A 138,900-nucleotide genomic window follows, 5' to 3' on the forward strand; every position below is an offset into this window, starting at 1 on the left:
CTGGATATGATATTTCAAACTGAATTTTCATAGTTCTATATCAAAATTTATATTTATGGGTGGAAAGACCTTCGATTGTTCTCTGAACAATTGGTTTTTAATTCTTTTTTAATTACTTGTTCGATATTAAAACAATTACAAATAGACACGATTCCCAATGTTTATCTCTCCGCAGGTGTGTCTAGATTGTCACTAGTACCCTGAGATAATGCATTTTGTAAACATTGTATGGGAACATTGTTAAGCAGTGAAAATCGTGCATTGTGCAGACCAACAAAGAAAATAGTTGTCTGCTCTATGTTCGGGTTGTTCTCGCTTTGACACATTCCCCATTTTCATTTTCAATTTTTCATATTAATAATTGATATTTCAATATTGAATTCATCTGTGAAATATATGCAAAAAAACACGAACATAAATTAATAACAATTGATCGGAAATGACATACACATAATTTATTTTCCGGCATTTGACGTCTTATACTGAAACAAGAAAAGTTTGTAATTTTTTATCTCATTCAAGCCAATCGCTGTTGTTGTATCTCAGATGCATCATAAGGCAACCAATCAGAAGCAAACATATGCCTAGGTCACACATTTAGGCAATCTGTATTAGTCCGTAAATATCCGTATTGTTGGGAAAACGGTACTATTTATTCTGCCATAGGCGACAATACTAACAATTCCTAAATTTACCACTTTTTATAATAAAACCTGAATAAAACAGTTATGTGTGGTGTTAGTACTTTATTATTCTATTTTAAAAATTAAAGCCAAATAGTATCATGACCAATTTCCAACGGAGCTTGTTTATGTTATCCATGCCCACCGTCATTTTACAACAATTTTTTTTAAATTTTGGAAGCCTTTTCGAATAATTCTCTAGAAAATATTTCAATAGGTTTTGAAATTTATATTGTAAATTTACACACTGCAGTTATTCATAGATAATTTAAAAAATATATTGTACCCTTACATCCAATCACCGCGCTCATAATTTGACTTCCTTCACCTGCCTTGGGTACACAAAAGGCCAACATAATGGTGGGAAAATGTAATACTACCGTTTTCCCTGTTGCCGTATTCATACGTAGTATTATTTGTATATCCTTGACAATTTTTAAACAGGCGCAAAATTTGACCACGACCGTAGTTACTCCTTACTAAATTGTATAAGACCGCACTGGTCCGTTTTAGTTCCTATCGAAACCGTTTTATTACGTACTTATTCTAAGGCCAGGGGCTAGTATCTTGAACCATCTTAGTGCTTAAGATCTCCTTAAGATTATCTTATCTGCTAAGAGTGTATCTCAAAGTACTCTAAGAATGATTAACAGCCCTAAAAATTCATATTGAAGAAAAATGAAATATTAGTATAACGTATGTTACGACGACAAATTAACATAAGGATTCTGTATAAATACTCCATACTTATAGGGCCAAACTTATTCTGTGTCTAGGCGTTGAGGTATACATAATGATTGTCCAACATGAATAAACTGCAACTTGCAACTAACTGGTTGAATAGAATATTGATATTGCACAAATTGACAGGGCAGGGTAGAAATACTTGATGACAGACATAGAGTTGACAGGATACAAAGTTGTTGATGGACTAGGGACTGAGCCAGTTTGAGTTATGGTAAGAGTAGTTATTGTGGTCTGAGTAGTTGTTGTGGTCGGACTAGCTGTTGTGGTCAGAGTAGTTGTTGTGATCGGAGTAGTAGTTTTGGTCAGAGAACTTGTTATTGTCGGTGTAGTTGTTGTGGTCGGAGTAGTTGTTTTTGTGTCTGAGTAGTTGTTGTGGTCGGAGTAGTTGTTTTGGTCTGAGTAGTTGTTGTGGATGGAGAAATAAATGTCGTCGGAGTAGTTGTTGTGATAGAAGTAGTTGTTGTGGTAGGAGTAATTGTTGTGGTCGGAGTGGTTGTTGTGGTCAGAGTTGTTGTTGTGGTCGGTGTAATTATTATGCTTGTAATATTTGTTGTGGTCAGAGTAGTTGTTGTGGTATGAGTATTTGCTGTGGTCGGTATAGTTGTTGTGCTCGGAGTAGTTGCTGTGGTCGGAGTGGTTATTACGGTCTGAGTTGTTGTTGAGATCGGAGTAGTGGTCACGGTCTGAGTAGTTGTTACGTTCGGTGTGGTTGTTGTGGTTGTAGTCGTTGTTTTGGTCAGTGTAGTTGTTGTGGTCGGAATAGTTGTTGTAGTGGGAGAAGTCGTTGTGGTCGGAGTTGTCGGAGTAGTCGTTGTAGTTGGAGTGGTCGTTGTGGTCGGAGTAGTTGTGGATGGAGAAGTGATTGTCGTCGGAGTAGTTGTTGTGGTAGGAGTATTTGTTGTGGTAGGAGTAATTGTTGTGGTAGGAGTAATTGTTGTGGTCGGAGTGATTGTTGTGGTCGGAGTTGTTGTTGTGGTCGGTGCAGTTGTTATGCTTGGAAGAGTAGTTGTTGAGGTATGAGTAGTTGCTGTGGTCGGTATAGTTGTTGCAGTCGGAGTAGTTGTTGTGGTAGGAGAATTTTTTTGTGGTCGGAGTAGATATTATGATAGGAGTTGTTGTTGTGGTCGGAGTAGTTGTTGTGGTCGGAGTAATTGTTGTGGACGGAGAAGCTGATGTGTTCAGAGTATTTGTTGTGATCGGAGTAGTTGTTTTGATCAGAGAGCTTGTTATTGTCGGTGTAGTTGTTGTGGTCAGAGTAGTAGTTGTTGTGACGAAGTAGTTGTTATGGTCGGAGTAGTTGTTGTCGATGGAGAAGTAAATGTCGTCGGAGTAATTGTTGAGGTCGGAGTGGTTGTTATGGTCGGAGTTGTTGTTGTGGTCGGTGTAATTGTTATGCCTGTAATAGTTGTTGTGGTCGGAGTAGTTTTTGTGGTATGAGTAGTTGCTGTGGTCGGTGTAGTTGTTGTGCTCGGAGTAGTTGATGTGGTCGGAGTGGTTATTGCGGTCTGAGTAGTTGTTGAGATCGGAGTAGTGGTTGCGGTCAGCGTGGTTGTTGAGATCGGTGTGGTTGTTGTGGTTGGAGTCGTTGTTTTGGTCATTGTAGTTGTTGTGGTCGGAATAGTTGTTGTAGTGGGAGTATTCGTTGTGGTCGGAGTAGTCGGAGTGGTCGGAGTTGTTGTTGTGGATGGAGAAGTAATTGTCGTCGGAGTAGTTGTTGTGGTAGGAGTAGTTGTTGTGGTAGGAGTAATTGTTGTGGTAGGAGTAATTGTTGTGGTCGGAGTGGTTGTTGTGGTAGGAGTAGTTGTTGTGGTCTGTGTAGTTGTTATGCTTGGAGGAGTTGTTGTGGTCGGAGTAGTTGTTGTGGTATGAGTTTTTGCTGTGGTCGGTATAGTTGTTGTGGTCGGAGTAATTGTTGTCGTTGCTGTCGGAGTTGTTGTAATCGGAGTGGGTGTTATGGTCAGAGTAGTTGTTGTGATCGGAGTAGTTGTTGTGCTCGGAGTAGGTGTTGTGGTCGGAGTGGTTGTTAAGGTCAGAGTAGTTGTTGTGGTCGGAGTAGTTTTTGTGGTTGGAGTAGTTGTTGTGGTTGTTGTAGTTGGAGCGGGTGTTGACAGAAGACTTTCTGTAAAATTCACATACATTAAAGTTAGATTGAAAATGTTTGAATTTTTTTCATTATAAAATCGGGTAAATTAATTTAAAAAAAAAGCCCAAATATACAAAAGGACAGAAATCTTCGATCTAAAAGTTTCTTAGTATCTATTTTACTTTTCAAGGTAATGTGGAAAATAAAGAAAAGCCATTACAGACCATAACTTCAGTAAGCAGTCGACTAACACTTTCAGTCATACTTTTTATTGTTAGATATTGTCTTGCCGGTCTTTTCTTCTATTTAAAGTGTCTATCTATCTAGTATAGATTACAAAATAATAAGCTAATATGCAAACAATTGAGAAAAATCGTCAATATAGAGCAATTACTTCAATGAAATGGGCGAAAGATACCAGATGGACAGTTAAACCCATAGATTGAAAATAAACTGACAACGCCATGGCAAAATAATGAAAATCCAATAAGGTGTTGACTGACGAGTTCGATCATGTTGAATTATTTGTGGATATTGTCTTGTTGTCCTGTTTTGATGATAAAAGTATCTTCCTTTCTGTTATAGTTTTCGAATAAGAAGTCACAAATAAATCAAACCAAATTGGAAACATTCTAACTACCAATTATTTCTACACGTAGTCTGACAGTTATATAGATCTCATCATTGTGAACAATTTTGAATCGTCAGATTTTCTCTTTCTGTAGCAGTTTTCATGTTTTTAAAGACTAAAGTTACATTTTACCCCTATATTTAGCCATTTTTACTATACTTGTTTGCAAGCGTATTAATCGGACACATTTTTTTAAATCTAAATATCCCACTGATGGATGTATGTGAAGTTAGCAGCCGGTTCGTTATTCGATATTCAATATCCAACCGGCGGCTAGGAGTCGGTTGGATATTCAAAATTAAGTTGAAAATCATACAATAAAAATACTTAATAACATTAAAAGCATGATTTTCATTGTTAAGAGGACTGATAAGATATGGGCTGTTGCTAAACGGCGGAAACGGAAAACGGAACGGAATACCGAACGGAAACGGAATACGGAAAAAAAAGAATTTTACATCTGTCCTTTTTGGTAATATTTGTTCATAGTCATTTCGTATTTTTTATATCACATGTTTACAAGAGATGAAATGAATAAGAGGAGATGATGAGCCTATTTTTTTTTAACAATGGCAAGCTTATATATTGTTACATAATTTAATTGCAATGGGTATCCACTAACAAGTGTTCCATTAAATGATGCATTTTTTATTCCACTTAAATGTTCTTAAGATCATAAACGTTAGTCGTTCATGCGATTCATTAGTCCGTTTGACTTTTCTAATTTTCCAAAAGAAAAAAAAATAACGAAAACGATATGTGGAATAAACATCAATAAGATAGTAACATACCAACAAAAAGTTAATCTATATAAGCCTACATGATTGACATTCGCATCGGTTCTAGATAGGTTGTGGAGAAACTAACTTTTTGGGGGGAATGCTTTTCATCATTTTTTTCTCTGTTTCTTTTTTAATTGCTTTGAATTATGATAAGTGATGTAGAGTATCTTGTGTTGTTCTGCAATGGTAATTTTCCTGTTATCTTCCCTAGTGTTATGAAGAAGGCGTTAGAGAAACCCGAGGGGACAATCAAGTATGAATAACAACAGATATGGGAACCTGGAAACTAGACATAGAAAGCTGCATACATTTATCTTTACCTTACGCTTGACAAAATCATTCGTTTAACAAAGCCTTTCTCACCGACACCGAAGTACATAGTTGGTATTAACGTCGGGAAAGCATTACCAGATGCTCTTCAAGACTTAAATATAAAAATGATTTAAAAAAAAAACTGTCTGGAAAACAATACATGGATATACGATTAAAACAATGCCCTTTTCAAGCTAGCTGTAGTCTTGTCCTATGGTTTCTAAAAATCAATCTGTCCATAGTGTTTTGATTATCATGCTGCTTAATTCTTCTTTGATAACGATTTAAAATCATTAACATCTTTACGAATTCATATTCAATCATGCTGAAGTAATGTATAAATTTGTTCTTTTTTTTTATGACGATAATGATACTTTATTTTACGATTTTGCCAAACATCCGATTATCCCATATATCATTGCTTTATAGACTGAAACAGAGGACACATTATAGTAGTGCCTTCAGGTACTTTAGTATCAACGGTGAGCCAGTTGATTTTGTCGAGCTTATCATGATTCTGTGCGTGTGGTAGCATAGGAATGAGCCAATCCAACATAGTGTTTTACTTTATAGCCACTAACTGGTATAATTCAGATTTAAATACTAGACTATAATTTAGTAGTTCATGCTGGGTTGTGTCGAGGCTTTTTCAAATTCTTATATCAACATGTCTGTTTGGTGTCCTTCGTCGATGTTTTGTCCAATCATTGATAACTGTACATAGGTGTATTTACGAAATGCAGCTAGTACTAGTAGATACCCTAATAATGATTGTGGCAAAGTTTGGTTTAATTTGATCCAGTAGTTATATTTAAAGCAGCTCATAATTTTAGACTTGCAATAGTTACTGAAGACCCCTTAACATTTGTATGCCCCACCTACGATAGTAGAGGGGCATTATGTTTTCTGGTCTGTGCGTCCGTTCGTCCGTCTGTCCCGCTTCAGGTTAAAGTTTTTGGTCGAGGTAGTTTTTGATGAAGTTGAAGTCCAATCGACTTCAAACTTGGTACACATGTTACCTATGATATGATCTTTCTAATTTTAATGCCAAATTAGAGATTTTACCCCAATTTCACGGTTCACTGAACATAGAAAATGATATTGCGAGTGGGGCATTCGTGTACTGAAGACACATTCTTGTTTTAATAAGTTTCAAGTTGTGATCATGTGAAATTGTGTTTTTTTTCCAATTTTCCCTTAGTCTTTTATAGGAAACCCCTATATTCTATTTTTATTTCTAATTATGATAGTAACCTTGTTGGTTGAACTACGTGGTCATCGGATACATTTTACAATCAAAATACCCTATTAAAAATGGTGGCTAATTTTAATTCTATTTGCCCCGATAGATTTTAAATGTGGAGAAGATTTTGTAAAATATTACAAAACTTTACGAAAAAATGACTATAAAGTGCAATAACTCCTTAAGGATATTGGCAACTTTGGTCATGTTGACTTATTTCTAGATCGTACTTTGGATGCGAATAGAAATACATGTTATGAAAAAAAGACTAGTGAGTAGACTGTTCTTAAGGGTTATTGCCCATTATTTACACCATTTACGCTCATTTGTGTTTTGGGTAAAAACTAAAGAAGATAGAGAGAAATTGCATACAGAAAATGTTCAGCAATGCAAGATCAACACAAAGAGATATTTGTCATATCTATAAACCTAAATGTAGGTTGTCTTTTTTAAGCTGTTATGTATTTCCAAATCCGTTTCCCTTTTTCCTTGATATCGCCTACCCTATTTTTAGCCTACATGTTGTGTGATTTTGTTATTTCAGTCATAGGGACTTGACTACAGGTCAGATATATAGCTCTTAAATCATCTTTGCGCATATCAAGACCAAAACATATGTTTTTTTTTTAAACGTAGACGATTAAACGTGCAATATATCTGACCTGTAGTCAAGTCCCTATGATTTCAGTCTTTATTGATTATCGTTGTTGTTGTCTTTCAATGTCCATACAATTTGACTAAATCATAGACTCTGTATATATGAAGGTTGTATTAGAAGGATTTCCCAGAATAATGTCATATTCGATATCTATTGAGGGCTTATATTGTCACTTTTCAGCTAAAAAATATCAAAATTTTAGGACAAAGGGCACAGGGAAATGGTGAGAGCCCCCTGATCTCTCAATCTTTCTAATAGTATGCAGACATTCAGTCAATAGGTAGATACAAACGTGACTAAAAGGAATTCGTGTACACTTCCTGTCTTTCATGTTTACATAGCGCCAGTTTGGCATTCAAAATATATAGTGAAAAACTACTTGAGACCGCTTAATTGAGGGTGAGACCCCCTGGTCTTTCAATGTCCATACAGTTTAACTAAATCATAGGATCTGTATGTATGAAGGTTGTTTTAGAAGGATTTCCCAAAATAATTTCATATTCGATATCAATTGAGGGCTTAGGTTGTCAATTTTCAGCCACATATTGTCAAAACTTAAGGACAAAAATTGTACAGGGCAATGGTGAGAGTCCCTTTCGTGGTGTACGCGGACTTTGTGTGCTTTACCGTGCTTTAAGATTGAAACCGACAAAGATAAGGTAGCAATACACAGTTAGAAGTTTAGTTTTGCATTATAGCTATGGGGAATTTTTTAAATATGAAAGTGTTTGTACAATAAAATTGATTTTTAGATAATTTAAAAATAATATAGCCTTCTTAGTGGGTTTATATAAACATTTTGATTGTTTTTAGCATGTTTTATAGGGAATTTGTCTTTTTGACATTTGTTTTTTTTCTATCCGTACCGCCCATAGGTCCATAAATTATTGTAGTGTTTATAAACAAAGATTTGACGCTCGATCTTTTCAATTTAATTTTATGGAAAAACGAGCAGAAATGCAAATGATTTTTTTTGGACCTATTGATAGATAGATATATGCCTATGGTTTCAGGAAAGGTATCACTGTAATTGCATAAAATGCAGATTAACACAAATATTAAGCCTTATTTGTTAGAAAAGAAGATAAAGAGGGTGTATAAAAATTGTGAGTGTCAATTTTAAGTTTTTTTCCATACTGTATTGCTACCTAAACCACATACCAAAGCCTACCAGAAGCACACGCAGACGGGATTTTGTTATTACATCAAGTGCGTTGACGACAGTGTGTATTCCAAGGTACCAGTAATGTGTACCATGCAGAAGCCGGGAGAAGATGTGGCGCAGGTCTTTGTTGAAAGCCTTGAGAAAGAAATCAAGGCCATTTAATCCGAAAACAATCTTAAGAAGCCGATGGTCTTGACGGAAGAGGACAAGAAAAATCACCGGGAGGTCACACAGTGCTGTCTGTGTAATGCTGTGCTCGGTGAGGAGTCACAAAAGCATGGAGTTCTGGTCGCCAGTATGATGAGGTGGAGCGCTTTCCTCAACCCCAATGCCCAGCCAACACGATTCTAGGCCACCAGTGCACACACCGATGCCGACCGCGTAAAGACCTATGCCTCAGACACTTAAATATTTCGAGGAAAAAGGATCCGTATCAGCTGTGTAATTCCTTCATGTGCAATTCATCGCTTAAGAGCGTTCGAACCAACGCTGAGGGGCGTTCAAACCAACGCTTAAGGGAGTCAAAACCATCACTTAGGGGAGTTCACGCCAACGCTATAAATAAATGACGTTTATCAAGACCATAAGAGTGTGAGGCACTCGTTAGGGAGTTGCAAGACACCAAGCGAATGATTCAAGTCAGTAACATGCAGCATCGCCTCGACAATATAAAAAGGAAGATGTGGTATGATTGCCAATGAGACAACTATCCCCAAAAGACCAAAATGACACAGACATTAACAACTATAGGTCACCGTACGGCCTTCAACAATGAGCAAAGCCCATACCGCATAGTCAGCTATAATAGACCCCGATAAGACAATGTAAAACAAATCAAACGAGAAAACTAACGGCCTTATTTATGTAAAAAAAATGAACGAAAAACAAATATGTAACACATAAACAAACGACAACCACTGAATTACAGGCTCCTGACTTGGGACAGGCACATACATAAATAATGTTGCGGGGTTAAACATGTTAGCGGGATCCCAACCCTCCCCCTAACCTGGGACAGTGGTATAACAGTACAAGACTGGACTCAACCTGTGTTTGAGGCTCACCGAGAGGTTAACGACCCCGTCATTGCCATAACTATGCTGGGAATGTTAACATACCCCGACGACTTTTCCAAATTGCAGGGTCTCAACCAACTGTGGTATAAGGATTCCTCCGCCGAGGCTGAGAACACTGGATTTGCAGACCGCCATAGATACATTATCACCTAGCCCACCATCAAAGGATCGTTTTCGTTTGCCATCTGCCTGACACATATTTTTGGATTCGCAGATGATTACAACAAAATAGTGTACGGGTTCAGGCACGACCTCTCACTCGTTCGCAATTCAGATGCAAATGTCATTTTGAGGGCAGCCGCCGTCAATTACGTGGCAAAACTAATCCTGTTTGAGATCTCTTGGTTCGTCCCTCACGTCACTGTACAAAACCATCCAGAATAAATCCAAGATCCACTGTGGATTTCGCATGAGACAGTAGGATTCCATAGCCGTTCCCCAAGCCTCACAGTTTAACTGGCGCCTAGCTGCCAATAGTGGTTGCGAAAAGCCTAGATATATCACTGTCGATTGCGAAATATCCATTTCACCTACAAGGCTGGACGCTACCCAGCCGTCGACTTTAATGCCGGTTTTACCCAAAACAGGGTTGCCAGAGTGTTACGTTCAATGAGACTGCAGACTTCAGAAAGAAATTTTACAACCTTGACACCCTCCTCAGTAGCGATGTCGTCAACCCCTCTGATTTCATTGACCTATACCGAGCCGAATTCGAACGCAATGTTCACGCCACCACCGAAGCATTTGCACTTGTAATCTCTGACCGAGTCCTCCAGTTCGAATCTGACGGTCAGAAGATGAATGTCGGGTTTTAATAAATAAATGGACAACACATTGTTGCAGCAAATCGTCAACAACACAGACCCAAACAAGGGTTTTCCTTTATTATTTCTGGAAACGATAGCCGCATTCATACCCGGTTCAACCCCTACTACAACTTAAGAAATCGAAGACCTACGAAATGGCATTGGTAAACTTGGAGATTTACTACTTCATTCCAAACATTCATGTGGGTAACAATTCATTCTGGTACTCCGAAGGCACCCACTGGTTTTTCATTGTACTAAGAACCGGCTCATACGGCATCGATGAAATCAACGATGAGGTTCAAAGACAGCTTCGTCTCAACAAGCACAAAGCTGAGATCATCATCGACGCAAACCGCTCAATTCTGAGAGCTACCTCAACCCTGTCCAAAAACTATCAAGTGGATTTTAACGTCGTCAACAGCACCAACACCGTATTGGGATTTAAGCGACAGCTCTACACATTTGACCGGGCAACAAACGGTTACACAGAGGGTGAATACATTGTCAGCATCACCAGTATCAACAGCATTTGGTGAACTGTGGCAACATCAATGGAAGCTACATAAACAGCACCCAACAGTCCACCGTCTACAGCTTTTCCCCCGCAGTCGATCCCGGCGTCAAGATAATGCAAACCCCAAAAAACTTGGTGTATTTACCCGTGACCTTGAGAACCATCAATCGCATGCAGACATACCTCACCGATCAAGACGGCGATCCTATCAATCTCCGCGGTGAACATCTCACCATCCGCTTCCATCTTCGTGAGGCATAAATAAATAGTCTTCTAAATTTACGGTTTGAACTTGACAAAAGGTCAAGCTAATACATTACAGGGAGCAGCCAAAAAGATTGCCTTTTGATACAATCTTTATATATACAGTATAAAATTGAGAATGGAAATGGGGAATGTGTCAAAGAGACAACAACCCGACCAAATGAAAAACAACAGCAGAAGGTCAACAACAGGTCTTCAATGTAGCGAGAAATTCCCGCACCCGGAGGCGTCCTTCAGCTGGCCCCTAAACAAATATATATACTAGTTCAGTGATAATGAACGCCATACTAATTTCCAAATTGTACACAAGAAACTAAAATTAAAATAATACAAGACTAACAAAGGCCAGAGGCTCCTGACTTGGGACAGGCGCAAAAATGCGGCGGGGTTAAACATGTTTGTGAGATCTCAACCCTCCCCCTATACCTCTAACCAATGTAGAAAAGTAAACGCATAACAATACGCACATTAAAATTCAGTTCAAGAGAAGTCCGAGTCTGATGTCAGAAGATGTAACCAAAGAAAATAAACAAAATGACAATAATACATAAATAACAACAGACTACTAGCAGTTAACTGACATGCCAGCTCCAGACTTCAATTAAACTGACTGAAAGATTATGATTTCATCATATGTACATCAGGCACAATCCTTCCCGTTAGGGGTTTAGTATCATACCATGATAACATATATGAGAACAACATAACCCGTGTCATGCCAACAACTGTTTTTAGAATATTAACGCCAAAATATGCAATCTTTAATGACTTGACAACAGTATCGTAATTATATCCCTTCTTAATAAGTCTATTCAAAGGTTTTTTAAGTTTCTGAGGTGAATACTGACACCTTTGTGCTTTATAAAGAATATTTCCATAAAAAATTGGATGTGAAATACCTGAACGTATAAGAAGTCTGCATGTTGAGCTATATTTACGAATGATGTCTTTATACCGATGATAAAATTTAGTAAATGTTTTGACTAGTTTGTGATATCGAAAACCCTGGTGTAATAATTTTTCAGTAATACATAAATTTCTCTCGTTAAAATCTAAAACATTGTTACATACACGAACGAATCGTACAAGTTGAGAAATATAAACACCGTAAGATGGTGACAAGGGAACGTCACCATCTAAAAACGGATAATTAACGATAGGAAATGAAAAATCATCCCTTTTATCATAAATTTTAGTATTCAGCTTTCCGTTAGTGATATAGATATCAAGATCGAGGAAAGGGCAGTGGTCATTGTTAGTATTAGCTTTATTTAAAGTAAGTTCAGCAGGATAAATTTCATTAATATACATACTGAAGTCGTCATTATTGAGAGCCAAAATATCATCCAAATATCTAAAAGTATTATTAAATTTGTTTATCAGATGTTGTTTTGATGGGTCTTTGCTTATTTTTGTCATAAATTGTAACTCATAACAATACAAAAAGAGGTCCGCAATAAGTGGTGCACAGTTAGTCCCCATTGGAATTCCGATAATCTGACGATATACGGAATCCCCAAAGCGAACAAAAATGTTATCTAGTAAAAATTCAAGGGCATATATAGTATCAAAGCATGTCCAATTAACATAGGTTTTTTGTTTATTGCTACTAAAAAATGACCTAAAAGAGTTTGAACATATATATTCACATTCTGATTTTTTGAATGCCCATTTAATTAGGTGTGTGAATTTTTTCTTAATGAGAATGTGAGGCAATGTGGTATACAGGGTAGAAAAATCAAAACTTTGAATAGATTCAAAATCACCAATATAAGCATGCAATTTATCAAGTACTTCCAACGAGTTCTTGACACTCCAAAAGTAATTTATTCCACTATTTTCGAAGGCCTTATTTGAACAATTTATTATAAGGTTTTTAATTGTACCAAGTGTGCTGGTAAGAAGAATAGACAATTTAGTAGTTGAACAATGGCTTGAAGACGAAATAAATCTATATTTGTAAGGGGTTTTGTGTAGCTTCGGAAGCCAATACATTGTTGGGACTTTCATTGTATTTGGCTCTGCTTGTAAAGCGGTGGCTAAAAGTTTATGTTTGTTACAGATTTCGTTTTCTGAAAATGGAGTCAGTTGGAATGTTGGTGAATTGGTGATTTCCTTTTTCAGAACCTCAATGTAAAATTTACGTCAAACAATAATAATATTATTAGCAGCTTTATCGGCCGGGACTATCAACTCGTTCAATTTTATGTACATTAACAGAACAAGGAGGTCTGACCGTCATTTAAGCGTTCTCAAGTAGGTTTTCGCTATATATATTGAATATCCAACTGGCACTTTGGGCCATTCGTAAACATATCAGACAGGAAGTGTACCCAAATTCCTTTTAGTCACGTGTGTTTCTACCTATTAAATAACTGTCTCTATAATATTAGGCAGTTTGAGAGATCAGGGGGTCCTCTCATCATTATCCTGTGCCCTTTGTCCTGAAATTTGAAAAAGAATTAGCTAAAAAGTGACAATATTAGCCCATCGTAGATATCGAAGATGACATTATTCTCTGAAATCCTTTTGATACAATCTTTATATACTGTGGATTCATTTATTTTCGTGGGTATCAATTTTCGTGGATAGAGAAAAAAAGACGTTTCGTGGTATACGTAAATTCGTGGATCGCTGATTACAACAAAAAAAATTAGATACGTAATTCGTGGATTTCCTTTTGATTTAGGAGATCATTTAACATCCTTGGTTCGATCAATAATAAAACAAAACAAAAAAGAAGGAATTCATTGAAAAAGTTTTGAATTGTCAAAATTCTCGCTTAATTGGTCATTCTAGGTTAAAGTGTTCATTGATAACTTCGATTACAATAATGGGCAGAGACAACTAATTATTTGTTTGTTTTACAATTTATAAGTTCTTGTCTGAATTCTATAAGGCATTCAAAACTTTATGATTGAAAGCTAATTTCCCTAATCACGATTTAGCACATACTTACAACTTCTCGTCCAATAAAATTGCTTCAATTTACCTTCTAATTTTCATAGTACATACTTTTTCCGTGTACTAAGTAACTACGCATGAATGACCACAAGGGTAAGATTTCATTGTATCGTAATCAAGATATTAGAACAATTGCTACTGGCTATTTTGGAATAAATTCTGTGTTCCAAATTTAACTAAATAGTTTGTAATTAGTTTTCAAACAGATTCTTAACATCCCACTAATCAATCTTTTGATCCAAATCTTTTTTTTACAATTTAAAGTTTCTTTCATTAAAATAAAGAGTAGCAATTATGGTTGTTTATACCTTGATTAAAGTACAACTCCATCTAAAGTGTGTAATCCTTTATCTTCCGTGCAATTACTTTGTACACAAAAATAGTCAAACATGAATCTTTTGAAGGGAAATTATTAATTAAGAAATTTGATATATTTCGTCATAAATTGGTCGATTATTGATTGCCTAATATCCAGTGACAAATATTTCATGAATGTAAAGTATCCACTGGACTACCTATGGGCACATACCAGTGGCAAATCCAGTCATTTTTAAAAGGTGTTTCAACCAAAGATATGGGAGGGGAATCTAACTGTTTTTACTCATTCAAAAGCATTTTCAATAAAGTTTTAGTTTTTACGTGAGTTTAAAAAATATTTTCAAGAAGTTAAAGCTTTCACTGCAGTTTAAGAATTGTCTGCTCTTGTTCAATTTATTTTGTTATCTTACCATGTAAATAAGTACATGTATAGTAAAACACCGCTTTATATCAATAAGCATACTTACACCAGCAGCTACCTTCTTTTCATTCTAAAGTCAAGGGCCTTTTGAAATTCCATTTTTACAATGATATTAGTGAGTAGATTTACAAAACTAGTTAATGAGCTACATCTAGTCAGCCAAAACATATCAATAGACTAATTACAGGATTACTCAAGTTGTAAATATGTGTTAAATTGGATATTGTATAGAAAGGCAAGCCCCTCGCTCTAAGTTTCATATTATATACCTTTCGATATAATAACCGACACATAATAAACAGTGATATAAGTATAAGGTGTGAAAATAAATGTTCCTGTCATAAACAATATTACCTACGGGCAATATCCCCGTACTTAATCCTATTGATTTTTAATCACAGGTAAACCAAACTATGACACGGTAATTAACAACTTGCAGTTATTTTCCATGAACAGTTTTTATCCATTTTAAAAAGTAAATTATCACTGATATTCTATATATTTATTATAGATTTAATCAAAATACTTGTATCTGCTTTCAATAAAAATCACGTGTTATGTTACAATGTTTATCGCTAGTCAACACTATACCAGAACTGCATAACATAACCGGAAATAAACATCCAACTCCATACACATTTCTCGGGATTATTCTTCGTTGAATTCTTAAATTCGTGGTTCGCGGTGACCCACGAAACCTACGAAAATTGGTATACCACGAATAAAAATGAATCCACAGTATACAGTGTCTATAAATTCGGCCGATTGTATGTACATTGAAAGAACAGGGAGGTTTGACCGTCATTTAAGCGTTCTCAGGTAGGTTTTCGCTATATATTTTGAATATCCAACTGGCACTTTGGGTCCTTCATAAACATATAAGACAGGAAGTGTACACAAATTCCTTTTAGTCACCTGTGTATCTACCTATTAACTAACTGTCTGTATAATATTAGGGAGAGTAAAAGATCAGGGGACTTTCACCATTGCCCTGTGCACCTTGTCCTGAAATTTTGAAAAGTGACAATCTTAACCCTCCGTAGATATTAAAGATGACATTATTCTCTGAAATCCTTTTGATACAATCTTTATATATACAGTGTCTACCAATTCGTGCAATTTTATGTACATTGAAAGAACAAGGAGGTCTGACCGTCATTTAAGCGTTCTCAAGTAGGTTTTCGCTATATATATTGAATATCCAACTGGCAATTTGGGCCATTCGTAAACATATCAGACAGGAAGTGTACCCAATTCCTTTTAGTCACGTGTGTATCTACCTATAAACTAATTGTCTCTATAATATTAGGCAGATTTAGAGATCAGGGGGCCTCTCATCATTATCCTGTGCCCTTTGTCCTGAAATTTGGAAAAATTTTTGCTGAAAAGAGACAATCTTAGCCCTCGATCCGTAGATATCGAAGATGACATTCTTGTCTGAAATCCTTTTGATACAATCTTTATATATACAGTGTCTATCAATTCGTTTAATTGTATGTATATTGAAAGAACAGGGAGGTTTGACCGTCATTTAAGCGTTCTCAGGAAGTTTTTCGCTATATATTTTGAATATCCAACTGGCACTTTGGGTCCTTCGTAAACATATATGACAGGACGTGTACACAAATTCCTTTTAGTCACGTGTGTATCTACCTATTAACTAACTGTCTGTATGATATTAGGCAGATTGAGAGATCAGGGGACTCTAACCATTGCCCTGTGCCCTTTGTTCTGATATTTTGAAAAATTTTAGCTGAAAAGTGACAGTCTAAGCCCTCCGTAGATATCGAATATGACATTATTATCTCAAATCCTTTTGAAGCAATCTTTATATGTACAGTGTCTATTAATTCGTGTAATTTTATGTACATTGAAAAAACATGGAAGTCTGACCGTCAATTAAGCGGTCTCAGGTAGGTTTACACTATATATTTCTGTATTTTGGGCTTTCCATATCAATTTCTATTTATATTTCTAAATGTTTCTAGAGTGATCGCTTTTTGTTTATGTTTTAGGAAATATTAGATATAAAATAATATTGTCGGTGCTGTTTTTTTTTATAAAAAGCTTTATATCATAAAGAGTAATATGCAACTTACATTAGCATTGTCAATGGTACATATTCGAGGACAACGAGAATTTCCTACATATCTTTTCGCTCCTTTCAACTATGAAAATCATGCTTTAAATGTTATTAGATATATTTTTTTTTTATGATTTTCAAATAAATTTGAATATCCAACCGACTGCTAGCAGCTGGTTGGATATTGAATATCGAATATCGAATAACGAACCGGCTGCTAACTTCACACAGAATGGTTAAAATCCGACCAGTAGTTTCAGAGAAGGTAATCTTTGTAAAAGTTAATGGACGACGTTTAAGGCAAAAGGATGACAAAAGCTCACCTTAGCCCTTCGATCTAGGTGAGCTAAAAATATGAAGAAATGAAGGTAAAAATTGATTTTCCTAAAAAATAAATAAAATAAACATGACCTTGCATTCTTTAGGTTTATCACATGCAATAAAAAGTCACTTTGTCGATAGACCCCGATGATTGGATGAGTTGACCCATTACGTTGAGACAATGCATTCAATTGTGCGAAAGTGATCGACTGTTTTTTTCCATTTCAAATGGAGAAAATATTGTTGCTAATGCAGTTGAGATTTTAGATAAAAATTTGAGTAACAGATGTTTTTAAACAATTTACAATTGTGGGGTCTACCAATTCATAGATTGAAACATTGAAGCAAAGTGCTGAACATTTTCAAACCAATTATATAATGTCAAAGGACCACATAGTATGTAGAAATAGACCAACCAGAACAAAACTTACTAACTAAATGTCCATTTAACAAATATCCGATTAATATATTTTTTATACCTATAGCGAGTTATTTTCTTTCAGAATGATAGGACATTCTGTTGAAGAATCAACCCGGACGATAGCATGTTTCAATGATATATACTCTAAGGCATAACAGAATGAACTGTGTGATATAAAAAAGAAGATGTGGTATGATTGCCAATCTGACAACTGTTCACAAGAGACCAAAATGACACAGACACAACAACTATAGGTCACCGTACGGCCTTCAACAATGATCAAAGGTCAATATTTTCCTTTAAAGTTCAATCTATGATAGGTGTAAAACAATCGCCGTTGTCCTCATTTTAATTTTAGAAACAAATAATGTGACGTTTTGTTAATTTATCACTATAATACAGAGACATTATCATATATGAAGGATGAATTAAAGTCAGATGTAACATATTCGTGTGTAAGATTTTGAAAATATTATATTTAACATTGCCATTAAAGCGGGAGGTTTGGAATGCCACAAAACTAGGTTCAACCCATTATTTTTGTCTTTAAAAAATGTCCTGTACCAAGTCAGGAAAAGTACAATTGTTATATTTTAGTTCGTTTCTATGTGTGTTACAGTCTAATGTTGTGTTACTCTTGTGTCGTGTCTTTCCTCTTATATTTGAGTGTGAATTCGCATTGCTATAAGACGTGTCGCGGTACTTTTCTATCCCAAATTCATGTATTTTAGTTTTGATGTTATTTTTGTTATTCTAATCAGATTTTTTCTAATGCTTAGTTCGTTTTTGTGTGTGTTACATTTTAATGTTGTGTCGTTGTTCTCCTCTTATATTTGATGAGTTTCCCTCAGTTTTGGTTTGTAACTCGGATTTGTTTTTTTTTTCTATCGATTTATGAGTTTCGAACAGCAGTATACTACTTGTCCAGTGAATAAAAACTCATGCATTTTTAGGATGATACACACTGAAAATGAAATCATACTGTGACGTACATGTTTTGATATTCGTTTTCATGTTTTTATGTTGTCATTTCTATGTTATATTTAACATTGCGATTAAAGTGCGAGGTTTGGAATGCCACAAAACCAGGTTCAACCCACCATTTTTTCCTTTAAAAATGTCCTGTACCAAGTCAGGAATATGGCCATTGTTATATTATAGTTCGTTTCTGTGTGTGTTACAATTTAACGTTGCGTCGTTTGTTTTCTCTTATTTTTTAGTGTAAATTGACATTGCGATAAGACGTGTCACGGTACTTCATGTATTTGGTTTTGATGTTATATTTGTTATTCTCGTGGGATTTTGTCTGATGCTTGGTCCGTTTCTGTGTGTGTTAGTTACATTGTAGTGTTGTGTCGTTGTTCTCCTCTTATATTTATGCGTTTCCCTCAGTTTTAGTTTGTTACCCCGATTTTGTTTTTGTCCATGGATTTATGAGTTTGAACAGCGGTATACTACTGTTGCCTTTATTCATGTTACATGTACATGTATCAGGATTTCGTGCTCACTTTGTGTCAATTCTTAATTTTCTTAAATTTTTGTATACCTTTTACTCTATCAAATGATCAACTTACAAAATATTCTTATAACATGGATATATAAAGCCCGAAAGATTGAACTCCCCATAATTCTGCTCTCTTTTCTAAGACTTTGCCACTCATTACTCCTCTGTTTATTTGTGTTTGTTTCTATTTCATCTAATATATCTTCAGCGTTTTCAATATCTTTTAAACATATGTAGTTTAATACAAATAAATATGAATAATGATAAGTTTATATATCTCAACTTGTACAATTCGCTCCTGTATGTAACAACGTATTAGATTTAAGCGAGAAAAATGCATGCATTACAGAAAAATTATTACACCAGGGTTTTCGATATCATAAACTAGTCAAAACATTTACTAAATGTTATCATTTTAATCTATGACTGGGATTTTCTTATCCCAGGCATAGATTACCTTAGCCGTATTTGGCACAACTTTTTGGAATTTTGAATCCTCAATGCTCTTCAACTTTGTACTTGTTTGGCTGTATGAATATTTTGATATGAGCGTCACTGATGAGTCTTATGTAGACGAAACGCGCGTCTGGCGTACTAAATCATAATCCTGGTACCTTTGATAACTATTTACACCACTGGGTCGATGCCACTGCTGGTGGACGTTTCGTCCCCGAGGGTATCACCAGCCCAGTAGTCAACACTTCGGTGTTGACATGAATATCAATAATGTGGTCATTTTTATAAATTTCCAGTTTACAAAACATTGAATTTTTCGAAAAACTAAAGATTTTCTTATCCCAGGCATAGATTACCTTAGCCGTATTAGGCACAACTTTTTGGAATTTTGGTTCCTCAATGCTCTTCAACTTTGTACTTGTTTGGCTTTATAAATATTTTGATATGAGCGTCACTGATGAGTCTTGTGTAGACGAAACGCGCGTCTGGCGTTCTAAATTTTAATCCTGGTACCTTTGATAACTATTATCATCGTTATAAGATCTTATAATGACATCATTCCTAAATATAACTCAACATGCAGACATCTTATACGTTCGGCTATTTCATATCAAATCACTTATGGTAGTATTCTTTACAAAGCACAAAAATGTCTGTACCATATTCACCTCAATATCTAACAAAACCTTTAAACAGAGTTATTAAGAAGAGGTACGAAAGATACCAGAGGGAGAGTAAAACTCATAGATAAAAAAAAACTGACAACGTCGTGGCTCAAAATAAAAAAAACAAACAGACAGGTAATAGTACATTAGACACAACATAGGAAACTAAAGACTAAGCAACACGAATCCCACAAAAAACTGGGGGTAATCTCAGGTACTCCGGAAGGGTAAGCAGATCCTGCTCCATATGTGGCATATGTCGTGTTGCTTGTGTTATTCAAATTCCGGTAAAAAGCCTAATTCGGTAGGTCAAATTCGGAAAAAGGGAAGGATATTGTAGTTACGACATAAGGAACATATCTTATATCATCTGTGAAACGGTTATTCTATAACGATCAACCAACTCGTGGTGGCTTCCGTAAATTTGACGAAGAGATGACTTTAGCTTCACCATTTGAAATTTGGTTTAATAGCTTCCTTGTGAGTAGAAATCCTCTATCGAGGAAATAATTATGGGAAATACAAGCCCGGGCATATCGTATCAAATGGCAGATATGTACTCCGTATGCAAGCGTTGCTGAAATTTTGCTACTAGTATATAGAAATGGAAAGTTCCACTTGGGAAGCTGAAATCATCTCTTTTGTCGTAAAGTTTTGTTTTTAACCGACCCTCATTGTCAATTTCTAAATGTAAGTCAAAATGCGAGGCAGACTTAACTGTATTCTTAACATCTAGTTCGGTGGGATAGATTCGTTCAACATAGTCACCAAATTTGTATTATTTAGTGAGAGAACATCATCTATATAGCTGAAAGTAAAGTTAAAGGATATTGCTAACTTCTTATTTTTATAAGAAGTTTCTGTATGAAATAAGCCTCATAATAATAAAGAAACAAGTTGGCAAGAAGAGCGGCACAATTGGTTCCCATTGAAATTCCGACAGTCGGTCGAAAAACACGTCCTCCAAACTTAACAAATATGTTGTCAATCAAGAAATCAAACATCTTGATAATGTCAGTTTCAGTGAATTTTATATTTGAATCAGAGTGATTCTTTACAAAGTAGGATGTATCCATCCCCAAGACAAGATACTTGTATCTACGTTCGCCATTTTTTTTTAATGAAACAAAGCAATACCAACTCTTTCAATTTGTCTTTTAGTTGGGAATGCGGAAACTTGTGTAAAGTGTAGAAAAGTCAAATGTATTAATAAAATTGCAAGATGAGAGAATCTTAGATTGTATGTACTCTAAAAGTTCTTTGGAGTTTTTTAGTATCCACATCTGATGCATGCATGCCACCTCTAAAAAAGGCAGTTTCACAACAACTTTGGAGCCCGGCCTTGATTGCTGATAATTTTATTTTAGACGTTAATAATTTAAAAAGAGGTTTCGTGGAGTACTTGGAAGACTCAGCAATATACCGTTGTTTGTAAGGACACTTATGTAGTTTAGGTATCCAATACAGTGAATGAAGATCAAGTTCCCAACTGAATTGTCAATACCTAATTCATTTATCAAGCACTTAATGAAATGATATTTACACACAACACGATATTGTTTGGGGTTTTATCTGCGGGGACACAAACATATTAGTCATGGAGGTAGGACAAGTGTTTTGCAACATTTGGGTCTTAACAAAATTGACGTTACGTGGGTATTGATAAGAAGGGATATAGGTAAGATACTGTTGTCATGTCATTAAGAATTGCATATTTTGGCTTTAATATTGATTTACTTATACGGTCTTTGGATCGAAATTAAACACATTTATTCTAATACCAGTTGTTTTGCATGGCAATGGTGATGTTCTTCTCATATATTTTAGGATGGTATAATACTAAACCCATAGCAGGAGTGATAGTGCCTGAAATTCATATGATGAAGACATAATCTTTCAATTAGTCTGGAGCTGGCATGTCAGTAACTGCTAGTAGTCTGTTATTATTTATGTATTATTGTCATTTTGTTTATTTCCTTTTTTTTTATTTCTGACATCGGACTGGGACTTCTCTTAAACTGAGTTTTATTGTTCGTACTGTTGTGCGTTTGTTTTTGCTACATTGGCTAGAGGTATAGGGGTAGGGTTAATATCTCAAAAAACATGTTTAACTCCGCCGAATTTTTGCGCATGTCCCAAATCAGGAGCCTCTGGCTGTTGTTTGTCTTGTATCATTTTTAAATTTAGCTTTTTGTGTATAATTCGAATTTTAGTATGATGTCCATCATCACTGAACTGGTATACACATTTGTATAGGAGTCAGCTGAAGAACACCTTTAGTACGGTAGTTTCTCCCTGTATTGAAGACCCATTGGTGGCCTCGGCTATTGTCTGCTCTATAGTCGGGTTGTTGTCTCTTTACATATTCCCAATTGCCATTTCCAATTTTATTTTATTTATTTTTTTACTGTTGACTGGTTACCGGGTACATAATTATCTGACATGTTCGATTTAAACAAGCTATCGCGAATTCTTTGATAGCATTTTAATCGGTACCGTTGCTTAGAAAACAGAAACTTATATTAAAGAAATTCCAATTAGTCAACTTTCGTGGACTTGAACAAGAACTATGTAAGGTCATTCAAACAGTTAACAAAGTATATGGCAGAACCCTCAAATAATTAAAATGAAGTATTTGCTTAAAAGGTTTTCCCGTTCAGCATTAAGAAATCATTAACCAGATTCAATTAATTTGTCAAAATATGCTGCATTTCACTAGTATATGTTATCCATTACGAATAGCGGTATACTACTGTTGCCTTTATTTGATAGGTGCTACAGGAAACGTCTCCGCTCTAGAAGGGTCCATTAGTATCAACTATTTACGTTTCCTGCTAAAATCTTAAAGAACTGATTTTTCTTTAACATGGATATGTATATTGTTGTGTCATATACAGGATGTTGGTCAATGTAACTTTTGAAACGGCCACTTGATTTATTGCAAATAATAAGGGCTTAAATGAAAGATATTAATTTCAAACTAAATACATATTGACCATGTTAGCAATCCATTACAGCGATTTAAAAAAATGTTTGAAATATTCTCTTTCTATGGTCATTCCTAAATGGTGTAGTTTCAAATGACAATACAATTCCATTTACAGATCAGCTGCTATGTGAAAAATGTGGAAACAAAAACAGAGCATCGCATGAACTACGAGACCACACAGCAAGAGACCACGGGGAACAGAGGTACGAATGTGGACAATGCAAGCAGGGGTTCATGTTCAGGGTTCATCTTAAGAACACTGTTTCGTTCACACATTCTTAAGCACGCAGAGGTAAAAGCAATTATTACAATATATTCTTCTGTTTATGAGGAACGTAACTTGTTTTCCATGTATTTGAACATATATTATTATCTCTGTTTGAAATCACATATACATATAAAAAAGTCTTAGTGTTTAAACAAAAATAGTGTCATTATTAAGTTACACAGACATATAAAAGTAATTGTCAAATTATGTCTGAAGGAAGTTCTCTACTCAGTTTCAAAATATGAAGATTGCCATAACACAAGTATATATTGATAGGGGTTTAATAAAGGAGCTAAAAAAGCAAAACATAAATATAGGTCAATGTGCTTGTTTTCGAGATATTAACCTTTGAAAATTTGGCGGGAAAATTATCGCTTTTGATTTTTCATTGCTTTATCAACGACATGTTAAAGCCTTGAAAAACTAATACAAATAACAACGATTTTAAAAGACTTTTACAGATGGTTTATGGTCATACATATAAAAGATTTATAAAACGAAAAATGGGGGGTCAATGGGCAAATTTATTTTAGGCATTTAAATGGATAAAACCAGAGGATTCCGAAAATCTGACAAACATCCTTAAAATACAAAAATAGCACACACATACATGTCCAAAGTGATATATTTCTGTGGAGTCACGTGCTGATTCTACATCTATTTTTACAGGAAAAACAGTACCAATATGGAAAATGACGTAAAAGTTATGTTCACAAAAAGACTTAAAGGCGCATATCAACCCGAAACATAACCAAAATAATGTGATCAGGACAAGTACGAACAAGGACTAATGCAGCACAAAAGAAGTGAACACACCGTGAAAGCCTTAGTCTGTGAACAATACAGAACAACTTACACATAAAAAACAAACTACCAAAGGCACGTAAAACAAAAACTTTAAATAATTTCAAATAGATAAAACAAAAATAATTTCTGAACTTGTTTTTACTTTGTTGGCCGAAATATAAAACAAAACAAACCAATGGAGATAATTGAATTTTGTCATATTATTTAGTAACTTTTTTCTTCGTTAAATTTATGAACTGCTCTTGTTCCTTTTGTCCCCCTTGCAGGTTTCCCAAAGTCTGATATTGTCCCAGATTTCCTTTTGGGATTCTTTGTTCTCCTCGATTCAAAGTCGAAAAGATGTGACCTAAAATTAAATTAAATGAAGACTTTGACACATAAAAAAGTATATTTAAAAAACTTTACCAATATATAATTCAAGTGAAGATAAGATGTGTATGCTCTTGTAGAGAATATTTAGTGATTGCAATGACGATATCTAAATATTAGTACATTTGCAGATCCTACTTGTTACATAGTAATAATAATGTGTTTCGTTGTAGAAGAAAATTATTGCTGCAATGTGGAACTAATATATATAACTTTAGCTGACAGTTCCTTAATATTTAATTAAAAGTAACAAGCAGAGAATTGATTAAGACTCGTTTGTCGGTGTACCCAATATTCTTAAGTGACGCCCGGATCAAAATATACCATCCAATTAGTTGATAGTGATTATAGAATACAAACTTGATAATACAAAATCAATTTTGATCCATAGGATGTGCATATTTCGTCGATTTACGAGTCATTACTTGTTGTTTTCAATGTCATTTGAACATGTTGCAAACCAATACAAAAATATAAAACTTTCGAGAACAAATTTTGAAATGATTCAAGGACAAATATTAGTCACAGGGTGGTGCTACTTAATTTTCTTCACATTTGGTAACAGTAAATATATACTAGTATATATATATTGCAACTGAGGAAAGAACAGATAATCGAGTAAGTTACAAGAAATAAGTTATAGATGTAGGTTTACCTCACTTCTATTATTCTTCGTGTATTTGGTTCAACATCCTGTTTGTTTTCATCGTCTGATTCCGATTCAACAATTGATAATACACTCTCAAGCTGATTTTCTGGATATACTCGAAATCTTTGTGATGTTCTCATGTATAATGTCCTGTAAAATTTGAATATAAGAATATTTATAGGTTCCTTAGAAAGTTTTTTTATGTCTATAATTTACCATATTGTCATAATAGTCCATTTTTAACGTTTGTATGCATTTTATTCATATATCAAGATATAGACATGTCAAACCCTTATCTAAACTAGTTGCAAACATTTAGCATTCAATTATGGATAATGCCGCTTGGCATATTGGTGTATTATGATTTTACTGTCAATAACATCGCTATTAAAAGTCACATTCGTGTAGATCTATAAATAGATAATTTCTCGGGAATTTCTCGTTGCATTGAAGACCTGTTGGTGACCTTCTGCTTCTGTCTGCTCTATGGTCGGGTTGTTGTCTCTTTGGCACATTCCCCAATTCCATGCTCAATTTTACTATAAATAAAAGTATCTTTATATAGAAATTGTAATATCCTATGGGCCAGTAGTTCAAAGTTTAATATTTGTATATATCTTGAAACCTGAGAATGGTTGTACATTAAAGATTTTGTCAAATGTTGAATTAAACAATATGTATAAATATATTGAGCATACATTAATAGTATAAATTGAGTTTATATCTAAAAGTACCTGAAAACTATATAGCTAGAGAAGAAGGTTTCTGAGTCTAAACTACTTATGGCCCTCTGGTTGTATGTTTTCCTTTTCGTCATTGTGTAAAGTTATAATCTCTGGCCTACATTTGTAAGAATTCCCTCAAATTGGGCAAGAGGTAGCCCATAAACGTAGGTGCCATGTGGAGTAAAATGCCCAACGTTCTGAAATCTAAGAAGAAAAGATCTTATGTTCATCATATACAACAATCTCTCATCTAGTGAAATATCAAAACAAACTATGGCTTTGTACCAATTTCGAATTAAAGAACATAATTCTGCCTCATTGGAGTCTCTATTAGCTTTCATTACAACTTCAACTTTAATTTGTCACTGAAAATGGTTTGCTTAAAACGGATACTTTGATTATCTCGCAGTTCCTTAGCTATTTCAAACGACAACTCTGTTCCGTTTTTTTATTCTGTTGCAACATCCCACCATGTATCTGGTTAACTGCCAATCCCAAGTATCCCCTTTGAGAAGCATCTACTTCTATTATTAACAAATATATGATGAGGATCGATGATTGCTTGAATCATTTTCCCTTCAATAATAGCAGAATGTGCGTACCACTGTGATCTGGAAAACATGTTGCCTGTGACCGACTTGATTTCCGACGATCCATTGAATGAATTGCTCACACACCATTTATCATTAGCTTCAAAGAAATTCAGTTGTGCTGATGCAACATTGATAGCCTCTTTTGACCATAATTTTGTACTTGTTTGGCTGTATGAATATTTTGATATGAGCGTCACTGATGAGTCTTTATGTAGACGAAACACGCGTCTGGCGTACTAAATCATAATTCTTGTACCTTTGATAACTATTTACACCACAGGGTCGATGCCACTGCTGGTGGTCGTTTCGTCCCCGAGGGTATCACCAGCCCAGTAGTCAACACTTTGTTGTTGACAGTAATATCAATAATGTGTCTGGTCATTTTTATAAATTTCCTGTTTACAAAACTTTGAATTTTTCGAAAAACTATGGATTTTCTTATCCCAGGCATAGATTACCTTAGCTGTATTTGGCATAACTTTTTGGAATTTTAGATCCTCAATGCTCTTCAACTTTGTACTTGTTTGGCGTTTTGAATATTTTGATATGAGCGTCACTGATGAGTCTTTTGTAGACGAAATGCGCGTCTGGCGTACTAAATTATAATCCTGGTACTATTGATATGTTTTTTGCAAGCACCTTCATCTTTTTATGCAAGTTAACAGATTCCAAAATGTTTGCAAGCATTTTTAACTGTGAAACTCTAAAAGTGGCATTTATGTTCTTCGCTGTTCCAAAAAGAGCTTTGTATTCTTCTAGGGAATTGTCATTCGCAATTAAAGATACGAGAGCTGTTCATAAATTTGATCAATCAACTGAATATTTGGTTGCTCCGTTGTCTCACTCTGATCGTCTTCATAAAAAAACTCACTTGCACCAACTGTCTTGAGAATCTCAATCGATTCATCATCAAGACTAGACAAAATTCCGATAGTCAGATATTGAAGGATATCATAGTCTAGGTCTGTCAATTTGGTTTTGTTTTCTTTGTTTGCTTCTTCTTTCTGGTTAATGGTTTTGGTTTCTAAAACTTTTGCTATATTTATCGGCGATCTTAATGTTCGAATACTGTACGACTCCTTAACTGCGATAATAAGACCAGTTATTGAAAAGAACTCTGGCATAGCTTCATAATTGATTTTTTTTAATCTTGCTATCCATTGATTTGACTCCTTCCCAAAATGTCTTCGTAAGCGATCTACCCGAATCATCTTCAACGGCTAGTTCCATGAATTGGCCATCAAATGCAATGGTTTTGTAGTCACCTGCCTGTCATGTACAGCTTTTACTATCTGCTTTAGCATATTCCTAACCGGCTTCATGGGGAAGCTAAACCAACTTAATCCATAGTGAATCGGTACTGCATGCACAGACGTATCGTCACTCGTAGCTGTTGTGTCTAGATCCGATATTACTGTAACAAGGACCTCCTTTGCAGCTTTCGAAGAATTTCATATGCCATATTTGTTGAACATAATGCTTTTTAGCGGGCCATATAAAATTGATCAGTTAACACAAACAAGGGAGACTCCGTAATAACGGAATTTCAGCTACAAACTCACATCTTTTAGTATAATCTTTCAGATCAGCAAGTAACTTTGTTGTGCATGGATCTCTATTTGTAGGACGACTGATGTTGCTTTGCCCATAACTTTTTTCAACTAATTACCAAATCCGTAACCATAGATCCTCATCAAACTTACCACGAATGAATGTAATGCTTTCTGGGGTAAAGCATATAAAGGCAAAGTGTCTTAAGCTTTTGGCCGCCATTTGACTCAATAACTGAGTTTAAATTTAAATTCAAAATCTGTGACGCTCGTTTCCTCTCTTTAAGTAACACCTGTCCCATCCCCACTGACTAGCGTTTTTGTGTCGCCGAATAGAATAACAGCACATCCGTCTTCTTTTAAACACAAATTTGGAAAGTTGAACGGAAGGATTTTCCCAACAAGCGGTCCAAGAGCCTGTATTTTGTTTGTTGTTCTATACTCAAATATGCAAGATAATTATTCAGAGACTGGATTTTCGATTCGTCTGCAAACTCTGTCATTGTGTTCTTGTTGGTCTTTTACAGTATTCAGTCCCAAAGCCAGAAAGATTGAACTCCCCGTAATTCTGCTCTCTTCTCTAAGACTTTGACACTCATTACTTCTTTGTTTGATTATGTTTGTGTCTATATCATCTGGTACATCTGTTGCGTTTTCAATATCTTTCAAACATACATAGTTTGATTGTTTGTCAAGAAAGACTATTGACTGGTTACCTGGTAAATAATTACCAGATGTTCTATTTAAACAAGCTATTGCGAATCCCAAGTTATCAATAAGTTTTCTCTGTCTCAAATCTCCTTCACCACTTTTTATTAACCTTTCTATATGGAGTTTCCGTTCAACAGTGCGCCCTCTAAGCTCCTAAACCCTTTTACTCGTGTTAGTTATAGTAATGATAAGAACTTTTGGTAGAATGTCACTGTTAACCTCTGTAGACAAACTTGTCATTTCAGTGTCAATAGATATTTCAACAACATCCATAATGTCTTTAATGTTTTCAACCTCGTTCCACCTTAAGTTCATCTTAAATTTCGTCTCCCATCGTTCCTAAGCCCAAAGCGTTTTTTCTTTTATCATCTTTGACATTGAAAGTAATTAACAAATGCATTTAATGACACATTCAGTAACCCTAGTTTATTAGCTTCTGCTGAAAAGGAGTAGGTCCGGTAAGGGCCGATTTTGGCCTCAAATTTCAAATTCATCTAACGAAAGTTTTTGGACAATTTTTAAACACTTAAGTGTCTATTTCAATTGATTCGATTAGTTTATGTGAAAGATTTTAACTGATTTAGTCATTAAAAACGCTCTGATTCAAGCTAAAATATGAAAAATCTATCAAATATGCAAAAAACGTCACTTTTCAGATGGTTTTTGTCAAAAATGAAAGTGGCCGCATCCGTGTTCATCCTCAACCTTTATATATATTATGTATTATCATCAAATACAACTTACATTTCAATATTATGAATGAACACAAATGCGGCCACTTTCATTTTAGACGGAAACCGTCTAAAAATTAACCAAAATGCTAATATTTTGAAGATTATAGTAGTTTAGCATGACTTAATGACGCAAGAACGCGATATTTGTGCAATGTATTGTCAAAAAACAGCTCATATTTATGTAGCAGAAGCATTTTACTTTCCAAAATATAGCTTAAAGATTACATTTTCACAATTTTCTAAAACTGCTATATTTTGGGGCCAAAAGGGGGTCTTACTGAACCTACTCCTTTTGCCGATTCTTTCATAAGGATTGGATTTGATGGCACTGCAAAGTTAATTCGACAGTCTGAAGGGGTAACATACTCCTGAGAAAGACCTCCCGCCTTGAAACCTCTGAAACAATTAAATCTCTTTCCTTTAAATAGCTTCTGGAGAGTCACCCAGAAGGAAATTGTTTCGTTATCATATCGTACACTTTGAATTCTATTGGTTAAAGTATTTGACCAAATACCATTGATTTTCTTTAGAGCATCACATGCATCTATGAATTTATTAGGCAATGCACTGTCGATGTTTGTTGTTTGTGTTGATGCTTCTGATGCTGTATTTGAAAAATGTTTCACATCATTCGAACTCTGATTTCTTCCTTTCAAGGTTATATTTTTTGTCTTCTGTATCTATATCCAGCGTAACACCTCGATCCACACATTCTTTCAGAGTCTGTACTTTCCATGCAAAATGCAGTCACTGAAATGCTAAATGTCCTAATTGCTCCTCAAACACTTTTTTGTAAACTGAATGTTGTATCAGTTCCTTTTGGTGTGGGAAGATAATGTGTGCGCCAATACTGCTTCTGCACTAGACATAAACGAACACATATAGCACATATAATCTACAAAAAAGTAAGTTACTAAGAGTGTTAAATACGTATACAGACATAATGGAAACTATGAGTAGGTATATTTTTAACATAAGTAAGCTATATTTTCTTAATAACATTGACATGTAGTTGTCCTGAATAGTATACCAATATTTGCATAAATGATCATGAAACATTGCACACTTTATGTTGAAAAAATATTTCGATCGCGAATCTTTTTTACGCGTTTGTTGTTATCTTTTACACAACTTTTCAAAATTAAATATTACTTAAGCAGAAGTTTCTGACAAAATCAGTTACTATGATGATAGACATATTTTATACAGTTATCCTTCATGTTTTTGTCCACAAGTTACCACTATCTTCTTTTGGAGTTACAATGATCTTCCGTAAATTTTCAATGGCTATTATTTCGGTGACAAGTTCATATATGATATTAAAAACACACACATACAACAATACCATACATATCAACCTAGCTATAAAACAACGCGATTACACGGAGAAATTACAAAAAGTCAAATTTACCTTTTTTAGGCTCAGCTATGTTGGGATCACTGAAACTGCAATTACGGTGATCAGTTTAAAACCAGTGATGTGTTGTCTTGTATTTGAAAATGGGAAATGATAAAGAAGCATATAAAATGACAATTGGACTGTTTTATCACAAGATAAGTCTGGGTTGTTTGAGAAAATCATTTGTATCGTTCTTAGTGTATGAATTACTTGCAGTTTTATTTATGAATGTTTCAGGACTCAAACTATGTATATTTTATTTATAAAGATATTGTGCTAATATGATTTCATTTTACATACTGTTATTGTGTTAATTGCTTATATGTGGTGACATCGAATCGAACCCGGATCCTGAGCGCACACAAAGAATATTTGAGAAAACGTTGTCAATTTTCCATGGTAATATAAGATGCCTTAGAAATAACCTGAATTATATTGTCGATATTATTGAAGATAGAAATTCTCATGGGGGTGGCATTATTATTTATCTTAAAAAATATGTTCGCATAAGTCGTCGGCATGATTTGGAGAATTGCAAACTTGAGAGTATGTGGTTTGAGATAAAAACTTAATTACGATCGATATTGATAAACATCAATTATAGGTCGTAACAGCAATCTTCAGTTTATTTCTGGCAGTATTTTGAACAGATGTTCAAAAATGCCCTGGATGAAAATCATTGCTTAATTTGCTTAGGTGATCTTAATAAAAACTTTATGATGTCTATCGTCAAATATAAGAGATATTTTTTTCATCTATGGCCTTGTTAACACAATTGACAAAGCTTCAAATTTTGACACACGAGCAGGTACATGTAGCATGTCTTTACTTGATCCTATTTTAGTCACTGATTTGATTCCAGTTTTAGATAACGAAAACATTATACCTTTTGATAGAGGTATTAGTGATCATGATGGGACAAACGTGACAATTGATTTTATTATACTTTATGTAAAAATGCCTTATTTTGATTGGCTAATACGACGGTATTAATTTACTCTATCACATGGCTCAGAGGGTGACAACTTTTTGAGTTTTTTTACTGTAAAAGATAATAATGATATCACATTCAGTATGATAAATAAAATAACACATAGCTGAGAAGGTGATAGAGCAGATTGGTATCCCTCGAAAAAGCATTGTAAACCTTGGCTTCGCCGCGGTTGACAATGTTTTCTCGGGGTAACAATCTGCTCAATCACCCTCTCAGCTATGCGTTATTTATATTGTGGTTTTAGTAAAAGACGGTCTTATCATAGATTGATATGGGATTATAAAAAAGGTGATTATGACCTAATGAAACAAAAAGTAGTTGAAACAAATTGGGATCTTTTTTTAATTCTGATGCAAGGAACGTTCATGTTGATGCTACTAATTTTAGGAACTCATTTCTTAATATAGCATCTGAGTGTATACCTACAAGGGAAGTATCTGTAAGGTGTGACGATAAAGTTTGGTATGATTCAAATTTGCGGCTTGAAACGTGAAAATGTGACAGGCTTCGTAAACTGTGTATTCGCTCGAATAGTACATCCGCAGAAAAGAAATTTAAACAACAAAGGAATTAAACATTTTTTAACCAGTTTTAATGAAAATTTAGATGAACCTAAAGTGACAAACTGTCAACAGTACTGGAAAATTGTTTACATGTCAATTAAAAGTAATACATCGTCTCATGATTTATCTCCTATGACAGACCCTGATTATAACTATTGTTATTCTGTCTTTTTCATTTTTAGCCATGGCGTTGTCAGTTTATTTTCGATTTATGAATTTAACTGTCCCTCTGGTATCTTTTGTCCCTCTTTTAAACTTGTAGTTAGTAAACAAGATGTACTTGAGTTGCTTTAAACGCTAGATGTTCACAAAGCTGTTGAACCGGATATCGTTAGCAAAACAATGTTACTTGCTGTCAGAAATGAAATTTTCAAACCATTATGTCTACTTTTTAACAAATCATTTAGTGATAGACTATTTTTCAGACAAAGGAAAGATTGCACATGTTATTCCCTTATTCAAAAGTGGTGACAAATCATTACCTTTTAACTATATACCCGTCTCCTAATTGTCATGTGTGAGTATGGTGTTAGAAAAAATTGTTTTCAAAAAATATATTAAACCATTTACATGAAAATAAACTACTATACAAGTATCAATCTAGATATATTGTAGGATACTCAACGTCGCATCAGTTGATAGAATTGTATAACAAAATGTTTCAGTACACTTGTAAGGCATAATAGTCTCCTGTAAAAAAAAAAGTGTCCACCTGGACAGTTTTTCATAGAATTTGAGTATTTAATAATGTCCATCGCCATGGTGTATTGAGCCTCAAGTGGACAGATCTTTACTGCAAATGTAATGAAATATGGTCAACCCACAGGACAATGTTTCTTAGTAATTGTTATCAATATGTGTCCTCCGAGGAAAATAATACTGAACAACATCTGTTACTTGTTTGCATGTATATATGTTAAAAGTTATAATAAGAAGATAAGGCTGGTATGGGTGCCAATGTGACAACTCTCTGTCAAAGAAACAGTTTATAAAGGTTCACAATTATATATTAAAATAATGTCCTGTGGAACTTATCTCATGGAGGACATTATTAAATCCTACACACTAAATGAAAAGCTTTTAACAAGCATAACATTTGCTGATGTAAACAAGGCATTTGATACTGTTTGGATTAAGGCTTTATTACATAAACTATGTATTTATAAAGGTAACTCGGGAACACGTGTATTTGTTTACTTTAAGCACGTGTGTTCAAATCAAAACATGTTTATGTTTAATTTGATTGGACAATCAGTAAGTTGTTACCGGTTTAAATAATATCTATCATGATAACTTCGTGCTAGAATTTTAGTGCTTAAATTATAGTATTATAGTCTAAAATTGCCATTCGAGGTTCGCATTTCCGACAGTGCAGTTCTGTTTACCACCCACCCACCCCTTTTAAAACTTCATAGGAATGAAAATAGTATGTTATGTAGTAAATAGTTTTATATGATACATGTACATCTTCAATTTCTATTGCAGATTGTGTTTATATGTGATGGCAGCGGTCGATGACAGCAAATTGGACATTTGTTTATTATATTTAATAGAATAAGCTTTCTGTGCTGTCGGGGCGAACTGATAACCAAATAACGGTGTTGATTTCTACTTTATAAATGCTTTATGTTCGTTTGAAGTATTGAATAAGAACATAATGAAAATTAGTCGAAAACAAACCGTTAAATAATTCATTGCGTCCAAATCGCTTTTCTGGATTTACCTTCAACAGGAACGCTCAAATCCAAACATTTCAAATCCGAAGATGTATAAGTACCAAAAATCGTTGAAGAACTATTTTTCAAACATACCTAAAATAAATAGCCAAATTCATCTTAAGCAAACTTTGCCTGAGGGAGTTGAAACTTTAGTTACATAATAATTTCAAAATTTATAAACAGACAATTTTAGTAAAGTTTGTTAAATCATGTCAGTACCGAAGCACTGGCTACTGAGTTAACGATACCTTCGGGGACTGATAGTCCACCAGCAGAGGTATCGACCCAGTGATGTAATCAATGGAAAACAACACGTTAAATAATTTATTGCGTCCGAAGTGCTTTTCTGGATTTACCTTCATCAGGAACGCTCAAAGCCAAACATTTGAAATCCGAAGATGTATAAGTACCGAAAATCGTTGAAGAGCTATATGTCAAACATACCGAAAATAAATAGTCAAGTTCATCTAAAGCCAACTTTGCCTGAGGGAGTTGAAACCTTAGTTACATAATAATTTAAAATTTATAAACAGACAATTTTAGTAGAGTTTGTTAAATCATGTCAGTACCGAAGCACTGACTACTGAGCTGAGTGTTTTAAAGTTCACCTCACTTTATTACCGTATCATCTGTTACAGTAATTATAATTGACAGATCAGCAACTCTCACATGTCTGCACATTCTTAAATAAACATGTAATTAAATAGATCAATTGAAGTTCTTAAACACATGTTGTCATTCTGTAGTCTGACCATCAAACGATGTACTTGTTAATAAATTAGTTATAGAAACTGGATTGTATTATTACATATCAAATATATTACACATTTTTGCGACGTGGAAAAAACTGGATATTAAAATAAATGTGAATTTCTTTAAGTAACAATGCCGACTTACGGGAAATTAGACTCTTTTGATGAATCCGAAGATTAGACACAATATGTAGAACGTATGGAACATTATTTTAATGCTAATGAGATAGACGAAGAAGACCAGAAAAGGGATATTTTCTTAAGTGTATGTGGGAAGAATATCTACAAATTAATAAGGGATTTATTAGCACCAGCCAAACGAGGAACGAAATCATTGGCCGATTTAACAAAACTAGTGAATAACCACCGAGATCCAGTACCATCAAAAATCATTCAGAGATTTAAATTTAACAGTAGGACAAGACACAGCGATGAGTCAGTGAGGACATTTATTGCAGCACTAAGAAGTCTGACAGAACACTGTAATTATGGTGACACGTTTAACGCAATGTTACGTGACAGGTTAGTCGTCGGGATAAAGAGTGACCGCAAACAGAGGAGGCTGTTAGCAGAGCCGAATTTAACATTTGAAAAGGCATTGGAAATTGCTACCGCTATGTAGACTGCAGAGAAGAATGCACAGGACATCCAAGCGAGTGGGACAAATGGGACATTTCAGAAACAAATCAACAAAGGTTCAAAATCATATACAAGAAACAACTCTGGAAATTCGAAACAAGGAGATTGTTACCGGTGTGGAGGAAATCACTTAGCCGCTGAATGCAGGTTTAAGGATGCAGGATGCCACAGTTGTAAAAAGAAAGGACATATCGCAAAGAAATGCCGTAACAAATCTGCCAATTGGAATTTAAGTGAAAATCACAGAGAGTTTAAATCACGTTTTAAACCACGTGCTCATTTCATGGAGCAGAATGAAAGTAGTGAAAGTGAAAATGAAGTTTACTCAGTTTTTCATTTTGGAAATAAATCTAATGAGGCATACAAAGTGCAAATCAATGTAAATGAATGTGAAATAGCCATGGAAATAGATACCGGAGCGTCAGTTTCTATCATGAGCGAGGATACTTACAAGGAATACAAGTCCAAATTCAGAGTCGAACCGACAAGTGCTAAACTCCGAACATATATGTGAGAGCAGATTCCTGTAATAGGACGTGCAATCGTCAATGTCAATTACAAAAAGGAAAGCGCAAAATTACCATTACTGATAGTGAAGCGTAAAGGTCCGAAATTACTTGGCCGAGACTGGTTGAACAAACTCCTACTGGATTGGAAGGATATTTTCTCCGTCGTTGGAATTGATAATCAATCGAGTGATTTGAATGTGATATTGGAAGCAAATAAGGAGGTTTTCAAAGATGAACTTGGAACTGTAAAAGGCATGAAAGCCAAGATTTATGTTGATGAGATTGTCGTACAGAAATATTTCAAGGCTCGCCCTTTGCCGTATGCGTTGAAGGATAAAGTGGAGATGGAACTTGAACGTCTTGAGAAGGAGGGTCAGATTTAGCAAATGGAATTTTCCGACTGGGTCACTCCGATAGTACCTGTAGTTAAGGAGAACGGATATATTAGAATTTGTGGTGACTACAAGGTAATCGTTAATGCCGTTTCAAAGTTGGATAATTATCCGATTCCTAAAACAGAGAATTTATACGCAACGCTTGGAGGAGGACAAGAATATACAAAATTGGATTTTAATCAAGCATATCAACAAATTTAACTAGATGAGGATAGTAAAAGGTATGTGACTATTAACACGCACAAGGGTTTATTCAGATACAATAGACTTCCATATGGTGTAGCGTCCAGCCCAGGTATTTTCCAAAGAACACTTGAAAATTTTGTTCAAGGTATAGTCAATGTTTTGGTTCGAGTAGATGATATACTGATAACGGGTAAAACAAGGGAGGAACATCTTAATATTCTTTCTGATGTATTGTCTAGATTTAAGAGAATCGGAATTCGGTTAAAGAAACAGAAGTGTGTGTTCATGGCTGAAGAAGTTGTTTATTTGGGATTTAGAATAAACAAACACGGAATATATCCAGTGGAAAGTAAAGTTGAGGCGATCGATAAAGCCCCAAGTCCGACACACGTGACAGAACTGAAAGCTTATCTTGGAATGCTGAACTATTACAATAGATTCTTAGCGAATTTGTCTCACTTGTTAAAGCCGCTACATGTACTTCTACAAAAAGACACAAAATGGAGTTGGGAAAAAGAACAGGTAAAGGCGTTCATAGAGTTAAAATAGCTGTTGAAATTCGCATCAGTACTTGTGCATTTCGATCCGAAAAAGATATTAATATTAGCATGTGATGCATCACCATATGGATTAAGCGCCGTACTTTCGCATAAAATGGACGACGGCAGCGACAAACCAATAGCTTATACATTTCGAACACTTACATCAACAGAGAAAAATTATTCCGTTCTTGAGAAGGAGAGTCTGGCCATAATATTTGGTATCAAGAAATTTCATCAATATGTGTATGGACACCCCGTTACAATCATAACCGATCACAAGCCGCTCATTGGTTTATTTCGAGAAGATAAACCTATACCTACAATGGCTGCATCTCGAATTCAAAGGTGGGCACTGACTTTAGCTGCATATGAGTACACGATTGTATACAAAGAAGGGAGTTTGAATGGTAATGCGGATGGACTAAGTAGACTACCGCTGAAAACAAACATTGAAAAGAAACCAACGCCAGGTGATACTATATTATAAATGGAACATTTAGCCACTACGCCAGTTGATGCGGAACAAATTCAAAAGTGGACACGCAAGGACACAATACTGTCTATGGTGCTTAGATACATTTTAAATGGATGGCCGTCAAAATGTCCCAGTGAAGACATAAGACCGTATTATAGTAGAAAAAATGAACTGTGTAGTCAGGACGGATGCATATTGTAGGGAGGAAGAGTAATTATGCCACAACTAGGGCGTGAAGCCATGTTAAATGAATTACACTAAGCATATCCAGGGATTACTAGAATGAAAAGTCTAGCAAGAAGCTATATATGGTGGCCGGGAATGGACAATGACTTGGAATTAACTGTTGTTAATTGTTATAGTTCTCAGGAAAACCGCAAATTACTAGCAGAAGCACCGTTACATCCGTGGGAATATCCGAGCCATCCGTGGTCAAGAATACAAATAGACTTTGCAGGACCACTTATGAACAAATCATTTCTAATCGTGGTTGATGCGTATTTAAAATAGATAGACATACACGTTATGAATTCTAAAACATCCGAAGCTACGATTGCAAAACTTCAACAAACGTTTGCAACACATGGATTATGTGATCTTATTATAAGTGATAATGGAGCCGCATTTACTGGTAAGGAAGTCGTCGATTATGTGAAATCAAATGGAATTGAACATCGTACTTCCGCGTCATGGCATCTAGCTAGTAATGGTTGTGCTAAAAGAACGGTTCAAAGTTTCAAAGAAGGAATGAGGAAAATCAAAGAAGGAACTATCCAGGAAAAGTTGAACCGTTTTCTTTTCAACTACCGTATTACGCCACAAACAACGACAGGACTGGCACCGTCAGAATTGCTAATGAAAAGAAAACTCAAGTCACGTCTAGATTTAGTGTTTCCAAATATCGAGAAGCGAGTTCAGGAGAGACAACAAAAACAAAAACATTATCACGATAAGAAATCTGTGAACAGACAAATTAATGTAGGACAGGGAGTATTTGCCCGAAATTTCGCAATTGATTCAATGATTAAAAGGAGAAGTTATTAAACAATCAGGACCACTTTCATTTCATATTAAATTGCAAGATGTACGTGTCATTCGTCGACATATTGACCACATCAGAGTACGAAACTTCGATTGCACAAACAACGAAAATGAAGAAAATATGACAATGACAGTGGTTTGTTTGAGCCAGAAATAACTATACCGATAAGTACTCCTGAGACCGAACAACCGCAAATCGAGAAACCGTCAAACATGACTGAACAATGGAACCACGCTATCCGAAGAGAATAAGAAAAGAACCATCGCATTTAAAGGATTTTGTGTTGAAATAAATGGTTGATTTATAAAGAGGCATAATAATCCTCACAACAGTTTGAAGTGCATTAAGTAATTCGCAGTGCATGTGTGTACATATCAATTAGTGTAAGAAATAACAACAAGACCAGTGCCAACATTTTCATTTTTATTTTCATAGTAGGACCTAATAGTTTCAGTGCAGACAAACTTTAACGAATAAATCTTTGGGATCTGACATTTTTAGCTCTCCTGGCCCGAAGGTTCAAGTGAGCTTTTCTCATCCCTTGGCGTCCAGCGTCCGGCGTCCAGCGTCCGGCGTCCGGCGTCGTCCGTCGTCGTCCTCCGTCCGGCGTTAACTTTTACAAAAATCTTCTCCTCTGAAACTACTGGGCCAAATTTAACCAAACTTGGCCACAATCATCATTTGGGTATCTAGTTCAAAAATTGTGTCCGATGACCCGAACAATCAACCAAGATGGCCGCCATGGCTAAAAATAGAACATAGGGGTAAAATGCAGTTTTTAGCTTATAACTGAAAAACCAAAGCATTAAGAGCAAATCTGACGGGATAAAATTGTTTTTTAGGTCAAGATCTATCTGCCCTGAAATTTTCAGACGAATCGGACAATCCGTTGTTAGGTTGCTGCCCCTGAATTGGTAATTTTAAGGAAATTTTGCTGTTTTTGGTTATTATCATGAATATTATTATAGATAGAGATAAACTGTAAATAGCAAAAATGTTCAGCAAAGTAAGATTTACAAATAAGTCAAATGACCGAAATGGTCAGTTGACCCCTTTAGGAGTTATTGCCCTTTATAGTCAATTTGTAACCATTTTTCGTAAATCTTAGTTATCTTTTACAAAAATCTTCTCCTCTGAAACTACTGGGACAAATTGAACCAAACTTGGCCACAATCGTCATTGGGGTATCTAGTTTAAAAAGTGTGTCAGGTGACCCGGCTAACCAACCAAGATGGCCATCAAAGCTAAAAATAGAACATAGGGGTAAAATCAGTTTTTGGCTTATAACTCAAAAACCAAAGCATTTAGAGCAAATCTGACATGAGGTTAAATGGATTATCATGTCAAGATCTATCTGTCCTAATTTAGTTAATTTGTTTTAATTCGTTTTTATCTAAGGCCGGAGAAGTGTTATAAAGTTCACCTCACTTTAAAATAAATAGCCATATTCATCTAAAGCCAACTTTGCCTGAGGGAGTTGAAACCTTAGTTTCATAATATTTTCAAAATATATAGACAGACAATTTTAGTAAAGTTTGTTAAATCATGTCAGTACCGAAGCACTGACTACTGAGGTGATAATACTATCGGGGTCTGATAGTCCACCAGCAGAAAATAACATGACATAAAAGGAGACTTGTTATGTTGATTGAAAATTTACTTGTTTAAACGATCTCAAAGAGTTGTCTATCAAACACTGAAAAACTTCAATAGGTCTTTTCTATCACCTAATGAATTCACTTTAAAAAAAACAATCAGTAGAGATCTTGATTATTTAAGTAAGTGGTCAGACAAATGGCTAGTGAAGTTTAATCTTAATAAAACTGATATTATGATATTCAGTTTGATAAATATATACAGTGATATTACTCTTGATTTTGGTGGAGCTACATTTAAACCAGTTAGTGCGCACAAACATCTAGGTGACATATTTAGGAATGATAGTAAATGGAATGAGCATGTTGATAAACTGATTTAAAAAAACTACGAAGCAGCTAAATGCTTTACGTATATTAAAATTACGATTCAAAAGGGAATATTTGGAAACAAATTATATGATTTTGATTCGTCCGGTACCTAAGAATTCATGAGAAGTTTTGGATGATTGTGGGAAGATAAATTCTGATCGTATATAAAATATTCAAATCGAGGCTGCTCGCATATATAGTTACTGGATTACCAAGTTATGCTAGCTGCAACGCTATTTACATGGAGACGGGATGGAACATTAAGCGTAAGGTGGGAGGTGAAAAGTTGGCAATGTTTTATAAAATTATTAACTATCAGGCTTCAGATTGTCTTAATGACTTCCAGAATTTGTATCTGATATTAGTAACTACAATTAACGAAACCGACACAATATCACTATTTGACATGTTCATTTAAACGATACTGAAACCGAAACCGAAACCGATACCGATACCGAAACCAAAAATAGTAGTGAGGTAAATTGTAAATGTTTATAATGTTTTCAACTCAATCCTTTATTCCATCATATTGTATGAAAATTTAATACACTAGGTGGAGTATTACTTCAATTCATCAATTCACAGGAATCTATCAAAAGGTTAGGTTAAATTCAACTATTATCAAATACACTAATTCAAATATATATAAAAGGGGAGGGAAAGCTACAGAGGGAGAGTTAAACTCAAAGATTGAAAATAAACTGACAATTTAAGATGTTGATACAATTTATTTATGATGGATATTAATCACGAAGTAGGTTTCGTCGAAGGGAAAGAGCTGCACATAGTTCTACAATAGGTGCAATATCGTTCGGACTAATTCTAGCTAGAGATAGAACCTATATTTATAAACTTTCATTTGTCTTATGCAATTTTTTACATTAAATCTTCTTAAACGAATCTTTTCATAGACGCATTTGCGTTGGTCACGAATTATGGCATTTTGATTGCGTAGTTGCCTTATAGTATATGGTTTTGTATTAGGATGTTCAGATGGATAAATGGTATCGCCAAGTAAGTAACAATCCCGTGGAAACAGTTATAACTCGTGTGGACCGATCGCATCCATCAATCTGCAAGTCATCGGTGTCATCGTTTCGATCTAGAAAACCAGTTTTGATGTATCTTATTTTCTTTCTGTGGCTATTGTAACTTGTGTATGAGTACAGTGTATGTGACGATGTCAAAAATGTATGAAAAAATGCCAAGTTTTTGGTTGGACGATTTATTCTATGGGAGATGCCATCAATAGACCCAACTGCGTCTTCCAATTCTGGCTGATCACCGTTAATCTGACAAAGAATGACCAAATTTCATGCATGGTTAGGTTTATGAACTAATGATGCTTTTATCAAATATAAAAGCCATTTGTGCAAATGTAGGATAACATCTTAAGCAATATCAAATCCATTTCAAAGTTTGAAAAGTGCTAGCTTATAAGAATCGCTTCTTATTCTTCTGTCTTATTCTGTTTAGCGCTCTCATGCGTATCAAATAAAATTAATTTAAACTATATACTGTTTCACCGGTAATTCTGAAGAAGTTGAGTTCATGTCTTATACATTGCTGGTTACTATTATTTCAATGATATAGGTTTAAACTTTCATCAGGTAGTAATCCGGCTCGCAAGAAAGTCAATTTTATATCCAATTATTTGGGAAACTAATGAAAATATAACAACATCATTTATATATGTTGTTCGTTGGTGGGGCTATCGGATCAATTAAACATTTTTTTTTTTCTCTGAAACCAAAATACGACCAATATATATATTGTTATCTTTGTCTCGATACTATTTTGAAAATCGAATATATACTGTGGATTCATTTTTATTCGTGGTATACCAATTTTCGTGGGTTTTGGGGGTGACAGCGAACCACGAATTTAAGAATTCAACGAAGAATAATCCTGAGAAATGTGTATAGAGTCGGCTGTTTATTTCCGGTTATGTTATGCAGTTCTAGCATAGTGTTGACCAGCGATAAACATTGTAACATAACACGTGTTTTTATTGAAAGAAGATACAAGCATTTTGATTAAATCTATAATAAATATATCGAATATCAGTGGTAATTTACTTTTTAAAATTTATTAAAAATGTTCATGGAAATATAAGTTGTTAATTACCGTGTTATAGTTTGGCTTACCAGGGATTAAAAATCAATAGGATTAAGAACGAGGATATTGCCCGTAGGTAATATTGTTTATGACAGGAACATTTATTTTCACACCTTATACTTATATCACTGTTCATTATATCGTGATTAAGGAAATGAGCTTTCAATCATAACGTTTTGAATGCCTTATAGAATTCAGACAAGAATTTATAAATTGTAAAACAAACAAATAATTAGTTGTCTCGGTCCATTATTGTAATCGAAGTTATCAATGAACACCTTAACCTAGAATGACCAAGCAAGGCTTTTGACTATTCAAAACTTTTTCTCCTTAATCAAAAATTATCCACGAATTACGTATCTAAATTTGTTTTGTTGTAATCAGCGATCCATGAATAACGTATCTGAATTTGTTCTGTTGTAATCAGCGATCCACGAATTTACGTATACCACGAAACGTCTTTTTTTCTCTATCCACAAAAATAAATGAATCCACAGTAGTATAAAATAAATATAAGCATTACTGCACATCACATTTTATATATTTTTAATATAGCTTTAATAACATTTAATAGAATATATCCGACACTTGTTACCGTTTCAAATAATCCTTGTTTGGATGCGAACAGTCAAGCAGACCTTTCAACAAAGTTAGATATCGAATTCACCAGGTTGAATTTATCTGTCAACACAAACTTGATAACGGGATCAAAGCGTTTAAAATGACATTGAAGGGTAAAGAATTAGCTCTGTGAGATAGATTCAAGTAAATTGCTGAATTGAAGTAATACTCCATCTAGTGTATTCAAATTTTAAACAATTAATGAAGTAAGACGGATAAGTTGATTTAATATTATAAACATTTATTAATTACCTCACTACTATTTTTGGTTTCGGTATCGGTTTCGGTATCGATTTCGGTTTCGATTTTGGTATCGGCTTATGGTGAACATGTGTATTCCAGTGTATCGTTTGTTGGTTTATCAACAGTCTTATGTATAAGCATCCATAACAATGTGGACAACTGTAGATATTATAATTAGACAGATTGCTACATTTTCATTATTTAAAAGCAAATTGTTTGTGTTACGCTATCTATAATACTAAAATTACGAGGTCCAATTTGTCAGCCGTCATCGGGTAAAAACGACAAATCAAAGAATTCAACTCTATATATAACTAATATAGGACAATGGTGTAGATTAAAAATTACACCACTCCAGACCCTTTTTTTTCCACATAATTAATATTGCCAATAATTAACAAGTTCCGGGTCTTATCCGATACCGATACCAATAGTATATTCACCTGTTAGCTATTACCTTATCTGTACGTTCCGCATTTGACAGGCTCACCACCAAACGGTGTATTTAGGATTTTGCTATAATACACGGGTCATAATCAAAGGGCTGACACTACTAAATTCAATCATTGTCAAATTGTTCCCTATTGTAGCTTTATTCAGCAATCAGCAAGACTTTCTAAGATAACTAATATAGGACAATGCTGTTGATTAAAAAATACCCCATTCCTGGATAGCCTGGACCTTTTGTTTTCCAAATAATTAATATTTCCAATAATTGATAAGTTCCAGGTCGACGGGTTCAAACAGAAAGATTTGAAAGCAGAGAAAACTGTGTATCTTATAATCGACATGACTTTATCAGATGACAATACCAATTACTAAAATAAGGCTTAGGCATAGTTATATACTTTAATTCAGTCACGGACTCGCGATATCACGGGTGTGTACTTGTAAGAATAAAAATTCTCCAGGACATTTTTACTCTGGAGACCGCCTTTTATCTGTATAACATGCAAGGTTTCGAAACCATTGAAGCATTCCTCAATCTGATTTGTTTAATGCAAACTTAGTATAAGATGCCAATTGTTTATGTTGATGAAGCAATGAAGATGCTAAACATAATTTATTATATTATAACATTTTTTCATTAAAAGCTTATAATGATAAACGAAATCAATGTTTTGCTGTCAATATTATAATTGAGTTATTGTTGTCTGGTGATGAGTCTTTAAGTTCTGACGAAAATAATAAAGTTTTTCTATCTGTACAACAGTGTTCAAAAAGTATCAAGCAGTTATCGCAACTACGAAAACCTTATTCTGTAACAGATCTTACTAAAAAATGAACAATTTATGCCTTTGAATAATCTTTGTGATTGACTATTGTATTTAGAAATGTTTCAATTGGTTTAATAAGAAAAATAAATCATACTAAGTCTTACAATTACGTGTAGATTTATTTCATTTTCCTATTAATTCATAACTAGAAAAGCGATGATAACCAATTGGTGTGTAATTTACATTTAAACTATTGTTGCCAATGGTTAACCAGTTAACCGTCGGAAGGACCGAATAGTGAATACTTTTTGTCAATTTTAGTAGATTTTATATAAAAGTGTATTGAAATCAGTAATAATTTTGTTCTATCTAAAGATTATCATCGTGGTAGTACATTTGAAATATCAATTATCAATTGTATTGGTTGCTTTTGTTAATTCAATAAACATAAAGTTAATTACAACTTAGAAAACTTGTCTATCAGCTTGGGGCAAGGTCTTTGGTAAAAATAATTAATATACATTATATACCTGTATGGAGTTTTTTTCTTTCAGAACGACAGGTCATTCTTTTTCAGAATCAACCTGGACGATACCATGTTTCATTGAAATATGCTCAAAGGCATAAAATAATGACCTGTGTGAGGTCATTATTTTCCTTGATAAACATGCAATCTATGATTTACTTCAAAACTTAATTCGTCTTACAGTTTTTTGTTGCCGATTTGGAAATTTATTTTTTAAAGTTCAATCGATGATAGGTGTAAAAGAAACCGTCATTGTAGTCCCGCATTTTAATTTTAGAAACAAATAACGTGAAGTACGTGAAGTTTTGTTAATTTATCGCTACAATAAAGAAACGTTATCATATATGTCAGATCAATTTTAATGTAGACTTTCATAAAATAAATCCAGATTTAACATATTCGTATGTAAGATTTTGAAAATCTTATTAAGTCAAACTGTATAGGTTGATTGATTTTTGGTTGCTTGCTTAACGTCCAGTGGCAAATATTTCATGCATGTTCAGAACGATACACACTGAATAGGAAATCATACTGTGACCTACATGTATTTATATTCGTCTTCGTGTCAGTTCGTAACTTTTTAAAATTTATGTATACCTTTTACTCTATCAAATGATCAACGAATAAGATAATCTTATATTCTATTGAATAGCATTAACGTTCCTCACGAAAGGGTCGGGTGCAGACTGGAGGGTATATAATTATATGTTGATTATCTTTTAATAAAATTGTATTGCTATTCAAAATACAATCTTTCTGAATTTTTCATTCGATTCAAATAAAATTGTTAAAAAAGAATAACCACTTTTCCGAGATAGAAAAAACAACAAATAGAAAAAAACATACCCATCACCTTTTTCTATCTGCTAAGTGGTACAATAAATTACTTACAATGTGTCTTGTATTTGTCTTACACCGTTATAGGATGGTAACAATACATTTGTGTCTTACTTCATGCAGTAAAAGTAATATTTTTATTGTGTATGGATAATAATTTTTAAAAGGTTTATATCTAAATTATTTAGTGAGTTTTATTTCACATTCTAAATGAGCCGCAGGGCGTATTAAAACCTGAACGCATTAGAAAGGCATATCCCACTTAAGTGTTGTCGGTAAAATAGGATACTAAATTTTACAAATCTTAATAAAATTAATATTTTTTTGACGGTATATAAGTCAGATAATGCATATTTTAAGGTTTTTCCTGTCGTAGAACACACCTCGGGGTGTCAGGATTGTTCAAAGAAAGACCTCCCTCCGGTCGGTCTTTTATTTGATCAATCCGGACACCCCTCGGTGTGTTCTACGACAAGAAAAACCTTAAAATATGCATTATCTATAACTGATTTTGAAATAGTAATTTTTAATCAGTAATCAGATTGAATTTTACGATTTACCTAATTATTTTATTTTTGATTGAATATTGCGAAGACCTACATCTGAATGTGCAATCTCAATCGTGGAAGGCTTTGTCATACTGTCTACGAAATGCCAACTCAAAAATTGTGTCATGCAAATCATCGTGAAATTCAAACACTTCACATTATTTACGAGACATCAAAAAATATGAAAGTATCATCAGTTTCAGATATTTTCAATTTGACGAGATCAAGAAGGTCTTTTATTTTTCAATATGAAAAAATATTCAATTCACGGATCAATGTTGATCAATGTTGTCATTCAGCACAAGGAAAGTTATTTGTCAGGAATATCACAGTTGTTGTCAATTCGTATGATGAGTTTTATAATTAAATTAGGGACTTTCGGTTTTGAATTTTCCTCGGAGTTCTGTATTTTTTGTGATTTTACTTTTTACCTTACTATTATTCCTTTAATTGTTCATTTCTTCGACTAGATTGAAATTAATAAAAAAAAAAAAAAGATATTTTTCCCCATCACGAATTTGTTGACCATTATGGAATATTTGTTTCACAGATGCATATGTTTCAATTTTAGTAATTACAATCCCGTCCCTTTTCTCGAATGTGACCTACCGAATCAGACATATCAAAAGAGGTGTACTTACCAGAGAAACACGGCATGTGCCACATGTAAAGCAGGACCTATTTATCATTCAGATGCTCCTGAGATCAGCCAAAGTTTTTACTGGGTTTCATGTTTATTAGTTTCTATTGGTTTTTTTATGTTGTGTCGTTTGTATGTAGCAGTCTTTTATACAGGGAATCATGTTAGTAAATGCAAGCCTTGGATTATCTTATCAATAAGAATATTTATTTTTCATATGCAGGCATTGTGGGAATGTTGCTACATTGAAAGACAAAGTTCACAATTGAAAAAGTTGAAATCAACTGTTCCGTCGTCAACTTCTGTTTTCAATTTCTAGATGTAAGTCAAGATAAGAAGCAGACTTTACTGTATCTCATGTAATCTTTAAAAACGAGATGATGTGATATTCCAGATTTGGTACAGGCAATATCGTATTCAAGAAATGATGGATTAAACCTGATGTTAAAGCTAACTTAACCTCTTATTTGTATGACAGCAGCATAACATTTTATTATATTTACGTCAATATGTGAACAAACAAAATAGATAAATAAATGAAAAATAGGGGTACAGCAGTCAATCACTAAAAAAACAAACAAATATGTCATTAAAAGAAAAACACATAGGCATACGGACAAAGCACAAAAGCTAAAACGAAAGACAAGAATACAAAAAATGACCCCAGCAAACCAATATATTAGCGGAATGCATACGTTAATACATCACATTTATCAAAAAGTTCTTGGTATCTTCCTATGAACATTGAAATAATAAAACCAGACGTTCTTTAACATCCCTTGTTTGTCAATTTTCTGCTAACACTATGACGTGTACATGTCACAGTTAATACGTTACGCTTCTTCGTGGTAGAGTGTTTAACATTGATATATATTTTCTTTCATGACATTTAATTTTAATTCTTAGTTTTATTATATGTTTATTAAGAGTTCATCAATTATTCTATTCTCTTATATCTTCTTAGTACTGTAGTTCTACTCTATTATATGGTTCATTAGTCAGTCAGTCATGTGTCATATTAGCGTGTCTTCTTTTTGTCATAGTCCTTGAGTTTATAGTTTTGCCACACTTCTTGGATACCTTTTAAAAGAAAGCTTTACATGTAGCAGCCATATTTAAATAGTTCTATATAGTTTAATATTCTGGACACCAATTCCATATTAATCAAGTCAGTTTAAATACTATTATGTCTAAGTCTTAAATATTTGCACAGTTTTTCTTTCGTTTGAATCTGAGAGAAAATGTATTTTGTGAATAAGTCAGAATGATTGTACATGAATGAAAGATATTTTATTTTAAAGGAGTATTTTCATGAGCTCAGAGAAATAATATATCATAGCTATAGTAACGATACATGTATTGGTACATTTCATTAGACTTATGTAGATGATATTTGTATTCTAAACAGGACCAGAATATTGTCAACAGATTTTTGCGGTCCTAAGTTTTTTAAAACCATTTATGTCTTCTGGTCTGTATTTTAACCGATCATTGAAAATAGTATTCCAGCGAAAATTCACATGATGTTAGATACATCCATGAAATGAGACCATTTTCCTGTCTACGTACCCAGTCTCGTTCCCTCTAGAGTTCGTGCTATTCCATATTTTGTCTATTTACTTATAATTAATTTGTCGTCTCTCAATCTGTTTACACGATTTAAATATCGGTTGACTACTGTAACTATTTAAATCATTTTAGAAATTACTTAAACAAACATGGACAATTTATATCTCAAACGGCCGTATAGTCTATGGGAGTGTAATCAGACGGTCTCAATTCGTATATCATCCAACAATCGTCCAGATTACATTTTCTATAATATATAAGATATCTCCCTAAACATATAAGATATCTTATATATTAAACAAGATATATTTAATGTTATATAAGAAATCTTTAATGTTATATAAGATAGCTTTAATGTTATATAAGATATCTTTAATGTTATATAAGATATCTCATAATGTTTATAGATATCTTAATTACATTATAGGATATCTTCTAAAGTTCATAAGATATCTTTTAAAGTTCATAAAATATCTTCTAAAAGTCATAAGATATCTTCTAAAGTTCATAAGATATCTTCTAAAGTTCATAAGATATCATATAAAGTATACGAGATATCTTATTAATGATTTTTATATAAGATATAGATATAAATCTCGCCCTTCCCCAGTTTTTCAGCCTCATTTAAAAAAGTTTATATTTTCTTACATTGATTTAATATTGTATATTTGTCCTGCAATCAGCCATCTATTGTTCAAATAACAGGTATACAAATACGTTTTTGCTTTTTTTGTACTTGTACAGATAAAGTCTCATGCTATCCAACTTCCATGTTGAGAAAGTGGTAATATGAATGTTTCTGTTTACTAACCAGTTCATTTTGTCTATTCTTTAGTCTACTATGTTGTGCCATGTGTACTATTGTTTGTCTGTTTGTCTTTTTTCCTTTTTAGGCATGGCGTTGTCAGTTTATTTTCGATTGATGGGTTTAACTATCCCTCTGGTATCATTTGTCCTTCTTTGAGGTCCTCTTCGCGGTCCGCGTTTCAACTATGTCGATTTCTTTGCGAAATTAGCGACAATGATTTAGATTTTGATAACTAAATAATCAAGTGTTGAAAATCACTTCAGGGTAAATAGATGTACATCGTCGGAAAATATGAAATTTATTTGTACTAACGTCGATAGAAGATAACTGTTCTCTTTGACTTAATCACATGTTAAATAACTCAGAGTATTTCTTTATGAAAGTTTGATCTTGTGCGAGTACAAATAAATTTCATATTTTCCGAAAAGTACAAAAAAGTAAAAACGTATTTGTATACCTGTTATTTGAACAAAAGATCAAACTTTCATTAAGAAATACTCTGAGTTATTTAACATGTGATTAAGTCAAAGAGAACAGTTATCTTCTATCGACGTTAGTACAAATAAATTTCATATTTTCCGACGATTTATTTGTACTCGCACAAGATCAAACTTTCATTAAGAAATACTCTGAGTTATTTAACATGTGATTAAGTCAAAGAGAACAGTTATCTTCTGTCGACGCGAGTACAAATAAATTTCATATTTTCCGACGATGTACATCTATTTACCCTGAAGTGATTTTCAACACTTGATTATTTAGTTATCAAAATCTAAATCATTGTCGCTAATTTCGCAAAGAAATCGACATAGTTGAAACGCGGACCGCAAAGAGGACCTCAAAGAAGGACGAAAGATACCAGAGGGATAGTCAAACTCATCAATCGAAAATAAACTGACAACGCCATGCCTAAAAAGGAAAAAAGACAAACAGACAAACAATAGTACACATGACACAACATAGAAGACTAAAGAATAGGCAAAATGAACTGGTTAGTAAACAGAAACATTCATATTACCACTTGCTCAACATGGAAGTTGGATAGCATGAGACTTTATCTGTACAAGTACAAAAAAAGCAAAACCGTATTTGTATACCTATTATTTGAACAATAGATGGCTGATTGCAGGACAAATATACAATATTAAATCAATGTAAGAAAATATAAACTTTTTTAAATGAGGCTGAAAAACTGGGGAAGGGCGAGATTTATATCTATATCTTATATAAAAATCATTTATAAGATATCTCGTATACTTTATATGATATCTTATAAACTTCAGAAGATATCTTATGAACTTTAGAAGATATCTTATGAACTTTAGAAGACATCTTATGACTTTTAGAAGATATTTTATGAATTTTAAAAGATATCTTATGAACTTTAGAAGATATCCTATAATGTAATTAAGATATCTATAAACTTTGTGAGATATCTTATATAACATTAAAGATATCTTATATAACATTAAAGCTATCTTATATAACATTAAAGCTATCTTATATAACATTAAAGATTTCTTATATAACATTAAATATATCTTGTTTAATATATAAGATATCTTTAAAAAAATGAAATTATATAAGATATCTTATATGTTTATGGAGATATCTTATATATTATAGGAAATATCTTGAAATTCGATTAGATAATAAAACGGCTTTCCATACTTGTTCCTTTGATATTTATTTTTAGCAAATATCTATATATTGCAAACCATACAGCATGTTGTATTAATTGGATGCAAATGCAAATATTTCAGTAACAAAAAATCTGAAATCAAAATCTTTGAAACTGTTTTACGTAAAGGCTCATTATCTATGCGAGTTCCATACCTTGGTTCGCAAGACGCAGATAGAAATATGTTAGGTATTATTTTGGATACGCTGAGCACTAATAATATTTACATTATACATAAACATTATCTTAACATAAACTTATACATATATATAAATGACAGCTGGTTACCTTTCAAATGATAAACTTAAGACTTAACAGTAATTTTCACGAAAGACGTCATTACACTAATTTTATTCGGAAAATTAAAGAGATTTCGTGTCAAAATTAAAAGTAAAAGTATAAGAAAGTATAAGAAAAAACAAGCGCGCTGAGAACTTTACCTTTGCATGTCTGTTTGTATGCATTATAGTCTTAGCAGACAGGTTGCGTTCATCGTTCCCTTCACTCGAAAATGTCATAGTTTACAAATATTTTATCTAATTATTTGCGTGTATACAAGACCATAAACGAAAATTAAATATGATTTATAGCAACAAACGACAACCACTGAATTACAGGCTCCAAATATAATTTGGGATAGGCACATACAGAATAAGACGAAGTTAAATATGTTTGCTGGCGCCAAGCCCCATCCCAACCCCAACATTTGACAGTGATATAACAGTACATCATTAGAACAAACTATCAGCATCAGTTGAATAGGATTTTACATACAAGACACTACACAAAAAAACCCAAGAGACACTATTGACAAATCAAAGAGTACTCGCACTTACTAAAAGCTAGTTCACTGTCAAAAAAACTAATAATAAAGTCATATGTGACCCTGATATAATACTACTAACAACGTGATAACTACAACATTACTTCGATGCAAATACAATAGTTGATATTTACTTTTAGATATAATTTATTTTATTCCTTTAAAATTGTCGCCTCTGAACCAACATAAAAGTAATAGTAAGAGATTAATACAGGACAGGATAAAAATAATGCCACTAAAAGAAGAAAAATATATGAGTTTAACAAAACCAAAGAGATGTTTTCAATTCTACAGAATTTTACTTGTCTATTAAATTGAAATCTTTATCACTCTCTTGATGGGACCGTATCATATTATCTGATATGTTATTTAAACATAAAATTTACCCGTTTATATACAATTTTGTATATATAAGAAGAACCACACCGAATCTGTGGTATTCACAATAGAAAGATTGAAGATGCCATTAAATGAAATTGGAAAGCCTGCATTTATTATACATTACAATGATATGTGATCAAATTGCTGATATCCCTCTCCTCCATTTTAATGTATGTGGGTTTTTTTTTAATTACTAAGATTGTTCAACCCCAGGAATTTCCTTAGCTGTATTTGTCAAAACAATCAGACATTTTGTGTTCTCAATGCTCTTCACTTTCGTACTGTTTTTAGTCTTTTTAACTTCTTCGTTTGAAGCGTCATTTATAAGGCTTTGTAGACGGAACGAGTAACAAATTTCAATCCTGTTATATATGATGAGTTTATTAACAACCATTGAATTGATGCAACTGTTGTCACCCCGATAGTATCACCAGCCTAGTAGTCAACACTTCTGTGTTAAATAAAATTGAGTATGGAAATGGGGAATGTGTCAAAGAGACAACAACCCGCCCAAATAAAAAACAACAGCAGAGGGTCACCAACAGGTCTTCAATGTAGCGCGAAATTCCCGCACCCGGAGGCGTCCTTCAGCTGGCCCCTAAACAAATATATACTAGTCCAGTGATAATGAACGCCATACTAATTTCCAAATTGTACACAAGAAACTAAAATTAAAATAATACAAGACTAACAAAGGCCAGAGGCTCCTGACTTGGGACAGGCGCAAAAATACGGCGGGGTTAAACATGTTTGTGAGATCTCAACCCTCCCCTATACCTCTAACCAATGTAGTAAAGTAAACGCATAACAATACGCACATTAAAATTCAGTTCAAGAGAAATCCGAGTCTGATGTCAGAAGATGTAACCAAAGAAAATAAACAAAATGACAATAATACATAAATAACAACAGACTACTAGCAGTTAACTGACATGCCAGCTCCAGACTTCAACTAAACTGACTGAAAGATTATGATTTCATCATATGAACATCAGGCACAATCCTTCCCGTTAGGGGTTTAGTATCATACTATCATAACATATATGAGAAGAACGTAACCCGTGTCATGCCAACAACTGTTTTTAACATGAATTATCATTAAAAATAGTCAAAGTTGTATAAATTGTTCGAAATACTGAAGATTCATACCCAAGAAATAGATTACCATATGTAAGCTAACTTTGGTTGCTTAACGCTGTTCGTACTTTATTTAGCCTCTAAAAATAAAATATTCAAGCGTCACTACTGAATCTTTTGTAGACGAAATTCGCTTCTGGTGTACCAAATTTAAATCCTGGTATCTTTAATAAATTTATTTACTACCACTGGGTTACATGCAACTGGTGGAGTATGTCATCCAGAAAGTATCACAATCATAGTAGTCAGCACTTCTGTGTTGACATGAATTATCATTTATATGGTCGTTATAGTAAATTGGTTATTTTCAAAATTATTAATGTTCGAAATACTGAGGATTTCTACCAAACGAATAAATTATCTTAGCTATAAGTTGCAAAACCTTCGGGAATTTTTGTTTTAAATGCTGTTCAACTTCGTACTTTAATTTATCTTTAATCATTTTGATTTTTAAGACGTACAACAATTCTGGTATCTATGAAGAGTTTTTTTTTTACACATATTCGGGAATATGCCTAAATTTGTTTTGACGTCATACAATGTATATACAATACAACAGACATGGTACCGAGTGATAAGAATGGCATGTGATACACTAAACGTTAAAACAGACAGAAAACGATCCAGGGACAGAATCACTTGTTTTGATAATGTTCAATATCAGGAGCCTGTAATTTAGAAGTTGTCGGTGATAACTGTATGTTGTACTGGGTTTTTGTTCATTGTTTTATCATAAATCTCGCCGTTGGTTGTTTTTTCAAATTAATTCCCATATTATCATGTCGGGGCCTTTTATACCTTACAATTATGGTATGAGTTATGGTACATGTTAAAGTCATAATGTGACATATAATTGCTTAGGTCGTTTGTAAGATTGTTGTCTTATTCGAAAATGTACCACTTTATAATTTATATACACATTTGTGTTACTGGAAACTTATCACGATTCTTCACTCATAGTGAAGTTGATGAAACATATTATAATTGGATCATTAGAGAACTATTATAACGTGATTTAAACTAGTGTCTACTCTATTCCAAATTTCCCTAAATTTGAGAGCTTTGCGTATGGCATAGTCTATATATAAGAAGAGAAAATCTTTAATTATTTATTGAATATCTTCAATAAACAGTTTTGAGAAAAAAATGAAAACGGTATTGTTAGCATTGAAATTCAAAACATAGTACTTTTACCATGGTTTTGATATAATAATATTTTCATTGGTTATGAAAGATGGACAAAAGATACCAGAGGGACATTCAAACTCATACATCATAAAAAAAAAACATAATAGTACACAAAACCCAACATAGAAAAAATAACGACTAAGCAACACGAACCCCATAAAAAATCGGGGTAATATCAGACGCTCTGGAAGTGTAAGCAGATCCTGATCCACATGTGGCAAGCGTCGTGTTGCTCATGCTATAACAAACCCGATTCTAAGTCGTTTTTTGTAGGTCACGTTCGTGAAAAGTGAAAAGGATTGTAGTTTATACGACATAGGAACATATTTGCTATCATCTTTTTAATAGCTCTTCCATAACGATCAAATAACCGTGATGGCGTCCGTACAATTTACGCAGGGGTGATTTCAGTTGCACCATTTGGAATACGTAGTTTATCAGCATCCTTGTGAGCAGCAATCCTCCATCAAGCTTAAGGAAATCATGATACGAAATACAAACCCGTGAATAACGTTTCAATTGGGAGATATATACTCCGTTTGTAGGCTGGAATGTTGCTACATAGAAATTAAAAATTCACGAGGCAAGACATTAGGCAGACGTAACTGTATCTGTTGTATCCCTTATCTCTCGTTCAATGGGATAGATGTGTTCAAAATTATCACCAAATTCTGAATTACTTATTGAGAGATCATCTATAAAGCTAAAAGTAAAGTTGAGGAAAACTGCTAAATTCTTTTTTCTTTCTTCTCACAAAGTTCCTGTATGATGTCAGCTTCGTAAGAAAAACAGAACAAGTCGGAAAGAAGAAAAGAATAGGGGCTTAGTCGGTTCCCTGGGAATGCAGATAGTTCGTTGAAAAACACGTTGTCTAAACGTAACAAAGGTGTTGCCAATCAAGTAATCAAGCTTCTTGATGATGTCAGTTTTAACTTCAACTACGTGTGTTTGAATCAGAGTGAAGTTTTACAAAGTAGGAGTTGTCCCTCCTTAAGACAAGATATTTATGTTTACGTTGACCATTCTTTTGATTAAACAAAGCAATACCATATCTTTCAATTTGTCTTTTAGTTTGTATTCCGATATAACTGTGTACAGTGTAAACAATCAAATGTTTTAATACTATTGATACTAAGATGAAAGAGGCTTAGATTGTATATAAGTAAGATAAAAGAATAAGTAAATAAATGACAAGTGTTGGTAAATATGACCAGTATATAACACGCCTACTTATTGGGATCACACGTTTATCAAAACGTAAAGAGCAAAGATATTAACAAATGTTATTTCACCCTGTTCATCCTCTCCATCCCCCCCCCCCCCCAAAAAAAAGAAATTGGTAAATTTTAAACAGATTTGTTTTATAACATTATTATAATAGATACATAACGCTATTCTTAAAGGACGAAACTTTAATGTGTGATGATAGCATTACACAATTCATCGACTATGAGAAAGCCAGCTAATTAGAAAACCTATCACTTGTGTTATCAATGCCATCAAAATGTAGTGATTTTGAGTTCTAGTCTGGTCCCACGAATTAATGTTTTCCTCTTATATTCCCATGTGAAAGTTATATCTATAAAAGCTGTTCGAAAGCACGAAATTTACAAAGCGTTTATTTTATTTACATATTTATACGTATTAGGATTTATTCATGGAATATTAATTCCGAAAGTCGCGATAGTCACACAGTTTTAGCAATATAAATATAAAAGGTTTTAGCATATGTATACAATTGATATGATTGACGTTTTGGTTTATTATGAACTAATGATATTATCATATGTATATGCACTTATCATAATCTTTACTTTAATATCTCCTAATCCAGCAGAAATGTGTTTGAAATTTTTGGCAGAGTAGTCATATTTAATTGAAAATGATAACTTTGACTTTCGTAATAATTAAGCACAAGAGATATACATAACAATATTAACGAAGTATTATGTGAAAGTTAATATCACACCTTAGCTTAGAATACAATGAGACTTGAAAGAATTCCCTAAATTCCCCCAAAAAAACAACTGCATATTCACTTGTTTGCAATAGATAAATCAATATATTGGATTTTATTGCACGTATGTCCTATGTCTGTTATTATAAAGTTGATCAGTACATGAATTACAGAAACATAACGTTCAGCCATTTTAAGTATTTGATAGTTTTTTCCAAATACATACCAGGATATTCGTTGGGGTGTGGATAAAAATGCCGAATTGTTTAAAAGTGACAAAAAAAAACTTCGCAAATAACAAGAATCGCACCTGTTTGTTTCTAAAAAAAATCAACATGTAGTTTAAAACTTATCATTATATGGAATGTCCCCCCCCCCCCCCCCCTTACCCCGACTTACAATTTTATGCTTAAAGTAAAACGAAATTAATTTTTGAGGCGTATAAAAAAGTGCTATTGATACACTGTCCACAGTAAGGATCCAATTTGTAGACAACAAAAATAAAAAGACGAAATTTTGCCCCCCGACCATTTATGTCTTTTGTAGGCAGTGGCATCAATACAGTATATATGAAAAATCATCAAAGAAACTAGGCATATCAGTTTGGTATATTTACGTCAGTCGTGCGTTTACCGAAGTTTCTTTTTAATTCTCCCATTTTTGTCATGTTCCATGTTACATGCAACTTGATAAAAAGTTACAATCGCATTATATAAACATACCACAAAGAATATTGAAATATCTGAACCAACTCTGTACAATTCTTTGGATACCCCTCGTTTCAACATTATAAAAATCGCGAAGAGTATACATGACTATTATCACTTAAATGTCAAATCGAACAATATAAAGTCATTCATCAGAGATCCTCCTTATTCTATTTTTTTGTAAATAGTTCGTAACCAATAATACTCAATCGTTCAAAATTTAATCATAAGGACCAATTGAAAAATGTTGCATGTTGAGCAACATTCATTGGGACTCAAGTATTTAAAGGTTTAAAGTCCAGTTTAAAGTTATAGCTATTTTGTTTGTCGATGACACAACTAAATTGACTAAAAATGTATTTCAGTCACGCTATTCTTCTGGTTCATTTTGTAGTTTTGGCTGGAGCTGCTCATTTAAAGAAAGGTAAGCGATCACCAAGCTATGTATATTAAATAGATTACTATTTCATTTTCATTTTCTTACCTACTGCAAAACATTTTAGACAGAATCTTCAATATAAGGAGCCTGTAGTTTGAGGCGGTTTTCACTTATTGCTGCCTGCTACAGTTTTTAGCTGTTTTTTGTTTTATCGTAAATCTGGCCGTTGTTTTTTTTTTTTTTTTTTGTAATTGTTTTACATATTACCTATGATTATTTTCTTTCTGACTTAAATCATTTACACTTAAAAGGTATGTTGCATGCCCACTTCTGTCATTTATTGACCCTTCTTTATCTCATCCTAAAATACAAATCCCGGATTTTACTAAGAATTCCATTTAGATTCTGAAATAGTAGAAAAACAAAAATGGGTCCATAGTATACTGATGCCATTCTGGCAATATTATTTTCCATGTGGCATTTAAATTAGAAAGACTTTAACCTGAAGCGGAAAGGTTTTGTTTAGGTGTGTTTGTTATATGTTTTCTTTTTAATCATTATTGTTTTACTTTTTCGCTTGATAGTTATTTGTGTTTACAAAAAAACTTAAACGAAGTATGTATGAATTGAATAACCTTCATTTAGGAAATGCATTCAATTTCTTTCTTTTTTTTTCATATAGAAGAAGTAGCAGAAACCATTAATGAACTGGATAACATTGACGGAAGACAATTACGCGAGGTAAGTTTGTAAAACATTTTCAAACTTGATAATAATATATGGTCTAACAATAGCAACGATTAACATCCAAACTATCTTGATCATGTTTAAAATTAACTGATGCATTTGCCAAATTAGATTATAAATTGAATAAGAGTGTAGATTTCACAATATATGTGTTTAAAGATTAGCTGCAATAGACAATAGCTTCACGCAATATCTCCATAGACAATCTAGCTCAGTTGGGGATTCAAGGGGGGAGAAGAGGGTATATTGATCGAAAAAGATATCATTTTGAGCAATTAGTTTTCAAAAATGTGTAAAGCATAGCTACACTCTGTGGTATTTCGTCACTTTATGGCCCTTTTAATATTCCTGGATCCGACCAGGAACTAGCTTCATCATTTGTATTTCATAGGTAAAATTGGTGACTGATACGAGAATGTTTCAGTTTATGGTATATTTCATTATATTTATCAAATATTACTCTCCTTAAGAAGCTAGTTTGTCTCGTGAAATAGTGGGGTTATTTATAAAATATATTAGCGAGTTAAAGTCAGACATGCAGGAAATGATACTTTCCATTATAGATTTATCCCATTTTCGTTATCTCTTTAATTTGATGCATTCTTTTAAAACTATTAAATGCTCAAAGGCTACTGTGACTGAACTAAACGTATGCTATGATATTATATAAAAGACCTGAATTAATCGAACATCGTTGTTCATAGGTTATTCATGGGAAGTTGTCTCAGAAAAAATAATAAGAAATCTCATTATTTTAATATTACGAAAAAGACCTTAGGCTAGCATTATGATTTAATGTTCCACCATCGAAATCCGTGGAATCTTGTTTTACGTCAATTAATAATTAGTGTATGTTTTTGCTCTGTAACACAACTATTTTTACACATACGCGTCTTAATTTCAATTATTGCATATATATATTTCAGGTTTACTTAAAATTGTCTTACAGATTTTTTGAAAAATAGACGAAAACCCCGTTCATCGTATAGTACTTTGCTATTTGTTCTGTGTATAAAGCTCTTTTTTTCAAATTTTACATGTACTTATACTTTGATAAGTGTGGCCTTGATAACAAATATAACATTGCATTGTATAATATGATTATTTCAGATAAATCAACACAGGCAATTACAGGATAAGGACGAAAGCTATATCAGCAATGATAATGCCTTTCGAAGCAACAGACACCTTACGGAAAACTTACGGACACTTGATAAAAAAAAAGGTCTCGAAGAGGGGTACAAATTTGATAATCTAACGGTATGTTTTTTAATCTATTAATCTGAGAAATAAAATAACTATTGATTATCCTTAAAACCTTTAATCTAAATGAGAAGGTTGAGCTGAATTCTATCAATGGTTTTGAAATTGAAAGATTATTAGTTCTTCATACATTCATCATATTTTCGATATTCAATATATACATGTTATTTAGAAAAAGTTGTCATATTTCCAGTAGAGTTAATAGAATGGATCGTCTGTTGATGAGAAGCCAATATTAACGTTGTTTTTTTCATCTGTAAAAACAGAACCTCATTCAATAAAATCTAATAACAAAACGATGATTTAGGTAATGAAATTAATATTGGAATATAAGATGTCCATGATATTCTTATGGAATTAACCTATTTAGTTTTAAGCCTGTACGAAGCGAAATGAAGAACTTTGAATAGAATCAAAGTAAAAAGCGAATATGATTGAATAAAAATGTCTATCCTTATAATCACATCAAACAGCGATGTTTGATAACCTGATGAAAAAAAAAGAGTTCAAACGTATACATTCGATAAGTTGTTAAAATTAAATTCGGAAAATTCACAGTAGCTGAACAAATTGCAAAATTAAAAGTTCAAACACATCAAACGAAAATTAAGAATATTCCTGAATTAGTACAGATATATCCTTATGTAGAAATGTGTGGTTTAAACCTCAACCTTTCACTCGTATGACAGTCGCATACAAGTCCATTAAGTTAACCATAATCTGTGAACAATTCATCAATGAATTTTAACACGAGTAACTAAACATTAATCGATTTAAGAGAGACAAATTAAAGTAACAAAAAAATAGAAACTGAAGGAATGTATCATCAAACAAGAGGGCTTGTTGTCCAATGTTCAGTTTTCTGTGCAATGATTGAAGACTCAAACAAATTTATACAAATGCATTTTTAAGAGAGAATAAAACAGTAATTGAGTACTATCTTGGGACAGTAATCTGATAAACTAAACTGATCTAAATACACGTTAAATCTAAAAGTGTAGAATTGTCATACATGTAAAGCAAAATGCGAGCATATGACTGTTGGCTGAAACTTTAAATATAAAACTGTAATCGACAAAAAATGCCAAAAAATTCAGGGCGTCATTATAAAAAGCTATTTTTAACAATCAAACAAAGAAATAATTGAAAAAGGGCTTTCGCCTGACTGGGATCTCACATAATTTTTGAGATATAAACTTTCCGGCAAAAGTCGATACTTGACGATCAATTCACACTTGAAAACATTGATGGTGTTACATTTTAATGTTGTTTGGTTGTTCTCATCTTATATCTAATGCATGTCCCTCAGTTATAATTTGTTACCACGATTTTGTTTTTTGTTCATCGATTTACGAGTTTTGAACATCGGTATACTACTGTTTTTTTATTTATACTTATTTTTTTCACAGGATCTTGACCCTGATTCGCATTTGGCGTTTTTATTGAATGAAATGAGTATTGATGACCACGGAAAAATACACCAGGTACAATTTACTTCATAGATAATATATGAATTCAGTTTTAAAATATTCTTCATTTTGTCATTTGAAAAACTATGCGTTGACCGTGATTACCGTAGACTGTATTTGATTGTATTCCACAATCCCCCTTTTCCTTATTTTCTTATCTGAAAATTTTGATTCATGTTCTTTTAAGAAATGCAATCAGTAACAGTGTGTGATTACCAAATGATACAAACACTCACCCTTTTTTCATCATTTGTTCATCTCATTGTTAAAACAATTGAGCATAATAAAAGATGTACTATTACACATTGTTAAATACACTAAACAAAATTCATATGAAAATAAGGAGCTGTAATATGATAAAGTTATGCAACTGTTCAATAGAGACGATTGAGCCAGCTAGACACACTGCCTTTATCAACAACTATAGCATGTGAAAAGACACGACATCATCAAGTGTAAATTAATTCAAATGAGAAAACTATCAATACTATGTAAGTTTAAACTTTCTGGGGTTCGTGTTGTTTATTCTTTAGTTTTCTATGTTGTGTCGTGTGTACTATTGTTTTTCTGTTTGTCTTTTTTATTTTTGGCCATGGCGTTGTCAGTTTGTTTTAGATTTATGAGTTTGACTGTCCCTTTGGTATCTTTCGTCCCTCTTTTATAGAGATTCTTTATGATTATTAATTTAAAATGTTGAAAACCCTCCTTCCACGAATGACAATATATCCCCACAAATAGCAAAAAAGTCCTTGCAACCTTTAACTGTAACATAAAAGTATGTTCATTTTAGTTTAAAAACAATATTTGAGAAAATAGTTTCCATTTTTAATTTCACATTCGTTCACGGTTCAGGATAGGATGATGCTGGTGATGTTAGAAATAGACAGGAGGTATTCACTTATCTCTTACTGCATCATGCATAATCAGCTAATTTTAGTTATCATATTTTACAATTTGATTGAATAACCTGGTAGCTGGAAATGTTGAACTATTGTTACCACCTGAATGCTTTACACGGGGGTTTCGTGTTATACAATTTTGTATGTAGGATTGTATGACTCTTGTTATTTGTCTTTCTTCTTTTTCATCATGGTTCTGTCTGGGTTTTATTCGACTAGGGTATTTGAACGCCCTCTTAGTTTTTGATGTATCTCTTTTAAAATAAAGTTGCGATAATGGGTTATCATCAGTAAGTTCTAAGATTTGTTTACATATTTAAAATATGTTAGTGTTTTAAAATGTTTGATGATGATGACTTGATATATATGTATTGTAGAGGGTCTGAGTTATGATGCTCATATACATAGTTTGAAATTATCATTTTGAAAATTTTGAAAAACCTCCACGGAGTAATGATCATCTATCGCTAAAAATAGCAAAAAAAAGTCCTCGCAACCTTTTACTGTATCATGAAAGTCTCTATATATTGTAAAAGTATGTTTATTTTAGTTTTAAAACAATATTTGAGAAAATAGTTTCAATTTTTAGTTATCACATTCGTTCACGTTTCAGGGTACGATGATATAAAAAGTAAAATCACAAAAATACTGAACTCAGAGAAAAATCAAATCGGAAAGTCTATAATGACATGGGAAAATCAAATGACAAAACACATAAAAAACGAATGGACAAGAACTGTAATATTCCTGACTTGGTACTGGCATTTTCAATTGTAGAAAATGGTGATGTCTCTATATATTGTGAAAGTATGTTCATTTTAAATTTAAAACAACATTTAGAAAATAGTTTCCATTTTTAATATTCACATTCGTTCATGGTTCAGGGTACGATGATATAATTTGGTGATGTCTCTATATATTGTGAAAGTCTGTTCATTTTAAATTTAAAACAACATTTAGAAAATAGTTTCCATTTTTAATATTCACATTCGTTCATGGTTCAGGGTACGATGATATAATTTGGTGATGTATCTATATATTGTGAAGGTATGTTCATTTTAAATTTAAAATAATATTTAGAAAATAGTTTCAATTCTTAATTTTTACATTCGTTCACGGTTCAGGGTACGATGATTTAATTTGGTGATGGAATTCATTGATGTCTTAGCCACTATTAGACAAGAAGTATTCATCAATCCGTTATTGCATCAAGCATAATCAACTGATTTTGATCATATTTTATATTTTGATTAGATAACCTGGAAGCTGGAAATTTTGATCAATAGTTAGCACCTTAAAATGATTTACGCAGAGGGTTTGTGTTGTACAATGTTTAATTGTGTGTGTAGGATTCTGTTGATTGTTGTTTTTCTTTTGTCTTTTTATCATGGTTTTAACCTCTTTTTTATTATTGTTTTTGAACACCTTCTTGGTTTTTGGTGTACCTTTTTTGAAATAAGGTTGTTGGATTTATTTGTGATTTTGGGGTGTTATAAGTAAGTTCTTAAACTTGTTTATATACAAAATGTATTTCAAAGGAGTAGGTCCGGTAAGGACCGATTTTGGCCTCAAATTTCATGTTCATCTGACGAAAGATTTTGACCACTTTTTAAACACTTAAGTGTCTATTTTATTTGAATCAATTAGTTAATGTGAAAGATTTTAACTGATTTAGTCATTAAAAACGATCCGATTCAAGCTCAAATATGAAAAATCTACCAAATATGCCGAAAAATGACACTTTTCAGATGGGTTTTGTCAAAAATAAAAGTGGCCGCATCCGTGTTCATCCTCAACCTTTATATATGTTATGTATTATTATAAAATACAACTTACATTTCAATATTAAGGATGAACACGAATGCGGCCACGTTCGTTTTACACGAAAACCGTCTAAAATTTAACTAAAATGCTATAATTGTGAAGATTTCAGTAATTTAACATGACTTAATGGTGCTAATACCCGATATATGTGCATTGTATTGTCAAAAACAGCCCATATTTATGTAGCAGAAGCATTCTACTGTCCAATAAATAACTAAAAGAGGGACGAAAGATACCAAAGGGACAGTCAAACTCATAAATCTAAAACAAACTGACAACGACATGGCTAAAAATGAAAAAGACAAACAGAAAAACAATAGTACACATGACACAACATAGAAAACTAAAGAATAAACAACACGAACCCCACCAAAAACTAGGGGTGATCTCAGGTGCTCCGGAATGGTAAGCAGATCCTGCTCCACATGTGGCACCCGTCGTGTTGCTTATGTGAATACAAATCCGGTAAATAGTCTAATTCAGTAGGTCACATTCATGAAAGGGAAGAAGTAGTTACGACGTAAGGAACATATCCGATATTATTTGTGAAACGGTTATTCCATAACGGTCAACCAACTCGTGATGGCGTCCGTAAAATTTACGAAGGGATGATTTCAACTTCACCATTTGGAACTCTTGGTTTAATAGCTTCCTTGTGAGCAGTAACCCTCTATCAAGAAAATCATAATAGGAAATGCAAGCACGGGAATATCGTATCAATTGGGAGATATATACCCCGTATGCAGGTGCTGCTGGAATGTTGCTACTTAGAAATGGAAAGTTCACAATTGGAAAGCTGAAATCATCTCTTTTGTCGTAAAGTTTTGTTTTCAACCGACCCTCATTGTGAATTTCTAGATGTAAGTCAAGATATGAAGCCGATTTAACTGTATCTGTAGTATCCTTTATCTCCAATTCGATGGGATAGATGCGTTCCACATAGTCACCAAATTTTGAATTGTTTAGTGAAAGAACGTCATCTATATAGCGGAAAGTAGAGTTAAAGGATATTGCTAACTTCTTATCTTTCTTTCTAAGAAGTTCCTGCATGGAGTCAGCCTCATAATAATAAAAAAAACAAGTCGGCAAGTAGAGGGGCACAGTTTGTTCACATTGGGATGCCAACAGTCTGTTGAAAAACACGTCCTCGGAACGTTACAAATATGTTGTCAATCAAGAAATCAAGCATCTTGAAAATATCGGTTTCAGATATTTTTTTTGTTTGAATCAGAGTGATTCTTTACAAAGTATGATTTATCCCTCCCTAAGACAAGATACTTGTATCTACGTTGGCCATTCTTTTTTATGAAGCAAAGTAACTCTTTCAATTTGTCTTTTAGTTTGGAATGTGGGATACTTGTGTAAAGAGTAGAAAAGTCAAATGTTTTAATACTGTTACAAGATGAAAGAGAGTTAGATTGTATGTACTCTAAAAGATCTTTGGAATTTTTAAGTATCCACATCTGATTCACGCCACCTCTAGAATAGGCAGTTTCACAATAACTTTGAAGCCCGTCTTTGATTGCTGATAAAATAGAATAAAAACTAAAAGTTTACGTTTTAACAATTTTGTAAAACTGCTATATTTTGGGGCCAAAAAGGGTCTTACTGGACCTACTCCTTTTTAAAATATATAATGATGACTTAATATATATGTTTTGTACAGGCTATGAGTTATGATGCTCATAAACGTTTTTTTTTAACATTTAAACATTTGGTCGTGCACGAACCCGAGAAAAGTTAACACCTTATATAGATGATGTTCTTTCACTAAACAATTCAAAATTTGGTGACTATGTGGAACGCATCTATCCAATCGAACTAGAGATAAAGGATACTACAGATACAGTTAAGTCGGCTTCATATCTTGACTTACATCTAGAAATTGACAATGAGGGTCGGTTGAAAACAAAACTTTACGACAAAAGAGATGATTTCAGCTTTCCAATTGTGAACTTTCCATTTCTAAGTAGCAACATTCCAGCAGCACCTGCATACGGGGTATATATCTCCCAATTGATACGATATTCCCGTGCTTGCATTTCCTATCATGATTTTCCTGATAGAGGTTTGCTGCTCACAAGGAAGCTATTAAACCAAGAGTTCCAAATGGTGAAGTTGAAATCATCCCTTCGTAAATTTTACGGACGCCATCATGAGTTGGTTGACAGTTATGGAATAACCGTTTCACAAATGATATCGAATATGTTCCTTACGTCGTAACTACAATCCCCTTCCCTTTCATGAATATGACCTACCGAATTAGACTATTTACCGGATTTGTAATCACAAAAGCAACACGACGGGTGCCACATGTGGAGCAGGATCTACTTACCCTTCCGGAGCACCTGAGATCACCCCTACTTTTTGGTGGGGTTCGTGTTGTTTATTCTTTAGTTTTCTATGTTGTGTCGTGTGTACTATTGTTTTTCTGTTTGTCTTTTTTTCATTTTTAGCCATGGCGTTGTCAGTTTGTTTTGGATTTATGAGTTTGACTGTCCCTTTGGTATCTTTCGTCCCTCTTTTAAGAGTTGAATTGGTGGTCAAATTAGTAAATTGTCCCAATTCTAGGTCGTTTTCAATTTCATTTTCTTATATTTACTTAAACGTCTTAGGATTTCCATTTGTTAGGTTTTAGCATTCTCCACTTCGGACGCAATGTATTAGAATATTTACATTGAACATTGCATAGACAAAATATTCTTGTTTGTTACATAAAAAAAGCGGTTTCTGAGGATATACATTCTCTTTGGCAGAATCACATGTTATATTAAACTTGATATGAAAGATTTGTAGTTGGTTTACACGTTATCACAGAAGTCACCTTCAAAATAGTTGTGCTATAAAAGAATAACAATAACGAAAGTGATACCATAGCATAGTACTCACATAATAATATTTTTGTATGTCTACGTTTTTCCTTTATTACCATTGCCATATTTATGATAATTTTTTTATTTCTGTTTTAGCCCATTGGACGTAATATCAAGAATACAACGAGAGCCATTGCAGACAACTTAGATAACCATCCAGTCCCTCCTTCTGTGAGTAGTTTCATATAGAGAGTTTATGTTTATGACAACATTTTAATATCAATTAAACACAGCAATCTTGATAACAAATATAAAAGTAATGTCTCGTGATAAGATTATAAAAGAACAATATTTAGTTTATGATGACGGACAAAACATTTGGGCTGTCACTAGAAAATACAATATGAAAGATAAGGACAGAATTTCGGCTTCGTATCAGGCTACCTCAAAAAGATGTTCAAGAGTTTTAGAATGAGTCAAAAAGAATCATTTTCTTTCCAATTTAATTTTGTAAATGTATATATATTGATCAACAAACGAAACGAACCACAAGTTGGAACTACGATTTATTATAAAATATCATAGATTCGAAAAACTGTTATTTTTTTTTACAAATCAAATGCATTAGATTAGACAAAATCCCCTTGGCAGAGGAAGAGGTTTCTTTAAAATAAATAATAGTATTTTAATAGATGATAATTATAAAAACCATATAAACAATCGTATTCTAAAATAAAAAAAGAAAAGGCACTTACCAGAGATTCTAGAGATATTTGGGATATCTTCAAATCTGAAGTAAGGGACATAACTGTAATGTATTGTAAATACAAGTCATCTGAAAAGAAAAAGAAAATAAAAGATTTAGAAATGAAATTACAAAGATTAAATAATAACATTAATCCTTCAAAAGAAACTAAAGATGAAATAGGAAAAAAATTGAAAAAAATCTAGAAAATCTTTATAAAAATGAAGTTAAAGGTGCACAAGTAAGATCCCGAGTCAAATGGTTAGAAGAAGGGGAAAAAAACACAAAATTCTTTTTAGGTTTAGAAAAATCAAGACAAACAAAAAACAATATTTCGGCATTGAAAGATAAGCAAGACAAAATTATAACAGAGCCATCAGAAATTTTAAATTTAGAAAAATGTTACTATGAAAATTTATATAAATGTACAAATCCAGATGTTAATAATATTAAGCAATATGTTGAAGAAACAAAAAATAGATCATAAATTAAGTGATGACGAGAAAAGCTCTCTGGGTGGCAGCATCTCAATAGAAGAATGCACTGAAGCCATTTTTAATATGAAGCTAAACAAATCACCAGGTATAGATGGTCTAAGTTTTGAATTCTATCGCACATTCTGGGATAATATAAAAGAACTAGCTGTAGAAGTTTTCAATAGGTGTTACGAGAAAGAAGAATTAACATATTACAAAAATTAGGAATAGTATCTTTATTGTACAAAAAAGACCCACTATCCCTAGACAATTATAGACCTATAACTTTACTAAATGTAGACACCAAATTAATAGCCTATACTTTAGCACAACTGTTACAACCTGTTTTATCGAAAATAATAAACAGTGATCAGAATGGATATTTAAAAAATAGGTACATTGGTTTTAATATCCGACAGATTCAAGATATCATTGACTACTCTGAAACTTTTAATATAGATGGTGCTTTATTATTTATAGATTTTTCAAAAGCTTTTGATTCGTTATAATGGTCATTTATGTATGAAGGTCTTTTAAAATTTGGTCTCCCGCAGTCGTTTATTAAATTGGTTAAAGCTTTATATAATGGTGTCATGCTAAATAATTGGTGGATTTCTGAAACCTATAGCATTTTTCGTGGTATCAGATAAGGGTGTCCCTTGAGTTCGATAAATTTTGTTATAGCTGTAGAGATTCTGGCATGTAGAATAAGACAAGATACAGGTATTAAAGGATTTCAAATCAATTTTGATTCTAAAACACATAGTCTTAAAATCTCACAACTTGCAGATGATACTACTCTCTTTCTTAAATCAAAACAAGAAATAAGCCTGGCATTAAATTTAATTGAAGAATTTGGAACTCTTTCTGGTCTAAAACTTAATAAATCAAAAACTGAAGGAATATGGCTAGGTAAATTAAAACATTCTAAAGATAAATATGAAAACATAAGTTGGAATAAAAGCCCCATTAAAAGTTTAGGTGTATATTTTGGAACTAATAAAGTTGAATGCCATAAATTAAACACACAAAATATTTTGAGGAAGTCAGAAAAAGCAATTTCAAATTGGAAGAAAAGAAAGCTTACAATGATTGGACGAATAACAGTAATAAAAACATTAATCATACCAAACATAACCTTTTTAGCATCAGTAACCAATTTATCGAGAGACTTTCTAACACAATTTAAAAAACTAATATTTAACTATTTATGGCAAAACAAAAATGAGAAAAGCAAGAGATCTACTCTATGTAATGATTATCAGGAAGGAGGTTTAAAAATGATTGATATAGATAGTTATGTAACATCAATCCATATATCTTGGGTTAAAAGGTTAACAACAGAAGAATTTTCAAATTGGAAGGTTATACCTTTATATTACTTTAACAAATTTAGAGCTAACTTCGCTCTTTTAAAATGAACCCGGAAAATATATATGACATACCAAATTTTAAAAAAATTATGCCAGAATTTTATCTAGAAATATTAAAAAGTTGGTATAAAGTACATAATAGTTCAATGATAAGCAAGGGGTTAAATTTCAAAAGTATAAAACAGCAATTTATTTGGGGTAATCAATTAATTAAATTAAATGGTAAAAGTCTTGTTTTTCCAAACTGGATAGAAAGCGACATTTGTTTTATTAATGATATAATAGATAGACAAGGTAATATCTCCCAAAAAGTAATCTTAAATAAATTGAAAGAAAAATCAAACTGGATAGCAGAACTTTCTAAACTAAAATCTGCAATCAAAAAGGAATGGAAAATCATGTTAAAATCAAATCAATCAATTTCAACTAAAGTTCAAGTAGACAGAAATCTTTACTTAGAAGCAAAAAACAAAGCCAAATCAATTTGCAGTAAAAACATTAAAAGCTAAATATATATATAATTATATCAGAGGTATAGAAAGTGACACACCTATTGATTTCATAAAATGGAAAACAAAATATTCAATCTAAATTCCTCAAATCAAATACAAGATATATTAAACTTTACATTTCACCAGTTAATCGATAACAAACTAAAAATGTTTGGGTGGAAATTGATTAATTTTATATTGCCATGAAAGCAACTGCTTTATCAATGGAAAATAATGAAGGATAATCAATGTCATATACGTCATAAAGTAGTCAATTATAATCATTTGTTTTAAAGAGTGTGAATTTTTACAAGAATTTTGGATTTAAGTTGGGTTACTACTAGATAAAATAAAAATAGGTACACATATTTTATCAATGCAAAATTTAATACTTGGATACAAAATTCATGACAGTTCATAATTTGATATTAATGTGTTGTTAACAATTGTTTTATTTGCTGTTTACAAAAGTAATTATGCATCAGAGTTAAAAAAAAAAAAAGTACATAGATGTATACAGGGTTTTTAAATTAGAATTCTTAGAATGGTATGAAAATATTAAACTCTTAGAAAGAAAATGTAGTAAATTTTTGAAAAAAAAACATTTAAATATCTATAAGTTACCGCAATGTAATTCAATAGGTGAGGTGTGCAAGTACTCATGATTGAGTAGTTGTGTGACAGGGAGTGTGTGTGTGCAAGTTTTGTTACCAAGTTTGTGTGTAGGTACATGTGTGTGTCTCAGTTTTTTTGAAAGTTAAGACATTATACTCGTAGAGCAATATCATGTTTTTCATTTATGTTTTATGTATACTGTTTCTCTGTTTACACGAAACGATTGGCAATACTTTATACAAAGTATCAACAAAATCTCATTCTTTATCCATGTTTTGACTATGTTAACTTACTATCAGAATGTCATCAATGTTTGATACGCATATATAGGCTAATGCATCAAGTTTTGCAACATTCTGTAGCGCATTCAAGTTATCGTTAAAGAAAACAAACAGTTATTTCATTAAATTTAAAACTTACCAAATGAGTTAAGAATATTCCAACATACAAGAATGAATAAAATACACGTGTTCGAGATACATAATAAACATCTATACCACGTGATAAACACTTAAAATAAGTAGAAAAACGTAAACAGAGAGAACGTATGTTTTCCGGATTGGTTACTATGCAGATTTTGTAAACTATATAGATTGTAATATTTTATTACGCACATTTGAAACTTATAATAAGTTTATCTTGTGAATCCCTTGGTTCATTTGATAATTCACACACAGGGATAAACCTATTTGGGATAGTTGTACCTTTTAGGGTATTTGTTAACAACCAATAGTGCAATAAACAAAATAATTATCAATAAAAAAAAAAGATTTATCATAAAATATAAAAAAAATCGAAAAACTGTTAAATTTTTACAAAGCAAATACATATGATTAAAAGAATTTGACCAAATTGGAAAGTTAGAAAATACCGAGTTATTGAAGAAAATGATGACAAGAATCAGCACTTGATTTCGAAGATGAGAATCAAGTATTCAAATATCTCCAAAGGCATTCAAAATTTTAAGCAGACATTTTTAAGTTTAAAAGTTTCAGGTTATGATATCGATTTTTGAATTTTGGGTAAAAATAAGATTTTTGAAATAACAAAAATTCACCAAATTTGTTTTAGGGTTTTTGCCTTTTAATTAATGGGTTTGATGAGAAAATAACACTCTGTAAAAGTTAGACCGATTCGGCAATTATTTACCTCGGTGTTTTGTATCCAGTTTCGTTATATATGGAAAATGCATTGCCTTCTATCGTTTCTTTTGTTGACTAGTGCAGATGTATACATCAAACACAGTTAAATGAATCTTAGGTCAACTTTGACTGTTGAAACAGACCTAAAATAGACAATTGCGACGAAACGATTTTCATAACTGCCTTTTGGTCCGCACACCTTGTCGTACTATTCATAGTTTGCTCATGTGATTAAGCCAAACATATTGCAATTGTTGTCAGCATCCTCTAACCACCAATGACAAAAATGAAATAAAAAATAAATCATTGTCATTAAGTTCAAAAAAAAAAAGCGGAATGAGCATCCCAAGAGTATAAAGAAATAATTGCTTTTTGACCTTGTTTAGATAATGCATAATTTTGCGTAAGAATAATGTTGTAATCAGAATTGACAATGCAACATTGTAACCTAACTTTAAAGTATTGTGTACCAATTTAACATTGTAAAAGAACAGCAGACGAAAGGGGTGCCGAAAATCTGAAACTTAGAGGATAGTGAAGCGAATTAAACATTAATTTTCTGTATTATTGATCGACATTTTAGCGAATGTCCTAAGTTTGACTTTACTTCTGTGCGATATTTTTAAATTTTGGTTCTGCATATCATTCGAGATTTCGTGTGACGTCCATTTCGCGGAACTGGTATATATTATTGTTAAGGGTCAGCTAAGTCCGCCATGGATGCAGGATTTTTCGGTGACCGAAACAATGATCTGTTGAACTATTCGTTAGGTAAAAGAAAAAATATAAAAATACCGAACTCTGAAGACAATGCTAAGCGACAAGCCCTAATAAAATGGAAAAATTAGAAGCACAAACACATCAAACGAATTGATAACAAACGACATATGCATGACTTCGTACAGACATTGTTGTTTGAAAAACAAAAAGGTCGATTAAACCTGGTTTTATAGCGAGCTAAACCTCTCACGTATGTGTCAGACGATCACATTCAGATACAATTACAACAATGTGTGAAAAAAACGAACCGACGTAATAGATAAAAATGTAAACAATATAGGTATAACAGTCAACATTTTGTTATGATCTTAGTTACTATATAAAAAAAACAAATATGTTAACAAAGAAAAACAAAATGACATATAAACAACACACTTTAGCGAAAACAAATAAAATAACACACAAATATACCATAACACAACCACATAATGACGGGATATATAAGTACAAATGTACTGTGCCACGTCAAATAGATAATCACAAAAATGGACTAAAAAGTAAAAGATAAAAATAACAAATACATAAATAACCCTATGTTATTTAATTAAGATACGCATAAACTCATCAAAGATACCAGGATTAAGTTTTTTCTCGCCATAACTTCTACATCTCGTAATGAATGTAAATGAAATTATCACATGACTTAAAGGGAACCGGTAAAAAATTAGCTTTCTGTCCTCATAATTCTCACAGTTTTCATGCTGGTATATATTTGTTTCTTTTTTAGGATCCATCTAAGAGAAATTTTGCCCCACATGTGAAGTTGTGGCCGGGTGGAATTGTTCCTTATGAGATTAATTCAACGTTTAGTAAGTCGATTTACATTTACGACAATTGCAAATAAACAATATTCAAGTCTTAAACGGTACATTTTATTATATTTTAACATATGCATTGTACATAAATACATGTATTATAGTTACCAAATGAAAGAATTAGATCATAAAAAAGATTACATTTGTATAGCTTTTGGTCTCCTACCAAACTCAGTCAACAAGTCTCGTTTTCAAACATTCAAATAACGTGTCCACCGTTAAATCTGGAAATCAATGGTTGCATAATTTAAATACATGGTGTATACATGATTATTAGTTGGATAATTTATTATCTATACATTGTTTGCATTAGAATCGAATTTAACCCTTTAACATTCAAGGATTTTTTACCTTTTCTTCCCGAATAAAGGATATCTGTTTTCAATCAATTGCACATTTCGATAAAAAGCTCACTCAAAGGACAAGTTAGACTCATCTGATAGATAATTGACCAAGGTTTCAGGAAAACTTGATTTAAGGAAAATAATTTCTTACGTTGGTCACGTGATATCCCTCAAAAGTCACGTGACATGCTGAATTAAAGTGACAAAAATGTACAATTCAAGCGGAAAAGCGGTTTTACAGACATTTAGTGACAAAAATAGAATATAGTTTTAGTGTTAAATTAATGCATGAAGACTTTCGGAAACGTTATCGGTGAAAACTGTATACAGAAAGATGCAAAACTTGTCTGATTGGTAGAAATATCAAGACTCGAAACACCGAAAAATAGTGGATTTTTTGAGAATTTTTGTCATAGTCAAATAAATGGCCCAAGTTTATGTTAAAGATGTACTATTCATAACTGCTTACAGAATAAGCCTTTAGGAAAGAATTTTGAGTAAATTTTGAATGAAAATCTGGTATTTTTGAGTGCCCAGGCTAAGAATGTAACAAAAACAGAGAGAGGGGAGAAAAAGGGGGGGGATTTTTTCTTTTTGATGTAAATCATGTATTTCAGTTGTCTTAATTGAAATTGAAAGTAAAGTTAAGTTAAGTTACATTTAATATAGGAATTTATTTTTTCATCTTCCGGCAGTGAGGTTTGAACACGCGATCATCCGGGTGTAAGTCTGTGCATCTTTCCACTGAGCCACAGAAACCATTGGGAAACTTATGAAATTTAAGCATATAAGTCACCTTCTCTGTAAGACTAGAAATTAATTTTGGGAGAACATAATCAAACTTCGTTTTCTTAAGAAGCTATTTTTTGAAAATTATTATTTTTTGAAGCAAATTTGTAAGAAAGTTATTCAGAAATGTTCGTTTTTTCGTCTATATGTCACTATTTCTATACCTTAGCGATACGATATCCACCACCCTCATAACCAGACACTAAAGAAACAAAGATTTGTTATTGCTATTCCGACTTGGCTAACAATTTTTAACACATTTTAGATGTTCTCATCTCTTTTGCTATAAAAACTGACAAAAGAAAACATGAAAATTCCTTGTAATTTGAGTTTGTTTCAGTGTTGATACTCTATGAATCAGATTATTTGTATGTGTATGAGTTTTACTTACAGTTTTGATAGTATTCTTGTAAATGATCACTGCACAGTTATCAAAATTGTCATTTTAAAACAAAGAACAGCAACAATTTGTCTTGTGACATTTTGTGAAAATATTCAATTTAAAAATAGAAATAAAACAGTTTTCCTCCAAAAACATCTTGTCAATATAGGGCAAATTGGCATAATGCATTGTATTTTGTTGGTTTCAGACACCAAAAATCAAGTTGGTGGTATACTGATCTTCAATTTGAGCCCACAACCACATATGTACGTCAAAAATTGTCAACGATACAAAACTTCATGCAAACTACTCCGCCACAAATTTTGCTTAACGGTCAAATTGACCGGTAGGAACGTAAAAGGGTTAAGGGATAAGTTTAAACATATCTATTTATACTGGATTTGGAAACAAGTTTTGCAACTAATATAAATTTCTTTCCACTTTGCGGGTGCGAGTGCTGCTTTGTGGCGGCATCAGCCTGTTCCTTTTTGAATTCTACAAAGGTGTCTTTTACGTGCAAAAGATATGGCTGTCTCTTAACATGGGTCAGCCATTATTCGTCCCAAATGGTGTCAAGGGAGAGCAGAAATTCAGTCCCTGAAATGTTCATCTCGGAACAATAACAAGTCTTCAACCCGCCAAAGATTAACATTTGAAATTCTCGGGACACCTTACAAATAGTTTTTATTATGACAATGCAAGGAGAAGATATTTAGGGACAATAAAAACTATAAGTCGACGAAAAACACGCAATATCAAGGCCTTGTTAACCCAGATTTAGACCTTATGGTTCGAGATTCGTGTTGAAGCTGTTTATGTAAATTTATGATTGTTTCTTAGATGTTACAATTTTATATTCATATGATATGATTTGTAAATTATCGAGTGTGTCATACCCCTTGTATGACATTTTCGACGAGAGCATGGCTTGTAATGCATTCATAAGAGATAATAACATTTAGATGAAATCAGTACCGTTTAAGTTTGAGTTAATTCGAATCCTTCCGGTACGCTTTGTTTGTATTTCCCAAATAAGTTTTTAAACGTCGGTAAACTCTTCTGTCACTATGAAGCATGTATGTGTAAATTTAAGGTTTCAAATCAAATTGAATTTGTGCCGATGTTTTTGATAATTGATTTTGACTGCGCATGTTTGCAACATAGACTACCCTCCTATCATCACTTATAGTCTTAAAAACAACTAATGATTTTATCATTCGACAATCGAACAGACCCTTACAGTTCTATCTCTAGGACATCTTTATCAATTTATATAGTTCAGTTTTTAGTTGATCTAATTTATAATTATTTTTTATATTTAATTAGTTTTGTTTGTTTGGCTATTTATTTCTTCCTTACTCTTTAAATTTCTTTTATTCAAATTGTTTTCTTTAAATTTTATATTAATTTAAAGACATTATTCTGAGATATATCAATGTAACTTTCATCATGTATGATGATTCAAACATTCGACACAAGAACAAAGCCTCGCAGTTGTTCTCCATGACACCTTTATTAAAGAATATAGTTATGTATTTAGGTTATCCAATTCACTATTCTTTAATACCTTATTAGTTTCATTTATTTGCCGATCTATATCGTTTTATGGCTTTTTTCACAAGTGAAATACTGCTTACTAAATCAGTTCAGAAAACATCTTTGACATATTAGCCTGATATATATAGATAAAGCCCAGTTGTATCATTATTCTTTCTCCTTCTGGCAAAGCCACCAAAAACATTAAATCATGAAGATTTTTTTTTTATTTTCAGCTGCTGAAGAAAGAACAAAAATTGTTAATGCAATAGCAGATTTTAATGAAAAAACATGTGTACAGTTCATTCCATATGACAGCAATACTCATGATCATTACGTTTTTTTTAATGATGATGAAAAGTGAGTATATATAGGAACATCATTCAATGTGTCAAAAGTATTAATATCATATCACTAATGTTAACAAGAATCATCTAGAATACCGCACAGTATAACATACAATATCAACCACAAAAGCCCGACTCCTCTTATCTCACTCAGAGCAATGCAGAAGACAGAAAGTCTGATCTGGTACGGGAACAATCTGTGGTTTGGTTGAACTAGTTGTGCATGCGTTCAAATATTTCATTTAAGCACACAATCAAATATTTTTACAGTAAAGCTGTGATATGACGACGGCTAGCTTTAATATGGAATAAAAAAAGCCACAGAATTTTGTAAAGAGGACCAGAAAGTGTTCGTCTCTTCAGGAAGCTAAAGCGTTAAATCTGAACTTTTTTCAGACTTATCATTATTTATTTCTAATTTATATAAGATCTAAGAATTCATGAAACTCGGAAAAGCCTCGTATTCTAGATTATATTATCAACGCTGTTAAACGTGGTCAAATTATTATAATTGTCTGAAATTGAACCTATGAACCAAATTCTAAAAAGGAAAATTCTACCAAAAAGAAATATCACCAAAAAAAGTGAGCTCCGAGGAAAAGTCAAAACGGAAATTCCATAATCAAATGACAAAATCAAAAGCTCAAACACATCAAACGAATGAACAACAACTGTTATGTAGAAAAAATGGTGGATAAAACCTCGTTTTATAGTTAGCTAAACCTCTCACTTGTAAAATTGCATGATATCTAATTAATTTGGGATACAATACAAAAACTTTTTTGCTACAGGTAAACATTTGATTTACAGTTAGATCATAAGTATCTACGAATAGGTTTTTTTTTTCGTACATCATCTTTGAAAATAGCCCTACATGAGGCATCATATTAAAAGTTCCCATTTCAAACCTGATTGCAAGAACACTGTTCTTTTTCACCACGGTTAACCATTATTCATTTGTAATAACTCAAGAATATATAATTAATAGTGTACACTAGAAAAGCTCGTCATGAAATGCCCGTTAACGCTTTGTATTTACAGCCATACTTTTAATCATTTGTTTTCTTACTGCTTGTAGCTATTGTAATTCGTATGTTGGACAAATTTCGTACCTCATTCCCCAAAATATAGGTTTGAAAAGAAGCATCTGTTTAAAGGTATGTATTGGGTATTTTTGTTTTTTGTTTTTTTTATAACAATACGATTATTAGGTCTTTCCACCTTTCGTGTGGAAAGACCTATTGATTTTGTTCTGATTATTTTTTTTTTCTTCCGCCTAATTTTTTTCTTGCGGTGTAAAAATGTTTCAAAAGATGTCGCTTAGTTTTTTTGTATATGAGATCATACAGTCTATACGCTTTTGAAACTCACCCTGTTTAACCGAACACTTTTCTTTGTAAGAGTTATCTCCCCAAACACTGTTTTTCTTGTTATCAGATCTCCTCCGTAACCGTAAAAGAAAGCGACAAATTTATTTTTCCAAATTGCTCGTTCTATCCTCAGGATGTTACGTTTTATTTCGACCGAAGCTTTACGAAGACCCCATATGAGAGTAATTTCCCCTTTTGTATTGAAATAAGTGAAATAAATTTGTAACTGGAAAACCATAAGTGATAGAGGCCTAGGGTCTTTTGATTTGAGGCCCTTGCTCAAAAAGTATGAAAATGAGGTCAAGGTCAAAGGTCAAGGTCATGTTCAAATTTTTGATTTTGGCTTGTTATCTCTTATTTTCAGAAATCATACAAGATATCGACAAAATATTTTCACACAATTGTAAGTTGCGACATGTCGTAACATGTAAACTTTACTTAAAAGGGTACGTAACATTTAATGCGAGTTTTGCCCCATTTTATATCTAATATTAGTTGTATGGTAATATAACTCATTAACAATATAAAGTAGAGGCCTAGAGTCTTTTGATTTGAGGTCCTTGGTTGATGACCTTGAAATTGAGCTCAAGGTCATAGGTAAATTTAACGTTCTAGATTTTGACCTTTGCTTTTTCCTCTTATATATACATGGTAAAGCCATGGGACTTTTGGCAAAAGGTTTCAAGCTATGTGACCTTGAAAAAGACAACCGGAAATGACCTTTTGTAAACCGGAAGTAGCCATTTTTTGTACTAATTTCATGTAAAAGTATATAGAACCATCCATTTTTGGAATCAGTGTCAAGTAAACTATCAAAACATACCGGAAATAACATCTTTTAAACCGGAAGTAAAACATGATCTCCCTTATGTATATCTTTTTGTATAGAAACCATATATTTTTGGAATCAGCGTCCAATAAGCTGTCATTTGACGCTAAAATTGACATTTAAAACCGAATTTTAATATTTTCATATAAAAAAGATCCTTACTGGTGGAAAGACCATCAATGGTTCTCTGAACAATTGGTTTTTAATTTTCATTGTTATTCTCATTCCAAATAATATCATTTACATCAACGAATATAATTGTTCTTATATTAGAAAAAGGCATAAGATGCCAAAGGGACATTCAAATATTATAATTTGTCCTCTTCAAAGCACTACATATAGTTTACAATTTCAACTCAAATGAAAATCTTTTTAATGATTGAAATGATACTCAAAAATAGAAATAAAAGACGAAGTATGAATAGGTTTTAGAAAAAAAGGGTAATATGGTCTTTAAAGAATTAAGATCTTATTGCATTCCACGCAGAAATAAGCATAACTTCAATTTTGATTTTATTTTGTTTTCAATTTTTAGAGGGATTCCCTGCAATTATAGATTTTGATCAAAATATAACTATAACTGAAAAAAGAATTTTAAAAAAAACTACACTGGCAAATGTATATTCTCAGCTTATTGAATTTATTTACAGAAAAAAAGTTGGCAGCTAGATCAAACGTCAGTCAAAAGATAACACTTAAAGCAACAGGTGCTTTCGTATATTTAATATGCAAATTACTTGAGTTTAAGCAGACCTGTAAGGACTAGCCAGGAAAGGTATAGTCTGTTTTACCTGGCCTGTCCACAGTAAAACGGTAACTTTTGTTATTAAGATAACAACTGATAACATTCAAATATACAAATACAAATCAACAAGAGAAGCTCTGACACTATGATTAATATAATGTTCTTATTTCCTATGACATTTCATGTTATATTGTTACTTTTACAGAATGGAGTAATTATTCATGAAATGCTACATGCCGTTGGTTCTTACCATGAAATGTCTCGACAGGACCGAGACAAATATATGACTGTTGATTTTGATAATATAGAAGAAGGAACGAAAAATGTAAACTACATATTACAACAAACAAGTGATATTTCTCCATTTGACCCAGCATCCGATTTAATGTATGGTATATATGTAAGTCTTATTAAGAATCATCATTTCTTTTATTTTCGGGTGTCTGTTTAATTGTTTCAGTAACAAACATCTCCATTTATAAATTTTACCTAGTAAAAATTATATCCCCATTACACCATTTCAGTTTTACAATCGTAAAAATGGAAGCCATCGTATGTATGACGTGCTGCCAATTGAGCTCTTGAAAAAACAAAAAAATATCCACACCGCACCATTACGATCCTTATATGCCAGTTGTGTTTTAATCGGCAGAATAGTAGCTAATGAGCATGTCTGATCGGTTGTCAGGTGGAATTTTCAAAAATTCATGAACATTTAAAACATTTTAATTAAATACTTTGTGGAAGGGCAGACTAAAAATGTTCAGTGGTTGAAGACTATAAAACCTTATTCAAGCACACAAAAATATGAAGTTTTTTCGAAGATATACATTTTCAAGATCCACTTGAAAGTCTGTCGTCAAGTACTATTGGTAAAAATTTGCTATTCGAACACACCTTCTCTGTGTTTTTGATTCATTAGAAAGGTATTTCACTCGACCCATATATATTTCATTTTTTAGTACTGTGACTGGTTGATGTTAGAAAGTCAACCTGTAGCATTGATATATAAAAATGATAGAATCTGAAGTGAGATGATGTATCAAATACGTTTTCAAGACAAAATATTCAATACAAACACGCCCTAACATATAGAGCTGCACTCAATTTTCTCTTTTCGATGCAATAGTTACCCATTTTTTGGGAAATTTTTCGTGAGGCACATAATTGATGGACAGAAACGAAAATTAAGGAACAAATCAATTGATATATTTTGCGTACGTTGTATTTTTATTTCCAACTGAATAGACACTTATGTCGTCGACTTGATATATAATTGTTCTGCTTAACTATGCAATAGATATATTGAAAACTTTTGCAAATGCTGTTTGTATGAAAAAATAAGTCGTAATTTATCCGACAATTGTCCTTTTTTTATTCACTTATCAGAATTGATGTAAAGTGGACATTTATCCTTGTCCGCCCTAAAACATTGTGTCAAACTAAATGTATTTGAAACTGAACTTTGAAATAATCTTCATTAACATTGTAATATTAAAACATAATAAGAGTTTAATAATGTTAGTTACATAGTGCACTAGTGACCTAATACGATAGATATGGGGTCAGTAAATTCCATATGGGGTGAGAGCGTAGAACACTATGTAACGAATTTATCTTACCGACTATCTTAACATGTGATATTTAGACTAATGGCCTATAAAAGTTGTCAAGTCTTCAACACTGTTAGTATTATGATCCAACTTCCATAGGTCTATTAAAAAAATCAAAAAAAATCCAACAATACCAACTTGGTAGCTTTAAATGTGTTGTATGGAATTAATTTCAATCGTTCATTATCCATTTAATCGTCTGTTGTTCCCACCGCCGTGTTGTATGGAATACACATAGTATACATGCGGTTGCTCTTAACCAATCATGTTCTTATAAATATATAGGAGGTAAGATAAATCCTTATATACAAAGATATATAACCGAGTCATCAAGATGTCTCACTTAATATTGTTCTAACGTTCCGATGTAAAAGATGTCATGAAAAAATCGTGATTATATGTATATGCAATTAGCTGTTTCTTTAAAAAATATTATGATTAAATGTAATCCTCCGATGGGGCTAGTAGTATTTGATTTTTTTTTTTATAAAACACAACACATCTTTGAAAATTTTCAATCACAATTTCGATATTTTGGCAGTAATATTAAAACTGTAATTTATACCTTGCGGTCTAGTCAGTGTTGGCATTTCATATATCATTTAACATTTGAGATTTAAAATACTTACGAAAATAGAGATTTGCTACATTTTTTGAGCGTTTCTTGAAACTGACACATATGGACAACTTCAAACTAAAACCTTTTAAAAACGTGATGACATCAATTTTCCAATGAACCGTCCACATCTCAGCAGTAAACTGCTCCAAAGCTTTATCGATCGCATATTGTGTATGATTGTTTATTGATACATATAACTTAAGTCTTGTGGCAGATTGCAGATACTGAATACATAGTAGGGGACGAATACAGTGTCGACGTTACAAGTCTCGCCCCTTTAAGAGTTTATGAGATTCCTTCATGTTTAGTTTAAGCGTCAATTTGTCTACTTCACGTGTTTCCAAGATGTAAACATAGGTAGACTACTGTTCCCTAAAAATATTGCATACACGTTGCTTTTTTAAAATGATCCAATATATTTTTTTTCCTTTATTCCTAAAACAAAAGTGCTAAGTTGATAATTTTATAATTAATTTCTATTGCCTTTATATTTTTATTTCGTATTAGATCCTTCAATATGTTGTATATGTTTTTATTTCTTTAAATGTAGCATATTTTGTAGTTTTGTTTCATCATCTTTTTAGTCATACTCAATAAATGGAGATAAAACATTATTATTCCATGACTGGAGACAAGAGTTTCTTGCAGGAACTGGTACAACTCTAAGTTTCTACGATATTGCTGATGTTACTGCGGCTTATGGATGTACTGGTAAGAATATCGTCATTTATACTGTTTAAATGTTGAATGATAAAACCTATATCATTGTTAATTAAGTGTTCTGTATGAGTCGTTTTACAATAAAATATCTCTCAAACTAACACCGAAAAAACACATCAATTATGAGAAGAAAACAACGAAACAACAGAACAACACAAAAAACAATAAAACAACACATACGATATATATATATATAAATATATATCTCCAATGGAAAAAAAATATTTCCAAACATATTCCTTATTTGTTGTGTTTATAGTGATACAATGGTATTTAAATATTAAAGATTTATTGTGGGCATAATTTCTTAAAAGATAGTATTCTTTTATGTTAATATTTCAAACGATATTTTTGTGATTAATCTTAATTTCGGATTTTTGAAAACAGTTATTTTATATCTTAGTAAAAAAAGGACCATGAAGTTCTCCTGGTCTATTTTTCAAGTTATTCCAATAATATGTGTATCTGTACAACTATTTTAGATGCTTGTGTCTCACCACCTACCTGTCAACACGGAGGATTTGTTGATAAAAATTGTTTATGTGCTTGTCCTCCAGATTTAACTGGCACTGTTTGTCAACAACTTAAACCAAGTAGTTGTATGTAAATTCTGAGTATATAGTGTCTTGAACCGTAGTGTGATGCATTGCACAGTTTTTCTTTTGCATTTTAACATGTATACTAGTAGACTTTAAATAATTCCTGTTTCAGAAGTTGTTTTCTCCGTTTATCATCATCTCGAACACTCAAAAACAAATACACATGTAATTGAATTCAAGGAATTAACAGATGAGTAGAAACGTTAGAAGCTATCTGAATAAATGGGAATCAAAAGAAAAGCACAGAAAATTTAAGTCAGTATTGCTTGATGGATTTGGAATTATTATTTTCTTAGTAAATCGTAATTTATCAAAGTGGGGGTTTAGTAAACATATTTATCGCTATTTTGTGCATTTTTCCTTTGATCTTTTTTTGTGATAATTTTCATATCATGCTTCTCGCTTGAGATGGAAAAAATATCGCTAGAAACTAAGGAGGCCACGTGACGTTGCTAACGAAACTGACATGAAATTAACAACGTCGTCATAGGTAAAATAGCGATAAACAGATTATCATTGGTCATCTCAACTCGATTGCTTTTCTCACTTTCGCTGTACCAGCTCAAGCGAGAAAATCAATCTCGTTGAGATGATCAACGATAATTTATAAATATATATTATTTATATCATATCAGTAACCAGACACTGACTAGTGAGCTGATGATACACCCGATAACTAACAGTCTAGCAGCAGAGGTATCAACCTAGTTAAATATTGTATTCAAAGGTTTTGATGACATTGAGATATCAGATTCCAATATGAATCTTGAGAAAGTAAAGATTCATTGAATTGACGTATAAATTAAAGATGAATCATTAAATGATTTGGAAAATGTTGTTGTATATGATAGAAACGGCGGTAATTTTGAATTATTGAAATGAAATAATGAATGAACTGATATTAATTTCAGCCAACTGTGGAGGTACTATTAAGATAGCAGGCGGTGAAACATATTTCTTGACTTCACCAAATTACCCATCGAATTATGACACCGGTTTGAATTGTAAATGGTTCATACAGGTAGGTATAGTTAAAGCACTTCAATCTTGTAATGATATATTTTATAGGCAGTGGTAAGTATTGTGTTTATATTTGGATATTGTATTGAATATCTGTTAAGAGAGGTAGTTGTAAAGATTTCACAGCGATATTTGTTTCCCTTGATTATAACCTTTGATCAATAAATTGTATCTACTGTTAAATTTGGTTTCAGAGGTTCTTTAAAAAAAAAGATATTGCAACTATTATATAATGTAAATTATAAATGCCAGGTTTTCGACTGTTTGGTGTTTGGCCAAGGCTTCATGTTGAAGGTCGAACTTTGACCAATATTTTTTTTAATTTTTTTGTATACATTGTGACTTGGACGGATAGTTTTCTTATTGACAATCATATTACTGCTACCTAATTATACCTAATTATACCTATGTAAACGTTAAGTTAGACACAGTATAATCCAAATAATTTCGTTAATGATTTATTTAAAGTCTTAATAATTTTACAGGGTGATCCTGGCAACCATATAAGAGCAACTGTTACCGATATGGATATAAGCAATAACAACAATGCTTGTTATCATTGGATAGAAATGGTTTATGACCTTCTTGCCAACAAAGGTCCAGAGTACGTTGTGTAATATATATGCAGGAAACATAATCATATAAGAAAATTGTTCATATAGTTGAATTAAAAGTGAAATTAAAAAGATATTCAAACCTACACATTTTCAGAGAGAATCTTACAAAGAGGCATAACACAGTCGGAGTCAAGTACCTATCGTTTAGAATGTTATACACGTGCAAAATTATGTATAAACCTTCGTTTTGACCTTTCAAACATGATCATTGCAGGTATATAAACTACTTCTGAAATAATTGCCTGACAGTTTTAAAACAAATTGTTTAACGTATGATACTACAATTTCTAAACTTATTATGCTGATAAACAGTGTTTTATTTTTTAGGCGATGCGGTACTACGGACCATGAAGTCTGGGATACAACTTCCGAGGGAGAAATGAATTCAATGATCATCAAATTTAACAGCTTTGTAGGAAGTGATAAGGCTGCCTCCCGTGGTTTCAATATAACATTAGAATTAATTGGAACAGGTCGGTTAAAAGTATATACATATATATAAGTATCGTGTAATGTTGTTTTGTTTAGCTGCCATCAAGTTGTTTACTATTTTAAAGAATGCAATTCGTGTCTTTATATGATATTGTTTAAAATATTATATTTTGTATATGAGTATTATAGTATAATAAGATTATCCAAAAGCCACAGCCAGTATTCATAAGGTATTATTGTTTCTAGTATTGTGTTAAGGTATGACCTGAACAGGTAGCGCTATAAAAAAACATTTTTTTAGAAGATAGGTTTGTTTATTTCAAATTGCACTGTGACTCTCCCTCTTTTATATAAAATTGAATTACTTCTACCAAAAAACTATATTTTTATCATGTTTTTTTTTTTAAAGTAAGCATCTTTGAAAACAGTCAATTTTTAATTTTGCAGTTTGTATAGCCTTGCAACTTCTTAGTAAATCAAGATATATATAAAACAAATGTGGTATGATTGCCAATGAGACAACTGTCCACAAGAGACCCAAATGACACAGATATTAACAACTCTAGGTCACCGTACGGATATGTCTATTCGTCTTTTGGTAAGTTTGATGCATTTCACATGAAGGTATGGCATTTTCGGAAAAAAATGCTGAATGATAAATCAGGTGAATGGTTGTCACTCTTTTGGGAATAATTCTCATTTGGCAGTATGTACCCAACATGCAGAACATACTTCAAATAAATTAAGATTTTTGGTGATACCTTACACTACAGGGAGATAACTCTGTAAAATCAGCTACGTGTTAATCACGTCGTATTGTAAAGGAAATATCAAGCTTCTCAATGATCAAAATTTGTGTTTGTCAAACTGCTATGTATACAACCATTGTTTAACTGAAAAAGTTACTGGTTAAAGGGTCAAAGTAAATATTTTGATCAAATTTCATGACAATTAAACCAGCTAAATTAATTTAAGTCAAGGTGCTGGTACCATCTTAAATTTATGTTGTTCTATCCCGTATGTCGAACCGTATAGTATTAGTCAAGAGGTTTGTAGAAATAAATACTTGTTTAGAAAAAGCTCATTTTAATTACATCGACATTCGTAGTTGTTGGAAAGTGTAATGCAAATCAGCGCTAAATTGTTATCGATTTATTTCTAAACGATGTTCTCATAAAGCAAGAATCTTAAAATCTGATAAGTTAAAGTCATGTTTAATATAAGACTCAAATCTAGCGAAGTTATAGTAATATATATCTTGCTGAAACAAATTTGCTGAATAAATTTACAACCGGGGTAAAAATAAATCTATAAGGCGAAGGAATATAAAATGATACATTTACATTAATGTCTATGAATTAATATTTGAAATGTACTCATTAAATAAAAGAAATAAACAATGTTACAATGCAAATTGTTGGTGTAATCATTAAATGCATGATCCAACGGTTCACTAAGCTTTTAATGCATTTGTGATTTGATAAACTTTAACACTTAAAATTTTGCATCGGTAATGATTTCTATCATCTTAAGTTTATGGTAGGTGTATCTCTTTCTTAAAACCTACAATCCAATTAATATGTAAAACTATGAAGCCGGTTTAACTCACCATTTTCTCGAAAAAGATCAGATGAATTCGAATCTGATAATCGCAATACACTTAATATATCCGCATCCGTAAACTCTTGCAAAAACTAAAATAACAAAAATACTGAACTCCGAGAAAATTCAAAACGGAAAATCTCTAATCAAATGGTAAACCCAAACGACAAAACACATCAAAAGGAATGGACAACATCTGTCATATTCCTGACCTGGTACAGCCATTCTTAAATGTAAAAAATGGTGGACTGAATTTGGTCTTATAGCAGTAAACCTCTCACTTATACGACAGTCCCATCGATTTCTATTATATATATATATAACGATGCGTGTGTCAGCTACCCTTTGGAAAGTCTCAGATTAACTTTTATAATAGCTTATCGCATGTAAAATATAAGTATGCTGATTGTATATATTTTTTTTCAATTTGGTTGACACATGTTTAATTGGATTATAAATGAAATGGTAAACTCTACCTACTGCATTCCGTGCGAATAGTCCAGTGTATGTTAAAAGTGACTTGTATGTGTGGTTATTTATTTTTACAGTCGGCGTCAACAATAACATATGCAACGATAAATATTTGTGGTATAATTACTAATGGCATGATAATCTAACAAAGTTTCAATTTTTGAATGTGAATATCTAGCAGTCAGGTTTTTTAACACTCATTACAATAATCAAAGATATTTATAAATGTTATTATTATTTATAGGATGTGAGAATAATCCGTGTGTTCATGGCTCGTGTTACAGTCCAATGAATTCAAACAGCTATACCTGTACATGCATCCAGGGATTTATTGGAACCAAATGCGACGTACCCTCAGGTTTGGAATAAAGATACCATTGCATTTTATACAAAGTCATTATAAACATGATAATCGTATTTCTGCAATTATATATATATATATAACTCGTCTAAACATCAACCCAACAATGTTAGATCTGTAAATTTGCTATCGCAAATTTTTTGTTCTTCCCTCGCCGGGATTCGAACCCATGCTACTGCGATATCACGACACCAAATTGCCTGCAGTGTAGCCGTCCCGCTAGACCACACGACCACCTGGGCTTCATAAAAATGAAGCTTCGGTGGCCGGGTGTTACCTTTCTACGTCAGTTTTAATCTAACGTCGTACTACAGTACATGATATATAAGGCATGGAGATGTTATTTTTACAGATCAGCTATATAGATCTATAGTAAAGGATCCTTCAAATTAATGTAAGATACAGTAACAGAAAATAATATATATGTATATAAATATACATTGATTTCTGGACAATTACTAGCGATATTTCCCATATTATATATTATGACATTTTTGTTATCTTGAAAGCGTTTATGTCTTATACGAACCCCCTTTTCTACAAAGTAAAACACAACCCGTTATATTATTCAATGAAATGTCACTTTTTTCTTAAATGTTGTAGTTACATTGTAATTAGATTATATATTTTCGATTTATTTTTTATATGTTATTTTATGTTTAATATATGGACGATAAAATCAAATGGCAAAATTAATTGATAAAACATCAAATGAATGGATAAAACTGTCATATGCTTGATTGACTTGGTTCAGGCATTTTCAAATGAAGAAAACTGTGGATTAAACCCGGTTTGAAAGCGCTAAACAACTATTTGTGTTAAACTGTTCATATAACACTGATTACTTGTACAAAATTTCTGTACAAATTATAATTAGTACAACATTACAACTTGAACACAACATATATAATGCTTTTGGCTGCATGGTTTTAAAACAATTTACAATTATGTCATCTTCTAAATCATATTTCATCTTTCGGTCTAGATATATATGTTTATTTTGTTTTACAGTGTATTCAATATTCGAGTGTACTGCAGAGATTGGTCATTACTGTATGTTTGTTCAATCAACTGATGATGATTTTAACTGGGAGAAAAAATCAGTGAGTAAACATATCAATTTTGTTTATAAATGTTGTTCATTTATACTAATTTAAGCCTTTGACGTTTAATAAACAATAAAACATTACATCAAAAATTCCCCAATTAAGATAGACAATACGTTTATCGTATGATAGCTTAACTTTGTAACACTAGCAGCTGTTACAACAGATCATAGCAACAGCTAATTACCGATACCCTCGATAGAATAGAAGTACAAAGATACAAAGAACAACAAACAGCACGTGGTTTAAAAAACATGACTTTATGCAGTCAAAAATTGTTGAACGGTTATAAACCAGACTCATATTTCTAATTGAGACCAGAAATACAAAATATATTGAAAAACATTAAATAAGACTTGCACAGATCAGTTAAAAAAAATGACCCCTAACTTGATCAGGTTATGTACGATTTTCTTGCATCTATCTAATTTAAACATAAGACTTATGTGATTGGATTATTTGATTAATTTTTTGAATTAAAGTGCATTGAACCAGTTTTAAAGTGGTATTAACTGCCGAATTCACGTTCAACAAATTTGATTCACAATTTATAACATTCTGAAAAGTTAAACATAAAGTTTTAGGAAACACGACCAACAAGGAAGATATCAACAATTCTTGCGAATTATGGGATGGTTTGCTACCTAATTAACAATTGACATGAACTCCGAAAGGTGATGAACTTGTTTCTTCGATATGAAATATAGATCCCGACAAAAATACACGTGCATGTAGTCAATGTTTTGCCTATGCTATTGTTCCTATATTTTGTGAAGTTTTATATCATTGAAAAGTATGTTTACCATCGTATAACCTTTATAAGAACGAGGATTTGCTCGCCTTAACCTTACTGCTGCATATGTTCGCTTTTTCCTGTGACATTTCACACTTAGTATTATAAGTTCATGAGCAATTGATTTCCAACTGCGGTCATATCAAAGGTCGGAGCTATTACTAGTCAGGTGACGCCTATTAAACCTTGCAATTTTTCATACATAATGAGCAAGTTTTTATGGTGAGTTACACAGTCAATATTGAAGCTATTGTTCATTTTGTGGTCGGCTGCATGGTTCTGTGACAAATTTCTATTCGCTCACTCTTTAAATGTTATTTTGGTTTTGGAAAATAATGATTATTGCGTTTTATGCACCATTCAAGAACTTGCGTTTTACTTATAGGTACCTGCCTTTATGAAACAGACATTTCGAATAATTTAGTGAAACGGCAGTTGGGGTTCACTATGTTAAAAGTAGTTGTATTCCTTTCACGAGGACGGTTGTTCCCTAGTCTATAAATATTCCACTTTTTTCAGGGTCCATCGACGAATTATATAGTTAGTGGAATTGAGGGTGTTACTGGTCCAGGTGGTGCAAAAGAAGGATTTGTATATTTATATACAAAGTATGTCAAAACAAAAAGGGAAAAGGGTGATAATGCAGTTATGTCTACAGAAATAAATTTTCCAAGTGAGAGCTCTTAATACTTTGACTTTTTTTCTTTTGCTTGATTGTTAGTTGACAGGTAGAATACTTGTAAAAACATAAGTAAAAGAAAACGAAGAAAATTCAAAAAGAGGGTATTGACTAAAATGAAAACGAAACATGATAAATTCCATGATTTTTATAAAAGCCAATGTATAAAAAAACTTAGTTCCTATATATTTAAAAATTTATTAACGGACAATATTTAAATGTTTCTTATCAAATCCTTTATAAACTAAAATCAGAATAGAGATTTTTCTGAAGATCTTTTAAAGACGGTGTCATCTCTGTATTTAAATAAGATTAAGGTAGATCATAAGTATATAATTTTTTAGACCGAATTTTCCTATCATTTGCCAAAATGAAGATTTTACTGTGTTTTTGTTTCAAAAATGTAATAAGGGAATGTGTTACCGTGCTTTTTTTCAGGCTATGAGTCGTTGAAAATTGTCCAAATCTGGTTAGATTGTTCATGAAAAAAGACATTTATGTGTATGAAATAAATTGTGAGATAGAATTTTAATATAAATTGTGAAAAGATCGGTTTTATTATATGTTTTAAGAAAATAAAAAGACAAAATGATGCCACCGAAGACTTTTCTTGCTACAAGTAAAATTTAAAAAAAAACTATTAGATCAGTTTATTTTGTTTTTACTAAAAGATGTATCTCCCCTTAAATGGCTCATTTGAAAACATGATTTTAAAAAAACAAAAGAGAACAATGATATTTGCTTAAATATTTTGCATAATACAATAAATAACCAAGTTTTCTTTACATAGATAAACAGGCTTACCATTAAATTGCAAATCTGTCTCCAGATTTGCAGATTTTCGCAAAAAACTAGGCTGATTCTGTACTGCGATTGTACAATCCAAGATGGCTGTATACAATGAATCTACCTTAAGTGTTGTTTGTCTTCCATAGAGCACCTTTAAATAGTGATGAACTTATTCTCATTAGAAATAGCAAAACATGCGAAAAGAGTAAGTTTGGACAGATTCGGGGATTCAGGTAGTTCTCGTTGCGATACAAAAACTAACAAGGAATTTAAATATTGTATTTTGTGATGGTGGTTATGTAATCAAAAGAGAATACAAATTGTTACTTGTATCCTAAATGCTCTTAAACTTTGTACTGATTTGGCCTTCATAACTTTTATTGGATGGAATTTCAATGATCAGTCGTTGAAAGACGAAACGCACGTTTGTCGTATAACATTTCAATCCGGTAATCTATGACGAGTCTATTTATTAAGATAAGTGTTGATGACTTTTTATATAACTTGTCTAATAAAATGAAATTAAAACAATACCTGTGTGTTTATGTGTTATATTTCTAAGAATCTTAGGAATAAATTAGATAGGATAGTATTTACTTTTTATTTATTTCCATCAATATTACTCTCAATGAACCTTTTTATTTTTTTTTTTGCTTGATAGAGGTCAAGCGATGTTTGTCATTCTGGTATCACATGCGCAGTTATCATACATCAAAAATGGGGACTTTACGGATTACAATGACAGATAATACTAATGGAGAAACGTTATTGTTTACCCGATCGGGTGATCAGGGCACAAAATGGCTACAAGCAAAAATAGACATACCAGCTGTTGATAATTTGAAGGTACGTAAAATGTTACTTCCCTTTCAATTACAAAGATCTGTTACTGATATGGCTTTTAAAACAGGATAATACAGATAAATGGTATATAACTGCCTATGTTTTTATATACCATGGGCAACTATGAGACAAACATCGGCGGATGAGGAAGGTCGAAAATAACCAAATGTCGCCGTACGGCCTTATTTAATGAACAAATTAAAGTTACACTGTATGATATGATAGTTCAGGGATAATAATGTAAAACAATTAAAAGAAGAAAGATGAGGCCGAATTTTAACAAAGGCCATGGACCTAGGATTTTCGCATAAAGACGTACGTATGCAATGGTAAAACAAAACTTTAATAGACTTTCTGAATATGTTTGCCTGGATGTTTGCAAACAATTGATACGTGGAGTTATAGTCTGTTAAATATATACTGTGATTTGATTGAACAATAAAAGTTGAAATACAATGTGAAACTTAACCTTGTAATGAAGTTAACGTTGATTGTCAAATCAAATTCCAGTATAAAGTAAAAAGACTGAAACAGACAATATACCTGTTGTTTACAAACATCAAAACAAACATAGCAAGCAAGTTGGTCAAAGGTTTGAGTTGCATGGTTTTATAGAAAAACTGTTAACATCCTCAAATGCAGTCGAACAGTGCTTAGTTCGTCACTTATTTCGTGGATTAAGATACCTTAAATACATGAAATATTGTTGATAGATAATGTGTAAACTCTATATATGTTTTCTAAAACCAACACATATCTGAACCTGATCCCACCATTATTGCCCACGGTCATCAGAGATTCGTGAAGGAATGCACTAACCTTATAAACAAGACTGGATAATAATAAAAAAAAAACACGTTATCGATTTTTGGCATACATGTATTTATCGAAATATTTAGTTTTGTTTGTTTGTTTTGGTATACTTGTATGCCCCATTTATGGACATTATATTTCTGATCTGTGCGTCCGTTCGTTCGTCCGTTCGTCCGTTCGTGCGGATGGGGCATTCATGTACAATGGGCACATCCCTTTTTTTTTAATTTCAATTATGAAAGAGTTTGTGCTATAGTTCGTTAAGTTTAACAATTTGTATGCTAACACACAGCATAAGCATCAATCTAGTTGACGTATAATTCTGACTGTTCGCATACTTGACAGTAATGATACATTTGTGGCATCATCTAAATACCTATGTTATAAGGAAGGAAGATAAGATTTACACTAATAAAAGAAAGGAACACCGTCACCAATTGACCCCTTCAACCTTAGCTTTCATCTATTAAAAGACTAGTGTATCCACTTTCGAAAGAGTTAATTATTTCAAAAGAAACAGTTGGACTTTAGACAGCAACATATGATCCGTTCGAACATATCTGCAAATAATCAATATGTCCTCATAGTGTCTATTAAATGTCCAAAGCTGTGTGTTCACAAATTTTATAAACACGTTCTGAGAGGATCAGACCTTGTAACAATCTCTTAGCGATAACAATATGCAAATGCTGTTCACGATTTTAATGTTGCATATTGCTTGCTGAAAGTGGCAATTCAAGTTCCTTGAATTTTCTAATTTCTGGATGCCATTAGAGGTTTTGCCTTTCTTTCTTGTGCTTAAAGACTTAATAGTAAAAACATTTGACAGAATTATTATTCCTTACAGATTACAATTAACGGAACCATAGGGACTGAGTATATGGTAGAGATGGGTCTAGATGGTATATTCTTGGTTCCTGGTACCTGTGGTTAGTATGAACTCGTTATTAGAAAAATGATCCAACTTTATTAGGTTTGAGTACACAGTTATTGTCCTTTGATTTTCATTCACCACAAATATAGTCCCTACTGTGGACAGTGTGTTATTTGCCATTTGTTATACCCCTTCCAAATTTATTTTTCATGTTTTATGCTTCAAATAGCAAGAAGGGGGATGAAATTACACTGTTATATAATTTGGGTCATGAATTTAAAAGTCAAGTAGTGATTTGGTCTAGTTAACAAATGTGAAAAATAGCATTTCGGAAGCTGTCAAAAGATTTCAAGACCTTCAAACATAAAATTGTCAATATTTTGAGTTAGAGCTGATGAAGTTTTCTATAAAAATTGATATAATTTGTCCTAAAAGTAGTACTTTAAAAATATCATGGAGAAAGCACAAGTTAGATTTTTTTAATTTTCATTTATGGTCTAAAAGAAATGCACTAAGAAATAATTATGGTCTCTGACCATATCATTTTTAAAGCTCATCTGGAGTATATAAATCAGGAAAAAAGTCGCATATATCAAACAAAGCTAGAGGGAATGCACAATAACCGAATCTAGATTAAACCTCATTTGAAATATCTCAGTTGTATTGTATTTAGAGGTAAATGAATAGTAAATGATATATAGGACATGACACATTAAAGGCTGGCAAAATTGGTATTATGCCTGAAATGGCATTATCATGTTAATTTACTCGTTTTAGTTTGACCTAGATAATTGTTTCGAGATATGTATATATATATGCTTCCGTATTTGCTATGAAAAGCTTCATTATACAAATTGGATATTTGTTAAATATACCTTTAATTAGTTTGTAAGTTTCTTTCTAGTTGATCTACTTCTACAGACTTTGTGGTCCTTTGACATTATATATGATGTCTTTGAAATGTTTTAACACTTTCTTTGAAACGTTTCAATCTTTAAATTGTTAGTCTAAAAAAAATTGTAAACTATTAAAAGACATCTGTAACCCACACTTGTATTTAATATCTCAACTGTATTGGCGACATTTTTTTACCTTTGACATAAAAGTTCAGTCTATACCTTCCGCACAATTGAATGCAATATCTTCCTGTTATGTTCCAACATATCCCATCATCGATGTCTGTCGACAAAGTGGCATTGTACTGCATGTGATATACATTCAGAATGCTAGTTCATGTTAAAAAGAATGTTTTTTTTAAGGAAAAATGATTTTTACCTGCTTTTTTATATTTGTAGCTCCCCTTAATCGAGGAGCCAGCGTGAGCTTTCGTCAACACTTTTCATAAATCACCGTTTGTCATCTGTTCAATTTATAAAAAATCATCTCCTCTTAAAATACTGCATCAAATTTAACAAAGATCACTGGGTATTTAGATTCGAAGAAAATGTGTCTGATGACAACGCTTGCAAACAAGCATGGCAAACATGGCTTATAATACAAAAACTGTTCACAATCATGAGATCTACAATACTTTCATACGACTACGTGTAGAGTTAACGAAGAATGATTCCGATTTTTATTTAAAAAGAAAATTGTGAGTTCTATCTCAAAAACTATAAGGAAGGCAGTAACTTCGAATTTTAAAAAAGGGCAATTTTCATTTCGAAAGCTATAAAAGATAGATAGATATTTTAAACAGAAGAAAAGACCAGAAGGACAAAATCTATCAATAAACTAGTATGACCGTAATTGTAAGTGGACAACATACATAGGTTATGGTCTGTGATGGCAATTTTCCTAAATAAAGGCAACAGTAGTATACCGCTGTTCAAAACTCATAAAATAGATGCAAAAAAAAAGAGGAAATTTTCATTACTTTTGCTTATTTGTGCTTTATTTTTACGTCATTGATCTGATTTTATTTTGAAAAAAATAATATTTCTATTCTCACTTCAATGTATGTGAATTTTACAGCAAGTCCTTTGTCAACACCTGCTCCAACTAAACTAACTACAACAGCTACTTCGACCACAACAACCCCTGCGACCACAACAGCTACTCCAACAACAACAACTACTCCGACCACAACAACTACTCCGATCACAACTACAACAACTACTCCGACCACAACAACAACACCGAGCACAACAACTTCTCCGACCACAACAACTACTCCTACCACAACAACTACTCCGACCACAACAACTACTCCGACCACAACGACTACTCCGACCACTACTACTCCGACTACAACAACAACTCCGGTCACAACAACTTCTCCGACCACAACAACCACTCCGACCACAACTACTCCGACTACAACAACAACTCCGGCCACAAAAACTACTCCAACCACAACAAGCACTCCGACCACAACAACTTCTCCGACCACAACAACTACTCTGATCACAACCACTACGACTACAACAACTACTCCGACCACAACAACTACTCCTACCACAACAACTACTCCGACCACAACAACTACTCCGACCACAACGACTACTCCGACCACTACTACTCCGACTACAACAACAACTCCGGCCACAACAACTACTTCAACCACAACAACTACTCCGACCACAACAACTACTCCGACCACAACAACTACACCGACCACAACAACTTCTCCGACCACAACAACTACTCCGACCACAACAACTACTCCTACCACAACAACTACTCCGACCACAACAACTACTCCGACCACAACGACTACTCCGACCACTACTACTTCGACTACAACAACAACTCCGGCCACAACAACTACTTCAACCACAACAACTACTCCGACCACAACAACTACTCCGACCACAACAACTACACCGACCACAACAACTTCTCCGACCACAACAACTTCTCCTACCACAACAACTACACGTGGCAGAACAACTTCTCCGACCACAACAACTACTCCTGCCACAACGACAGAAGATCCATGTGACAAAGGTATAATGAAGTGGCATCGACGGAAATGTGAATGTAGTGTTTTATTATTTTACTTATCATTTTATGATATTCTTGTATGCCTCTTCTCAATCATCTCATGAGACATTTTGAAGGATTTTTTACATATAGTGTATGCATCCTTTTTTTTCTTTTTCGGAGTATTTTATATTCAGCTAATACTAGGTTAACTAGAATACATGAATCTTTGCTGGGAGATTATGACTAGCTCGATTTAAAAAAAAAAAGGAATTGTATCAACGAGTTGATCTCATCTGCTTTCTATTCATAATAATTGACTCTGAACTCAATATTTTAAAAGCAGGAAATATTAAAAGCACGGGTCAAAAAGTATCTTATTGATTGAGCTAAGCATTCGGTGTCATATAGTAGATCAAATACTGGGAAGGGGAGGGGTTTCACGAAAAAAAAATATACACAGACTGTATGTCTGCTTTTTTTCTCTTCAGTTATTGAATGTGGATTTGAACAAGGACAAACATGTGCATTCAAAAATACTAATGGCGACGACTTCAACTGGACTTTAGAATCCGTAAGTTTTGTTTAGAAGCAAATAATGAATATTTCTCTACTTGTAATTTAATTTTTGATGTACTGCGTCTTCTGATTGGCTGACGTTTTTTTTTGTTTATCAACTCATTGACATAATTTAGTCATGTGACCATAACGTCATCAACTTTTTTGCATGGTTTACTCTGGTTTAAAATGGAATTAAGAATTAAATTATAAGAAATAGCTTTAACGTTTTATTTGTCTATTCGAATAACATAAAAAATGTGGTGCACACCTTAATTAACATGCTACGCGGGTTATTCAGTGTGCACCACAGTTTTTATGTTATTTTTTCATAGACAGAAAGATATATTACAGTTATTCCTTTTTTATATCACATCGTTCTGCTATTAGATTTGTGATCGTCATTGTGTCATTAATGTACAAAAACTGCTAATTTTTACTGAAATTGGACATTCTTAGTTTATTTCTTAGTTTAAACATATTTAATTATTGTGCATTGGGAAACAAGTTTTACAACTTATATTAATCCCTTTCCACTTTGCGGGTGCGAGTGCTGCCCTGTAGCGGCATTAGCCTGTTCTTTTTCGAAATTTACAAGGGTGTCTTTAACGTGCAAGAGATATGGCTCTCTCTTAACACGGGTCAGCCATTTATCGTCCCCCTCCGACGGACTATCATCGTTTCCTCAAGAAACATACTCGCAAATGGTGTCAAGGGAGCGCCGAAAAATCAGTCAATGAAATTTTCATCCCAGACGGAAATCGAACCAGGAACCTTTGTGTTAGTAGTCCGATGCACTAACCACTACACCACGGCGGCTCATTCTTAGAAAATACAAATTCAGGGATTAATTGAATGTAATACAATAACATCATCGGCTTATATTATTCTTGTCCAACATGTTATAAAAAGTGATAAGAATCCTACATAAAAGAGTTTCAATGAGACTTATCTTTTGATAAGTATTTTGTATGGCCCCGGTTGTCGGTGCCATATAGTTTTACCCTTGTAATTCCGAAATTCCGTAATTCCGTCATTCCGTCATTCCGCAACAAACCCATATACGGAGTTTTTTTCTAAACGCCTTCAGATATTGGGATGCTTTTTGGTTTGTGAGTTAACCATGATGAGTTACAGATCAAGTTTAAGTTTCGTTCCGCTCCGCTAATTTTTGCCGAAATAACGGGCTATGGACTTGTCAAATTGTTGAAAATCCCGATTAAACGGACTTTTTTTGTTAAACGCTTTCAGATGTTGGAATGACTTCTGGCATATGAGTTAACCAAGATGTGTTACAGACCAAGTTTAAGTTTTGTTACGCTCGGCTATTTTTTGCCGAAATTACGGGCTAAGGACTTTCTTAAATTGTTGAAAATCATAGTTATACGGATTTTTTCTAAACGCTTTCAGATATTAGGATGATTTTATTGCATGTGAGTTAACCAAGATGTGTTACAAATCAAGTTTAAGTTTTGTTACGCTCAGCTAATTTTTGCCGAAATTACGGGCTACGGACATTGTTAAATTGTTGAACATCACAGGTAAACAGACTTTTTTCTAAACGCTTTCAGATATTGGGCTATTTTTTTATATGTGAGTTACTCATGATGAGTTACAGATCAAGTTTAAGTTTTATTCCACTCCGCTAACTTTTGCCGAAAATTACAGGCTTTGGACTATGTTAATTTTTTGAAAATCACAGTTATACGGACATTTTTTCTATACGCCTCCAGATTTCGAGCTGATTTTTGATATGTGAGACCACCATCATGTTTGTGTCCACATGTGTTATTGAAAATGCAGATTTTCCAACTTTTTGAGACGGGGCCATTCGTGTCGCTTTGACACATCTAGTTTATTTTTTTTCTTTTAAAAGAAATAACGTCCTTTCTCAGATTACGGTTAATAAGAATAGTCGAAAATATACGGTGTTAATCATGACGACGAGGCAGCAATCCAACGAAACAACAAACAAATAAAAAAATATACATTTGAACTAAAATTGTTAAATGTGTAAATTTGAGTTGATATTAAAAAAAGTTGGTAAGTTTGATTATGATGTTAAAAAAAGAAATCGTTAAAACATTTTTCAGCAAGTTCAAATTCATATCCAAAAAATTAACAATCATGTTTTTTGTCTCATGCACGTACTCTCTGTCTCAATCCAATTGTCAGCTATAGCTTAATATTCTTCTATAAGACAACTTATTGTCGTGTACAGCTTATGGCATACATTGAAAACAAAACTAAACTCTCAATATGAGACGTAATATCGAAAAGTGCTTATAAGTTGGTATCGAAATCAGATAATACAGAAAGTATTTCTATTAAGCCATAACTTAAATACATTCTTGTGTCGAACACAAGTATTTTGTTATAGCAATCAATGCAATGTTTTCTTGTAACGAACAAAGTATTGTGGTATAGTACTCACTAAAATATTTTCTTTTCGAACAAAGAATTGTGGTATAGTAATCAATGAAATGTTTTCTTATGACGAACAAAGTATTGTGGTATGGTACTCACTAAAAATATTTTCTTTTCGAACAAAGAATTGTGGTATAGTAATCAATGAAATGTTTTCATATGACGAAAAAAGTATTGTGGTATAGTACTCACTAAAATATTTTCTTTTCGAACAAAGTAGTGTGGTGTTGTAATCAATAAAATGTTTTCTTATGACGAACAGAGTTTTGTATTATATCAGTCGCTGAAATGTTTTATTGTGTTGTACAAACAATCGTGTGACGACACACCAAAGAAGGAACTGTAAAACATGACAACAAACACAATTTTATTTTTCATATTATAAATGTCATTGCAATACAGGGATCAACACCTACCACAAACACTGGTCCTTCGGCTGCACACAGTGGTAACCAATATGCCTATATTGAGGTAAATGGTCAAGGACAGGGCTTTGTGGCCATTTTGAGCTCAAAGAATACTGACCTGTTCTGTAAGTATTAAAGACATTCACTTATATATGTTAAAACCTTACTATATCTTAACAACGTGTTTTATTGTTTTTGCATTTGTCTTCGTTCTATTATTAATATTACTTTTACTGTTGGATTGTTTTATGTGATATTCATTTAACGTGGCTCGGTACTTATACATCCCGTCAAAGTGTTTGTATTGTCTTTCATTTTTTGCTGGTGTGTTTTATATATGCGACGTTTTGTATTTTTTTGGTTCTTACAACGTGACTCTGTACTTTAAAAGATCCCGTTAGTATGATATTGTTCTATTTTATGTCATTTTGAGATATTTCTATTATGAATTACTAAATACGTTGAACCACAAACGTCAAAATCCTTCAATCACGTTGTGGAATTAAGTATTTGTGGATTCTATATAATCTTTGGACTCGGTCCGGAAATCAGTTATTCCTTCAATTTTTCCTACCAGAGTAAACTTTAAATATGCATTCATTTGTCCGTTTGTAAAGTTTCACTGAGATTGTGTGGGCTTATTATTTTATGAACTGACCTTGAATAAAACGTTATCGTTGACACTGGACTTCGAACATTGCTATCAAGAATCAAATGTTAGAGGGAGAAACTGATTCATTTTGATTGGACTGTCAGTGTTAGAAAATATTGGGACTATATATGCTAGAAATATTTTTTCCCAAAGTGATTATTCTGATTATTATATAAATAAACTAGCAATTTTCAATAAATTCATCAATATATTATAGAAAAATGTACAAAAAATATTAGAACATCATTTCAATCAAAAGTTTGTCCCAAATAAATGCACTATTTTAAGTCTCGGTCTATTTTTGAAATTTCCTAACATTGCCTATGTGAAATTTTAAAATTGTTTGTATGTACATTTAACGACAAATATATGTGACGTATAACATTTTCTGACGTCAGACACGCAAATCAATGAATGTGTTTGTAGAAAGTAGTTTTTGTGTTCAGTTAAATTGTTCCTTTGATAATTGTTACACGATGATGACTGCTGTACCCATATTTTGACTATTTTATTTATTGTTTCTGTTTAGTTCACGCTTCATTGTAAATATAACGGACTTTGACGAGACTGTCATCAAAGTGAGAAGGTTAACGCTATAAAACCAGGTTTAATCCTCCATTTTCTACATTTGAAAATGCCTGTTACTAATTCAGGGATATGACAGATCTTGTCCATTCGTTTTTGATGTGTTTTGTTATTGGATTTTGCCATGTGATTATGAACTTTCCGAATTGATTTTCTTTTAAGTTCAGTATTTTTGTGATTTTACTTTTTACATTAAATTACGTAAGTATTTTTGTTATTAGTATTCAACTGCACTATTGTTTTCTTGTAACCAGCTTTCATGTTGTCTTTAGTGTCTTGTGAAGACAATATAATGCATCCTCGTGCTTCAGGTTTATGCTCCAATAATATGGAAGATAATGGAGTGTATAGGAGCGATAGGATTTTTTTCGCTGTGTTGAAGATTCATTGATGGCCTACATCCATTATTTGCTCTTCGGTCGTGTTGTTGTCACTATAACATATTCCCAATTTTCATTCTCAATATCATTTATATAAAGCTGTCGATTTGAAATTATAAGATACCCTATCTCTTTATTTTCGATGCAGTTGGAATTTTTTCGATTTTTCAACTTTGACCCTAATGTGGCTTATCTATTGTAACAGCATGATTGTCATCTGCTATCTGTTCTGTGATTTTACACGTCATTTTGGAGCCCCTTTATAGCTTGCTGTTCGGTGTGAGCTAAGGCTCCGTGTTGAAGACCGTACTTTGACCTATAATGGTTTACTTTTACAAATTGGGATTTGAAAGAGAGTTGTCTCATTGGCATTCATACCTCATCTTCTTATGTCTATTATAATAAAACGTTTCAACAAAAATAAGCCACTGGTGAACAAGAAAACAAATTGATTGTATAATGTACAATAGTTTCTCCCCTAGGAATTTTACCTGTAACCATGAAATATAGACGACCAAAAAAACTATGTTGGAAATAAGTGAAAAATCTTTATAAGTAATTAAGATATATCATCAATGAAATTAGTATCCACGGTGTATCCTTATGAAAAATTATGTTCCGAAAGATTTCCTAAACTTTGATTTACGAAAAAAAATGGTTGTAGAAACATGCACACTTAAAACATGTAAAATAGGTCAATAGAGCACTTATCATAATCAAAAATACACCTGTACGTCATTAGTGTTACTGTCAATGGTGAGACTACTTTGATAAAGTAATATCATTGACCAGTTTAGTACCACCATTGAATATATCATGACAATATGCTAGTATTGTATGTTTTTTTTTATGTTAAACAACTGATATATCATATTATTTATACAATACAATACTTCTTTTAACACTTTAACGTATTACCTATACCAATGTTTCACACAAACTCGTGCATGCTGGTAACAGCAATGACACTATTTAGTGACACTATTGATATTTTTATTTATTAATATTATTTTATATAATTTGGGACTTTGTTTTTTTATTTTTATGTTGCTTAGTTATCTTTGTTTCATGTTAGAACTTTATTTAAATCATAATTGAACGGTGTTGTCAATGGTAATACTTTGTGCCATTGTAATTACTGAAGAGATAGAGGTTTTACTATATAAAAATGCAATAATATTTATGTTTTATTAACAATTGACATTTGTTTATGCCGTATAGGAAAGATAAGCCATTGTCTTATCATTTTGTCTTACACATTTTACATGTATTCAATTTTAATGTATACTTTAATATTACCAACAGCCATAGTTAGGACAGTTATGATTTTTGCAACAATTCATTCTGATTTTTTTGTTAAATATAATGCATACCTATAGAAATGACTAGTTTTTAAAAACTTTTAAACAACAAATTGAAACGTTGTAGTCAATCAGCACATAATATGCAGATGAGCATATTCACAAGAAATTAGAACCATTTGAACCTTTTAGAAGTTGAGTGTCTTCGAACTTAATAATATGGTGAGATTTTGTTTTCCCAGTGACAATGTATGGGCGTAGGATATGTCAGTTATTCTCAAAGGGTTCTTTAATTTCCCTGTTCATTTGTATAACCTTCATATTTCAATTGTTTTGATAATGAATTACATATCTCACTTGTCGAATGATTATTGTGATCATTTCAGCCGATTGTTATTGCCTCAGATTTTATTATCACATGTATGGTCAAGATATCGGATATCTAGCAGTGTACTCACAAACAAGCAACTCGGGATATTGGTCCAAACCTTGGACTCGGTCAGGAAATCAAGGAAATCAATGGATAGAAGCTAGCGTGGATATAACTGGTAATATACAGTCAGGCATTGTTGTAAGTATATAACCAGGATATCAGTTCTTCCTGTAATTTTTTCCTACCAGAGTAAACGTTAAATATGCATTCATTTGTCCGTTTGTAAAATTTCACTGAGATTGTGTGGGCTTATTATTTTATGCAATGACCTTGAATAAAACGTTATCGTTGACACTGGACTTCGAACATTGCTATCAAGAATCAAATGTTAGAGGGAGAAACTGATTCATTTTGATTGGACTGTCAGTGGTAGAATAAATTGGGACTATAAATGTTTTAAATATTTTTCCCAAAGTGATTATTCTGATTGTAATATAAATAAACTATGAATTTTCAATAACTCAATCATTATATTATAGAAAATGTACTAAAAATAATAGAACTTAATCTCAATCAAATGTTTGTCCCAAATTAATGCACAATCACCCAGTGGGGTTCTTAGTAGTGAGGCTCTATATATATTGCATATCGATGGCATCATAATGATTGTAACTTGTGGCACTGCCGTTGTTTGTTGTTATTTGATATTAATTGGTTTGTTCCTTCGGTATCTTATTTGCAGCAATGGACATTTGAGCGAAATGAAAGAATATTTGAGAAATTAAAAAAAGAATTCGAGTGTCAAAGTATCGAATATCTAAGAGAAAATAGAAAATAAGCATTGGACATTTTAACGAGAGACAAAAATAAGAATGATGAAGGAGTACCTCTTCTGTTCTATATATTTAATCTGTAAAACTTGCTCACCACGGGAGGTGGAAGTAGAATCTCAACTAGGATATAGTTTACAAAGAGTTGATGACGCACAAAATTCAAAACATCTTTATAATACACTGTCATAAAACATAAAACTCGTCAATGGCAATATTTTAAAGTCAGTTCGGGCTTGAAATTTTTTTCTAAGGCTTCTGACATAGAAATCCCTCCTGACCGAAGATTCAGGTTCTAAGTAGGGAATACGTTTGCTGAACAGACGGACAAGCAGCTGCAAGATTTTTCATGTGGTGACTTTCTAATCGTTCACACATTGATCTTAAATGAGCTGTTATATGTTGTTTCGTATACCACAATGAATGTTAAGTTCTATGTTGTAGATTTTCACGTTTGTTTATCAGAATTTCTATTATCTGGTCTTTGATTGATTAGAACATGACAATTTCCATGCATTAGCTTCAGAGTTATCACACCAATGAATTTCGAATTTGGATATGTTGTAGCTGGTAACAAAATGAAGGTCATTAACGGGGTTGACCATTTTTACTTCAGTTGTTAAGGAGTTACGGCCCTTAAAAGTTTTAATAGTGACACCAATGATATAAACTGTCTATACACTTTCGTTGATGACACACCTGTCCTTTATAATAGATAGTAGATAGTAGATGTTTTTGTGTTCTGTTAAATTGTTCCTTTTAAAATTGTTAAACGATGATGACTGATGTACCAATATTTTGACTATTATATTTATTGTGTCTGTTTATTTAACGCATCAATGTTAAAATATCGGAAATTGATGAGACTGTCATTACAAAAGTGAGAGGGTTAGCGCTATAGAACCAGGTTTTATCCACCATTTTCTACATTTGAAAATGCCTGTACCAAGTCAGGAATATGACAGTTCTTGTCCATTCGTTTTTGATGCGTTTTGTTATTTGATTTTGCAATGTGATTATGGACTTTCCCAATTGATCTTCCTCTAAGTTCAGTATTTTTGTGATTTTACTTTTTTATAATAGAGTGAATGTATGAAAGACATTTTCTGTAACACGATTTATCCTTGACGCATGCAACAAAATTAAGTGTATGCATAGCAAAACATCAAGAGATAAATAAAAACAATACAAAACTCCAAGGAAACATCAAAACGGAAACTCTCTTGTCAAAAGCTCAAACAGTTACTCATCAAACGAAATTAGGAGTAACTTTTATATTCTTTACTTGGTAAAATATGGTTACTCTCTTGATGTAGCCATGTATTGGCACAAACATTACTAAACTATTTTAACGTAGGATACATACAATTGGACTCTTCAATGTTAAATTTGTGTCAATTAAAACAGTGTTAAATTGTGAATTTGTCATAATTCTATAATTTTTCTAATAAAGTACGCAATTACATTTCATACTAATCAGAATGTAAAATATCAATTACATTTAGCGACTAACTGAAACATTCAAAACACGTGAATGAATTATGTGTGCGAAAAAAAAATTAGATAACATAAAATGTATTTCAACTTATTAAAAAAAAATATAAAGTGTGAATGACAATTATCTTAACTACTTGTAAACCTAAACAAAATAATATTTTCTACATTAATATTTTTTTTCAGATTGATATCGAGGCTTCGAAAGGAAAAGCTGGTAATACCGGTGATATTGCAATTGATTATATAAGATTGTGTACCGGTTTTTGTACTCCATGTTCCAAAGGTATATTTATATTCAGCTAATACATAGTTATTTGGAATACATGAATCTTTGCAAGGTTATTATGGCTAGTTCGATTTCAATAAAAGAAAAAGGAATCGTAGCAACGAGTTGATCTTATTTGGTTTCTATTCATAAAAATTGACTCTGAACTCAATATTTCAAAAGAAGGAAATAATAAAAGCGCGGGTCAAAATGTAATTTGTTGATTGAGATAAGCATTCGGTGTCAAACAGTTGATCAAATACTGGGGAGGGGAGGGGTTTCACATAAAAAAATATAGACTTTATGTCTGACTTTATTATCTTCAGTCATTGAATGCGGATTTGAACAAGGACAAACATGTGCATTGGAAAATATTAATGACGACGACTTCGACTGGACTTTAAAATCCGTAAGTTTTGTTTAGAAGCAAATGAAAAATGAATATTTCTCTTCATATAATTTAATTGTTTATGTAATGCGTCTTCTGATTGGCTGGCGTTGTTTTCTTTATCAACTCCTAGACATAATTTTTTCATGTGACCATGACGTCATCAACGTTTTTTCATTGTTTACTCTGGTTTGAAATGGAATTAAGAATTAAATTATGACTTAAGAAATGACTTTATATTTTATTTGTCTATTTGAACTAACATAAAAACTGTGGTGCACACCTTAATTAACATGCTACGCGGGTTATTCAGTGTGCATCATATTTTTAGCTCACCTGGCCCGAAGGGCCAAGTGAGCTTTTCTCATCACGTTGCGTCCGGCGTCCGGCGTCCGTCGTCGTCGTCCGTCGACGTTAACTTTTACAAAAATTTCTCCTCTGAAACTACTGGGCCAAATTAAACCAAACTTGGCCACAATCATCATTGGGGTATCCAGTTTAAAAAATATGTTCGGTGACCCTGTCAACCATCCGAGATGACCGCCATGGCTAAAGATTCAACATAGGTGTAAAAAGTAGATTTTGGCTTATAACTCTGAAACGAAAGCATTTAGAGCAAATCTGATATGGGGCAAAATTGTTATCAAGGCAATATCTATCTGCCCTGAAATTTTCATATGAATTGGACATCTAGTTGTTGGGTTACCGCCCCTGAATTGGTAATTTTAAGGAAATTTTGCCGTTATTGGTTATTATCTTGAATACTATTATAGATAGAGATAAACTGTAAACCGCAATAATGTTATGCAAAGTAAGATCTACAAATAATTCAACATGACCAAAATGATTAGTTGACCCCTGAAGGAGTTATTGCCCTTTATAGTCAATTTTTAACAATTTTTATTAATTTGGTATTTTTTGGTAAATTTTTACAAATTATTGTCCTCTGTAACAGAAGGGCCAAGTTTAGTACAGATAGAAAAAACTGTAAGTGGCAAGAATGGTGAGTAAAGTAAGATCTACAAACACATCACCATCACCACAACACAATTTTGTCATGAATCCATTTGTGTAATTTGTTTAATATGCACATATACCAAGGTGAGCGACAAAGGATCTTTAGAGCCTCTAGTTATGTTATTTCTTCATAGAAAGAAATATTACAGTTATTCCTTAATCATATCACAATACAATAACATCATCAGCTTATGATATTCTTGTTTAACATGATATAAAAAGTTATAAGAATTCTACATAAAACAGATTCAATTAGACTTATCTTGTTGGTATGAAAAAAAATCCATCTTTTGGTATGTTTTTTTTTATTTCAAAAGAAATAACGTCCTTTCTCAGAATACGGTGAATACGAACAGTCGAAAATATACAGTGTTAATCATGGCGATGAGGTAGCAATCTATCGAAACAACAAACTAATAAAAAAAACTATACATTTGACCTAAAAATTCTAAATGTGTAAATTTTGAGTTGATATTAAAAAAAAGTTGGTAAGTTTGATTATATGTTTAAAAAAAGAAATCGTTAAAACATTTTCAAATTCATATTAAAAAAATTAGCTATCATGATTTTTTCTCATGCACGTCCTCTCTGTCTCAATCCCATTGCCAGCTATAGCTTAATATTCTATTTTCAGACAACTTATTGTCTTGTACAGCTAATGGCATACATTGAAAACACAACTAAATTCTCAATATGAGACGTAATTTCGAATTGTACTAAGAAGTTGGTATCGAAATCAGACAATACAGAAAGTATTGCTATTAAGCAATTACTGAAATACCTTCTTGTATCGAACACAAGTATTGAGATATAGTAAGCACTGAAATGTTTTCTTGTTACGAACTAAATATTGTGGTATAGTAATCAATGATTATTTTTCTGATGACGAACAAACTATTGTATTATATCAGCCTCTGAAATGTATTCTTGTGTTGAACAAATAATCGTGTGACGACACACCAAAGAAGGGCCTGTAAAACATGACAACAAACAAACACAATTTTATTTTTCATATGATAAATGTCATTGCAATACAGGGATCAACACCTACCACAAACACTGGTCCTTCGGCTGCACACAGTGGTAACCAATATGCCTATATTGAGGTAGATGGTCAAGGAGAGGACTTTGTGGCCCTTTTGAGCTCACAGAATACTAACCTGTTCTGTAAGTATTAAAAACATTCACTTATATATGTTAAAACTTTACATTAAATTACGTAAGTATTTTTGTTATTAGTATTCAACTGTACTATTGTGTTCTTATAACTAGCTTTTATGTTGTCTTTTGTGTCGTGTGAAGACAAGATAATGCATCCTCATGCTTCAGGTTTATGCTCTTATAATATGCAAGATAATAGATTATATCGGAGCGATATGATTTTTTCGCTGTGTTGAAGACACAATTTCCATTCTCAATATCATTTATATACAGCTGTCGATTTAAAATTATCAGATACTCTATCTCTTTATTTCCGATGCAGTCGGAATATTTTCGATTTTTCCCCTTTGACCCTAATGTTGCTTATCTATTGTAACAGCATGATCGTCATCTGCTATCTGTTCTGTGATTTTACATGTCATTTTGGAGTCCCTTTATAGCTTGCTGTTCAGTGTGAACTAATGCTCCGTGTTGAAAACCGTACTTTGACCTAAAATGGTTTAATTTTACAAATTGTTACTTGAAAGAGAGTTGTCTCATTGACATTCATACCTCATCTTCTTATATCTATTATAATAAAACCTTTCAACAAAAAGAAGCCACTGGTGAACCAGAAAACAAATTGATTTTAGTATGTTTCATTGTTGCTCCCTTGGCAATTTTATCTGTAAGCATGTTATATAGACGACCAAAAAAACTATGTTGGAAATAAGTTAAAAATCTCTATAAGTAATTCAGCTATATCATAAATGAAATTAGTGTTCATGGTGTATCCTTATAAAAAATCATTTTCCGAAAGATTTCCTAAACTTTGATTTATTTAAAGATATTGGTTGTAGAAACATGAACAATGAACAACATATAAAATAGATCAATAGAGCACTTATCATAATCAAAAATACACCTGTACGTCATTAGTGTTACTGTCAATGGTGAGACTACTTTGATAAAGTAATATCATTGACCAGTTTAGTACCACCATTAAATATATCATGACAATAAGCTAGTTTTGTGTGGGTTTTTGTTTATGTTTAATAACTGGTATATCATATTATTTATAAAATACAACACTTATTTATAAAAACAATTAATACTTTAATGTGTTACCTATACCAATGTTTCACACAAACTCGTGCATGCTGGTAACAGCAATGACACTATTTTGTAACACTATTGATATTTTTATTTATCAATATTATGCTATATAATTTGGGAGTTTGTTTTTTTATTTTTATTTTGCTTTGTGTTCTTTGTTTCAAGGAAGATAAGTCTAATCATTGTTTCTTACACATTTTACATGTTTTCAGTTTTAATATATACCTTAATATTACCAACAGCCACAATTAGGACAGTTATGTTTTTTGCAACAGTTCATTCTGATTTTTTTTGTCAAGTATAATGCATACCTATAGAAATGACTAGTTATTTAAAACTTTAAAACAACAAATTAAAACGTTGTAGTCAATCAGCACATAATATGCAGATGAGCATATTCACAAAAAATTTGTACCAGTTGAACCTTTAAAAGTTGTGTATCTTTGGACTTAAGAATATGGTGAGAATTTGTTTTCCCAGTGACAATGTATGGGCGTAGGATATGTCAGTTATTCTCAAAGGGTTCTTTAATTTCCATGTTCATTTGTATAAACTTCATATTTCAATTGTTTTGATAATGAATTACATATCTCACTTGTCGAATAATTATTGTGTTTATTTCAGCCTCTTCGTATTGCCTCAGATTTTATTATCACATGTATGGCCAACATATCGGAAAACTAGCAGTGACCTCAAAATCAAGCAACTTGGGCTATTGGTCCAAACGTTGGACTCGGTCCGGAAATCAAGGAAATCAATGGATAAAAGCTAGTGTGGATATTCCTGGTAATATGTTGTCAGGCATTGTTGTAAGTATATAATCAGAATACAGTTCTTCCTTCAAATTTTTCCTACCAGCGTAAACTTTAAATACACATTCATTTGTCCGTTTGTAAAGTTTCACTGAGATTGTGTGGGCTTATCATTTTATTCACTGACCCTGAATAAACCGTTATCGTTGACACTGGACATCGAACATTGCTATCAAGAATCAAATGTTAGAGGGAGAAACTGATTCATTTTGATTGGACTGTCAGTGTTAGAAAATATTGGGACAATATATGCTAAAAAGATTTTTCCCAAAGTGATTATTCTGATTCTAATATAAATCAACTAGCAATTTTCAATAACTCCATCAGTATATTATAGAAAAAGTAGTAAAACTATTAGAACTTTATCTCAATCCAATGTTTGTCCCAAATAAATGCACAATCACCCAGTCGGTTCTTAGTAGTGAGGCTCTATATATATTGCATATCATTTGGTATCATAATGATTGTAACTTTTGACACTGCCGTTGTTTGTTGTTATTTGATATTAATTGGTTTGTGCCTTTTGTATCTTATTTGAGCGAAATGAAAGAATATTTGAGAAATTAAAAAAAGAGTTCGAGTTTCAAAGTATCGAATATCAAAGAGAAAATACAAAATAAGCATAGGACACTTTAACGAGAAAAAAATAAGAATGATGAAGTAATTCCTCTTCTGTTCTATATATTAAATCTGTAATCCTTGCTCACCACGTGAGGTGGAAGAAGAATCTCAACCAGGATATAGTTTACAAAGAGTTGATAAAGCTCAAAATTCAAAACATCTTTATATTACACTGCCATAAAACATAAATCTCGTCAATGACATTATATCAAAGCCAGTTCAGGCCTGAAATTTATTTCTAAGGCTTCTGACATAGAAATCCCTCCTGACCGAAGATTCGGGTTCTAAGTAGGAAATACGTTTGCTGAACAGACGGACAAGCAGCTGCAAGATTTTTCATGTGATAAATTTCTAACATTTCACACATTGCTCTTAAATGCGCTGTTATATGTTGTTTCGTATACTACAATGAATGTCAAGTTCTATGTTAATGATTTCCACGTTTGTTTGTCCGAATGTGTATAATATGGTCTTTGATTGATTAGAACATGGCAATTTCCATACTAAGCTTCAGAGTGATCACACCAATGAATTTTCGAATTTGGATATGTTGTAGCTGGTAACAAAGTGAAGGTCATTAACGGGGTTGACCATTTTTACTTCAGTTGTTAAAGGAGGTATGGCCCTTAAAAGTTTTATTTGTACATAAATATAAACTTTCTATATACTTTCGTTGATGTCAAGAGATAAATAAAAAAATACCAAACTCCAAGGAAACATTAAAACGGAAACGCTCTTGTCAAAAGCTCAATCAGCTACTCATCAAACGAAATTAAAAGTAACTATTATATTCTTTACTTGGTAAAATATGGTTACTCTCTTGATGTAGCCATGTATTGGAACAAACATTACTAAACGATTCTATCGTATGATACATACAATTGGACTCTTCAATGTTAAATTTGTGTCAATTAAAACAATTTTAAATTGTGAATTTGTCCTAATTCTATAATTTTCCAAATAAAGTACGCACATACATTTTAAACTAATCAGAATGTAAAATATCAATTTCATTTAGCGACTAACTGAAACATTAAAAACACGTGAATGAATTATTTGTGCGAAAAAAAAAGTAGATAACATAAAATGTATTTCAACTTATTCAAAAGAACATAAAGTGTGATTGACAATTATTTTTAAATACTTGTAAACCTAAACAAAATTCTCGAAATAATATTTTCTACATTGATTTTTCTTTTCAGTTTGAAATCGAGGCTACGAAAGGAAAAGCTGGTAATAACGGTGATATTGCAATTGATGATATAACATTGTGTACCGGTTCATGTGATTAGCTTGTAACACTTCTCGATATTGTGTGAACTGAAAATTCACGCTATTATAATCACTATCTGTTCTAGAAATGTACCTAATAGTCCAGTTTATATTGCTCGAAATTCTCCTTTTAATTCTGTTTTTTTTTTCTTCTTTTTTTCTATCGCATTATGTGTACTAAAAACCATTAGTCGCAACAAACAGTGTTTTCAGTTTTAAATGACAGTTTTCTTCGTGCATCTATATTTTAGAAACGAATATCTTATTAAGTGTATTAAAAACTAATAAAAAAACAATTTGCATTCAACAAATGTTTTCTTTGTGTAAAATAATCTTATTGTAACATACCACAATTTGCTACACAGTGAACATTTCACTGTTGCTCAGCGACTTTAAACATATCATATCACAAGAGTGTTTTTCGTCCCTCTTTTAAACATCATTGAAGACGTTAAATGTCAAAATCTGGTATCTGGTGTGGTTAATTTGGTAGCGTAATTGTTATTTCCAGAAGTCCATAACTAGACAAGTGGGTAATCTGCTACATAGTAAGGCTATCACGTTGTGTCAGAACTTTTAACTGTAATTGACACGGGATTTAATAGTAACAGCAATCAATTGCAAAATGGTATTTGATGCATTCTGGGTACCGATAACTTATTCAAAACCAGACGGATATTCAAGCTCATAGATGAAAAAAATAAACTGACAATTCCATGGCTAAAAAGAAAAAAAGACAAAAAGACAAATAATAGTACACAAGACATAGAAAACTAAAGACTAAGCAACACGAACCCCACCATAACTCGGGGTGATATCAGCTGCTCCGGAAGTGTTAGCAGATCCTGCTACACATGTGGTACCCATCGTGTTGTTCGTAATATTACAAACCAGGTAAATAGTCTACTTCAGTAAGTCATATAAAAGACACAGCTTAGATAAAACATGAATATTGGATGTATAGATACTGAGACACGTCGAATAGCAATTCGATACGAATTCACACTCTGCTAACAGTCAATTTCAGGAAAAAGGTCACGTTCGGTACTTTGCACATAAGACTAGATGGTAAACCATAATTTAAGACGCGGTAAAACAGTCGTTAGTTAGAATAAACACTGACACATCGTATAGATCAACAAATTCGTGTGGTGTCCATAAAGTTGTCGAAGTATCATTTTTCAACTTTACTCTTTATAAATAAAGTAGTATATCATGTTCAAAAGTCATCAATCGATTGAGAAAGAACAAATATGGGTTAAAACTCAAACTGAGGGAATCACACCAGAAACACTGAAGTGCAACAAAAACAAACGCCAACATACATAAAAAGGGACTATTTGACAACTGCCATATTTTTGACTTGGTACAGGACATATTGAGAAAAAATGTGGATACAATTTAGTTGGATGGTTAGAAAAACCTCTTGCTTATATGGAAATGTAAACAATATTTGATAAATAGACACTACTATAAAAGAGAGACGAAAGATACCAGAGGGACCGTCAAACTCATAAATCGAAAATAAACTGACAACGCCGTGGCTAAAAATGAAAAGGACAAACAGACAAACAATAGAACACATGACACAACATAGAAAACTAAAGAATAAACAACACGAACCCCACCAATATCCATGGGTGCTCTCAGGTGGTAGGTCACATTTATGGAAGGGGAAGGGGATTGTAGTTACGACGTAAGGAACATACATATTCGAAATCATTTGTGAAAATGTTATTCCATAACGGTCAACCAACTCGTGATGGTGTCCGTAAAATTTACGAAGAGATGATTACAACTTCACCATTTGGAACTCTTGATTTAATAGCTTCCTTGTAAGCAACAATCCTCTATCAAGAAAATCATGATAGAAAATGCAAGCACGGGAATATCATATCAATTGGGAGATATATACCCCGTATGCAGGTGCTGCTTGAATGTTGCTACTTAGAAATGGAAAGTTCACAATTGGAAAGCTGAAATCATCTCTTTTGTCGAAAAGTTCTGTTTTTAATCGACCCTCATTGTCAATTTCTAGATGTAAGTCAAGATATGAGGCCGACTTAACTGTATATGTTGTATCCTTTATCTCTAGTTCAATGGGATAGTAATACTATAAACGTACATGACAGGAATACTATACAAACAAACGCAAGAGTGCCAAGCACAGAGAAACGCATAAACAATAAATAAAATAGTACAATAATATCATATAAACCGAAGAAAAACAACGAACAGCTTCCATTACTGACAGCACCTGACTCTTCAAACACATGACATATGTTTGTGACGAATGTATAATCTTGAAATTCATACGAATAAATGGAACTAGATCGAAAAACTAGATACATCATAGCTAAAAAGATGAATGTTGGATGGATAAATACTGAGACACGTCTAATTGCAATGAGATTTGAATTCACACTCTGCAAAACAGTCATATTTGGGAAAAGGTCACGCTCGGTTCTTTGCACATTATTGTTTTTCTGTTTGTCTTTTTCATTTTTAGCCATGGCGTTGTCAGTTTGTTTTAGATTTATGAGTTTGACTGTCCCTTTGGTATCTTTCGTCCCTCTTTTAGACCAGATGGTAAACCATAATCTAAGACGTGGTAAAAACGTCGTTAGTTAGTTTAAAAACTGACACATCGTATAGATCAACAAATTCGTGTAGTGTCAATAAAATTTTCCGAATGTCATTTTTAAACTCTTATAAATAAAGTAGTATATCCTGTTCAAAGTCGATTGAGAGAGAACAAATCTTGGATTAAAACTCCAACCGAGGGAAACACAACGAAAACACTGAAATGCAACAAAAGCAAACGCAAGCATACATTAAAAAGAACTGCCATATTCCTGACTTGGTACAAGACTATTGTGAATACCATTTAGTTTGATGGTTCCAAAAATCTCGCTTATATAGAAATGTTAATCAATATTTGATAAAGAGATACTACTACATGACAGGAATACTGAATAAAAACACAACGCAAGAGTGTTAAGCACAGATAAACGCATAAACAATAAATACAATAGTACAATAATATCATGTAAATCGAAGAATAACATCGATCTAAAATTAAACAATTATTTTCACAATACTAGTCCAGGTGATTATCTTCATTTTGATCATATTGAAAGACTATTTGAAATTAATGCTGTGACGAAATTATAATTATTTGGACTAACATAATACTTTATCCAAAGAAAACGGAAATTTGATAACTTGGCTCTATATACGGACAAATAAGACATATACATATATGAAATGTACCGAAAATGTATATTCAAACCACAAACGATAAAACATAACATAAAACCCAACCGAACCTATAGAACTAGATGAATATTAGGTGTGTAAGTACCGAGACAAGTTGTAAAAAAATATTAATCACACTCGGAAAAACAGTAATATTCGGTAAAAAGTCAGGTTCGGTATTAGCAGATACAACGTGGAAAAAAGTCAGTTGTTTTAGACACAGACACATCGTAAAGATCTACCAATTCGTGACGGTGTCCATAAAATTTATGGAGTGTCATTTTTAATCTTCCAGTGTTATTTGTTATCTTCCCTCCTCATATTTCTGTAAGAGCAGTTTCTGCGTAAGGAACACGCTCCTGTATATGAAGTCCACATAGTGTGAAAATGAACCATCATAACGTATCGACTGGGATATGTTAACACCATATTATAATAAACATATCCAATTGCACTTTTAAATTGTTCTTGCTGAAAAAATATTAAATGGTGGTAAACCCAATACGAAATCGACTGCAGTAGTTCTAGTAATATCATAGGTGAGCCCTTGCTCGATATGACCAAATTTATATGAGTATTGGGTGAACATTGGGTTTGAACTTAGCCATATTGAGATACATGTACTATACGGTACAATCATTATACACAGATCATGCGAATGTCAACCGTTGTATTGACATCATGCACAGACCATGTGCAAGTCGCGCTTTGCTCTGATAGCAGCGGCCAAACTGATTGTATTGGTCAAATTTCGCGGGACTCACTTATGTTATAGTAAAATCATAGGTAAGCCCTTGCTCGATATGACCAAACGTATTTGAGTATTGGGTGAAAATTGGGTTTAACGGCAGACCTCCATACAATAAGCTAGTATAACGACAACACTCTTATAATTCCAAATTCTAACCTTTAACATCCCCAATACTCACCCAAAACTTAAAAAATTGTCTTTTATAAATAAAGAAGTCAAAATTCTTAAACAAATGGTAGTTTTGAAAACCATGCAAAATAATAGTTATTTCAGAAACCACAAAATATTCGGAAACCATGACAAACTTGAAATATCGCCAATTAAGCTGATAAAAGCAAACATCAAAAAGTTAAGAAATTTTAAATGTACGCATCTCATGCAGAAAACTATTTAAGGCAGATTGTGCCAACTGCTAACTCTTCCGCGCACTTCTTATGTTGTTTTGAGACTTTCATGTGCACGTTCCTTGTCATGAATTTTCAGCCAACGTATGCAACCTATGACTTAAATTAAAGTGTTAATATCTTCAGTTGAACTGCTCTTATGTTTGAAGACACCCAGAGCGAACTATCTCTGATGTGGTAGTTTTTGCATACTTCAAGAACGATCAAGTGGTGCATGAGCTCTAGATGTTATTTTTGTATGTATTACATCGGGTTACTAAGAAATGTTTTGGTGTCTTAGCCCTTGATTCGTTATTTCCCATAATCATGGAAATACCCTTGAAAATTCAATACATCAACTACATGTATCAAAAACATAAGAACGTGTTTAGAATGACATGTGTAATGTGTTGTCCATTTAAATCAGATGTGGTTTAATTGCCAAGATCAAAATGTTGTCGATATAAGCAAATCGCATATCTAAATAGAATAGAAACCACAAGTCTCCCTCTAAACTTAATTATCTTGTTTTCAAAACAAGTTACGTAAAACAGATTCTTAAAAGTAATATTTATTAAAGAAAAGTATATTCAAAACAGTCCTTACAAAATTCAATTTTAACATGAATGTACCAAATAGTAATACATAATATCCCTCGAAAATAGGCAAGTCCAATTTAAGAAATTCTCTATTTTTACATTCCTTCATACTAATAGTAATACATACTATCCCTCAAAAATACAAGCAAATCATATTCAAAATACATAAATACATAATTCCCTAAAAATACAAAAAAAACTAAAACTAAACATGCATCACAAGTAACAAACTTTTACTGTAAACTCTTCAAATTGTTGCTGAAAAGCACTGGAAAGTTGATTGACCTCACAATACGACTCGAATATAGATCTACAAATTTAGATTCAGAAACCCCTGAATTAGCCACGATGGCACGGACTGACCCTCTTCCTACCATACTTGACAATCTACTAAATCTTTGTTAAGAGGATGAAGAAGACCAACATATTTGCTACAGGACGTCATTTGTAGACCCCCTGACAAAGCTAAAGTAATAGCACAAGCTCCCTGAATTCCATGAGGGGTCTCACCGTCGTAAATATCGAGTTTCTTTAAATATTTCTTCAAGCGATCATACATTGCATTCGAAGATACAGGACTGTCAGTAAAATCTTTTCGATTTTTACTCAAAGTACGGAATAAATAACTGAACCGTAACTCCAAGTGCCGTGACACCTTCAAAGGGGGACGAAATACCAAAGGGACAGTCAAACTCATCAATCTAAAATAAATGGACACGGCAATGGCTAAAAATGAAAAAGACACAAACAAACAATAGTTCACATGACAAAACATAGAAAAATAAATAATAAACAACACGAACCACAACAAAAACTAGGGGTGATCTCAGGTGCTCGGGAAGGGTAAGCAGATCCTGCTCCACATGTGGCACCCGTCGTGTTCAACATACCTTTCCAGTGCTTTAACTGGACAAATCAAAGTATCATCAAATCTTAAGATGGCAAATTGATTCCCTTTCCCTTTTCCAAGTGTTTTGCCTACTTTGTGTGGAAATAGAAAAAAACATCACCTTGTGGTAATAACTTAACCTCTTGTGAAAGCCAAAGTCATTCTCTCCGTCTCCTGAAGAAATATTGAATTTTGAAGAAAGCTTGATCTCTAAGAAATATGAATCTTTAGAGGATATCAAAACAGGATCCAACAACAAATCATCAATATGAGCACTAATTGATCGGAGTTTGTTTAAAAACAGTGGTTTTGCCTGTTTTTGTACCACATGGGATTTTGACTGCTCAAACTGAATAGCATGCAAATATTTGTCTACCTTTGGACTACACAGGATTACCAATTTTAGTTATTTCATTGTACTCAGAACCCTGACCATTTGATTCAAATATATCTTTTAATTGTCCTAGCATAGACTGAACAGTTCCCGCTGCTAACCTTAACGGACACTGACATGAATGAATACACAACTTACCAAGAAATTCACATGATTAGCCATGTACTTGAGTGTTCCGCCTTGAATCCTTCATGACCATAAATCGCCTTACATCTAAAGGGGAAGCGGATTTAAGACACTTCACAGGTTCACCTCTTAATAAAAACTTCTCAATTTCTTTTTTCCAGCGAAAGTTTTTTCTTAATATAATTAGTGCTTCTAACTAAACTGTCTAAATATCTCAAACGCCTTTTATACCCAGCATCATTTGCATAACCACACACTAAACACTGTTCTGCTGGCAGTCACTCGTGGTACACCATTCTACAAAAAAGGTAAAACTAAAAATGAAGTCGTGCAAAAATTAAACGCAATGGTTAACCATTAGTGTCCAACTTAACCCATTTAGCCGAAGATATGGGTACAACAGGGCTTTATGTTCATTTCGTTCAGCTAAAACATTCCAAACTGACACATTCTCACAGAAAAAAGGTAACCACACTGGTCTTTAAAACAACTCAGTTTTTTTTCCAAATTCAAGAAAAAACATTAACACCATACCATATGAAAAATCTGTGGAGAATAGTGTAAAATGTTTTTAACGGATTACCATTATTATCATTCATAGCATTTGAGTATAATGCCATCAAATCTGAAGTGTGGGGACCAAATAAACTCATCATAGATACATTGTACCAGTATTTTATATTTACGCCAGACGCGCGTTTCGTCTTAAAAAGACTTATGAATGACGCTGGAATAAAAAAATGTTTTAAAGGCCAATCGAATACAAAGTTGAAGAAAATTTAGGACCAAAAGTTCCTAAAAGTTTTACCAAATTCAGCTAAGGTAAGGTTTGTTAACAGTTAATTTGTAACCAAACCTCTGTTCAACAAAGTACCATTTCATAGGAGATAACATAGCATCTGATAATCTTAACATCCTGACATCCCTGTCAGCAGGATTTTTACTAGAACTAACATACACAAGACGTAGGTTAACTGGTTTTGAAAGAGTGAATATCTTCCGCAAAACTGCATTCAACGAGAGGTTTCTATCTCCTTGATTAATCATAGCATTAACTTCCGCAAGATTATCACAAAACGCGTCCACTCAAGAGTTGACAATTTTCTCTTTAACAGAACAGAGGGAGTGTAGTAGGGCAATAGCCTCCTTAACGTGGATTTTCAAAAATCACCAAACTCTACCGTTACCTCTTTGCAAATCATAAAGGCACCCCACTTAAAAAGCGACGAGTCAGTTGCTAAAACCAATTGTAAATGGGTTTCTAATATCTAAGAGGCAGTTCCCTTCCAATTATAAAAAAACGCCAATATTCTAACTCTTCTTTTAGCTCTTTGTACATGCTAATATTCTTACTATTTCTAGAAGCAAGGCTAATGACCCTATTGATTTCCCTTGAAAACAATCTGGCAGAGGGACAGCAAGAAAAAATGAAATACATTTTCCTGCAAAACGTTTAAGGGTCTTAATGTCTACGTCATTGCCATCAAGGATAGATTCCCTTTAAATTCTAAATGATTCTTTTTTCTGCTCCGGCAAGATAAAGGCCAGTTTAGCTTAGTCACAAAACATTCCCAAGAATTTGGTTGGTATAAAACAACACTATTCCAAGTTTAAAAAATAGCCCAATCTAACTAAAACCTGCCAAAAAATGTACAGACTCTTTATCAATTCGGCATGCCGGGATTTCTTCTTCAAATTAGTATTTTTGAACTTGCAAACTAACCTATCATCTAAATAGAATAGAGAAGGTACACCAATAAAGCGACAACAGCTGTATGGGACCAGACCAGTAGTTTGATGAATAAAAGCATTAGCTTTGAAGCCTATAATAGAAGAAAGTTAAAACATATACCAGCCTGCAAAACACTGTCTAGAATTGGGATTTAAAAGTATATGATCGTAACCAGACTTATCATCAAGTGATGCCATGAAAAACCTTTTTATATTAATCTAGGAACCTCTTTAAGAGTATCTAAAGAAAGAGGGAAATCCTCAATCCATTAATTCAAGTATCTTCCGTCACGGCACATACGTGGTTTTAATGGCTCAATGGCGATAGGTAAAACAAGTAACGGTGGATCTCATTCCACAACTCTGCCAATTACAGTTAATGATCTATTGGCTAATCTTTCTAATAAAGTGTCATACAGAAATTTCTCAAACTCTTCGCAACTAGCAGAATTTTAAAAATTAGCAGGTTGGGGAAGGCTTGATTGACCTATAATGGTTTACTTTTATAAATTTTTATTTGGATGGAGAGTTGTCGCATTGGCACTCACACCACATCTTCCTATGTCTATTGAATCATAACAACGACCCTTAAAATTGCCCTTAAAATTTCACTTAAAATGTTTAAACATGAGCTTAATATCTACCCTGTGTTTTATCCCCTTAATTTTATTACTACCACTGGGTCGATGCCTCTGCTGGTGGACTATTAGTCCCCGAGGGTATCACCAGCCCAGTAGCCAGTACTTCGGTACTGGCATGAACATACGGATTTTTTGTGTTATTAAAATTTGCTGTTACAAAATATAAGAAATTATTATAAATTTAGGAATGTATCTCCCTCATGCAAAGCTCTGATTCCTTTCACAGATTTGGCTATACTTTTTGGACCTTTTTGGATTATAGCTCTTCATCTTTTATATAAGCTTTGGATTTCAAATATTTTGGCCACGAGCATCACTGAAGAGACATGTATTGTCGAAATGCGCATCAGGTGCAAGAAAATTGGTACCGTTAATTTTATTACTACCACTGGGTCGATGCCTCTGCTGGTGGACTATTAGTCCCCGAGGGTATCACCAGCCCAGTAGCCAGTACTTCGGTACTGGCATGAACATACGGATTTTTTGTGTTATTAAAATTTGCTGTTACAAAATATTAGAAATTATTATAAATTAAGGAATGTATCTACCTCATGCAAAGCTCTGATTCCTTTCACAGATTTGGCTATACTTTTTGGACCTTTTGGATTATAGCTCTTCATCTTTTATATAAGCTTTGGATTTCAAATATTTTGGCCACGAGCATCACTGAAGAGACATGTATTGTCGAAATGCGCATCTGGTGCAAGAAAATTGGTACCGTTAATTTTATTACTACCACTGGGTCGATGCCTCTGCTGGTGGACTATTAGTCCCCGAGGGTATCACCAGCCCAGTAGCCAGTACTTCGGTACTGGCATGAAGATACGGATATTTTGTGTTATTAAAATTTGCTGTTACAAAATATTAGAAATTATTATAAATTAAGGAATGTATCTCCCTCATGCAAAGCTCTGATTTCTTTCACAGATTTGGCTATACTTTTTGGACCTTTTGGATTATAGCTCTTCATCTTTTATATAAGCTTTGGATTTCAAATATTTTGGCCACGAGCATCACTGAAGAGACATGTATTGTCGAAATGCGCATCTGGTGCAAGAAAATTGGTACCGTTAATTTTATTACTACCACTGGGTCGATGCCTCTGCTGGTGGACTATTAGTCCCCGAGGGTATCACCAGCCCAGTAGCCAGTACTTCGGTACTGGCATGAACATACGGATTTTTTGTGTTATTTAAATTTGCTGTTACAAAATATTAGAAATTATTATAAATTAAGGAATGTATCTCCCTCATGCAAAGCTCTGATTCCTTTCACAGATTTGGCTATACATTTTGGACCTTTTGGATTATAGCTCTTCATCTTTTATATAAGCTTTGGATTTCAAATATTTTGGCCACGAGCATCACTGAAGAGACATGTATTGTCGAAATGCGCATCTGGTGCAAGAAAATTGGTACCGTTAATTTTATTACTACCACTGGGTCGATGCCTCTGCTGGTGGACTATTAGTCCCCGAGGGTATAACCAGCCCAGTAGCCAGTACTTCGGTACTGGCATGAACATACGGATTTTTTGTGTTATTTAAATTTGCTGTTACAAAATATTAGAAATTATTATAAATTAAGGAATGTATCTCCCTCATGCAAAGCTCTGATTCCTTTCACAGATTTGGCTATACTTTTTGGACCTTTTGGATTATAGCTCTTCATCTTTTATATAAGCTTTGGATTTCAAATATTTTGGCCACGAGCATCACTGAAGAGACATGTATTGTCGAAATGCGCATCTGGTGCAAGAAAATTGGTACCGTTAATTTTATTACTACCACTGGGTCGATGCCTCTGCTGGTGGACTATTAGTCCCCGAGGGTATCACCAGCCCAGTAGCCAGTACTTCGGTACTGGCATGAACATACGGATTTTTTGTGTTATTTAAATTTGCTGTTACAAAATATTAGAAATTATTATAAATTAAGGAATGTATCTCCCTCATGCAAAGCTCTGATTCCTTTCACAGATTTGGCTATACATTTTGGACCTTTTGGATTATAGCTCTTCATCTTTTATATAAGCTTTGGATTTCAAATATTTTGGCCACGAGCATTACTGAAGAGACATGTATTGTCGAAATGCACATCTGGTGCAAGAAAATTGGTACCGTTAATTTTATTACTACCACTGGGTCGATGCCTCTGCTAGTGGACTATTAGTCCCCGAGGGTATCACCAGCCCAGTAGCCAGTACTTCGGTACTGGCATGAACATACGGATTTTTTGTGTTATTAAAATTTGCTGTTACAAAATATTAGAAATTATTATAAATTAAGGAATGTATCTCCCTCATGCAAAGCTCTGATTCCTTTCACAGATTTGGCTATACTTTTTGGACCTTTTGAATTATAGCTCTTCATCTTTTATATAAGCTTTGGATTTCAAATATTTTGGCCACGAGCATCACTGAAGAGACATGTATTGTCGAAATGCGCATCTGGTGCAAGAAAATTGGTACCGTTAATTTTATTACTACCACTGGGTCGATGCCTCTGCTGGTGGACTATTAGTCCCCGAGGGTATCACCAGCCCAGTAGCCAGTACTTCGGTACTGGCATGAACATACGGATTTTTTGTGTTATTTAAATTTGCTGTTACAAAATATTAGAAATTATTATAAATTAAGGAATGTATCTCCCTCATGCAAAGCTCTGATTCCTTTCACAGATTTGGCTATACATTTTGGACCTTTTGGATTATAGCTCTTCATCTTTTATATAAGCTTTGGATTTCAAATATTTTGGCCACGAGCATTACTGAAGAGACATGTATTGTCGAAATGCACATCTGGTGCAAGAAAATTGGTACCGTTAATTTTATTACTACCACTGGGTCGATGCCTCTGCTAGTGGACTATTAGTCCCCGAGGGTATCACCAGCCCAGTAGCCAGTACTTCGGTACTGGCATGAACATACGGATTTTTTGTGTTATTAAAATTTGCTGTTACAAAATATTAAAAATTATTATAAATTAAGGAATGTATCTCCCTCATGCAAAGCTCTGATTCCTTTCACAGATTTGGCTATACATTTTGGACCTTTTGGATTATAGCTCTTCATCTTTTATATAAGCTTTGGATTTCAAATATTTTGGCCACGAGCATCACTGAAGAGACATGTATTGTCGAAATGCGCATCTGGTGCAAGAAAATTGGTACCGTTAATTTTATTACTACCACTGGGTCGATGCCTCTGCTGGTGGACTATTAGTCCCCGAGGGTATAACCAGCCCAGTAGCCAGTACTTCGGTACTGGCATGAACATACGGATTTTTTGTGTTATTAAAATTTGCTGTTACAAAATATTAGAAATTATTATAAATTAAGGAATGTATCTCCCTCATGCAAAGCTCTGATTCCTTTCACAGATTTGGCTATACTTTTTGGACCTTTTGGATTATAGCTCTTCATCTTTTATATAAGCTTTGGATTTCAAATATTTTGGCCACGAGCATCACTGAAGAGACATGTATTGTCGAAATGCGCATCTGGTGCAAGAAAATTGGTACCGTTAATTTTATTACTACCACTGGGTCGATGCCTCTGCTGGTGGACTATTAGTCCCCGAGGGTATAACCAGCCCAGTAGCCAGTACTTCGGTACTGGCATGAACATACGGATTTTTTGTGTTATTAAAATTTGCTGTTACAAAATATTAGAAATTATTATAAATTAAGGAATGTATCTCCCTCATGCAAAGCTCTGATTCCTTTCACAGATTTGGCTATACTTTTTGGACCTTTTGGATTATAGCTCTTCATCTTTTATATAAGCTTTGGATTTCAAATATTTTGGCCAAGAGCATCAATGAAGAGACATGAGACATGTATTGTCGAAATGCGCATCTGGTGCAAGAAAATTGGTACCGTTAATTTTATTACTACCACTGGGTCGATGCCTCTGCTGATGGACTATTAGTCCCCGAGGGTATCACCAGCCGAGTAGCCAGTACTTCGGTACTGGCATGAACATACGGATTTTTTGTGTTATTTAAATCTGCTGTTACAAAATATTAGAAATTATTATAAATTAAGGAATGTATCTCCCTCATGCAAAGCTCTGATTCCTTTCACAGATTTGGCTATACATTTTGGACCTTTTGGATTATAGCTCTTCATCTTTTATATAAGCTTTGGATTTCAAATATTTTGGCCACGAGCATTACTGAAGAGACATGTATTGTCGATATGCACATCTGGTGCAAGAAAATTGGTACCGTTAATTTTATTACTACCACTGGGTCGATGCCTCTGCTAGTGGACTATTAGTCCCCGAGGGTATCACCAGCCCAGTAGCCAGTACTTCGGTACTGGCATGAACATACGGATTTTTTGTGTTATTAAAATTTGCTGTTACAAAATATTAGAAATTATTATAAATTAAGGAATGTATCTCCCTCATGCAAAGCTCTGATTCCTTTCACAGATTTGGCTATACTTTTTGGACCTTTTGAATTATAGCTCTTCATCTTTTATATAAGCTTTGGATTTCAAATATTTTGACCACGAGCATCACTGAAGAGACATGTATTGTCGAAATGCCCATCTGGTGCAAGAAAATTGGTACCGTTAATTTTATTACTACCACTGAGTCGATGCCTCTGCTGGTGGACTATTAGTCCCCGAGGGTATCACCAGCCCAGTAGCCAGTACTTCGGTACTGGCATAAACAGACGGATTTTTTGTGTTATTAAAATTTGCTGTTACAAAATATTAGAAATTATTATAAATTAAGGAATGTATCTCCCTCATGCAAAGCTCTGATTCCTTTCACAGATTTGGCTATACTTTTTGGACCTTTTGGATTATAGCTCTTCATCTTTTATATAAGCTTGGGATTTCAAATATTTTGGCCACGAGCATCACTGAAGAGACATGTATTGTCTAAATGCGCATCTGGTGCAAGAAAATTGGTACCGTTAATTTTATTACTACCACTGGGTCGATGCCTCTGCTGGTGGACTATTAGTCCCCGAGGGTATCACCAGCCCAGTAGCAAGTACTTCGGTACTGGCAAGAACATACGGATTTTTTGTGTTATTAAAATTTGCTGTTACAAAATATTAGAAATTATTATAAATTAAGGAATGTATCTCCCTCATGCAAAGCTCTGATTCCTTTCACAGATTTGGCTATACATTTTGGACCTTTTGGATTATAGCTCTTCATCTTTTATATAAGCTTTGGATTTCAAATATTTTGGCCACGAGCATTACTGAAGAGACATGTATTGTCGAAATGCGCATCTGGTGCAAGAAAATTGGTACCGTTAATTTTATTACTACCACTGGGTCGATGCCTCTGCTAGTGGACTATTAGTCCCCGAGGGTATCACCAGCCCAGTAGCCAGTACTTCGGTACTGGCATGAACATACGGATTTTTTGTGTTATTAAAATTTGCTGTTACAAAATATTAGAAATTATTATAAATTAAGGAATGTATCTCCCTCATGCAAAGCTCTGATTCCTTTCACAGATTTGGCTATACGTTTTGGACCTTTTGGATTATAGCTCTTCATCTTTTATATAAGCTTTGGATTTCAAATATTTTGGCCACGAGCATCACTGAAGAGACATGTATTGTCGAAATGCGCATCTGGTGCAAGAAAATTGGTACCGTTAATTTTATTACTACCACTGGGTCGATGCCTCTGCTGGTGGACTATTAGTCCCCGAGGGTATCACCAGCCCAGTAGCCAGTACTTCGGTACTGGCATGAACATACGGATTTTTTGTGTTATTAAAATTTGCTGTTACAAAATATTAGAAATTATTATAAATTAAGGAATGTATCTCCCTCATGCAAAGCTCTGATTCCTTTCACAGATTTGGCTATACTTTTTGGACCTTTTGGATTATAGCTCTTCATCTTTTATATAAGCTTTGGATTTCAAATATTTTGGCCACGAGCATCACTGAAGAGACATGTATTGTCGAAATGCCCATCTGGTGCAAGAAAATTGGTACCGTTAATTTTATTACTACCACTGGGTCGATGCCTCTGCTGGTGGACTATTAGTCCCCGAAGGTATCACCAGCCCAGTAGCCAGTACTTCGGTACTGGCATGAACATACGAATTTTTTGTGTTATTAAAATTTGCTGTTACAAAATATTAGAAATTATTATAAATTAAGGAATGTATCTCCCTCATGCAAAGCTCTGATTCCTTTCACAGATTTGGCTATACTTTTTTGACTTTTTGGATTATAGCTCTTCATCTTTTATATAAGCTTTGGATTTCAAATATTTTGGCCACGAGCATCACTGAAGAGACATGTATTGTCGAAATGCGCATCTGGTGCAAGAAAATTGGTACCGTTAATTTTATTTGATCCCGTCCAAAATTTCAGCAGGACAACCTGCTTATTCCCATTGTTCTGAACAAAAAAATAACAGGTTTAATCCACCATTTTCTACATTTGAAAATGCCTGTACCAAGCACGAAATATGACAGTTCTTGTCCATTCGTTTTTTATGTGTTTTGTTATTTGATTTTGTCAAGGGATTATGAACTTTCCGATTAGATTTTCATCTAAGTTCAGTATTTTTGTGATTTTACTTTATACATTAAATTTCCTGCTTTGAAAAATTTAGGATCTAAAAAAGACAGATCCTCAAAATTATAGTCGCTACCATTTACCATCTCTTCAGCATTTAGTAAGCAATCAGAGGGTTGGGTGATCTCTCCTTAATAATTTACTGAGAAATGTCACTTCGCTTTCTTAATTTAACGCTAGATGGATCGAAACTCGATTTTAACTCACAATCTGGAATTTCTGGCGCAGACTTTTCTTTTTAGCCAAAGGTTCATGATCCCTGATATTCTTAAATTTACAAAAAAGAAAATCTTTGAAAACTCTTAAAATTGCTTGAGATTTATAAAATAAGAGAGACACTCAACTCTTGTCTGCGTGAAAAATTTCACTGGAGATCGAAACTCCTGGGAAAGGGAAAGGCATCTAAAAGATTAAAATTAAATAAATACACAAAATTGATAGTCTTTTTTTTTCTCTTTGGACAATTTGCAATAAAATGTCCCGAATCCTTGCAAAAATAGCATACACCGTTTGACCCTGTTGTTGATCGTATACATTTGATTTCAACAGACGTAGTACACTAATAGATCTCTACGGTAACACTCGCGAGATGTTATAAAACAGCGTACGTGTTCGCCATCGAGCGATCTCCCAATTGAATTCGTCAAAATTACATACCAGGTCAGTTTCGTAGGTCTCCGACAATGTTGAGATTTGTTCGATTGTTATATTTCCTACAATACAAGCAGCAGATACTGCAAAAAGAAGCGATTTTCTGATAATACCAGACGTGACTCCACTCTGCAGTTCCATTATCATATGGTCTATAAACGCAAAATATAATGAGACTTTCCAATACTGTTTTGGCGTGTTTGCAGGGTGATTGGCTCGGGTAGTCTGTCAAACACAATGCCGTGGCATATTTTCAATAATCTATTGCCGATTGGTACATCTCATTCCAAACAGATAAACCGTACTCTGTAAAATGTGCTCCGAAACTACATGTCTCAAACTTAGTATAATAAATTCAAATCTTGTAAAAGATACAAGTTACTGTCCGATTTTGTCATGATCTCCAAAAACACTTCTATTTTGAAACCAAATGCCGTTATTTAATGACATTTCATCAATTAAAAAAGTGACAACATATGTGTTTCCTATAAAGATTTAATTTATAAATTTTCATTTTGCAAATTTTTTTTTTGCATGCCAAATCGATGTGCACGCAACTGCGTGTTAGCGTATAGGGAGCTACACGCCTGCGGCCTGGATAAAAATTAGGAAACGGGAAACCAAAACCTCGATTCTGATATCCATATCCAGGAAATGGAAATGCAGGAGCTGAAGTAGATGGAGCATCTAATTTATCCTGCCTCTCCTTTGATCCTGATGGTTCCTTGTATTTTTTAGATTTTGCCCAGTATGAAATTAAGGAGGAAATCTTCTTGTCCTCCTGAGAACCAAATATCTCTAAGACGAGCATACAAAAATCAACATCATCCTCGTATTTTTTACACATTGAAAAAGATTTTTGAAATTAAAGAACAGTCCTTATGATTCGCTTTTTAGCTACATCAACCAACATTTCGATGACCGCAAGTAATACTCCCGGTGTTGTAAGTTTTCGTCTTTCTGCCACAGTTCTAACGTAAGATAGGGCTTCATCTACCTGTAAAACCTTTAAATTTTCTTCAACTTATCCAGGTCTTGTCTCGTTGCTTGCAGGTGCTGGTTTGTTGTGGATGGGTCACCCGGAGCTGCTTTACCATCACTTCTTACAGCAAAAAAAATCGAAAATAACAAAACTTTCTTGTAACATTTTTTAAATATATATCAAAAGAAAAATCAAGAAAATCAAAGCAATGTATCCTAGCAATACAAATACAGGACAATGCCTTGCCCTAAATCACATTCGTAAGTTGTTAATGTAGGAAATCATGAAAGTAGCGCTATCATTAAGACAAAATTAAGTGTAAAAGGAAATAACGAAAAACTTTATGAAATTATAAAGTCTGTTTTCTGTAGAAATTAAGTTAAGTTAGCAAAAAATTCCAGATTTCCTAAAAATGCAACAAAACAAGACTAGATCTGTTGCCGTGAATGATATGTCACTTGAATAAACAAAGGCCTGCATAAAGGTTCATCAACATTAAGTATCAAATAAGGAGAGACTATCTTCGATAAGCATTTAAAAAGGGCTAAATTAGGACAGACGGACAAGCAAACATATCCAAAGAATAAGGTATAAAAGAAAAATTCATACCCTTCACCGCTGGTGTATCTGTACTCGGATTACTTAACCTCTGACCTCTAGCACCAACAGAACTAGTTCATGCACTAGAAGTCTCACATTCTCAATACTGTCATCTTTCCCACACAGAAGAATTAATACAGCTTTAACGGATTCACTTTGGAATTAAATAAAATCATTAACCAATCAATCGGAACAGATACAATTACATGTTCAATGTGTTAAAAATCACGAACCGTCAAAAGCGAAAAACCCGGAGGTACCAGATGCAGATCTACATTTCTAACAAAAATGTTTGTTCAAAAGAGCATTATCGGTCTATTGAAGCTAAATTATCAAAACATTTCATGCCATGTTTACTTTGAATACACGGTTCTCTGAAATTCGAAAGACTTAATAAAACTTTATAATAAATTATAAATTACCCGTCACCTTCTCGAATTGAGCAATTAATTCGACTTTTGTTAAAAGTCTCTAATAGTTCATCTTTTCGCAGTCTTGACAGCTCTAAAACAGCTTCAGCATCTGCGTTTTTACCCTCAAAATGAAATTAATAAAATTAAATTAATAACCAGTACAAAACCGCCATTAAAAATCGTGCAATGCGGGCTGTCTTCGGCAAAAATTGAGGATACAAATAACTTTGTACAAATTGACTCATGAACATTCAATAAAATAAATATGCTCTTAAACTCCTTTATTGAACTAAACTAAAAAAACATTCTCCTTCAAAGTTATTATTTCCAATACCTCGACAATGACGAAAAATTCGGAGACTTCTTCTCCCAAGATATATTCAACAAGAATATCTTAAAATATTTTTATTAAACGCTGCAACCTATGCAAACGCTACTTAAAGCTTTAAATCATTCAAAACTTCCTGACTTACAGTACAGTTCTCAATAGGCGTTGCAACCAATGCAGACGCAAACTCCATTTAAAAACATTAATTATAAAACAGCATCCAACCGAAACTATTAGCTGTTATCAACAAAATACATTAAAAGCATTAACTACATTTAACAAGGATGTATAGAACTTAATTCCACAGTGAGAAACTTCTTTACTTTAACACTACAACCACGCTTTACTCAAAAGCTGTAAAAGTCCGTGCTATCACGCTTGATATCAGCGGCCAAACTGATTGTATTGGTCAAATCTTGCGGAACTCACTTATGATATGCTGAAATGCTCAATTCAATAATGAAAAAGTACAAGTGATATGCCTCTAGATCTGAAACATTCAAATCTTTTCCTTAAACTTAAAAAGGTTAAGTATGATCTTGTAGGCAAAGCATTTTAAACTTCAGTTGTCGTGGACCACAATACAGCTATTGGGTGATGGACCATTTAACACTGAAGGCATACAACACTATCATAATGTCGTTACTTCTGACAAGGAAGCAGGGGTTTCCGTCATGGTGGAGCTATATCACTGGGATCTACCTCAGGCTCTTCAAGATTTAGGAGATTGGCCCAGTTCTACCATTGTTGATAAACTTGCAATGTATGCAGAATATGGCCTCAAGGTAGTAGTGGCTTTAGTGAGAAGAATGACCCATTTAAATATAAATAAGAAGATTTGGTATAAGTGCCGATGAGACGGTCAGAGACAACTCTCCGACCAAATCACAATGTGTAAAAAGTCAACAATTATAGGACAAAATACAGTCAGAGACATGAAGCATTGGCTCACAATGAACAGCAAGCTATTGAGACCCCAAAATGACAAGTGTAAAACAATTCAACAGGAAAACTAATGGTTTAATCTATGTAGATATAAAAAAAATGAGAAACATTTCAACAAACGACAACCACTGAACAACAGGCTCCTGATAAGTAAGCCTGTAGGTGTATAGTGTGATGAATTTCATATTTACCCAATGGATTATACTTTGTATACATGCTTCCATTAAAGGTTTGTAAGTTTCGTTAGTTAAGAACTATTTTCATAAAGTATTTTCCTGTAGGTGAAAACGATTGTAGTGGAAAACAAACTTTAAAACCAATTTGTGATATTATGAAAAGTATTGCAGACAAAAAAGGTCTGTTTGAAGCCATACTGATGTCTCAAAAATTTTAATTATAAGATTCACTTAAGTTTTGTCATTGGATGAGAACAAATGTAAATATGTTTATAAATACATAGTGGCCTATATATAAAGTTGTACTTGGGTTTTAGTGTTCATTTAATTAACTCAACAAAAATATACCATAACAATAGGTCACAATTCTAACTTTCCCAATTAATAAGTGGTGACATAATATTCCTTGTTGTAAACAAATAGTACTAACGACTAAAAAGTGCTCACTTCCACAGGGGATGTACAATTAACAATATAGACGTGACATCATCATTGTGCAATTCTATATTTAAAAAGAAATGTAAATGTAAAAAAATATTACTTTATAGTTGAAAAGAGATATTAACAGTATGTAACTAAAAACTTCAGTAATTGATTCACGATTTTCAAAACTAAGCAACAGAAAAAAAGATTGCATAAAATATAGGGAAGGGGTGACAATAAACACCATTTTTGGTCATACGGGGCTATGGTTGACAATACTGTAAGCTAACTAATTTTCATATGTGATTTATTGATTAGACTTTCATGCGTTTGAAAATAAAGCTAGTTGTAACCTAAATCTTCTCTGATAGTTTAATAGCCTTCAAGTAAGCTAACATGGGCTAACCATGAACATTTAAACTAACTAATAGTGAAAAGATCAGCACTGACATCAATTTCATATCATTTAGTTAATTATGTAGGTGAATCAATGGATCACATTCCATGACCCTTACACATTTATTTATGAAGGATACGGAACTAAATACATTGCCCCTGGTATTGATGATCCTGACTGTTTATAAGGCTGCTTGTAATTTCTTACTGGCTCTTGCAGCTGTATACTACAAATACAAAAACAGCTACAAAACTAAACAGAAGGGTGGGCGATCATAATGTTTCTGACATGTTCAAATTACCATGATTATGGAAGAAGGAATGTTCTCCTGTTTGCAACTTGAGACAATGAATTAATGAAATTTACAGACTATCAATGTGTTTATCCAAATTGAAAAAATGTCAAATTTATGTTGTTTATTTTCAGTTCAGTGTTAAAAAAAGTTTGTATGAATAAAACTAAGAGTTCAGAGACATTAAAACTATTTATATTTAATATCGATGCCTAACTGACTGTTTATTAAGTTTTTTAAGTTCTTTTTATGAAGTTGCAATATCAAATTTTCATGTCTATGGCATACAAAAATAAAAATAGATTTTAAATCTTCAAAAGGTTTTCAGCTGCATAATAAATCAAAAGTAGAAAAAATAAAGTGGAATTGAAAACTTCTTTGACAGATCTGTTCAGAATTTATTCTTTTGTCTAAAAATACAGTTTGAAACAAATTTATTTTAGACATTATGCAACATTTGTAAAATTTCCTTATTCTTATTTCAGGACCTTCATGAAGTACAGTTGAATATGTTTATAAAGACGGATTAAAAGGTATCATCAAGTTTGTCTTATATATGAGCGTGAAGTCGCAAGGTGCTTTTTATTTTTGTTTTTGTAGGTTCATCATAACTCTGTCTGCAAGTTTCTATGTAATGACCACACTACTGTATATGAAGTCCGAAAAGTGTGAACATGCACGAGCATAACGTACCAACTGTGATATGTAAACACCATATACGATGGGAAAGAAGGTATGTCACTTCTAAAAAAATATGCAATTGATAATTGGGAAGTAATAATCATCTCGTGTGTCATGAAGTCGACCCTTTGTGTCAATATTGAGGACAATATCAAGTTATGAAGCAGTCCTACTAGTATCATGCAGAAGTATCTTCAAGTTCAGGTTTACAAAGTAATCTTTACATTTAAAACGCCTCGTTTCTTGAACGACAGTGTAGAGAAAAGAAATTTTAAGACATTTAGTGAAAAAAATAGAGTGTACTTTTTTCATGTCTATGCTGTTACCAACAATCTTGATTAATTACACCAACAGTATGTTTGTAAAAAGTGCAATAACTTGTTGGAAACCAAATTAACAATAGAAAACCATAATAAATTCACCAAAAGGGAGTAGTTATTTCACAACAGCAATCAAAAACGAAGAAATTTGTCTATCCTGTTACTATGGTTGCTATGGTTACAGTAACAGGATAGACAATTGTAGACAAAATCGTCGTTAATTTTTTTATCTTAACATATAGGTGCAAAACGAATAAAATATTTCTTTGTTTGAACTCATCTTAAGGTTGTAACGTCTTAATATTCCCAATTAAGCATTTGCAGGTGCAATACTGATATCGGTAACAGGATATGATAGATTTACTTGATGTCGGGTTTATTTGAAAGGGTGAAAAAATGCCGAACAATATAAATTGCTATCTTAAACCTTTTCTTAATAACCAAAAATTTCTTTTGAAAATGGTAACAGGATAGACAAAATATTGTACCACCGATCAAAAAATGTTTCAAGATATTTTGGATGACATCATTAAGATTGCATCTTTTAATATCTTGTTCTTAAAGTACTTTTTGTTTTGATTTGCTTATGTAGAGGGTTGTTTGAATAAGCAACTTTTAATATTTTTTTTCAATTTCAAAATTCGACATTTTTTGAAAATGACCAAAATATGTGATTTTTCATGGTCAAACTTTTTCATTGTTAACGGACTTTTTGAGATTTTTTATTATAAAAAAAAAGGTGTCTTTTAAAGAAATCAACATTCAAAATTTAGAACTTCATGAACATGTACAGGAAGCTGAATTATTGCACATCTATGCACTACTGAAAATTGTACTTCGATCTGTTGCGTCCTTAAAATGTTCTGACCGTCCTAAGATTTAATGTACGGAAATATTTCGGTAAATTAAATGCAAATCCGAATTGAATGTTTATGACACACAAAAAGAGAAACCAGAATCTCTTGATGACCAAACGTATGTACACGTTGGGGCGATTTAGAGCTTTCCAGAAGGAGTGAGATTCCACCCTTGTTGAAAGCCTTGTGGAGACCTCTAGATTTTTAAATTCCCTCCGTTTTTCTCATGGATGGAGTGTGGTCCCTCTGTAAATTACTCCATATCTTTTCATTTTCCTATTTACCGAAGGTTCCATGTGAAAATTTCCTTGATAAGTACAGATATAACAAAGAAACTGAGAAATTTTTTTTTACTGATTTTTACTAAAAAAAAATATTCTCTGTGTGTGCCATTGCAAGAAATAGTTTTGCTCGTTATTTTGTCATATTAAAAAAAATTCTCAACAACATTTTTCCGTTTAAACTGTACTAGAAAAGGTTTGGCATGTGAAACGGACGAAGACATATTCTAACAGAAGTACAAATACCACTCCTCCCTTTTGTGTATACATATGAGAAAACATTTCAAAGTTATTGATTGAATTCAAATCCATCACACATACGGTACACATTGTAGTCCGAAAAAATAAAGGACTTCATTCCTATCAAACACCTTTTTAATTGTTTACCAGTATATGTCTTTTCGTTTTTGGTTAAATTGTAAAGGAAATAATACTATCAAGACGTCCTTCCATAATCTTTTTTTTTCTGTTCTGACTTTGAAGAAATGACTACTTTTCGCCCAATCGAAATGGTGCATGGACATATTTTGTTTCATATTATTAGAATTATTTTCAATATTATCGGTATTAAACTTTATTATCGACACATGAAAGTTTGTCAGCATTGTCAATCTTTTTAACGTTAAAGTACCAATAGTTCGTTCACTACTCAATTAAGTTTGTCGATAACTTAGCTAATTTTGACGGTAATGAAACCTCAATTCGATCACTTCTCTGTTACGGGCTGTAAGTACTGAATACAAATTTGGATTATTCAGTGAAAAAAATATCATCAATATGTTTTTCTGTAATTTGAATTTACAAAATTACTGAGTGATGTTTCATCAACGAATTGGTCAATTCTACTTTTTCCCATGCTCAATTGAAAAAACGACTTCACCATCTCCTATACAGAGCGTTTTCTATAAAAAATATATAAATTTCGTGTTTACCATACTGATTCTATCAGAAATTAAGCTGAAGATGATATCAAAAAGCTATCGACAATATATGTGTAGTCTGGAGTATTTATATTTCAATAGACTGTTGGTTAAGGAATTAGTTAATTAGTTATCAAGGCTTTATGCATTACGTTTCTGCGCAAAATTTCAAGAATTCCAACGCGCTTACTTAATATCAATCATAAAATATGTATGATCTGTTTAACGAATAACAAACATATATATGTTACTACAATGTAAAGATTTAGAAAATTTAAGGAATAAAGATTAGACAACTCATGAAAGTCTCTGTAATAACACATGAAAGATATTTTCTATAATAACCCTTTCAATAGAGTTACATGTATATCTCCGACTGGTAGTTAGATTTAAAGCACGTCATCCCATTGAAGTTTTACCATAGTTGCTGAAGACCCATTGGCCCTTTTCATTATTTAACCCTTACCATGCGGGGGCGTATTATTACGGCCGTACCCATACCACCGTTATTTCACATCCATCGCGCTCCATACATTTGGAGGTAATCGTAATGCCATTTGCATGTTTCCTCAATCTGATACTATTGATTGTCATGTTTCTTACTTTTAATGTTCATTTTATGAGACCTGAAACTTTGACAAATAGTGTATACCCGAAGGCATATAACTACTGATCGTATTTCTTATCAAAATACGCCAAGGAAGCGACTACTTTCGGTTACAAGTTCAGTTAAAGTAAAAAGCGGAAAAAATCGCGAATGTTTAGAATTTTGGTGCAAAGGATCTTCTTTAGACTGATGTACCTAGTTCAGTTTGACTCCGATCTAAGAGCTGTTGTAAAACATGTGTTCACTTGTGTCCACTCTACATGTAAACTACAATTGGATGCATCTATAAGCATCCCTCAGACTTCCAGGTTGAGAAAAAGTACGAAAAACCGTAAAAATTGACGCTTTTTGCACATGCGGACTAACTTTGGTGCAAATCCATGCCCATCCTTCCCGTTGATCCCCTATCTTAGATGTAATGCATCAACACCAGGGTACAGCTTTTGCAAATACTAGAAATTTAGGCAATTTCTTAAAACAATTCAGCTTTTTCTAAAATTATTTGTTTTTACATTTTTCCCTTAAACTCCCACATAAATGTTATATTCTTAGCCGTCATGACCATGGGGCCATGTTGGTTGGATGACAGGGTCATCTGATACATTTTAATCAAGATCCTCTGTTTCACAGTGTGGCTTAGTTAAATTCTATTTAGCCCAGATTTTATAAAAGATTACAAAAAATAACTTTGAAGGGCAATAACTCCTGAAGGGGGTTGTTACACCTAAATACTATTTGTCCGCCTTTACTGGACATCACTAAAGTTGCCATACAATTTTGACGTCTTAATAGAAAATGTCTGACACCACTATGAAAAAGTGATTTTTGTATGACGTTAAAAGTTCAAGCCGGACATAAGAACATTTTTACCCTCAGGCTGTCAAATTTGCTTTAAATGCTTTTGTTTTAGAGATAATATGAGGCAGGCGTTACCTGTGAAATACCGTTAAAGTTTCCGATGTTGGTTCTGTTGTTACGGATTTAAGATGTGACGTCGTTTTAGTCATTACGTCGTTTTCAATGTACATAAGATGGTATCATTAGGTAACGGGTTTTTTTATCATCAAAAGAGTAATGCAAATGAAATTGTTAATGTGTTTATTCCTGTATATAACTAGACTGATAAATATATATTATACTCAAATTCTTATGACTAACGAGACTAGAGGAAAGAAAGATATTTCTGCGCAAATGCGGGAAAATAAAAAAGTTAGAAAAAAAAAGTTTGAGTTCATTCATATATATTTTTATTATTGATTTTTCCCCTTATAAGTACACGAAGCCTACCTACATTTAGCTACACTTACAATTGTGCTATTTTAAGATATGGCGGCCATCTTCTTGAATAGTCTCAGTAGTGGCTTTGAAGACGCCATTTATGCATTTATCATTTGAATCTTTAGTTTATGGCAGTAAATGAAGCAAGTTTATCATTTTATTTATCTGGGGCAATATGCGCACTTGTTTCTCCATAGGCGGTAATGGTAACGTTTCGTCTGTAGGTCAGCTTATAGCGTAAACTATTATATCTGTGACGTCTTGTTCCGAAGCTGAGACATTTTCAAATATGTGATTAAATTTTCGAGGTTCGAATTGTGATTCATTTTCTCGTAAATTAGCATACCCCGAAAATCCTTTTGTGATGCAGTTCATCATGGTAAAAAGTCGTTTTTCACACAATAATTTCTTTGAAAATTTAATACTGTGAATACAAACAATAACTCCATAGTTTTTCAAATTTATTCTAAGATCCTATCCTTTCTAGATCAACAAAATGGTTAACATGATTGTTTTTATTAGTTGATAGTGGCTTTGAAATAGTTCTCAGATAACTGCGAGTACTCTCAGATATGTTCCTAGTGTCTCTTGTTGAAAGGGATATACAAGTACCCGGCCACGTCCACTTGTATGTTTGTCCATCTGATGAAATAAGCCTTTTTCAACTTATTTTTATAGTTCGTTCTTATGTTGAACTGTTATACCCCTGTCCCAGGTTAGAGGAGGGTTGGAATCCCGCTAACATGTTTAACCCCGCCACATTATTTATGTATGTGCCTGTCCCAAGTCAGGAGCCTGTAATTCAGTGATTGTAGTTTGTTTATGTGTTACATATTTGTTTTTCATTAATTTTTTTATATAAAGCATAAACAAAGAAAAACAGTCTCATATTAAACAACGAGACTTAAGGCAACTCGAGTTAAAACTCAAAAAGAAAGAAGAGCAAATTAAAATGAAAGAGGCAGCTATCAATGACGAAGCAAAGGCAAAGACACGACTATTAGATATATTCCATAAAGCATAA

At 33.0% G+C, this 138,900-nt stretch overlaps 3 protein-coding genes across 3 annotated transcripts; 2 read left to right on the forward strand and 1 right to left on the reverse strand.

The window, feature by feature from the left end:
- Nucleotides 1-1,744: 1,744 nt before the first annotated feature.
- LOC139511025 (mucin-2-like) lies at nt 1,745-27,731 on the reverse strand. Its single transcript, XM_071297592.1, has 6 exons — nt 27,392-27,731; nt 26,047-26,131; nt 25,209-25,352; nt 24,397-24,530; nt 2,827-3,549; nt 1,745-2,457 (listed from the first exon to the last, which is right to left on the reverse strand). The coding sequence occupies exons 1-6, from the start codon at nt 27,729-27,731 to the stop codon at nt 1,745-1,747; spliced, it is 2,139 nt and encodes a 712-aa protein (XP_071153693.1).
- Nucleotides 27,732-35,140: 7,409 nt separating this feature from the next.
- On the forward strand, nt 35,141-35,563 carry LOC139511026 (uncharacterized). Its single transcript, XM_071297593.1, has one exon. The coding sequence runs from the start codon at nt 35,141-35,143 to the stop codon at nt 35,561-35,563; it is 423 nt and encodes a 140-aa protein (XP_071153694.1).
- A 22,369-nt stretch (nt 35,564-57,932) lies between these two features.
- On the forward strand, nt 57,933-112,698 carry LOC139513016 (MAM and LDL-receptor class A domain-containing protein 1-like). The gene is made up of 28 exons (XM_071301077.1): nt 57,933-58,121; nt 58,759-58,817; nt 59,934-60,083; nt 61,496-61,570; nt 67,248-67,322; nt 73,441-73,522; nt 76,816-76,939; nt 78,005-78,083; nt 80,076-80,270; nt 82,687-82,813; nt 83,305-83,421; nt 84,333-84,442; nt 84,927-85,045; nt 85,386-85,531; nt 87,808-87,921; nt 88,936-89,027; nt 90,343-90,496; nt 91,953-92,137; nt 93,795-93,876; nt 95,796-96,770; nt 97,238-97,320; nt 100,134-100,263; nt 103,443-103,627; nt 105,940-106,039; nt 106,348-106,430; nt 108,464-108,593; nt 110,307-110,491; nt 112,318-112,698. The coding sequence occupies exons 1-28, from the start codon at nt 58,052-58,054 to the stop codon at nt 112,405-112,407; spliced, it is 4,116 nt and encodes a 1,371-aa protein (XP_071157178.1). The 5' UTR covers nt 57,933-58,051; the 3' UTR covers nt 112,408-112,698.
- Nucleotides 112,699-138,900: the final 26,202 nt, after the last annotated feature.

Source organism: Mytilus edulis, chromosome 2 (genome assembly GCF_963676685.1).
Source record: "Mytilus edulis chromosome 2, xbMytEdul2.2, whole genome shotgun sequence".
Lineage (NCBI taxonomy): Eukaryota > Metazoa > Mollusca > Bivalvia > Mytilida > Mytilidae > Mytilus > Mytilus edulis.

Coding starts and splice junctions, on each gene's coding strand:
- LOC139513016 (XM_071301077.1), top strand. CDS start 58,052: ATGTATTTCAGTCACGCTATTCTTCTGGTTCATTTTGTAGTTTTGGCT. Junction 84,443..84,926: donor ATTGTAAATGGTTCATACAG/GTAGGTATAGTT, acceptor ATAATTTTACAG/GGTGATCCTGGCAACCATAT. Junction 106,431..108,463: donor TCGACTGGACTTTAAAATCC/GTAAGTTTTGTT, acceptor ATTGCAATACAG/GGATCAACACCTACCACAAA.
- LOC139511026 (XM_071297593.1), top strand. CDS start 35,141: ATGGAACATTATTTTAATGCTAATGAGATAGACGAAGAAGACCAGAAA.
- LOC139511025 (XM_071297592.1), bottom strand. CDS start 27,731: ATGATTCGGGTAGATCGCTTACGAAGACATTTTGGGAAGGAGTCAAAT. Junction 25,353..26,046: donor TTGAGGGAATTCTTACAAAT/GTAGGCCAGAGA, acceptor CAAATTTTACAG/GACATTATACATGAGAACAT. Junction 24,531..25,208: donor CGAAGAATAATAGAAGTGAG/GTAAACCTACAT, acceptor ATTTAATTTTAG/GTCACATCTTTTCGACTTTG.